Raw genomic sequence first — 144,179 nt, forward strand, 5'->3', positions numbered from 1 at the left:
AATGGCAAAATATTCTGAAGATAGTTAAAAGGGTCAAAGTTTATGATGGAAACGTTAGATGGCGTCTAAAGCACTTAGTTATGTCAAGGCTCTGTAAATAAATAGCAGCCCTCGTATCATCTGCACCGTACACAATTGTACCAGTGAGAAATAATATTCATATTCCCTGCGGCCCTAGCGTAATTGCTTCTATATTCCGTAAGACATTTCAGGACTCCACCCTCCCCTCACGAGGAATCCCAAAGATAGACTCACCCCCCGTCTAACGACTCCCTCCTCCAAACTAATCCCTTTCCTTCTCTTAATCGTTTATTTTTATAGGGTCGTATTACAGTCTCCTCGGTGAATAATTCAAGGCTACCCTAGAATCCTCGGAGGGGTGGGAGTGAAAGAGTGTATTTAGACGAAATGGGTTAGTGGCATGATGGGGGAACAGTCACGTTGCGATGCTTAGGGGGGGGGGGGGGGGGCTACAGAGAGGTAGGGAAAGGATTGAGCAAGTGGCCGAACAAGTTCGTTTGCGTGCAGTTCTGTGCAGGGTAACGCTTTTCACCTTTCATCTTTGCACAAGAAAGGCATGCTAAAGGAACCATTAAGCCTATATAACCGTAGCCTTACTTTACTAGAAATTAGTCCTGTACGCCACGTATATATTTTCTAACGACAATATATTGATTAGTGAAGGGTAAAATTTATGTAAAAAAATTGTTATTATGAAATCCTACATTCAAATGCATGCTAAACTAAATGAGTGTCATTTTATGCAAAATAAACTTAAAGATAGAGATATATCAAGCGAATAAAAAATAAATTATGGAACATAGGCAGTCACATACTGAATACCCAACCACATTAACCAAGTAGCTGTTCGATAGGTTAGAGTAGGACGCACCTAATTATTAACCCCAAGGTGTGCGAACACACAGGGAAGTCTGTGCGAGTTTCTTTAGCTATGGCACCCTTGGTTCTCCAATAAGATATTCCACCCCTAAATTCACGAAGCTTAGGCAAAGCTGAAAACAACCCAAAAGTGTTATCATATATCAAACCCGAATTTTCTGATTATTAGTTCAGTTTTCTGAACATTAAAATGCTGAACTTAAAATGCTGAACTACCATTCAAAATATTGTTTCCGAATTGAATTTAATATTATGCAGAAATAATATTATAGCATGTATTTTTATTTTATAGATGTATTTCTATTTAAATTGGGTGCGAAAAAAATATATTGGGTAAATTAAATTGGCATATACATGAAAAATAGGAAAACAAGGAAAATAAAAATAAGGAGAATTTAATTTGGGTCGATAAAGGTATGTTGGGTAATCGAGGGAGAGGAATGAAGAGAAACGGTTTATTATAATGCGTTATTTTAAGTGTTTAGCGCCTATTGAGCGGGGCCTGAATGCATAAATGTACTCAGAATTTTGGCTAATCTAAACCAACCACGACGAAAGACAAAGTCTAATAATAATCTTCAGCTAAAAAAAACTCTGAAAAAGATTTTATCGCATGATTTAGGAAGAGTACTTCTTAACTTGAATATGAAACAAATGTATGTACTTAAGAAATGAATGGATATACTTACGTCAGCTTATTTTGGCTACAGGAAGATGTATCGATAACATATTTAATAAATTGTGTTAAGTCTAATTGTTAAAATACAAATTTGCCATAATTTACAAATTAATATGTGTGTACTTACAATTGTTATTCATTTCATTGGAATTCATTGCGCATCTGAAGAACCGCATTGTGTGAAATAAACTCGTGTACAATAATTTTCAAAATTTATTTATTAAATCCCACATAACGGGACAGATAAATTCTCCAACGACTGTGTAAATTATACTTCAAGCATTTACCTGTGGGTACTTATAAGAAATAAATTCAACAATTTATGTTGCAAGAATCTATATTATAAATGTATCGCAAAAACCACGTATATCATATATTTACACAAGCAAGAGTATTTCATTACAGTTAGGCCACATTTGGAGTAAGCGGCAATTATTTGGGATCCTTGAGGGAAAATGTTTCTAAAGGAATTAGATCCATGTAAAGTTTAGAGAAAATCCGCTAGATTCGTCAAAAATTATTACGAATAGAAGACGGGTGTGATAGGCCATTCAAAGGAATTATACTGGGATCTACTTGAGATCCGAAGAGAAAAAGCAAGACTTAAACTTTTAGCAAGGTTCAGAATTCACGGGTACGAGAGAAAGGGAATTATTATGGCCCCACACTATATTGGTAAGTTAGATCACAAAGGTAAGATAAGGGAGATAGCCTCCATTACGAATAGACGCAGATCTTCGTTCTTTCATCAGAAAATCGGTAATCATAGTAGTGAGGAATCGAAGTCATAATGGTAAAAGTAAAGATATTTGAATTGCTGGCGAAGACACGATTAAATGCCGCGTAGAAATCCAATATACTCATGGGTGCATATGCATGTTAATCGCTAGTATATGTATTTGCATTTGTGTAAGTAAAAATGGGTTTTTCATGAATATACACGAACGACTCTGTGGGCATGAATTGGCATGCTTTTATTTGTTTAGCGAGTGGTTGCTTTTATGTTGTCCTAACACCTCTGTCACCCGCCACTACAGCGGCTTGCGGGGTATTTATTATGTGGGTGTGGATGAGTATTCCTATAGACTTTTCACATTCCTTTCAAGTGGTAGGGAAGCGGAAGTATTGCAGCCAAATGATGTATTCAGGGAAAAGGGTTGAGTCGGGGTAGGGTGGATGTTGCTGATTAGGCGGTTAAAGCATCGGATTAGGAGGGGAGTTGCGCAGTAGAGGAGGAGGAGGGCACGCGAGGGGCAAGGTTGTTTGCGGGAGCAAGAGGAAAAAGCCAGGTCGCCCGGGTCATGCGGAGAGGGGAAACTGAGGATCGCACCACACCAATGTGAACGTGGAATTTATGCATTATTTACTTCCTCCCCTAAATTATTGAGGAGAATTTTTACGGGGTGCACTTTCGCCAATTTATGCTCAGTCCTAGGGTCCATTCCGCGGGAGGGATAGCCAAAGATCCTGGGAAGCACAGCCGCACCCTTGGGACTCTAGTTCCTTTATTCACAACTCGCGTTTCGTACATCCTTATGAAGAGGATGCTTTAATTAGACCCGATTTTTTTATATTTGATGGAAATAACAAGGCAGTCCAATCAGGTCTCTTGGGATAAACTCAGTAATTTAACGTGTCGATGGAATAACAAAAATTATTAACATATAAACCTCTGAAAGAAAATTATCAAAAAAATACGTAAAAATGAAAATTCCAAATCGTATGTGATTAAAATCATGGATAACTAATTAAAAAAAACGACCAATCTACGATGCACGGGCATATTTACTTTCAAAAATTTGTATTTATAATCACTTTTCTAAATATTGTGCATGGAATTATTGTAAATAATATTAGCAAGAAATTTTATTGCTCAATAAATCTATCAAGTCCCAAAATAAGATGAATTTGCTTATAAAATTATATGCTATAAGCTCACTAATCTGTACGTTTTTCAAAATTATAGGTTAGTTTACCAGCCCTAGTTTTTCTGTTTCACTCTCTAAAAGTTTTAATCAAATATCCTTCAATACTTACCATACGATATTGGACAGAATAAGATTGATAGTACTCATGTATGGCGTGCATTTGAAATATTATGCATGGCATTTGCCATTGCCTATAGAGGCCTCTTGAATGCACTCATAACTTTCAATGAGATCTCAATAATAGTTTGGAGAAGATATGTACTTGAAATTAATCAGTGTTGTTATTTAGAAATTGAATATTTCTGATGATTTTTCAGAATCATGTGGAAACTTAATCACTGTCATTATGAGTTTATTTAGGTAGGATGAAAATATTAACTATATTACTAGGCCAGGAAATATAAACCAACACTTAGTTTGTCTAAAATGGATTAATAACGACAGAAAATATTAGGAAAGCTAAAAACGTATCATTGCATGTAACGGTAATAGTAGGCCCAACAGGCGTTTTAATGAAAGCCTCTAGTTACGAGGGCGATTCGAAAAGTAAGGCCTCCTATTTTTCTTTTCATGAAATATCAAATTTATTCTCAACTTTGCGTGAATCGTTGGAAAGGTTGAGTATTAAGCTATATGTTTACATAGTTGCCTTGGCAATCAATCACTTTTTGCATCCTTGTAACCAGTTTTTTAATACCGGCGTCGTACCTTTCTCCCGCTGCGTCACGAAGCCAAGTGGTGGAGCGGTCAACTTTCCATTGCCATTCAGATACTATGCATTCACCTTTCCTAAATTCTCAAATATTCGGAGGCATCCTTTGGATTTCTCCCAACAACGCTATCTCCTCCTCCGTCATGTGCATATACTACTTTATGTTTCCATTCTTCTCGATCCATCTTAACTTTCCCATCTTTCTCTACACTCACATCTCAAATGCCTCTCATCTCATGCCACAGTTTTCAATTATAAAATGTAGGACAGAGATATTTCATAATTCACATTTTATTCATAACTTATATTTTCAGGCAGTAAGTAGACATATTTTGAAAAATATCTAATCAAATATGTTTGAACATTTTGTATTCTATCGCATTTAATCTTTTCTTCCTAAGTAAATAAACTTCTACGACTTGCTTATAAGAATATAAGCAAAATACTTACTATAATGTTAAATGTTGAGAAAGATTTGGCGAAAGTGTGCACATAATTAAAGTACACCACTTTTAATATATCTAGCACAGAAGAAAAATATGCCTTCATCGCCATTGTGGAATAGGGATGAATTTATTTTGTTTGAAAACTTGGTTTTTTCAAGAAAACCCATAATGACGAACTAAACGAGGAGTAGTAAGGAAGGAAAATTGTATTGCATTATGACACATTCATGATGACTAAATTCGTAAGCCTTATTTCCTTTTTCTGTCTCAAGAAGATGATTTTGATTAACTATTTGGTTTCATAAACAGGCTCAGTTATTGCAATTCATAGTTTTATTCACGCGTAACATATTATATAATTTAAGAATTTCAATTTTTAGTGGCTATGAGAATAAGAAAATAGAAAAATAAGGATATTGAATATTAAAATATATAGCTAAAAAGTAAAATAAATATCTAGCACTGTAGCACACAATTTCAAGTGGAAGCTAATACCGTTACCGATTGCTGTTTTGTATGTGACCTATTTCTAGAAATTCAAAATTCCATTTACGTCGAGGTCCATTTTTGGATATTCCAAATTCCATTCCATTTACGAATGTGGCATCAATAGAGAACATCGAATGTATACCATTGCAATGGGCTTCATGGGAGTTTCACGCGCGATCCCAAACGGCATCGTTGCTTTGTGAGACTATTTGCGGTGTTTGATTGCCGCACCATGCATCAAGGAAACATTCAAAGCCTAACCAAGATACATCGTGTGGAACTTATAGTATCCTTAGTATGATGCGATATCTGAAAATACTATTCAACCTTGAATTATAATATGAATAAGCATAATTTAAAATGATACTCGTGCATTAAATGATAAAGTTCAATTTATGAAATGCACTAGTGATCAATTATCTCTTTTACTTCAATATTAACCGAAAGTGCGATAAAAGAATCCGTTGTATGAACAAAATAAGAATTATATCCTCCAGATAGCTTAGTATCTCTCATTACGAAAAATAAATTGTGCTTGTTTTTTTCACGTAGTCGGATCACCAAAGCTATCTCAAGAAAGGAATCTAGTGAGACCAACTAAAGCTGGAATTATTGAAAATTCTATCACGGGCACATTTAATCTAAAAATGGAAATGGGACACCTCTAAGGAATTCCTACTTGATTTATCAGATCGAGTTTACATCGATATGCAAATTGCATATTCGCAAATTCCAAATGGGTTATGAGACATGCATAACGTCAGCAAATGGCTGCGAGGGCTATATTCGAGGAATTCATTTTTTCATATGACTAACGCATGGATGACAAATTGTAAATTCTTAGTGTACATTTATATACATATATCGAAAAAACTTCGTATTTGGACTAAACAACGTTCATGAAGGATGTGGCAGCTTGGACGAATTATAAATCATAGCACATGGAAAACACTTTGTTATATTCCACATAATTTGATAACAGAACTTCATCATCATCAACGGACGATGTGACCGGAAATGTAACGGCACTGGAACTTCTTGATAATGATTACTTAGCAGAGAAACTGTTTTACAAGCTTCAGCATCTTTCTTAAGCATTGTGGACCATTCGAGAATTTTTCATACCTTTCAGGGGTTGCACGGCTATTCGCGATATAATGCCCCTTTATGAGTGAATGTAAGTGCCAAAAATATTGGTGAAAAGGTTTTTTCCATCATTTCAAAGTTTTAAAAAAGACTGAATTATTTCACATAGATTTTTTTTTAATTTCCCCATGATTATCGGGGAGGAGACATGGGCAAAATGGGAGGAATCGAAAGAGAACGTTAGGGCTGAGAAGAGGGGAGAATGGGAAAGTAATATTGGAAAAAAGGACATATAGGAAGAAACAGAAGAGCTGTTAGAGAGAAAAATGGATACGAGAAAACTTAATCAGACCGCCAGACAATGCTCTTTCTACATATTGAATTAACGACATAGTTTAAAGATAAAAATAAATGAAATTATTCAATTTAAAAAAAAAGCAAATATGTTCAGGGAGATATCACGTGGCAAATTAGAAACCACGCCATTAAAAATATGTCGATATCAGCGTAGACCTAACACGGATAAGAAAATAATTTATAGAATGTCGATTAAAAAGAAAACATTTTTTATTGTTTAACCTCGATTAAAGGATTTTCAATCAAGAGACTTGTGTCAACCAACCGTCGGTTGGCCATTGTGTTTTCATCAACTCAGATTTTTAATTATATTTAATCCACCCACGCCATCGTATTGCGGCATATTTTTAGATTTCACGTTGATCAAATCTTTAAAATATTTTCAATCACACAATGAAAATAATGGGAATGTAGTAATTTTAAATCTTTACACTTAATCAATTATAACAATGGTTGATTGACGTCGTGGGTGAATTCAAAGTTAGTGAAATAACGTAAGGGAGGAAAGTTTGATTCGTCATCTATCATCTACTCTATGATCTACTCATCCTCTCGCAAAACTTCTGGGCGTTACCCACCCTCCACTGCCTTCCAGTTCCCGCTTCTCTCTCCGGTGAAACTTTGACTTCACCCCTTCAATTCCTGCTCAACGTCGACGTTGAAGTTTTCCGCACTGAGCCGTGGTGAAGTGAAGACGGAGGATTAATTTCATTTAGTACAAGGACGACGATGGTATGGCATTCAATTATTCCCTCTGAACACTTTCAGCCATCATCGCGGCAACTCAGTTGCATTTTTCAGTTAAAATGCTCAATTAGAACTTAGTGGGGTAGGTACGAATCCATTGAGTGAGCTAAATGGCAATCAGTAGCTAATCTTTGGGACCGCTTCCCCACTAATTTGAATCGGTTGAACTGGGAAGACTGGGTCGACAATGGTTCTAAATTAATTTGGGTCTCAAAGGACCAAAGACCATTTATTCCATCAGTGGAAATGATAACCGATATGGCCTCAATCTGCACCAATAATTATCTGAACTTATGCCTTCGAGTTTAAATAAAAATAATTGATGGGAGAGAACTGAGCATAACAGTACCTTCTTCTTGTTTATCTTCGGTGGCACATAACACCTCGTTTTTTACTCCTTGTTGCAAATCTATACTAAAATTACTGTGCGAAACGTCCATTAACTACACAGTGCTTATGAATATTCGTTGTACTGTTATTAAGCAGTTCACTAGCAGTCACATGTCAAACAGTATTCAGCAATTATTTTGTTTTCAACATTAAACAAAACTATTCCATTTCTGCTGAGGAATGAAATTGAAATTTTATCAACGCAGTATTCGTCATCCATATATATATATATATATATATATATATATATATATATATATATATATATATATATATATATATATACGAGTAATGTATGAGTTTATGTTCAAGAAAACATATGCCTATTTAAAAAAAAATTATAGTATTCATGATTATACCACAAGGCAAAGAAAGAAGGCGGATAAAATTAGCATTCCACTTCTTTGTTTCGAAAAAGATCCCGTTTATAATATCGAAACTTTACAATTTGGCCTATAATAGCCATCCAAGCAAATTACTTGCAAAGGAAGCGTCGCTTTCCGCGAGGAATTACAGATACAATGGAAATTTCATCACGGCAGAATAGAGCCGTCACTAGTATAAAAGCGATTCATATAATAACATCTTTATTACGCTAGGCAATTAGCAGCAGATATGATGAATACATGAAAGCGATTTGTAAATTAAAGGAAATCGTAGAATAATTATTCTTCCGGTGAGGTACTGCAAGGTCTTTTGATGCTTCGGTGGGGTTAAATTATAATTTTTCAACATTTCTTATTAATTAGTTTTTGTATACAATCATGACGGAGAAATGACAAGGTAGAAAGCGATACCTGTTACTAAGCGCTTCATATCAGGTATATATTATTTTGATGGCTGTTACGATAACACTCACTTCACCTTTAATACCGAAGGATCGTATTATTAAAGCCAAAATTCCCGCGTCGCAGTTTGGAGTGCCTAGATCGGGAGGAATCTCGGTGGAAGAAGACTGCGAGTGAGGGTGTAGGGATGCGAGCCGTAAACGTCTATAACACAACGATGGAATTATTTTGATGCAACCGAAGGAGTAGGATTGACCCTATACTGGAATGCCTTGTCGTTTGCCTATATCTCGGCCTCGATCCCTATTTAAGGCGGCTTTACGAGCAGCTAGCGAAAAAAAGAATGAGCAAATTCTAATATCGGTAGGTAATTAGTTTGATTGCAAAAATTTATTGGCTTGAAGAATCTATTTTAAATGATATTCTCCTTCCTTTCACATCCATATCCAGAAATAGTCGATGAAATTTTAGCCCTCTCGAAGTCCCCCTGTAATGTCCTCATATCCATTGTTCTATTGATCTCTTGCTCCCTTTCCCCCATTGTTCCTTCTCATATTGCATCACGAGTCAACCTTTCATGTTCGCCGACTGAGTAAAATCATTATGAAGCTCAGGGTGGTGCAAGAAATGTCGTATCTCTTTGCCTTGCTGAGAATATTAACTGAAATGAAAAATATATTAAATTTTCAAATTAATCATTGTAGCCAAAAATGCAATTTGAAGTTCACGAATAGTAAAATGCGTATAAAAATAGTAAACTGTATCGCTCCCATTTCGCATACCCGGCTCTGAAAGATTCTTCCGATAAAAATCTTGGAAAATCTTTACAAAATATCACTCGCTAAATGAAATATTACACCAAATATTTGAATTTTTGGTCAAATTTAAACTTTAAAGATATAATAAGAAATGAAATTTTATGGATGGACTAATGGGATTGTCTTGGTAAGGGGTAGATCTGTTCACCGTCTGGAATTAATATACATGGTTTGTAAAAACATTATTGGGAGAAGTTACAGAAAAATTAATTAATTTAAGATATTGCTATAAAGCCTTAAAATTCTAAAATTCAACCCTTCAGGCACACGTCAGGAAAAAATTGTTTCCACTACTTTTTATACCAACGTCATGCGTCTACTTTTTCACCTGTTTGCTCACTAACTACCGTATCTTAGTTTTTACGTTGATCCATTCCAAACCGAAAACCCAGCCTAGACGGAGTATGTGAGGCACATTGCCGGCCATTACAATGGTATGCATACAAATTATTCTACATGCATAAACAGAGTATTTCCATGTAAGTTGAAATGCATCATTGAAGAATATTCAGCATGAATATATAAATAAATATAATGTCCTTTACGTCCTACGTCCAGAGAAAACATTTTAAAAATACATTTAAGTTTTTGCACAGATATATGTGGACACATCAAGTTTAGTACTCCTTGCTATCCATGTTGAAAACAAGATGACCGTGCAAGTTTCATGACTTTATTTTAAAGTAAAAATTTTAGCCCGAGCTAACAAAAATCTTTTAAAATTGTTGATCAAATGTTTTAAAACGTACTTTTAATAATAATATGAAAAACTATGCAATCGGTATAAGATAATTTGAACTTTATAATTCCTCTTGAAAACGTTTATATCGAAAATTCATTTCGGTGCTTCCCGTCACATGAGGAATATTTCTGAATATTATTAAGCTAGTCTTTAACCACAGAAAACAATTGAAATGCCATGCTTGCTGTAATTTAATATAAATTAGCGAATTAAGGTGAAAAAATTAATTTTATGGTCGACCATGATAGGCAAAATTAATTTGAATATGTCGACTGCTAACAACCTGACACAAGTATCGCAACACATACGATACTTCCTTCCAGTTTCAAACATATATTTTTTAGTCAATAATTAATTTTGAAGAAAACGGTAATAACCAAATTAAAAGCATTAAAAAGTATATTGGTATTTGAGGAATAAACCAAATATTTTTCACAGGTGCTAATAATGTTAGACGCTTTTATCACAATGATCCATAGAGGTGGTATAATTTGGTTGTTTAATCAAATAAACTGTTATCGATGAAAAATGGCAATCTTTTCCACTATCGATTGAATTGCGCTGGTCAACATTGTTGGATAGCTTACATATTGCTCATCAATTTTCTCTTTATGTCCTTCCTCATACCTTTGAAAAGTAAAGTCAAAAAGGGTTGAAATAATTACAATTCATACGAAAAGTCACCTTAATTGGTACTTAAAGAGACTTATTCGTGAGAAAAATAAATAAGACGAATGCATTTTCATTTTGACTTTTAATTTTTACTTTTTCCCTACACACACCATTCCTTCGTCCTCTCTCCTCCTTTCCGCTCTAATTTTCCCTCGCTGAAGGTTTGCCTTCCAAATAATGAGCCTCACGTTTCCATTTGCGTGCCGCGGTTGTTTTTTCCTCACTTCAAGGCACCACTTACATAGCAGAGCTACGGTACCGCAAACACCCTGAACTGCCGTACACCTTTTCGCGGAAATTAATTAGTGTCCATATCCACAGAGTGGGATTGCAAGCAGAGAACTTTCCAGCCAGCCGTCGTGCCCTATAGCCTACGATGCCCTTTCACTCCAATTCATCTATTAAGACGGGCTTGAAGTAAAATATTATAATACTTGACAGAATTTGTGGAATCAAACAATTTTTCATGGGTTTTATTCCAGCAATTGTTTATGATTTTAAACCGTATACATGAGATTAATAAACACAGGCCAGGCCATTTCCGGGATGGGCAGAGAAAAAATGCTTAATCTAAGTAAAACCGCGACCAACTCCTCCTTCTATAGATTTATTTCATTTATTTATTCCCCAGATTATTAGAAATTAAAACAACATAGGTATCTTTAGAGGCAAAATTACGTTTGATTAAACATGAACCGTGAATATTTGGCAGTGTGTTCTATATCTATTTACCACATACCGAAAAACATTCTGTTTTCCATACCCTTCGACTCTAATATCAGCTATTTATGGAATGAATAGACTGAATCAAAACGTTTATTAATTGCAGTTTAAGAACGCAGTTTTAAAACACTTGCATTGCTTCAATTATCACAATGTATTTAACAACAATGAATTACGTGACTAGAAAAAATTCCACTTGCTACCCTCAGCGTCTAGGGAATAATTAGTTCTACTCTATTGCATGCTCAATCGCTAACCTCGTGTGTCTTGTTGTCAAAACCCATTCTTTTCGAATGACCTCATTTGTGTTCTGTTCATCTATTTTTGAGTCTCCAATTCAATCCCTCGTCCCTCTCTGCGGGGGGAACCGCCCGCTACCTGCAACGGTGAGTCGCATGCCCTACCTGCCACAGTCTCTCTCCTTGGGGAGAAGAGCGTTTTGTGTAGCATGCTCATGTGGTGGTGGATATTCGCCTTCTTGTTTGTTATGTTCTGGCTTGCGCGTTGTTGGATGGCTTCAGTGCTGCACTCTGGGGTGCAGTTGTTTGTTGGTTTATGGTATATGCGTTCGCATGAGTGTTGGGTGAAGGGATATTTGCATGAGTGTGTGCGCCACTGTGGGTGTAGTTTTCAATGTTGTTGATTTTGCAAGTGGTATTTTTCCTTTTTACGGGTGGTGACCTAACACCCCCCGACAAACGCCCTTGCGGTGGCTTGCGGGGCATTATGTAGATGTGTATGAGACTAGCATGGACTGTATTATGAATTCAGATTATTCTGCTCTAATATGGAGAGAATTTTCACGAAATTTAAAACCCATCATTGAGGAATATTCAACATTGATATATACATCAATGAATAAATATTTATTTCGTCGCAAGGGATAAAATATCTTGAATATACATTTAAATTCCCTGTACAACCGTATGCACCCATTTCAAACCTAGTAATTCTTGTTGCTGGTATTGAAAACAAAACAATTGTAGGGGTGTTTCGTTAATCTGCTCGTATATGGACACTTTCTTCATGGAATAGGACATTCACCTAGGACCATAAACTTGATTTGGTGAAAGGGCATACGCGTTTTTGTTTTCTCTAAAACTGTGCTGGCAGGAACAATAATAATTGCTCCTGGTGTAGCCACCCATACCTGATAGGTCGAAGGGAGGAGCTAGACTAAACGTACTGCGCGCAGAGTATGTCCCAGGTAGAAGCGACTGTAGAGGTTTCTGACCCCAGTGGGAAGCCATTAATGTTTTGATGTTTCGTTGAAAAACTACTGACGGAAGTAACTGCAAATTTATTTAATTAATTATTCATCGGAACAATAATAGACATGGATTTGAGTACGAGTTCTGGAACCTAGGGACTCAGTCCACTGAACCGAGTGTTTTACTCAGCAGCGGAGGAAGCACCAATCGCACGAAAACCTTGGAGAAGTGAATTCCGCAACAGTAGCACAGATGACATAGAAGAGGATTCAACTAATTAGAATTTTAAGAAGATATGTGACCAGCGTGGTTAGGCAACATAATGCAGGAAATGTAGATAATAGAGGTCTGTGCAAGGTGACTTGGAACGATAGCAGTATTTACTGTATCGCTATTCGTACATCAATAACCGCATTATACGGTGGAGGGAAAGAGCACCTGCGAGGAGGGGCAAAGCCATTGAATATACGGGTATAAAGAAGCAAAGTTAACGCAGAGCAGGCGAGTGATAGACTGTTATTTGTAGAAGTGAAAGATAAACGAACCAAAGAACTCAATAAGCCTACAAACAATCATAGGGAGAAAAAACAGACAGGATATAATTTTCATTAGCAGAATATATAGCGGGTTTACTTGGGAGGAAATATTGAATGATGATAGTAAATTGGATGGTATGGGAACGCAGAGATGATAGCGAGCTAGAAGACTACGGGTTAGGGTCAAGGGATGACAGTGAATAGCAATAAGAGGACTTATGCAAGCGACAGGGTTTCGTCGTAACGAGCACTTGGTTTAAACACAGCATATTGCCGTAGGCATGGATGGAAAGGACCTGAAGGAATGAGTAAGAAAACACAACGATTTAGAAACAGCGTGATTAATTCGCACAGTTTTCCGGGATCGGATGTTAATTCAGATCATAGTTTAGTAGCAATGAAGCCTAGCGTCACGTAAAAGAGAATAAAGCAGATTAGACAGGTGAGGATATGGATTGTGGATACCCAAAACGGAGCAAAAAGAAAGGAGTATAAGGTGGTAGTAGGAAATACTATGAGTAGATACAGAGAGATTGGTGAAATTGAAGAAAGCTGGGTGCATATTAATAGAAGGGATATCAAAAGCCGAAAACAAAAAGAAGTGATCAGTAATTAATAATAAAAAGATAAATGGAGCCATGGATTACAGGCGAGATAATTGGAAATATAGAAGAGGGATAGAAATGTAAGAATATAAACTTAAATTTAGAAAGTTAATATAAAATGAGTAGGGAAAAAATACAGTAAAAGAAGTTTGGCGAAAGACATAGCGCGAAAATATGGAATCTCTATAGTAAGTGAAGGAAGGTGAAAGCTTTGGCCGGAAGTAAGAAGGGGAAATTCCTGCACACTGTCAAATAAGTCAAATCTTATTAATTTTATCAGTAAAGATCATAAATCCGAGTGAAGGAAAGAAAAATCCGGTTCGTCCGGAAAATAAGTGTACTGACTCCTGGGCTGGGCGCGCCGCTCCAGGCGCGCCCAGCACCGCTCTGACGGGCTGCGATTGGAGGGGGGTATGTTGGCAAACGACGCTGGAAAAGGCAGTCGGCTCTGAGCTGTGGTGTAGTGAGGAGCTCTGTTAACGCGAACCTCCACGCTTCGACCCACGTCACGGAACGCGATGCCGAAGTTTTTGGAGCAGCGTTATTCCATCAAATTTGCGGTAAAGCTTGGGAAATCGTCTACCGAAACTGTCGGTATGATTAACCAGGCTTACGTGGAGTCAGCCATGTCCAGAAACATGATCTTTCGGTGGCACAAGATGTTCGTGGAGGGCAGAGAAGAGGTTGACGACGAGTCTTCGAGAGGTTCCCGATGATGCCTTCGCGGGAGCGTTCCAGGAATGGGAACGCCGCTGGAACAAGTGTATCGACTCACAAGGGTCCTATTTTGAGGAATATTAGCTTAAGATATGTAAAAGTGTAATACATTTTTTTCCTGAGCTCAGTACACTTCTTTTCCGGACGAACCCTGTATATTCGGTAAAGATATCAGCCCGTTAAGCTCAATACTGTACGGAAATATCGTTTAAAAAGAATAGCTTGGGTCAAGGTAAAATTAAAAGCGAGATAAAAACTGCATTTAGGAAATTGAAATCAAATAAGACCGTTAGGCCTAATAAAATTCGCCCGAAACCATTCAGCAGGCAGAAATTTTATGGGCTAACTAGTTGCGTAGCATTTATGACCAAGGAATCTGGGCGGAAGATTTCGTCAGATAAGTCTGTTCCGATGCTAAAAAAAGGGAAAGGCTGCAACATGTGACGGCTAAAAAAAGGTAAGTTTGATTTCGCACGCAGCTTAAGTGATGCTTAAAATCATCAATAAAAGTGGGAGTTTATGACATCAGATTTATGGATGATAAGGTCTAGTGATCCAGTCAACCAAGGGGATAAAATATTACTAAGTGCTTTGAAATATCAGTGAGATAATTACTTATTTTATATACTATATTTAAAAACTTTTTGGGGGAAGATTGGCACTTTACAGTCTTTTCTTCTACCTAACCCCTGCATTTCACATTTAAAAAAACTACAAACACCCATGCCCTAAGTGGAGGCAAACCCACCTAGGCGGGAATCGAACCCGCGAACTCTGGGTTGCTCTAGGCGAGGATGTTACCCCGCCGCCACCGGGGCCGGTAAGATGAGAATATATGTATGAGAATAAATGTAAACAAAGAGAGGTTATCAGGGGAAAGCCATGTCAAATATTCAAATTGGAATAATGAACAAGAGCAGGTGGAGCAGTGTACCTATCATGGTAGTGATTTGGATCTAGATGGTCAAATTAGATGTGACATAAGAAGAAGAATTGCGTAAGATCAAAGAAGCTTTTAGAAGGAGAAGGAATTGATGACGGAGACACTGAATCAGGGTGTTAAGAGTACTTTCACGGATAGCATGATTTTTTACGATGCGGAAATAGTCATTGGAGCAAGATAATAGTCGTAGATTGGAGGCTTTTAAAATATGGGTTTGGAAAAGGATGAAAAAGGTGAAATGGACTGAAATAAAAAAATGAGGAAGTCATGGACATGGTAGGGTACGGTAGAGGATTGTCGGGGGATATTCAAAGGTGGCAGGAATGACGGGTGCAAAGCGTTATAATTGGCAATGGGGTGTAAAAAATTGTGATAGAGGGAAGAAAGTTAGGCAAGCAAGGACGGGGCATGAATAGAAAAGGAATCTTAGACGGAATAAAAGGAGGCAGAAAGTCTTTGATTTGAAGACGGGTAAATTTTAATGTGGGATCCCAGGTTGTGCTTTCTTAGGTGCGGCAACAAAATTTATTGTTGCACCGACGTATATCGTGTCTCCCCATAAACCTATTTCAAATGATAGAATACCAATAATAATAATCAACACTCCATAAATTCAAACTTAAATGCATAACACTTTTTAAATTAAATATTACGGATGCAGCAAATTCTCATTGTTTATGGGATATTGTAGACTGTGATAGAGGGGAATATGTATGGCAAGCGAAGAAGAAGCTAAGCCAGAAGATAAGGGATATTGGATGAAATGAAGGGAGGAATGGAGTAAGTATATTGAATAGAAGAGGGATTTTTGTAATGTTGGTTCCGGATCGCGTGTTTTTGAGAGAGACAAGGGAAATGTCGCTGTACAAACTCAACAGCGACATTTCCCTTGCTTATCTTGAAACCTAGCGTTCATAAAAACTTACCTTAACAGGTAGATTAACTATAATAATAATATTCTATTCTAATTGGCATACAGAAAAGATAATTTGTAGAACAGGTTGTTTTTTTCAACATTTATGTATTTTGAATTCCATTGAGCAAATATTTTTAAATAATGCAACAACTTCAGAGTGCAAAAATCATTCCTCTTGACTCGGAGATTGTTGCATTATAATACATATTAGGGGATGACTCCATCAAAAGTTCCCGTCGCAGTATCTCTCGCAGATTCTTGTAATTATTAAATAAGTTTAAATTGGTATTTAAATACAAAAAGGTAAAATTGATAATCCGATTTGAACAGTAAAAAAGCTCAAATTAATATTTTACAATATTACATTACATAATTACCCTTTAAAATAAGTTTTGAGACCGTCCCTGGAAACGTTTATCTTCTACTAACCGCATGTACTTTTATTAGCCTAACATTTTTTTCCATTTTCAATTATTCGTAGTTTCTAACTGCTTTTATGCTGTTTAAATATTCTCCCTTCCTCTACTCTGCTTAAATTCTATTCTTCCATCGCTACAGACTTCAAATTCCACTGCCATTCAATATTCCCTCCGGCCACTTTTTCGACCTTTTTAGGATTACCCACAGTCACTTCGCCTTCTCTTTGCCCATCTTATTAAAACCACAATATTTGTCTTCCCCTCAGTCCAAACTATTTTCTCCATTCTCCACCCCACCCACATATCAAAATTCTCCAATTTACGCCTATTTACTTTCTTGAATGACCATATTTTACATCCATAAAGCAAAAGGCTTCATATTAAAGTCATAACTTATCATTTTCCACATACTTTTTTAGGGCACCTCTCATCGATTGTTTATGTGTAAATGCTACTTTCTTGCTCAAGTAAATTAAGTCTAAAATATAAAAATAGCAGGGTGTAAATTTCATTTGATCTTCGAGAAATTTTAGCTCATGTTTACATAGTAACAAGAGAAAGTAGAGCGGATTTGATGAGTTCCTAGTGAGCTCCTAGTTTTTGTAGAATTAGTTGAATCACAACCTTTTACTGACTTGATCATTCTGGATGTGCAACGATGTTCACTTTGCTAATAGTAATACCAAAAAGGAATATGGACTTTTTTCCTCAGTCATTAGTGCATTCAAATTTTTATACGATGTTTATCGTAATATATTGTAAATACCAAATTATAAGACAAATTTATACTGCATAGTAACTAATTATAATAGTTAGGGTATGAAACGTACATAAAGTGAAAAGTGTTCTCATTTGATCATTATTATGTTCTAATTCCATCATATCACGCCCGAAACTACGCAATTCACCCCTTAAGAGCTTCAAATGGTTAATAAAAAGTCAGAGTGTATATAATAAACTAATGAAAAAGGTAGCTATCATGAGAAAATCACGGAAATACTTTTGCAGCAGCACGCATCAAAATAAGCCTAGATTGCCAAAAAATATTGGTATACTAACGACAGTGCAGGAGGAGGGTTTGGATAAAGACTTGCCTTTATTTCCACTTCCTAGTAGTAGTAGTAGTAGTATTTAGGGGAGGGTCCCGAAAGCTGAGGGCATTTGCGCCATAGGGGATGGACAAAAAAGGATAAAAGGTGAAGGGAAACCCGGCGTCGGCTTTAGCCTACTCTTAACGGAAGCCTGCTCCAAGGGGTCCGCAGCTTAGCGTCCCACCCGACGGACGGGGTACTCACTCAAACTGCCCTCCACAAAGCACCTCAAGTAGGGATCGAGATAACTCTGAAAAATATTCAACACCGCCGGGATTTGAAGCCAGGCCCTTTGGGTGGGAAGCCAGTACGATATCCACCGCGCCATCTCGATCCGCCTTCCACCTCCTACACAGCCGAACACTGAAATACGAATCGAAAAAAAAACAATTTTAGGCACGCAAAAAGTAAATAACCATTTTGTTTTGTTACCTGAATTACCTAAACATATATTAGCTACCACATAATCGCATGAAGCTATCATATACTACGTGCACTTTGGCTTAAACCTACCGCTTTTAAAATTATCCTGCCAACTTTCATCATTGGCCAGCGTGCCAACAGAATGTGGTTTACCCATTACTATTGCACAGTAGTAAACTGAATACGTTGTATTACGAGGGTCATCCGGAAAGTAGTACCCGTTCGTGCCGCATGAAGTGCTGACGACGCGAGTAGCCGCTGGACGAGGTCAGATAGCTTCAGTGGCTTGTCTGCCTTCTCTGAGCCAAGTTGCGTGACGCTAGCATTGCCTGTGTTGTTTCTGTGATTGTTTACAATGTTTAAAAAAATTGAGAACGCCGCCAGTTGTGAAGTGAGGGCAGTGATTAAATTCCTCAATGCAAGAAACGTTCGCCCATGTGATATTCATCGCCAATTAAAGGAGGTGTATGGAGACAATGTAATGGACGAGTCGTCTGTTCGGCGGTGGTGTCGCAACTTCAACATGGGGAGGGGGAACACACACGACGATGAGCGTTCGGGGAGACCGTCTGTCATTACAGACCAACTGGTGAGCTCAGTTGACGAATTCGTGAGGAACGATCGGCGCGTCACAATTGATGACATCTGTGAGCATTTTCCCAATGTTTCTCGAACAATTGTTCATGAAATTGTTAAACACCATCTGCATTATGCAAAAATTTGTGCAAGATGGGTCCCTCGCGTATCTCAATGAGCTGGCGGCGAAGGACTATGCAGCAGGAATACAGAAACTTGTCACACGTTATGACAAATGCCTTAATTTGCTTGGAGATTATGTTGAGAAGTAGTTTAAAGTATCCTCTTTCAAATAAAATTTTTTATGTTTGTTAATATTTACTTTTGTCTTTTTTATTTCACGAACGGGTACTACTTTCCGGATAACCCTCGTACATCTGATCTGTTGTAGGACTCCTCGACGATAGTTAACAGCAAAAATAATAGATGAAATGAGGAACCATTGAGGAGCAAAAGAGAATGAATGATCCGGTAACAGACAAGTGAAAAAGTTACGATAGACGTTTGGTTATGTTGATAGAATGAAAGAGAAGATACTTATATATGAGAAGAAAAATTGGTTTGGTTGGAAGGAATAGACTCAAAAGAGTCATAGATGTATGTCGTTAAACAAGGAATATTAGATGTCTCAGGAATGGAGAAACATGTCGCAAACAACGGATGAAAGGGACATCGGAGAAATAATATTGAAAGGTAGGGCAGGGAAGAGGATATTAGCGTAACTTAACAAGCACCTGAAGTAACTTAAAATTAGGAATATCGACTATTTAGACACACTGCATATTTCAATCACATGCACTAATGGTATACTCTCATTAAAGTATTTGCTATGCATTACAAAGGATTCTCAACACAAAGTAAAATTTTATCATTCCAAACTATCCTTATCAGGGAGGGCTTCAACTTGTGGTTAAGGCTGCACATACCCTGATTTTATCAATAATAATTCTTTTAAAAAAATATTCAGGAAGTAAATATATTTCCATCCAAATATATGTAGGCCTACTAATTCTAGTTTTTCTTTTGGACAATATCATCAGTGCTCCATCCTTCTATAATTTACCTTTGCCTAAATTTTCATGTTTCATATTCTCGATGCAGTATGCGAAGCATAAGGATAGACTTAAACGGAAAGTGATAACAATGCTACGTAGTTCGACTATTTTGGACATTAACCTATTTGTAGGGTCAGGCGTGAAAAAACGATTTAAATTTTATCTGCTGACTTCCTACTCCACGTTAATAACACTTCCACAGCGTTTTGAATTTTTCGGGACACTGAATATCGGATCCACACATTTAATATCTATGACTATGGGATAAAGCCTGGAAAACTAGGCTTAATACAGGATGACATTATTAATTCCACAAAGGCTTTTCGAAATTTATGTGTTTCCAATAATAGTGGGCTTTAATGAATGTTTAAAGCCTTATCACCCTTATTCTTTCCGTATAACTGACAACGTATTTGAACGAGCTCATCTCTGCTCATTTCTGCTTTTGTGGGCATTGCGTCATTTTTGCTCGGATGGATGAAAAGCCGCGCGCGCGGGTGGGCGGGAGGTCGGGGGGTTAAGGGGGAGGGAGGTAAAGGGGGATGTGTGGGTGGGATGTGGGAGTTGGACAAGGGGGAGACGCCCCAGAATTTCCGTTTGAAGCGATTGATATTGATTGAAATTACTTTATTTTCCCCCGTTAACCGCCACTCTCTCACGCTTCAGCCCTTTCCCTCTGCCTTTCTCACAAAGAGAGGAGAAGAAGGGGAAAAAAAAACAACGCCGCGTCCCGTCCTATTTCCCAGTACTTTTTCCATCGTCGGCTTCGTATCGTTTGAAAGGGCGCCGACGACGGTAGTTCGTGGAAAAATTTCGAATAGGAGTAAGATTGATGCGTATTTGTGCGCACTTGTGCGCCCATGTGGTGTAGCATGGATTTAAATTAAGATTTGCGCCGGCCCCAAATGTCCTTGGGAACCGCGGGTCAAATTTTTCCACCGGGGGTGGAGAAGGGGAAACGACTGAGGGGGGTACGGACTGGAAACGGGGGAGATAAGGAGAGCGCGGAGGTCCCGGTTTACTGGATGAGGGTGGGTTTGTACAGGGGCGCGGAGCGAGGGATGAGCTGGGGTTGGGGGTTTTAGGGAGAGAAGTCCCAAGCCCACAGTTATCTCTCATGGAAAGGGAATAAAATTTTCGTATTCCATTTGACATTCCGCCCCTTTCGCTAATGCTGATTAAATTATTGTTTCATGCAAATTGAGGAAATATCAAATTGATAAGGGGGATCTGGAATGAGCGATGGGGGCGGAAGGGGTAGAGTTCAGAGGCGGGAGGGGATTGGAGGGTGGGTCGTTCGAGAGCCTTAAGGTGAAGGAGAGGAGGGGGTGTGGCAAGGGTAAGTGCCCTAAAGGAATCCCAAGAGGCATGGGATGCCATCTATGCAGGCAGATTCCGTTAACCAAAATTGTGGCCAGTGCTTCAAGCAGTAGAAGAGATAGGAAAAATATGCTAGATTTCTATCAACCTAAAACCTATTACGACTAGGATACTCTTTGACCTTAAACCGACCATATTTACACGCTCGGAATTTTCCCTAGCTTATAGATGCATGCTGCCAATTAATTTGATATTTCGCTGATATATAAAGGCTTATTTCATTTATTAAGAAAGCAATAAATTAGACTTTTTTGGCTGTAAAAATTTAATATAGGCGTTATAAACCAAAATTATTCGTCCATTAGAACAATAAATAACAGGAAATTACGAAAGACATGGTAAAAGTTTCAAGTTTTAATACAAGCTTATTTGAAAAAATGAAAAGATACTGCACAAAAGTGAAAGGTACTGCATAAAGAAACCGCTATTAATTGAGCGTTTGAATCATGTAACTTTTAAAACTCCTGAAACATGAATATTCTCTTTATATGAAAGTACAGACATCAATTGTATTCTTACTAAATCCCATATCTTCATAAACGGTATTACTGTATTGATGGTACTAACCCCTATACGGTCAGAAATTATGTAATATCTTCACAAGTATCTTCATTTAAAAAGCAATTTTTTATCATGCATATCAGGTGAATTTAATTTTTTGATGAATCTCTCCGGGTATAATAAAGGGATTTTGCTGAGAGCGCATTAAAAAAATCAGATAAGAGTTTTGGGCATTCTGGCCTAATATCTATGATATCCACGTCAGCATCGAGTAATTTTATACATGACATTCAAATGAGATAACGATATCAATAATCCAATGTGAGATTAAAACATACGCTTATTTAACGGGGAAATGAGTCACTCTTCATCTTTCGAAGCACACCTTAAAGTTGCATTTTTGGTACGTGGCGCCTACATTGAAGGTCTAGTTTTACATACCGAATTTCTGATATTCTCATTTTAATGGAAATGAAAAATTTTAGATTATGTTCATGCTCCTCTTTGCTCTAATGCTTGATTAGAAACTGCGGCGATAAGTCCGCTTTTAAGTCTCGCTCTAATCCTGCAATCCGTGAAGTCGTTCATGCAATGGAGTGTCATTAACGCACGTGAACCAGCGCCACCTCTTCCTTTTGGCCCCGTTCCTATGACATTTCATTGCATACCACTGCAGTATGCTGAGGATAAGTTGCAAAATAAGTCCTCGAAGTGTAATTTTAACTTCGCATCACTACGCCAATTTAAAGCATCTGAGAACGAATTTTCGAGGAATTCAGAATGAATGAAAGGAATTGTAGTCCTTGTGGGTGGGGAGTTGGTTGTCGGAGAGAGTTGAATTGGAGGGGATTGGTGACTCTGCGGAAGGGGGAAGGGAAAAAGCCAGCAATCCCCCTTGGATTATAATGATATACGCTTCCGAACTTTCACCTTGCTTCCTTCCAGTGTGTGCCTTCCCTCTCCCGAAAAAAAATATGAAAATCACCATCACTTTTATTTCAACCGTTAGCCCGGACGTTGCAAATATACCTTATTTTTTCAGCAAGACTTCCTTGTGATTTGTGATTCGTTTACAAACAATCAGGGTGGTCACATAACTCTAATTTAAAAAATTCTTTCCGCTAGAAATTATACTCAGCTGTTTTGAAAAATCGGTCCTGTCCACCTACTGGAAAGTATAAGAAAAATACGCATCACCAACCTAGGTCGGGATCTAAATCAATCAATAGATATTTACTATGCCTGTGTGCTGCTTAAAAATTAAAAGTTGAGATATCAATTGCAAAATGGAGTATCATAATCAGGACATTTCATTTTTTATCGAAAATCTACAAGAAAGGCATATTTCCATTTTATGCATTTTACATATATTTTTCATTGTCTAAGGGTTGTCGAGGCTACTTGCTGTATTATATCGTACATGTTTCGGTACGAGGTTATTTTTTGACGGTATGGGACATAACAAAGCATATATATTTGCATACATCTACACCTACATAATACCTCACAAACCACCGCAAGGGCGTGGGAGTGTTATGTCACCACCCGTAATTAAGAATAAAACCGCATGCAAATCAACAATTTCATGCCAATCTTCAATCAAAAAAATCGCTAGGCACGCATATACAATCAATTAACATACACATGAACCTACGAATACACCTTATGCCTACGCAACGTTTAATCTTATCCTGACATATAAATGGAATGTCTTTAATATTTCTATAATGACTTTGGTTGCTTACTGTTATGATTCCTGATTGTGCGGGGAAAGAATGAGTATTTGTACCTATCAATACTGGAATCAACCTCCCTTATCTTATATTAATGGTCTGATCTACCTAGTAGTGTGGGGCCACAATAATTCCTTCATTGTAATTGTTAAACTCGTTCGTTCTGAACCTTTCTAAAAGTCTCAGTCGGGCTCCTTCTTTTCGAATCTCAAGTGAATCCCAGCCTAATTCCCCTAAAAGGCCTGTCACATTCGTCTTCTTATCATAACAATTTTCCACGAATCTGTCGGATTTTCTCTGTAGCCTATCTAACACTTATTGTCTAATATTTTCCCAAACTCGCGGGCATAGGGACATCGCAGACAATATAAGCCACTTTTGAAATCATACTAAAACATCGAATGTATATTGAGTTCCATAATATATCGATCATATATTGGAAATTTTCACAAGTGTCGCTGAATCGCATCGTATTTTGAGCATCCCTAGTCCACGCTCTTCTCCACTTGACAAATCCCACTCGCGCCAAGTATTTCCTAGAGCCGACCGAGATACTTCTCCGCGGGCGACGAGACGTCGGCGGCAGTGCGAACGCGATGCAGGAGCAAGTATTAGTTATGTAATTGCATTACCGACAAGCACCCGCCCGGCACAAACAGAAGGTAGCGGGCGGGCTGCATCGGAGTCTTTTGTGCTCTGGGATAATTAGGAACGGCAATGCTCCCTCATTCGCACGTTAATGGAGCGGAATCACCTAATTACTTCGGTGCCGGCGAAAAACAAATGCCGAGTTACAGAAAGAGAGGCGTCTTAGTCATCTTTTTTCTCCGGCTCAATCCTCACTGCACCGCCCATTCACGCTCTCAGTTCCTCCTTCACCCCGCTCATCCCATAATAAGCACTCTTCCCTTTCCCTTTTCCAAACGAAACATCTCGTGGGGAAAAACCGGCATTGCGCGTTCATTCTATGATAGAAAAAATAGCTTGATTCTGGTGCACGATGTTTGCCAATAATTATAGGTATAAGTAATGCACTTAGGAGTATTGGAATGGGCTGTTGAGATACAAGTTACTGTTACTTCCGTTGATGCGCTGGTCTTCATTCGGTTTCCAGATGGCAATCTGCAATATTCATTTTTTAAAGATTTCTTTAGCTGCCTTGTTTTTATTTTTTAACTTTCATAACAAAGCACCTGGTCAAGGAGTTTTTTTAAACTAAATCTCTATGCTGCAAAATATAGAGACAAAATTATTAGCTGTCGATCTTCTTGATGTTACTGATGTATACCTTTTTTCATTGGAGCCATGCTTCGAAAAAACCATTTATATCGCAATTAATCAATAGTGACAAGATGACTACTAAAATAATAAATAATTGATTATTTTAATGAATTGAAGGCTAATGGGAAAATGGTATACACTAAATTGAGAGTTAAATTTATTGGTACTTAATGGAAAGAATAAGGAAAATGGTGCATGCACTGCATTCTTTCATGTAATATGATGATTCATTCGTTTGTTTCTAATTAATTTCTCTGGGTAATCCGTCTTTGTCATAAATAGCTAAAGTTTACTTTTTTAAACATGAATTTGCGATGAGCGCAATATCAGAATTTTGATGCTAAAATTTTTTGATCATAAACTCATTTACCAGGACATTGAAATGCACATATACCGTGTCCTCGTACGTTAGTTCCACTCTGGGCTTATCGATTAACTAATACGGTGTTAATGATTAGTTTCCATGATAATCAGGTATTAGTTCTCTTCAAAGCCTTTCAACTTGAAACGATTTAATACACTTTAAGTAAATTAGTAGCATATATTTTCCCAAAGTATCCTCATATTTCAAAATTTGAAACCCTATCGCCAGATGGAAAAAGTACGTACAGGTATATTCTGTTTTTCCAGTACGACAATGAAATGAAAAATATTGTTTTGGTGTTGTTTCTGGCTAATGATCAAGGTAGATTACTCTATGTAAAGTATTTAAAAACAAATTATACAATAGAGGGAACCGAAAAGAGGAACTTACTCATTATTTAGTAATACATGTCACCAAGCAGTCATATGGAGGAAGAAGTAGGAACGTATAGGATCAATAATAAGATAAAAGTTCGGGTGTTGCCAAATAAAACTATTTAAAACATAAAAATAGAACAACTCTAATTAAACAAAACAGTTAGAAAAGAACGGTAGGCGAATGCAGTGATGGCAGATGGGGAAGGAGATTGCGGCTTAGGAACAATGAATGACGGAGGGGAGACGGTAAAGATGTTTCTCAGGAGACATGGCTTAAAACATGCGAGCATTTAGTATAAAAACCACAGTAGGCGTAGGTATACATTGAAAACTCCCCGGCATTTAATAAGGTAACAGTGAGACTATAATATGGTTAGACAGAGAGTTAGGAGCAGAGGGATGCTTTTGCACAGTTTCCCCGGAGCGGATTAGGATTCGAATAAGAGTTTAGTACTAATTAAATATAACGTCAGATTCAGAGAACACAAGGTTGACGAAATAGAATTTAGAAACATTAACCGGAACAGTTAGATAAGGGGATCAGGGCGCCATAGAGAACATTATGAGTGAGGAAAGGAAAATGGGTATAATAGAAGAAAAATGGGATTATACACATACAAAAAAGGGATATCGAAAGCCAAAAACGCAACTAATGGAACAGTGAAAGGAAAAGTGAAAAAGAAAATATTCATTGCAGACGAAATGATCAGATAAATTTAGAATAGTAAAATGAAGCGGGAAAACATAATGAAAAAAGAACGTTGGAAGACGTAGTGCGAGAGCATGAGATGTTTACCAACGAAGGGTGAAATAAATGCACTGTACATGAAGGTAAAATCATTGACCGAAAGTAAGAAGGGAATGTCAAAAAATTATTAATTCATCCAGGAAATAATGAAAATAGATAAGTTATGCATAGTAAAGATATTAGGCCAGTAAGCTTATGTAGATGTAGTGAGAAAATATCACTTAGATAGGGATAAATCAGGTGAAGGAATACTTGATTACGACATAGAAAGTACATTAAGGAAATTAAAATCAAATAAGGTCTTAAGGACATATAACATCTCTGTAAAATCACTAAGGGCTTAAAATTTGGAAGGAAGAGTTTGATGGGCTAACTTTTTTCGTAGCATTGACGAAGGAGGAAGTTGGCCGTAAGGTTTCGTCAGATCAGTATTATTTCCCATGTTAAAGGGGGAAACGGCTGCAGTATGCGAGGATTACAGTAAGTTTAATTTTGCCTGCAGCTAATAAGGTCCTTAAAATCATCAATAAGAGAATGGAGAGGAAGGCAAATGATAACTTGGGGGATGATTTGTTTCGGTAGGGGATGATTTATTTCCGTTTATAAGAGGGAGAGCTACGTGTGTCATTGCAGTAAAGAAGTCAACAATGGAGAGGAACATAGACTAAGAAAGGATCAGGATGTATTTTTCGTCTACATTTTAATTGTTATTAGATTTCGAGAATGTACTCGATGTATTAAACTGGGTAAAGTTAATAAATGGACTATAGAATTGAGAAAATTGGAAGAATGTGATTGTCTCCGCAACCTATGTGCATGTACGCGTATGCCTCAGACTACTCAAGTGCGATTGACGGATGGGGACATGGTATGGCCAGTATGGAAATAGTGGTAAAACAGGGTTTTATGCATATTATCACCTGTTATTTGCAACGTAAAGGGGAAGTAAATGGTTAAAGAGGCGTGATATGAAAAGAAAATAGGAACGAAAGTCGTTGGGTAATTCATGAAATTAGTCAAATGTGTGGATGATCGAGCTTTAGTTTGTCGTTCGGCCAAAGGGTTACAAATGCTGTTGATTGATTTAAAAAGTCAATGAGATAGATATGAGATGAGAATAAATGTACAAGAAAACAAAGTTTATTCGGCTTCCGAGAAGGAGGAAGGTGAATCAAACATTGAAACAAGAGCTTATAGTATACTAAAGCAGAAGTAACTGTTTACTTAGTTTTTGGATGTGTTTTGGGACGATTCGGCCATAATAGAATGGGTTTAAAGAGTTTCGTATGACAGAGATGATTTATAAAGGAGGTAGTTGGTAAATGAATGGTTGAATAAGGATGTTAACGGACAAATGTTAAAACAGACATGAATAGCATAGTTTTGTACAACGCGGAATCATGGTTGTTGAAGCGAGATGATATGCGTAGGTTGAAGGTTTTTGAAATAGAAGAGTAGAGAAGAATGGACATGGTGAAATAGACAGAAAGGGAGAAAAACGAGGATGTTCTTGGCATGGTAGGACGGGAGAGGGGATTATTGGGAGAAATCCAAAGGAGGTAGAAAAGACGGATACAGATCGCTTTAATTGATGATGGGATATGAAAGACTATGGTAGAGGGTTGAACGTCATTGAAACGAGGAATTGGGGTAGCTATCTTAGTGCTCTCCACCCTTAAGACTATTTAATTACTACTTCATTAGAATATTATTCATTTTTATTAAGTGTTGTCGCAGTAAAAACAAAGGTAGTTTAAAATATTTCAATTGGCTGGAGAGAGAGAGAAAACTATAGTCCCCATTTACCGAAATACATAAAGCCTAACGTGTAAGGTGTGTTATGAATGGAGTATCAAAGCTAGACATGTAGGAGAAAATGAATACCTAAATTATTTTCTATTCTCATCTACTTCTAATTAGAACTAATGAATACCTAAATTACACCACAGCTCTTCCGAGATATACCCCAGTTTTCATTCAATCACGTACAAGGCTAGCTTTCAACGCCACTTTCCCCAGGCCCTCGCCAATTCCAATCTTTCACCAGCCGGTGGCTTAAAAAGTTACCGAGCCACCCGCAGAGGAACCCCTCATTCCCCTTCCAACTACCCCACTACCACTCTTCTACGTTCACCCCGGGGGCTCGGTGGATACTGAAAAATATCATCCCCCCCAAGAGGATTCTGTTCCCATTTTTTTATGGGGCGGAGATGAGGAATACATAACAGGCCACCCCATTCATTACTTTTCAATCTCTTTCTTTTCCTCTCGGATCCACCTCAGACGCTCCTCTCTCGCATCCAACTCAATGTGCGGAAAATGAAACCAACCTACGGTGGCTATTGGGCGACGGAAAGTTTTAAAATTTATTTTTGTATTTGGTTCCTAAAAGCCCAATAGCCATTCTCAGTTCCTTCCATTTCCTGGCTTCACTTCGCTCAATCTTCATGAGGTGTGCAATGAAACACAGAGGTAGGAATGATGGGTTCTTATTGTAGGGAAAGCGATGGAAAAAAAAAGTTGCCTTTGAATACAAGCATTTATCCTCACTCTATCCCATTGTTTCGGGTAACTTTTAGCCGTTACCATTCGCAGTTTCTAAAATTACCCAAGAAAAATAATGAATAGTTTCTGCAATAACGCATGTTGTAAATGTTTTCCATCAAGTTTGATATGATTTGTATGACTCATACAATGCTTAATCAAGGTAAATACTACTGAATACGATTCAGTTTGCTATTATGTTTAATCACTTCATCGTGTAATATTTGTGAAGCCTTATGATTTCTGAGAAAGAGATTAAATTGCAGTGGGTGTTTCAAGTTCTAAAGATCCGTGAAGGTGTTGAGTGAGTTGAATTGTCATATTTAATAGATGTGGGCAAACCATCATAAAATCGTGAAAATTAAAAGAAATTATTAGTCCATATTACAGTGATGTTCAAACGTATGAATATACTTTTTTTACCGGGTCATTTAAGTGGTGAGAAACAACAGATCCTTCAAAAGTCATTAGACACTAGATATTTCTGGTTTATTTTCGAATTTCAAAATTTATGCATTTAATTAATATAATTATACAAACTAATTAATAGGATAGACCTTCAATAAAACATTCATGACAATGACTACTGCTAATTATATATTCATATTATGGCTTGGTACCAAAATGTCTTTTGCAAGACAACTTGTTCCGTAAATCCTTTTACGCTCCCTGGTTGGCACACACGAATTTATACGTGCTCCTACTTTATTTTCCTTTCAAATTTATTATTGATTCATTAACGAGTCATAAATTCTGCAGTAAAATTATGTTTACTATAGTGCATTAATACATTATGTAAGAACCGCCATCTTTTAATCCATCAATTTATCAGGTAAATGATTAAGTTATATATTTCAGAATATGCACTAAATAAATTAAATAAACACGAGTGCATATTTATTTCAATGATTAAACATATTTGCATTCGTCCAATTAACAGAATCCTCAATAATACAGAGCTCAAATACAGTTTACTTGCTTTCCGAGTTCCATTGAGACTGAAGTTGATTGTGTACAATTCTGAGTATAACCAGAGTAACGAAGTTCATAAACACACCAATGGGTTTGGAGTTTTGTTTTTCCGTGCAAAAGAAATATACATCTTACACTACACGCGAATAATACACGATTCCACCATCCGCGAGCTGCAACTGCATCTGTTTGACAGTCGTCCCGCGAGAGGGAATCCTTTGGTGGGAATCTGTCGTCTTTCGGCTTGCGTGGAGGAGACGGCGCATATTAGAGCAACACGACGCTCGGTGGAATTTTAAAAACGCAACGCATCCGTGGGTCCCATGTCGACACTGCGTCATTTTGTTGGTCTCTGAAGACACTTCCAAGGTCTCTGCCACGGCGCTTCATCTAGAGCTGCGTGTTTAACTCGGGGATGCCAGGTTCGCAGAATATTTCAAACAAGCCACGCGAGGAAATAAGAATAGGTAGCATTGAGAGATCAAGGGAGAATATATGGAGGGGGCAAAAAATACGTATTCGTCAGGGAAAAGTAATGTTATCTTTAAAGGGTAAACAGAATAGAGAGACAGAATTGAAATAAGAAGAGGAACGAAATGTATAAGCGATAACGATTAGGATTTTATATCAAGGCAAACTGGCAAAATCTAAGATTTCAATGGTCGGAATTTAAAGTAAATGAGCTCTTCAAATATCTAAGAAATACACCCATATCTACATACTTATCCACATATGTAACGATCACCAAAAATGCACGCAAAATGTTTTGAGAAAATAGAATACCGTCTTAGTGTAAGTCCGTGAGCACTAAAGTAAAAAGTTATACTCGTTTCTCAAACTAGGCTTTTCCGCTGAGTAACCGTGTTGAAGAATAATGAATTATGTGCCAAAATTTACTAAAACAGAGATTAAAGAAATTACAAACAAATTTCGCGAATTTTTGTGATACCATGCCATGTGAAATAGTTTGAAGTTAAGATCGTATTCCCCAGAGACAACATATCAACAGTCATATTTTCCTCATTACGATGCCCAACAATATATATACATATATGTATATATATATATATATATATATATATATATATATATATATATATATATATATAACACTTTTTGAAAGACTCACGGACGTGAATAATAATGTATAACACTTAGCACTAGTGGACACAGACAAAAACACAGAAACACACAAAAAAAGAGACTCACTATTTTTCGAATTTTCGGTGGTCGTTGCCACCTTTATCAAGGAGGAGAGGGACAGAACTGAAGGGAATACGAGGGCTGGAGCGATGGATGGAAGGGGAAGGTGGGGAGGGAATTCCGAAGGGACGGGTTTGGAGGGGCAGCGTTAGAAGGGTGGGGAAAATGTAGAAGGTGATGGGGGTGGAAGGGGGATGAAAATATAATTAGAACAGGGTAATTAGTGTCTAATATTGATTCCTGGCCAGTTCCAGGACTCCAAAAGCCAGATGAAGGATTGCTCTAGTGTTTTCAGTTTCAGAGGAGGATCAGAGGGTGGGAGGGATGCTATGATTGATACACTATAGCATTTATCAAAGGGAGTGTTGTGTTCGGAGGCGTGTTTGGGGATAGGGAGCATGTCAATGAAGGAAGAGTTTTTGCATGAGGCTCGGTGGTTGTTGATTCTGATATTGAGGGGTGTGGTGGTTTGCCCAATATAATAGGCAGGGCACAGTTGGCACTTCAGAAGGTACACTACATTGCTAGAAGTGCAAGTAGAGGAGGGAATTGGTGGGAGAGAGTTAAAAAGCGGGTGGGAGAGGGATGGGATTTTGGTTTTGAAAATAGGGCATGTTTTACATCTGGGTTTATTGCAAGGCGTTGGAGTGGTTTTAGGACGGGTTGGGGATTTAAGGAGTGGATTTGTTGATTTGAGGAGATCGGATAGGTTGGCGGGGCGTTTGAAAGTAACTGAGGGGCATTTGGGAAAAAGGTTGGCGGTGGCATTATGATTTTTTAGGATAGGGTAGAGGTCTTTCAGGATTGATCGTATAGATTCTAAGCCCGGGAAGTATGTAGTGCAAATTGAGAGAGGGTGGGGTTCTGCGGTGGAGGAAGGTTTGGGAGTGTACGCATGTTTTCGGATTCTTTTGTTCAGGAGGGATTCGGGATAACCTCTTTTTAGGAGGGAACAGTGTAGACTTGAAAGGAAATAATCAAGGGAATCAGGGTCACTACAAATTCTGTGTCCCCTTGTGGATAGGGAGTAAGGAATGGAGCGTTTTGTGTGATATGGGTGGCAACTATTGTAGTGTAAGTATTGCTGTTACTTACACTACAATAGTTGCCACCCATATCACACAAAACGCTCCATTCCTTACTCCCTATCCACAAGGGGACACAGAATTTGTAGTGACCCTGATTCCCTTGATTATTTCCTTTCAAGTCTACACTGTTCCCTCCTAAAAAGAGGTTATCCCGAATCCCTCCTGAACAAAAGAATCCGAAAACATGCGTACACTCCCAAACCTTCCTCCACCGCAGAACCCCACCCTCTCTCAATTTGCACTACATACTTCCCGGGCTTAGAATCTATACGATCAATCCTGAAAGACCTCTACCCTATCCTAAAAAATCATAATGCCACCGCCAACCTTTTTCCCAAATGCCCCTCAGTTACTTTCAAACGCCCCGCCAACCTATCCGATCTCCTCAAATCAACAAATCCACTCCTTAAATCCCCAACCCGTCCTAAAACCACTCCAACGCCTTGCAATAAACCCAGATGTAAAACATGCCCTATTTTCAAAACCAAAATCCCATCCCTCTCCCACCCGCTTTTTAACTCTCTCCCACCAATTCCCTCCTCTACTTGCACTTCTAGCAATGTAGTGTACCTTCTGAAGTGCCAACTGTGCCCTGCCTATTATATTGGGCAAACCACCACACCCCTCAATATCAGAATCAACAACCACCGAGCCTCATGCAAAAACTCTTCCTTCATTGACATGCTCCCTATCCCCAAACACGCCTCCGAACACAACACTCCCTTTGATAAATGCTATAGTGTATCAATCATAGCATCCCTCCCACCCTCTGATCCTCCTCTGAAACTGAAAACACTAGAGCAATCCTTCATCTGGCTTTTGGAGTCCTGGAACTGGCCAGGAATCAATATTAGACACTAATTACCCTGTTCTAATTATATTTTCATCCCCCTTCCACCCCCATCACCTTCTACATTTTCCCCACCCTTCTAACGCTGCCCCTCCAAACCCGTCCCTTCGGAATTCCCTCCCCACCTTCCCCTTCCATCCATCGCTCCAGCCCTCGTATTCCCTTCAGTTCTGTCCCTCTCCTCCTTGATAAAGGTGGCAACGACCACCGAAAATTCGAAAAATAGTGAGTCTCTTTTTTTGTGTGTTTCTGTGTTTTTGTCTGTGTCCACTAGTGCTAAGTGTTATACATTATATATATATATATATATTTATAAATGAGCTTTAAACAATATCCCTTCCGCATTACGTAAACATTTTTAAATTATATATGCATGTAAACTAAGAATATTCTACCTTGGATAATTATTCTCGTAATTTGCCTCTATGATAAGGATGTGCTCAAAATCGAGCACTTAGAAAAACTCATGAATCAATGCACATCATCCAAAACGCTACGAAAATTATAGAATCATCGCACAATCCTAAAATCGAATATCTGGATCAAATTAAAAGCTTTCTATGATTTAATCCGTATTGTTTATTGCAATTGTCGGTCCTAATAATGATAATTAAATCATTTACACTGCCGAAAATGTAAATTACTACTCCATATTTTCTGTTCCTTATGTGTCTAAACAGCTCTTTTATTTGCAATTAAAATACAATTACGCTGCATTATTTCTCTAACATACAAATAATTGTGTTATTTGAAATTAGCGAATTTCAGGCTTCGAGTTATCACCATAAAGCATGATATATGTAATTAATGACCAGAAACTAAGTATGAAGAAACGTGTAACGTTATTTGGCCGCTGGTTTTTAATCAATGAAAGAGTTGGCTTTGTTTGACCGCATGATGAAGTAGATAATACTATTACTAAGTGTTGGTATAATTAGGTAATGAAATTTTGCTGCCTCAAACGCCCATTTCATTATTATAAAATACATATAATATTAAGCCTCGATTTGTATTGTAGACAAAAAAAGAGCTCTTTTCCTAATTCTTTTCTTTTAAAGGTTTGACAATATGTATAAATATGTTCATATATATGTATACGTTCACTCTTTAGTATGTCCATTACTACTCAATGAATCCCTCATTTTGTAACACTTAGTGAAGCAAATAATTAACCATAAGATTTAAAGTTCGTTCTAGAATAAACCAAATAGTATTTAGGCAGATGTATGTATTAGATTAGTATTTAGGTAGAGTCATGTGATGGAGGATTTTTAAATGTTAAATTTGTAACATTTATCCATGTGATGATGGTCCTCTCTAAATTAACTCTCCACTGATGACAAAAAGACTTATTTCATTTCAATAATGGAGTGATGTAAATCAAGTTTCGTTTTATACGCTGTACTAATGACGATTTCCCAAGCTTGACCGCAAATTTGATGGAATAACGCTGCTCCAAAAACTTCGGCATCGCGTTCCGTGACGTGGGTCGAGCGTGGAGGTTCGCGTTAACAGAGCTCCTCACTACACCACAGCTCAGAGCCGACTGCCTTTTTCAGCGTCGCTTGCCAACATACCCCCCTCCAATCGCAGCCCGTTAGAGCGGTGCTGGGCGCGCCTGGAGCGGCGGGAAAAAATCAGTAGTCAGTACACTTATTTTCCGGACGAACCCTGTATCATGCGAAATGTTTTTCACCCTAATATTTGTATGATATGAATAGAATAAAATAAAAGGAAAATTTAATTTATGAAAAATCTTATTAGATTTGAACTCAGGAAAACGTTCATCAATATATTAGTTTGGAGCATGGTAACTTACGGTCGCGAGACATGGATAATCGGGAAAACGGTAAAGAAATAGGCTTGAGGCAGTGTGCATGTGGATCTGAAGAAAGATAACAAGGACAAGCTAGGAATATACGTACAAAGCTCGGCATAGATGTAATAATAAGCATTATAAGAAGTGAAAGAAAATAGAAGTTTTCAAAGTACTACGACAATAAAGAGCAAAATTTGACATGTAGTAAGGCACAATAAATCCATAACAAATATTCGTAGGGAAACTGGAAGCGAAGAAACGATGAGGACGGCTTAGAGCTGATATCTTCAAGAGCGTGGGGTTGGCCTACACGTTGTTTTGCAGCTTGAAGGAAACAGAGGTGGCAATTGAAGGAGGGAGGTGGCAATTTTGAGGTGTTTTTAAGCTGAAGATGAAGATTTGGTAAATGGACAAAATGATATAATAATGCCAATGAGGGCCAACACGCCCAATTGACACCATTAAATCGCACTTTCTTCAACAAATCTTATCTATTAAAAGTCGTATTTTGCACGATTTGAGCAATCAAAAATGTATATTAAAATTTCGTCCCTTGCAATTCACGAACACTAGAGAAAAATGTGATGAAAACATGGAAATGCAATCGCATATGCTAATAGTAATAGAAAAAATTCTTGCAATTGCTTGTAAATATGTAAAATAAATATATAAATTCAGATAAATGAAAGTGTTATAGTTTCATACTTTATTTAACTTTTCAATTTAACACACACATTTTATTAAAAATATACATAGGCCTTTAGATCATTTCATTGAATTCCTCCTCCTTTTTGTTCTCCGGGCCTTTTGTCAGTGAATTATGAATTTTCTTAGAATAAGGATAATATTAAACATTAAATTGAGCAACTGCGAAAGAATTGAGCAAAAATAAATTTCTGATGTAAATAATGATTAGGAAAATATGAAAAGTTGCAATATGCGCAAGGTTAAAAAGAATATTAATTGACGTTTGCGTTCAACACTTCAAATTTCATCGATGAATCCTGCCAATTCAGTTAGAGATTACAACAGATATGCTAATTTAACATCCTTATTCATGTGGTGAACGCCTAAATAATAAAAATGTTCCCCATGTATTATTTTAGTAAATGAAATATTTCAAATGTAGGTTAAAAGTACAAAAAACACGAAATTTAATTCTTTTCGATCGTCCTTGTCTAGTAGCAAATCCCAGTTAAAATATTTTCATGATCATGCTTACGCTCTTACTTGATTAATAATATTATTTTTTCCCATTGATATTCACTTAAATCGAGGCTCAAAGCATTATTAGACTCTTTCGCAAATAGATAATGAGAGTGCAAATAAATCAGAGGGCACTCTCAAATACCTAGGTTTCTAAAACATTTTTATCATTGGAAATGAAAAATAGTATCTTTTTCATTTCACTGAAAAAATTTGTGATTCCACTGAAAAAAATGGAATCACAAAGTTACTATTTTTCATTTCCAATATGAATCGATTCCATGAAGTTACGTCGGAATCCATCAATTTTCACCGTTGTAAAAACGTATTATCTGCAGAGTAACAATTTAAAAGGATTTTTTTTTTAAGATTCGTATCTAACATAGCCTGATATGACTCCGGTGTTTGCTCTCTGATCAAAGATGGTGACCGTACTTTGGAAGTTTTTACAGTTATGCCTTAAGAGGGATAGCATTAACTGAACGTAGAAGATAAGCGTTGTGATTGCATAGGAGAAGGTGTCGGGGGAATATTTTAAGGAGACAGAAAATGTGAACGGAGAGAATATATCTAGGTTTTCGAATATTCTAGGTCAAATAAAAGTGAGAATTTTGGAGGGATAAGCAGCAAATAGAGAGGAAAAATTTTAGGATATAATAGAAGTTTGGAATAGCTTAAATGGGGTTGTAACTATGAGCTGCTGGGGAAGTAAACATTGTAATATAAAAGAGATTTGAGTGAAATAGAAGGACTTTAGGACCTAACGAAAAAATAAATTCCAAAAATCGTCTAAAATACGTTGTACTTCTAATCGGTAATTACCCTCAAAATATTCGTCAATGTAGTGCTTTTTTCTTTTAATAAAGTAATAAAGATCTAACTTGATAAGGAAATTACAGGCTAAGAGGCAGTTTATCCATTAACCTATGACGATGTTTAGCCTAGACTCCGAATCTGGTGAACTCTTGTTTGTCTAATCTAATAATAGATGATGACTGCCAATGGTTTTGCGAAAGTTTATACACTTTGCATGCACCAGCATTTTGCTTGACATCAGAAACTCTTAATCATATATGGCCTGTCTACCCCGTGTATGGTGGGGAAGAATTCTGGAAGGTGGTATATTAGACGGGATGAACATAAATGATTAGCTAACCCAGGCCAGGTGGCCCATTTAAAAAACAGATGCCCTTTGACAAGCGCGCACGAATGAACTGATTCGTTGTAATCAAATTTCCAACTAAAGGACATAGCATCAATGGTTGGGATTTCAATTGAGCTAGTTCATCATATTATCCTGACTTCTGACCTGTAATAGAACCGAAATCCGATAAAGACTCGATTCTTCACGATGGCAATATTCGCTCACATGAGTTGAACAAAGGAGGATGAATTGCAGATTCCACGAGCTTCACGAGAGTTTACCGAACGCAACGGGCGGCCCGGACCTCAAACCTTGCTAGAATTTCCTTTTTCTACAACTAAAGGAACACGCATGGGCGCACTGTTTTTCTAACGATGTGAGGGTACAAGTAAATGTGCATCACTGATGCAGCGTGAAGGCGCCCGATACCTTCATCTATAGGACGGAACACCGGAGATAAGATGGTTAGATGTTAATGTCTGTATTATGACAAAAATGGTGAATACTCAGGAAAATCATTGACATATACTTAAGAGGAAATTCAAAGTATTCAGCAGTCATAGTTTTCATAGCGATATCTTAGATTTAATTGAAATTATAACAAAAGAAGCATGATTTTCCAGAAGGTCTCGTGATTATAATTATAGTCATTACAAACCATTCACCCATGAACCACTTTATCCCAGCATATCAATACCAAGTAACGATATTCATCACAAAAATTGTATCCATTGAATTCGGTTATATTTTTTTGTATGGTTAAAAATATACTTCCAACATTTGATGCTGTCATAATTATGAGTTCTACGTGGAGGCAAATATTTATTCCAAGGCTCGATCAAACAAACTATATTCCCAAGTTTTCGTTGCTGATTGCGGTGTGAGAGAATAAAAAATTAAACTTCTACAAGGCGCCAAAGGCGTTTTTCCTCCTATAAAATCAGCAATAAAATGATGGAGGAAATTTGCATTGTATCTATAAAATTAGTTTGAGCAAAAAAAACAAAAAGTCCCACAAAAACAAATGAGTAAAACAAAAAACAACCATAATACAAATTTAATATCATACACACTTGTACTTTTGCGCTCTCCTATTCCGTCGCCGTATATCAGTGAATGATAAATTTATCCTTAAACGGCTTTTATTCCAACTCTTTATACGTATCTTCCACTGTTGATTCAAACGTCACTATTTTGCTCGTCATTTATCGAGTAGCAAGAAAAACTGTAGCTTTACTGCTACCCCAATATTTTAAATCTAACAATGCGCGTCTTCACGTAACCGAGAGCTATTCTCGTTTACATGGGAATTGTGAAACATTTTAGATTTCTATTTTCCGCTATTTGTTAAAAGAAACATGCATCTTTAATGCAACGGCGGACATTGTTTGGATACTGTTCGTGAATATTAGACTGTCGTTAGAGAGAATGCATCCAGCCAGCCTTATATGTATGTTCACCGACAAGACTCTAGGATAAGGAGGCGGAAATCGAGTTGGGGGAAGGATAAGAAAGGAGAGAGTGCTTGCGAGGACCCAAGCCATCCCCCGAGTATCCTTCCCGAAGGCTCGGTGTCGTCCTCGCGAACTCGGAAAATTACCCCGACCTCTCGAAAGGTGAAAAACAAAAAAAAAATGCGAGTCGGTCGCCAATTTAAAAGAAAAAACCCTCCGAGAGGTGCAAAAAAAAGGACAGAAAAAATTATATAATACGGAGCGAAGAGAGAAAGGCGGAAAAGCGAAACATTTGGCGGCTTCCGGACGTGGTCGAAGGAGACAATGCAGGAAGAAGTGGGAGGGTGGGGGCGGAGTGGAAAAGCAGCGAAGTGGGAGGCGTGAGGATTGGGGGAGGTGAGAAAAAGGGTCGGTTTTCTGGAGGGAGTCTTAGGGGATGGGGATCGTGTCGGAAGAGGCTAAGGGCGGGTTGACGGTGATCGGTTGGCGGGGAAGGCGGAAAGCAGGGGGAAGGGGGTTTAGGGAAAATGGGGAGTCTATACGGCTGGGGGTCTCCCGCCTGAATGCTAGGGGGAAAGAGTTTTGAGGTGGTGGGAGGCGCGGCAAAGAGAACCCATCTCCCCTTCGCGCATGTGCGTAGATATGTCTCCCGAGTGCCAGCGGAGAGGGGCGACAGAGGAGGGAGAGACACGGGGTGAGGGGGAGAGGCAGGAAGGGGCGGGGCAGGAGGGTGGGGAGGTAGGGAGGAAGAGGGCGGGGGGGGGGGGGGCACATCTCTCCGGGGATGGAAGCTGCGAGTTATCCGAGTCCTCAGTCGAAGGCGGGAACGTGTGGTGTTCGGTCACTTCGGATGCAGTCGCGGGACCCGTTAACGCTCCCTTTCTCTCCCCTGCAACTGACCTCAGAAGCGATACGCAAGGACGGGAAAGCTTAAGAGGAGAGCGGTATCCATCGCTGATACCCCACCCACCCCACCTATCTGCCCATCTCAATCTCCCTCCGCCAGACCACCGAGCAAGGGGATCTCATATACACACACATACACATACAAACACACGGTCATTTACACACGCCAGTGAGAGTGGTGCCGCTTCGAGGAGGACCATTTCGCCCCGGCGAAAAGCAAAACCCTCTTCGAGTGCATTCGAGGAGGGGGAATAACCGATTATTTTTAAGATCGCAATTTATCGCTCGTCATTCGCTTTCTTTTTGTTCCGCGAGGCGATATATTTTCCCTTCGATTCGTCTTGATGGCCTTCGGGAGAGCAGCCGGGATTTAATTTTTTCATCGCTCCCGATAGTTCTCCTCCCGCCCCCCCCCCGCCCCTCTCCCCGGCATTTGCGCGGAAATTCTTCGGCCAGAAATGAGGTGCTCCGATTAATAGGCCTTTCCCTTTCTCTTCACTAAATGAAAGCGTTCATTCAGACCGTGCTCTTCGAAACACAGGTTGATTGAAAAATTGATGTAAGCACGTTTTAGAGAAAAGGTCGCGGAAATCGACTCCCTGCCATGCCAAATATTTAGTCTGCTGTTCCATGAACTTTTTGCTGAATTTACTTATTTTCTTGCTTCATTTATGTCGTCGTAATAGAATCTGTTTCCTATTGACTCGTAGCTAATTAAAATATAATTATTCAACATCGATAAGAAATAACTTTTAGAGATGGAGGTGTAGTTGAAAAAGAGATAAATGCTACTTGGGGAAGTTGTAAAAAGTATATTTAGCATGCCAGGAGTATAACTTAGAATTGCCGAGCAGTACTTGAAAGTGGATATACAGTTTTAAAAGATATCACCCGACTTCAAAATCATAACTTTCATAAATACATCTACGTTTAGGAAGATCCAGCTGAAACTGATTTAGATCCCACCGAAAAAAGCGAACTGACCCTACTAAAAACATAAGTTTTTAGAGATCTTCGTTGTGCGACATATATTTCTTTGATCGAATAAAAGAAATCCCGTCTTATCTCGAGGAAAAGTTACCAAGGTGGGTCTCTCCCTTCGAACTTCTCCGATCTACAGTCGAGCAGAAGACAACACCAAAACGTCGTGCCAACCCGACTGGGTGGGGAGTGCGCTTACCTTGCTCTCAAATACCCTTTCACTCGCTTGAAGGGAGCACAATAAACGGAGCGCCTTTGCGGAGCAGGGATCTCGAGGAATTAAGAACTTGTTCCGAACGAAAAAAATCTCCGGAGGGAGGGTTCGAGTGCTCCATCACGACTCTTGGAATTCCTCGGCTCGACGTTAAGGAGATCTCTCCTTATTCGTGGATTGACCCGAAGATGGAAGCCGTCGACGACCGCGTGCTCCGCGTTCGAGGTGCTGGCTCGGGACCCCCTAGCATCGGGCGGCTCAGCCGAAACCGGACAGCTGGCTGTGGGACCGTTGCCGGGAGTATCCTAGCTACGCTCTTCTTATTCGGCGCCAGCGGTGAGTGCATTGTACCTTTTTTCTCCGCCGCTTTCGAGCCGCATAAATTGATAACTACTGGGAAATTTATTTCCGGAAATTGCGTGATAAAGCCTGTCCCACTTCAAACAGTGGCATCGATTTCAAATTAATCCTATATTATATTAATCCTATCCAAAATATTCTGACAAATGAAACGATATTCTACCGATGAAAATTATATTTTTTGGTTGATACTTTCATTTTATTGAAAAAACTTAAGTAGGGATGAACTACGGATATATTAAAGTTTTGGACTGCATTAAGAACTAGTTGAATCGTAATTTTACTTTTTTCAGTTTATTTTTATTATCCACATGAAAAGATTTTGTTGATTTTAACAAAGTGTTTGGGGAGCGGTTAGCCAGGGGTAAAGCGTTGAAATAATGACCCTAGGGTCCGGGATCGATCCCCTGGCAAGCCTCTCTGGGCACCCTCAACTCCACCGAAGCTTTGTGATTTTCGGGTACCAAAACTTTTTGGGAAACTAGACGGCTCGGGTAAAGGAACTGACCTCTTACCCTAATGTGTCAATTTCACACACCGCGGGGCTTAGTTTTGGATGGACTCAACATTCATCTACACAACCGACCTTTGGGTTGATTACTGTGTTTATGATGAATACGATTTCATTAAAATTACGGGAAACAGAATTCTATCCTCGCCAATAACCGCATGATTGCCAATTAAATACAACTTTTCTAGATGATATCTGCTTCACTCAAATTTGATGGTATAACATTTGCATTAAAAATTAATCTAGTAATGACACATAATTGCTGACAAGCTCGTTGAAATAGACGTTAACTGCATTTAAATTGTTTGAGCATTATTCATTTTCCCCAGTAAAAAGCATTTTCGCGGTCCTTGTTGGTTAACCAAACTTTTTGAATTCAATGCTATTGACTTTGCCATAATTTTGGTTCATTATTGCGTAGGTAGAATTCTCTAATTTTATCTTTAACGAAATACTGTTAGCTGTGCATTATGCGTTATTATCGGCATTTTAAAATAAAAACTACCATTCATTAGCTTAAAACCCTTAAAATTATATTCATGGTGTATAGTTGGTAAATCCATCCGTGTTTATGCCGTAAATTCATATTGTTCATCCGTCGTTTTTATCAAAATAAATGAATAATTTCTTAAATAAAAATGAAAAAATAGCAATAAAAATACAAATATCTTTAGCATTATCTGGCATATAATGTTCATATTTATATTAATATAGATATCTATATATACAAGATCGATATACTTGTATCGATTATGTAGGAGCACTCACGAGAGCAGCATAACATTTGGACGGCACAAGAGAACTTACGGGCATAAATTGAGTCTGATCTGAAGAAGGCCTCAGAGAACGCCGAAAGCTTTAACGTTTTGGAATGTATTTTTTACGTGTTATCTATTTTATTTGTGTGTTCTATTGAGCCGTCCAAATGTTATATATATATATATATATATATATATATATATATATATATATATATATATATATATCATTAATACTTTTGGAACTTTCCTTATTACATATTTTGTTGAATGAAGAATTTTAAATGAGCAAGGGGATTTTTATGTGTGATATGAGAGCATTTATACTTAAGAAAGTAATTTTTCCAAATAATCTATAAAGATTTGAAGGCGAAGTTTAGATTTAAAATATAGTAGACAAACATTTTTCCGCTTCTATCAATTAAACTGTCCATGTTGTTCTCTTAGAGGAACATGTTCCGTCACGCTTCTACCTCCTGCTAAAAGTTTCTCCCTCGAATGATTTCTGAAGTGGCCTACTGTTGCGGGTTTGATTTTTTAGAGACGTGTATTCAATGTATTTTTATTTAATAGTTAATCCTTGATATTCTGTTTTCGAACGTATATTAAGTCTCGTTTCCAACATTTACATCCAGGGACATGATTACTAGCAACAGAAAAAAACACGAATGGACAGCATCCCTCGCTCGTCCAGTGTTGCTATTCCTCTCCGCGCTTCGTCCCCACACTCGGGTTCCAAGAGCAGGACAACTCATGGGCATGTGTGACTCCAATATCATGTATATAGAATGCTGACTGCATATCGTGCCTCAAAACGATCGTAGGTACTTCAATAATAAGAGACGCTGCAAAAAATATATCAATTTTTTCAAGACGTGGCGCCCTAATTCAAACTTCCTCATTACGTGGTCGTTTTCATCGAATCTGAAAACGTATCTCATTCATAGAGAAGAATTTTTTACGGTGGATTAAAACTTTTAAAAATTCATTGAATGACCATATTCAGACGAGACAAAAGAGTCCAATAAGATGAGTTGTCGTTCGATTAGGAATTATCGTGTGGGGAATTGAGGAAAGCTTATAGATTCACAAGTTGGTTTGCATGCAAATGCCCAAAGTAGCGTATTTACGAAATAATAGAGTCATATTTTAAGACAAAAAATTATTAAAGCATGCTATTAATAAAATTTTCATTGAAAAAGTAGGATCCAACCCAATTAAAACAATTAGTTATCCTCTGGAGAACATGAAGCTCAATATAATGTGAATAACATGATAGGGCGTGAAAAATATGTTCTGATACATGTAATTGAAATATTTTTACCTAAAAACAATAAAAAAAATGTAAACCAAGAAAGTAACCTCTCGGGTTGCCGGTTTTAACATGTAATTCAGTGGAGAACGAAACGACCAACAAAAGTTAGTTAAACATTTTACTTAAATATAATGGGGCTCTGAAATTTTGGAGATTCAAAATTAGGTATTACGAATTGATAAAAATTGTGGACTCCATAAAGTACCAATATTTTTTTATTCCACTGAAAATTTCATGACTACCCTCAAATATAACATTAAACGCAAGATATTTAAAACTAAATGTACAGTTCCTACGAGTGGGCGTGGTAAATATTTATTTCTCGGAAGTTCCTATGGTAAACGCCCTTTATAAACGTAATTGAGACTAAGGAGGTGTATTCACAACGCCTTAAACCTTAGTGTACGAGTTTCCTGGGATTAGGAAACAGAAAAAGTGTGATAAATCAAGTCAATAATCATTTTCAACCCAGCTGTAATCGTAGTCATCTTTTACTATTTTCGTCTCTGGAAACTGAATATATATATATATATATATATATATATATATATATATATATATATATATATATGAGTACCATTATTTTACTTGATACAATAAAACATTTTGTTATAATAATGAATTTTTTGGATACTCGAAAAGTGGAAGGAAACGCTTAACCCTCTTCTAAATTAAGCAACTCCGGTCAATGTTCGGCCGCACACTAGCTGTACGTTGCACCCCGCAGCCCCCCGCAGCATCTTGAGTGCTATAAGGCATAGATTATGGTACCTCGATTACATCAGTTTTAGTAAGAAAGAGATCACAATGTAGACCTGATAATTATGCATTACAGTACGTAAGTCATAGACTAAAATTCGTGGATTGCGTCAGTTTTATTAAGAACACTCTTCACTCTACATTTTCACTTTTTCTCTGATTATAATTAATTTCGAGAAATGAAAATAAATCATTCAAGCTATTAAAGGCATCAGATTACTAAATTTTATATGATTTCATTAAATATGTTTTGGTTATCAATGCAATTAAATTCAGAACAATCTGAAAAAGAGCACCCTGGAGATCCTAGAAGCAGATACGCTACCTGACAAAGTAAGTGCTAAAAAATGAGGATATTGCCAAAATAATTTCAAAACCTTCCCCCATATTCCAGACATACTGTTTTTGATGCTTTAGCATGTGAATGTGGCATTTAATTTAGATAAAATTTGTAAGTTGGCGGTAGCAGAAACTGTCGGCATACAAGCTGCTTTAGCAATTGCCGGCAAATATCATCCGTTACCGTAAGACCCGCTCTTTGAGACTGTTGGCGTGATCAAGAAAAAGAGGACAATGAACCAGAAAAATATAGCTAGAAATGAAAATTTAAAAAAATGGATCAGACTTAACTACTTCATGGACCTTCGTTTCTTATATTTTTCGAAGCAAATCGATATAAAATGTCATTTACTTTTAGTGCTGTCTGTCACTTCAGCTAATTTCTAACAATTCAATCTATTTAACATTTGAAATACATCAAGGATTTAATATTAATGACCCAAATAAATGCGTTAAAATTCATTATTTATTTGAAGTAGTAAACTACGAGGTAATCATATTGCACATATATTGATTGGATAATACATTTCCGGTAGTATAGCCAAACGCTGACATTTATGAAGAACTTACCAGTAATTTCCATTTTAAAACCTTAAGTGGATGAAGATTACTTCGCATTTTTCAAATATTGTTAAATATCATGGGATATTTGATTGAATATGATGTCAATATAATAAAGTAAATCTTATACTCTTCCAATTAGACCTGGAAGTTTTGATACCAATATCTGTTAGAAAGAATTTTCCTCCAATATTGCATTGTGATTAACCTTGTAGTAATGCTTCACAACAAATATATTGCATTTGATGCATCTTTTCCCATAGTGAAAATTTATTACATCCATTATGATCAGGTTGTGATGAAACAAAGCAGTAGTTCATTGAGAGTTACAGAATCCTATAAACGTCGGCAGGACGATAAATTAGGAGGATACGAATGCGAGGTACACTCGTAATAGACCTTTTATGCATACGCGCGCGCACATACACGTATGCATGTATGTGTGATATATATATATGTTTATAAATTTATTATATATATATATATATATATATATATTTATTTATTTATTTATTTATTGATACATGTACATATATTAGGTCTACTATATCCTTCTAATTTATCGCTCTGCCGGCATGTCTGCCCATTATATTAACACACGACAATGCCCATATTTTTTTCATGGAATTTTTTTTAATTATGGCAATAGACTGTATCTGTGGTTTTTTCATTGGAAACTGTATTTTTTGTACCTCTAGCAGTAACTTTTAGTTCGTGCAACAAATGCTCTCACATTATCTTGCCATTAGAGTAACTCCGCAGTGTTTCAGTATTTCACAACTACCATATAATGTCAATTTGGGTCGCGAGCAACAAATAACTATTTGCCTCATCCCAAATTCTCTTCTTCCCACTCTTTCGAGCCTCCTTAAACCAATTTATACGACTTAGAAACCATCAAAGCGACATTCTGGCTTAAAAGAATGCTTTGAAAATCGGTATGATCCGTCCCTAATAACATATTCCGCGACAATATAAAATTCCGTTAAAATTTCTTCCCCTGGTATTTAGGCAAAATGCGCAGTAAGATGATTCTTTGTGTGAATAATCATTTTCCTGGTTTTGTATCACGCTGCATTATACACTCGTGATGGTATTTCTGTTTTAGATAAAGTACAGATTCCCTAGCACATAATTTGATCGCACGCGACGCCTTAAGATTTTACGTATATTTTCCCGAATTTTAACGAAAACATGTCTCAATAATTTTAGAAAACTATTTTAAATTTTTTATACGCAATAATTGTAGTTTTTCATACCTTCGTCTGCCGGGAGTTTTGTACTTAACTATCTATAAAAATATATTTACTATATCTTAATTCAATTTTGATGGAGATCGCAGGCGGAGATGGCAGGATGACTGTAAGGAGACGGTCCAAATGAAAAAAGTTAAGGATACCACGATGCCATTTCATAGAAATATCATGATATAGATTCATATCCACCCTACGATTACATATCTTACGAAGAGTACTTTTTTGTCAAAATATATTTTTATTTTAATAATGATTACTCAGTCTTGCTGATTTCTCTTGTTTTGTTACTAGATTGTACTTGGCAATGTCTAGACCCCATGAGAATACTATACATGTACTCGGAATCATATTTCGTGAAGCTTTCCGCGTCACAGAAGACCTACAAAGAAGTGTATTTATGACATACTATATAATTTGTTCTAGATGGGGTTGAGAGTAAAGCAGAGGTTAAAATGGCAAGTAATACAGTCCGTCAGGATTCTTCGTGGTAAAATACGGCACTTAGCATGATTGGGGTCATCCAGAAGTTTCTGAAAATAACCCCGTCCGAAGAGTAATCTCAGGGACCTTTTAATGAAGGAAAATAATCTACGTCCGTATGAACTTAATCCCTGCAGCTATGGAAACCGATTACGAATAATTAAGCCCGGCTTCCTATCTTCCTTTCCTCGAGTCTTTGAACATGAAAAGAGGAGATATTGGGGTCATCATACCGCACTGGAGGGTCTAAAAAGAAAAGTATATGTGCCAGCCATTCAAAAACCGTCAAATGGTAGACCATTTCAATTGCAATTTGAAACCGGATATAGACTATCCTCGTAATGAATACTCCTATTCATCTTAGTTTTTCATCAATATTCAGACAATATATTTAGATTATAAAGCAAAGCTGACTTGTATTTTATCCCCTATCCGGAAATTGAAATATAAGGGTCCTCCTGAATTTTAGATATAGTAATTTACAAACACCCATTTATTAGGGACTTTGAAGAGAACCATTAGCAATTTCAAACAAAAATTCAAAAGAGCGAATTTAAGACTTAGTGCGCATAGTTTTACTCAGAATTATAAATGCATTCCCAATATTTCCAGCCACAGAAATAAAATGTCCGAGAGAAATCAAGGGCGTTTTAAAGAAATAAAAGTAAAATATCAAAAAATTAATGTTTTGACGTTATTAAAGTAAATAAAATGCCTTTTTGTACCATTATTTCTGTTTCATGACCCAAATTGTATATGCTGATACGCGCTGGAATAGTTTTACTAAGTAATTGGGTGCTTGAAATACTAGAGATGGTCATTTCCGCAATATTTTAGGAAACCAGACTTACCAGTACGTGTCAAGGTATTAAAAGTTTTAAGATTTTTGCACAATTATATGAAATTAATTAACCATCCTGTTTAAAAATGAAGCGTGCACTCTCTGGTATGAAAACCAACACGGGCACACACTGGTATGAATTGAAAACTTCTTTGTCGGCCCTTAGGGTCCAATGGTGGGGTCCTTTGAGGGAGGATTTAACTTATGTGAATGGGAAATAGTCTGATGGTGCCGGGTGGGGACTGTAACGGGGTTAGGGAATCGTCGCGATACCGTTGCAGAAGATCTCTGCAAGCAGACACTCAACGCTGATCTTGGTCTGCGTCAAGACCATCGGGTAGAGTTTAGCCCAAATCTTTCTTACCGCCAAATGTTTAGGGATAGTGGTCTACAGTGTAATCTTATCATTGCCAATACGATCTACGATCATTCGCACACTTAACCGATGGTCTGAATTTAGCTCTTCACGCACACCTTATATTATTTTACCTCAGGTATTAGTTTTTTATGGAATGAATATAAAATTAGGACTACTTAGAAAATATTTTTTAAATATTTTGTCCACACCCTGGTCAAGGAAAAAACACCTTTTTCTCGAATATTTGTCAGCTTCATTGCATAAAACATTATTTGTCAAATAATTTAGACATATCAGTTAAGTTTTTTTTGTATATCATTCTTTCTCTTTTTGAGAATGTTCTTGTACCTATTCTCTAAACACGTTTCCAAAGCTCGTCTGTCTTCATGAACTATTCAATATCAAGCGTTTGCGGAATACGGAGGATTTATTGTAGCAATTTTAAATAGGCGGAAAATATCTAAAAAAATACAGCAAACTCTAGTTTTTGCAACACTTGATTGGAACGCTTAACTTTTGCTATCTCAAAGATATATTTTATGTCAAACAATATAATACTGTACCTGTGATTTGGGCCATGATAAAGACATGCATTTAACGTTTTAAGGCAAAATAAAATTGATAAAAAACTGTAAACATTATTCCAATGACAAAAGTCATTCTATAAATGAAACGCTCATCAACACTGAAGTGAATTTTTGAGATATTTAGCAATAAATTTCAAAATAGTGAGGAATGAAATATTCATAATAAATACAACCTTAAAAATAGATGAAGCAGAGTCATACTAATGTGTCTCATATGTTTCTATGAATCGATAAGACTATCTACCAACTCATCCATGAAAGATATACATCTATGAATTTTATTTTGGACTAATGAAACAGCTAATATTTTACATAGATTGATTTTAAGCATGAAACTAAGCATTTTTTTAATAATAACGTGAATGCATGCGTTTAAAAACAAGTTTTTATGACAAAGCTTCCATGGTCTGTTTTAAATTACAATTTTTAGAATATTCAATGTAATTGATGATAAATGTATCGCATTCCTTTTTCCAAATTCTGAACGAATTTCTTTTCCATTTCAAATTTCTTCCTAATGTCATGTCTGGGTATTTGGAAAGATGTAGAATAGACGTTTTGAAAATTGATTGGACGCCTATTGCACCTTTTATTGATTATTCACGTATAGTATTTCAAAAACTCTTTGTATTTTACAAATATTCCAAATGCATTTTGATCTTCCATTGAAATAAACTTATGGGTATTTTCAATACACTGAGTTTCAATGAATAGGCATTAGACAAGAAAGTATTTCATATTACCTCAACTTTTATCTACATTTAGTTTCAAACTATCCCACAAATGCGATTCTATACAAGATTGAATAAACAGGCAATATGCACAAAAATTTATGCATTCTTTCCGATTATCTTCAAGGTAACATTATTCAATAGCCCTGCATTCCCCAATGCCTACCGTTGATAGCGAATTTGTCACACTTTTCTTTTTCCATTATTATTATATATTATTTTTGTCCATTTCAATATTTTTATTCCTTTATCTATGCATATTTGGCACGTTTGAAAGATGGGTGAGGTCGATACTTTGTGCAAATCCGTTTGTAACGCACGAAGAAAGAATAAAATACAACTTCTGTAGAAACGCAACGTCTTGAATTCTTTCTTCGAACGTTATATTGTAAGTATTGTATCGTATCATTTACTGATTAGAAAAGCTGTCGTGTCTTCAGTATCGTATTCCACAAGTTCCACGGAAAATCACAATCTCTACCTTTATGCGTTCTACCAAACTGATATTGAGAAATACTCTCTGCTAGTGGAGCACTCTTTCATCGTACCATGGTCATATAAATGAATTCAGTTTATTGCAGTCACATAGTTCCACACTTACTGATCTTTAATTTAATTGATCATTTTCTCAGATCAGGCCAAAGGGTTCCAATCAATTGAAACTCGAGGAATTATGAAGCATTACTTCGAACAACACCGGCACCTTTAGCGTAAGAATATCATCTTCGTCAACGATGGAAGATCATATCAAACAATAAATGTTCAGGTAAAACTAATCCTTTCGAAAACCCATGAGGATACAAAAAAATTTATTAATATATGTGTGATTTACTTACTCGGGGATATGGTAGTCCACTGGGTAAAAAATGGGCTTCTGATTGGAGTTCGCGGGTTCGATTCCCGTGGACGCCTCTGGGTACCCTCAGTTCACCAAAGCCATGTGCATTTTTTCGAGAAACCATGGGTGGCACAAGGAAACGAACTGATCCCCCTGTTAAGTATATACAGTATGTGTGAGTTTCATGAGATTTTTTAGGACCAGTACGTATTTGTTGAGTTCTAACCCAACTTATCAAAACCTATAACTAGGGTTAGGTTTACAAACTTTTTATTAAGATTAAATCGTGATGTTATACACTTTTTCATGCAGAGAAATTAAAATAAGTTTTATATTAATATCAGTACAAATTACATAAATTTAATCTACAGAATTCAAAATACTATTTATTGGCAAGACATACATGATTTGAAAAGGTTTCAATTTCACCTTCGGTTTATGACTGTGGGATATATAATTCAACGAATTTATAACCATAACATGGATAGTCAACCACAAAAATATGGATTTAAAATTATACTGAGAGGAAAATATGGCATTTGGCACTTCGTTAGGTACATGTATTATTATTTCCAAGATTTCTGCTGGAATATTGTTTTTCTCTGACTGGTGATAAAAATATTGAGCTACACTCCACTTATATCTATCACACTCCTTATTTTATTTCTTGGCTTTAGTTTAGCAGACATAACTGAAAATTCAATTCACTCCGATATTTTCCAGCAATGAAGGATTTCACTAGTTGAGAGATTAAGAATTTGAATGCATAGGAAATGTAAAAGTCTCAGAAATTAAATACACACGCTAATAACTGTTCAAGTTTATTAACTGGGGATTGCTAACTCCTCTTTGATATTACGAATTTAAAATAAATCTTTATAAAATAATTTGTTAGTAAAAAACGTTTTGAAAAAAATTGAAATTTTGGAAATTCCGGATGGAGGTTAGACCAGAAAGAATAAACGAAGGCTATGCAAATAATCAGAGGCATATTTAATTATAAAAAGAACGAGTCTTATCTAAAGTAAGTAAACATTGAATATCATCTCCATGAATTTATTTTTGCGTTTGTGTTTCTTTTTCTTTCACGGACGACGCATTCACGCAAATATCTGTTGCTAATATTTTAGCTTGAACAAAGTGAAAGCAAAATTTCTACAAAATCCAAACAAAAAAATTAAACGCTATTCATATGAAATTAAATCAATAGTTTGTTTGCTTGGTTTTTTAAATGATTATTCATTTGGGTACTCATTTTACATTTCTTTTCTTGCAGAAAAATTAATTCGGGTAATAACAATGTGGTAAAAATCGCAAAATATTTTCAAATGGTAATATTCGTCCTTAAATAGAAATCATTACATTTGGCGACTTTTTCACCCGTCTCATTGCGAATCGGTAAAATTGAACAATAATAAGATGAAATATATTTAAATGCAAGCGTACTACTTGGGGTAAATTTGATTTGCAATGGCAAGAATTTGGAGAAAATCATTCCGAACAGGTTTTGAAAGTGATGCATCAAAGGGAAATGAATAGCGTAATAATGAAGACAATAAACTTATTGAAACAATAAACTTATTTTTAAGCCTAAGTAGAAGTACATGAAAAGTAAATTTACTATTATTTCAAACACTGCTAATTTTCAGTAATTTTGAGTGAGGAAAATTTTGCTGTTAATTTATGTTAAATATTTCTTACTTTGGCCATTATTATTAGATAATTGTTAAGAAAGGGATGTTAGTTTGGGAGTTTGAGACTAATGTTATGATTTTCAACTCAGTTAGGACATTAGTCGGCTATATATTATAACATTATAACACTAGATAACCTACTCCTAAATATTGATAATCTGTTAAAGTTGCCCAATTATTTCAGGGATTAAATTTAAGAGTTATATTTAAAGCCTACATAAAATCTGTTGAATTGCTTAACTTAGATACAACTTAAGTGTAATCACATCCTATTAACCTTTTCCTTTGCTTGCATTCAAGAGGCAAAGGATCATATTTCATTTTCGAATATTCATCGACATTTGAACGACGTTTTATGAGTAGTTACAAAGTGTAATAATATGTTTATTAACAGTGAATTAAGACAATACATTTTATGAGAGCATAATATAACTATCATGCATTTTACCTATTTATATTTTCTTCGTCAAATGTTTAAACTGCTCTTTCGAAGGGATTGACCGATATACTTTTGAGAGAAACAAAACTTTTGTCTTGCCATTGACAAACTCCTACGATAAACTATCACGTACTGTTCCTATTAGGATAAGAAAGCATTTCCACAGGAAGAAAATCCAAGTGATGAGGGTTTTCAGCTTCACTTATCTAGGAAATGGTGAATTTATCAAACGGAAAAATTCTGAGAGGAAATAAAGGCATGTGGTTAAACATGAATGGAAAAATACTAATAGGCTCCCCGATGGTAATGCATGAATTTTAAAATTTATATACCTTGAATGACTTTCATTTGGCATCCTCATTGTAATAGTTGGGGTTCTGCTGGGAAGACACGAACAAATTTTTGTGTCATGCTCTGTGGTATTTTTCTCTATGACATACGAGGAACCACAGTAGAAATACAAATTTCTAGATATGAGCGGGATGAAAAAGTCTGAGAGGTATCCCGTTGAATAATAAAAATTGTAAAATCTCACTTAAGTTCTTAGAAAACACTTTCTAATCTATCTATAGAACTAGAAATACAAATTCGGAATTTGACTTTGCTTAGCATTCGATAAAAACTCGACACGACTTACTCAGTCAAGCTCCCAATATAACAACGAAGCAGTCCCTAGCTCGGGAGGAGCAGAATACCCACCTCTCAATTCCAGCCCCTTGTATTTAAAATGGGTGAAAAAGAGGAGAGTGGGTGAGACGAGAGAGTGGAAAAATAGGTAGCGGGCGGCGAGAAGAGGAATAATGGACGATCCAGGCACCTGAGATAAGACGTATGTGAAAACAAAGTGACAGGGGTGGGTGAGGTTGCGCCGAAGTGGAGGGTGCTACGGTGAAGGAGGGTGGGGGTGGAGAGATTGTGTGTGTGTGTCGTGTGTGTGTGTGTGTATGTGTGAGGGTGGAATGAGGGCAAACAAGAGAGACGGGGAGACGAGCTCCTTGATGACAATGGGCCTCTTTGCGGCATACCCCCACACCCCCACGGCCATCTCCTCCCCTCGCGCCAACACCAAAACCCACACACACTCTTCCACTCGGTAGCCTTCCTCCGCCAGAGACCTCCGCCTTTTCCATTTCCTCTTTCCATCCCCTTAGTCTTTCCCACTTCGGGCAACCCGTAATACGCAAGCCTCCCTCCCTCATCTACCCCTTTCTCCCTCTTTGCCAGTGCTCGCACTAACTTCCCGCGCCCCTTCAGCATATCCCATTGCTCTCTCTCTCTCTCGTCGCCTCGTTCCTCGCCCCTTTTCGCGAGCTAACGGCCACCTTAACTCATTAAACAAACGCCCTCGGGTTGGAGGAGGGGGATAATGGCTGCTCAGGAGAGTCGAGAGGGAGTGGGGGAAGGGGAGGATTACAATTTCTTCCCTCAGCCATGGAGCCTTCCCGCATTGCATTTTCGATTTAAGTCTTCGAAATTTAAAGAAAACGTCGCAGTAAGTGAGCATATATCAGCATGATAATAGTTATGTTTTGGTTAATTTTAATGCCTAGGTTTGCATATAATTAATTCTATCCGTAGGGAAACGTTATGCAATGCTATTGTCGTGATGTGACGAAATTTTATCATTTTGTGCAGATTCAATCTTATAAAGGGGACGTGCAGCGTTAAATTAGTAAACCTGATGATGGATAAAAATATTTGCGTATTTATAGTGTAATGCAACAGGCGCAGCACTTAGTCTATTTCGAGTATTGACATTAGCCTTAATATTAATCCTCGAGCACATCATTAAATGACCTTTTTACCGATTCCTAACTTATAGAAATATCAAATAAATGTATACCATCAAATAAATATGAAATATATATATATATATATATATATATATATATATATATATATATATATATATATATATAAACCATAAACACAGTAATCAACCCGACGGTCGGTTTGTTAGGTGTTGGTAGAGTTCACCCAGTACTAAGCCCGACGACGTGTGAAATTCACACATCAGGGTAGTGGGGCCAATTCCTTTCCTTGTGCCGGTTATGGTTTCCCAGGAAGATCTGCTACTCAAAAAAACACATAGCTTGGGTGGAGCTGCAGGTGCCCAGAGAGGCTTGCCCGGGAATCGAACCCGGGCCCTCCGGTCAGTAGTTCAACGCTCAACCCCCTGCACTCACAAGAGCAATATAACATTAGGACTGCACAATAGAGCACAGAATACGATAGACAATATTTAAAAGGACACTTACAAGTGGATCGAGATGATGCGGTGGCTAATGTACTGGCTTCCCATCCAAAGGGCCTGAGTTCGAATCGCGGTGGCAGCTTATATATTTCAGTGGCATCTCGATCCCTATTTATTGGTGCTTTGTAGAGGTGACTTTGAGTGAGCAAGCATCAAGTTGGATGAGACGTTAAGCTGCGGACCCCGTGGCGCCTTTCGTTAAGAGTAGGCTAATACCGACGCCGGGTTACTTTCCACCCTTCATCTTTTACTGTCCATTCCCAATGGCGCAAACGATCTCAGCTGTCGGTCGCCTCCCCTAAAACTACCACTACTACTACTCTACACTCACATTTCAAAAATTTTAAGTTTTTGTTCTTTCTGAGGCCTTCTACAGGTCAGACTGTGACCTGAAGGAGGCCTTGGAGAAGGCTGAAAGCTTCAACCTTCTTAAATTTGTCCTTATGCGTGTTATCTGTTTCATCGTTGCGTTCTTTTGCGCCATCCAAATGTTTTATACAAATGATATGTATATATTTATACATTATGGGCCGTGGGAGTCAAGGGGTAGAGTGTTGAACTACGGACCGGAGGGCCAAGGTTCGATTGCCGGGCAAGTCTTTCTGGGCACCTGCAGATTCACCCAAATTATGTGATTTTTCGGGTACCAGATTTTCTCGGGAAACCATGTCAGAAAAAGGAACTGGCCCACCTACCCTGATGTGTGAATTTCACACGCCGTCGGGCTTTGAACTGGGGGAATTCTACCATCAACTACCAAACAGACCTTCAGGTTGATTACTAGCACGTATATATTCATTAGATATATTGTCGATATTCTGATATTCCCAAGTGCTTTGAGAAAGGAATTTTTTTTCGAAGAAAGTGCAAAATGAAGGTTTGTCAAAAACTTAACGACTTGAAGATTTAAGAATGAGGTAATAAGAAGCTTAAAGAATTGAGTACAAATATGGAGCACGAATCGGCCTAAAGGAGAGAAAGCTAGCATAACGCATCCTTTGGGTCCCAATGAGGGCGTTCGTTTACTTTTCGGCTCCGAGCGCTCCAAACCTTTTGCCGCGTAATGAAGCAAAATTTTTCGCTAAGTGGAGGTGAATTTTTGAAAAACCAACTCTTAACTCGAAGCAGAAAACTTTGGTGAAATTTCAAAAAGCAGCGTTAGGTCTTCAGAGAATCGAGATTTCTATTTTCTTTCTCTAATGCGCTGTGTTATAATTAAAGGTATTACTTCATAGCAGGCGATGTCATCCAGATTCTGCAAGTGTGGACATTCATGAAGGTTCATCGTCATGAATGGATTAAGTGTGTTGACTATGTAAGCCTGAAGGAAAACGCGCAGGTTAAAAGAGAAAAATTGCGCATATAAAAATAAAAGTTGGCCTTTATAAAATAGCAAAAGCCCAAAAGAAAAATTCCCTTTTGAAAAATATCGACTCAAAAAACCAATGATAAAAAAACTTTGCAAGAGACTGACGACAAGCGACGCATGATTTTAGGGGAGAATACGATACCATGTGTTTCCAAATCAACCTGAGTGCTATCTTCTCTTTGAAAATTTTACACCTAGCTCGTCTCTTAGTGGTTAACCATAATTTTGCTTCGACGAAAAAAAATTCAATTTTTTAAAGTACATAAAATACGAAACATATAGGCGAAAATTGCCATCTGGTGTCATTCTGTAGCATTCCTGAAATATTGTCATATTTTTCCTCAAAATCCGAGCAGTGCCCGTTGTGATACCTACTAAGTTATATTATTGATATAATATTTTTTTCATGAATTCAATTTCTTTTTTCATGATCACGGTGAGCTATAATAGACCAACATTAAAAACCAAAATATATATATGCATAAATATGAATCCCATGCCATGAAGGATATTTTTCAAATAATCACATTATTTTACGTACAGCTGAGATACACCTGATATAACTATAAGATTTTGAATTAATAGACAAACACAGATTATGCTGAAGTTACACTAGCTGTAACGGGCTTAAAAAGACTGGGTACAACGTTATTTTGTATACCGTTGTCATTCGGCTTTTAACCAAAACAAAATACCGTGATAATCGACCTTTTCATTTAATTTACTCCATATTGAACTATACCAATGTTTATAATTAATAATATATCTGTTAGTATTCTGAAGACTCCAAATAGTAATATTGAACAACTGGAAAAAAATTACTTTTTTACTTTTATATTGCTGATGGTAATATAGAAACTTTAGATTTTGCGGAATTGAAACTAGCCTTCGTAATTTTCCTATTTGCCTTATCCTAATGAAGGAAATCGACTCTCGTATTCATTTTATTTAACTTTGAATTATTTTTTGGTTATGTACATTAGAAGTGCTATATATTCTTGAATATGCAAGTTTCCTTTTTCGTAATTATGAAGAATATTTCATGAAAGTTTAGCCAGTTTTTATAAAACCAGTTTGTCAGGGTCGTTTCATAAAAAGGAAAATAAGAAATGTATGAAGCGATAACATATCACAATGAAGTGAACAATTAGTAATATGTTAACATCGAACTGTTCAGAGAACGCCATATTTCATGCGTTTTTCTGAAAGATTTTATTCCAGGTGGATAATGTTTTGGAGAAAGTTAATAATTGAGCAATGACAGTTACTTTGCATTAAAAATTTTACAATGATAAAATCGGTATGAAAATCAATAAAAAATATTTTACAGTACTATAATGCAAAATTAACTGAAGAGTAAAACAATACGTTGAATAGAACACCTAAAAAGATTTTAAAAACTAATAATACGAATAAAATTATTACCAATTTCAATACATGAAATGTGGAAAAATAAGCATTTTTAAATGGGGCTGTAAAGACTATTTAACATTTTGAGTATAAGCGAATGGGACTTACATGCGGGAAATGATAAATGTTATATCATTGATAAGAGCAATGTAGAGATGATAAATTCAATCAGCAGCAGAAGAGCATCCATTTTCGATTCATAAGTTTAAAACATTACATCACATATATTAAAAGCAAAATAATTTAGATGAATATTATGACCTGTGTCCTAATCCAGGTCAGTTGGAAACTAAGGACCGATTATGAAAATTTAAATCATGATTTGGAAAGTAAAATACAATTATTTTTTAGCACATGCACTCATACAATGAATTATTTGTATCTTTATGGATTGTTTAAATTTTCGACTAATATCTGTCAACGTCTGTGCGTATGTGAATCCTGGCGCAGTTGTAAGCCACCCAGTAATACTTTTTCACGTTATATCGTTCCTGATTCTAGGAATTTCACTTTGTATACCCTCGGCCTATAAACATTCCTCTGAAAATGATTTCCTTGGCACTCACCGTCCTGTAGAGATTTTAATAACGCTTCAATGGACTGTCAAGGTTTTCGATGGAATTTTGAAATGGCTTCATCCCTCATACCCAATTTGATTTTAATAGCCTTTCAGGTGGGATACGGTATCGAATTTACTCTACAACTAGGGGTAATGATAAAATTAATTTAGATTGTTGCTTTTAAAATTCAGTAAGATCAGCAATTAATGGATCTATCAGTCGATATACATATTCAGCCAACAACGTATGCCATCACTAAAGAGAGAAGTGAGATATCGGCAATTACCGCCTAAAGCGTTTGATATAAAACGGCATATCGCATTAAATTGTTGCTTCAAGCTCTAAAAAAATATGCCAACTTATGCCTTAAATTTAGCACTTGCGATACTAATTTTGCATATGGACTGTCGAAATAACAGACCTATCCATCAAATTTGAAGGAATTACTTGACAAATTTATGTTATATGTAATGCGCGTGGAGTTAAAAGGTTTATCCAAATCGCAAGACATGTATCGCAAGTTATAACATTAAATTTTACCAATATTCACAGATTGACATATTACATGACATATTAACATGATAAATCCTAAATTTGGATGTGACTATTATTGGCAATATGTCGTGCGCGTGGAAAATTTTGCCAAACTCACTAGCCATAGCGGTGAGAACTTCATTGGCAAATTGCACGGTCACAATTGCGACGGTAGACTTTGGGGAAGTTCGGGAAGGCGTGCGATGTACATTTACGCAGGAGGCAATGGTGAGCGAAGATGCGTGCGAACTTACGGAGCGCCACAAGCGATGCAGAAAATTATGCGACGTTTGGCAAAGCGCGCGCGTAATCCGGTAAACAGCCTCATTCCCCCTATTGCCAGCCCCATAGTAACCTGGCTTTAAGGATTTAATCATCGCCCTTTCCCGGAACAAGCGCGGGAAAGGCGTGCTGGAAAGAACGCCAAGGTTTTGGGTTGGGGAAATCGGGGAGGGAGGGGAGAGTGGGTGTGATGGTGCACCGGTTCAACTGGAAGGCGAGATAGGGATAGGAGGTCGCTCCTTGGGTCCAGGATCTCACAAGAGCACAGAGTCTCTTCCTCCATCTCTCCTCCCTTCCGATGTGTGCGCCGGAGATTAAAGCTTTCCCTCGGATGAGACGGGTGGAAAAACTTCCATTGTGAACTTTGTGAAGGGGGTAATAGAATCCCGAGTGCCGTTTAAATGAATTTTCCACCGGCCTCCTCGGCCCCCACCCCTCCCCGCCCCAACCCTCTCGTCCGCCGGCGGGAGAGGTGGAGGAGAGTGAGCCGTTGTCCCAATGGGTTGGGCGATAGGGGTTAGGAGGGGTTGTGTTAAAGGGTGAGGACCTCGCCTCTTCTCTCCCTCCCACCAGTAGCGATTGTTTCACCCCTCGGGACGACGAGACATAAAAGAGTGTCGTTTGCGATCAGCCGCGAGATTACTCACTGAGAGCGAGACGTCGTCGAGCTGGGTTAGAGGACGCCCGGGATGGGGGTTGGGGCGTGCTTTGGAGAAGGTTGTTGCTGCGAGGGCGCGGCATTGGAAGAGGGGCTCGGCGGACGTGCTGACGTGAGCTTGGTAAAGCGGCGGATCCCGTGAAGTCCTAAATTCAAGGCGCACGAAGACATGCAGACGTGCGAGAGACGAGAGGGAAGTTTTCAAATGGTCGCTTTTTATGACCGATTTCATTCCCTGAATTTTGTAATTATATTTGCTTTCAGTGCTCGGTACCTTTGGCAGTGGAGATAGCGCGACGCAGTAGCCTCAAGCAGGGTAGGAGATTAAATCCATCGTTTTGGCCACACAATTCCCATGCGAATAGGCGTCATTCAATCCCTCCGACTCGTGTTCTCTGACGGGCTTGTAAGCAAACAACGTTTACTCAAACGATATAATACTCGCACACTCAAACCAAAATTCTCGTTTTTAGAGTGACAAATAACGTAGATTGGTTAGAAAGTTTTGATAATAAATTCTGGCGAAGCAAATACAGGAACTATTTTCTTTAATTTATGCACAATTTCATTAATTTCAAGGTTTATTGAAGCGAAAGTCACAAGATTTGCCATATCTGTATATTGTGCATTATACCATTATTCCTTTTATGTTGTTGAGTTTTATAACTTCGGCTATCATATTTAACCAGTTTTCAATTAAAGTCAAGTCCGAGAGAAGAGATTACACGTCTCCCTTCCTGCCCTACGATGAATGCGATCGTTTCTCAATAAAATGTCTAATGTACGAAATATTAATTTTTTATTTTCGCGGAAATTTATTTTTTCGTATTATCTCCTGACTCAAAAAGACATAATGTTAATTCAATATGTTTGCAATTCTTTGCCTATAAAACCTTTAACTTTAGCATATAATTCTTTCATTTTAAGGGAATGCAGGAGTTGTATTATTATTTGAATCAAAATGGAATAATAATCATATTAAATTTATCAAAATACGTCGATAAAGTTAGGAAGAGATTGGCATATTTCATAGGATAATTGACTTCGGTTGAAATGTAGATCGTCTCTTTATATTCTGAAATGTATCGTTAAATTCAATGTGATGGGAAGCTTCTCGCTTTTTAAGATTCTGCATTAGGACACTAAATACCTGGGCCGGGGCAGGGACAGTGTCGACTTACAAGAAAAAAAGAATATTTCAACATTTTCGGCATCGTGATCGTATAAGTTAAGTCCTCTATGCGTTGTAAATAATTTACTGGGTGAACTATATCCCCCTCCGATCATTTTCTGTTCCCGTCGACTGCGTATCTTCTATGTTGAGGTGTGCTAACAGAGTTTCCAGTCTCCAGGGAACGGTTAGGGTAGAGACGGAGTGACGGCGTTGAATCACTGCGTCTTCATAACCTCTCAATAATTTCCGATTAAAATTGCGGGCACCACGCTTCTGCTGTTAAGGAAGGCGTGGGTTGAAAAGTTCGCGTATGACGATGGTATATTATTAACGACTTGAGCGTCTTTGAGCTATCAGCGGAATTGATATCCTCAAGCGTCAAGCATAAAAAATGGCTTTGCTCTCTCGTCTTGGATGTTTTTGCTCTGCAAATACATGCTAGGATCGAATAAACCTTCACCGTCAAGGATTGGGATATCGTGCTTACGCAACTCTTTTGCCAAATGAGTTCCAAGAAAATAAAAGTGAATGTTTCCAATTCTCACCTTCGCAGGATTTTTTTTCCTCCCAATTATCAGAACAACTGTTTTGTTAAACGCTCCATGGGCGGTCACGGCAATTATTTTTACCTTAATAGTTCGCGCTTGGATTTGAAAGAGAAGTTACATCTTTGTGGAATTCAAATTAAATGCCGGACGGTTGTGTAAAAAAGACACCGGTAGGTGCTTCTTCTTTACCCGTATGCCTCCTTCTTACACCGAGCCCACCCTCTTCGCTCTCCGAAGCCTCGAGGCTCTTCACTTCCCGCGCCGTAAGCAAAGCTTTGAAGGTGAACATCATCAAGACTAATGCGCTGTTCGGACGGATAGGGTTTCCCTTCTGCTCTCACAGGGCCCCAGGGGAGTGAGGTGTTCGGGGAGGAGGGTTTGGAACTAGTGGCGAGTAGCGGAGGGGGCGGCGCCCGGGAAGGAGAGTGAGACACCTTTCCCGCGTATCTCGCAATAATTTCCCGTCCGCGGTGGGTTGGTACATTTCGCCGCCTGTAGGCGGCACCACTGCCTTGCGGACCGCCTTGAGAGCTTTCCATCTCCTCATCTCCAACGGGTGGCAAAAATATCGCGGGTCTCAAAACTTGCCAGTGGACTAACTTCCAAATTTGCTCATCTTACGCCCTCCCCATATATACCTTCAAAGACTTTCGCCCTATTCCTCTCCCTCACGCCCTCGTGGGAAATTAATTATTACTCGGTGCCTGCATTTCTTCCACATCGTCCTTTCCTCTAGGCGGGCACATCCTTAACCTCATCGCAGCGCTTGCAAATCAGTCTGCTTCGAAGCTCTCTCTCTCTCTCTCTCTCTCTCCCTTCCTCGCCTTTACAATTCCTATTTTGGGCGTGCTGAGCTGAGCGCTTATTTCCCTTTGGGTTTCGCAGGTGTCCGTAAGGCTGCGACGAGAGCGGAATTAAATTTATTCCACGCATAAAATATAGAAATATAAACGGTTCGGTGAGCCCCCGACGCTTACTCAACGGTTAAGAAAATCGGGAGATTTATTTTTACATATTTTCTCAAAGGGAAAATGAAATGCCGTCAGGATAATGGCGTCCTTTACCCAAGCTCATGTTTCGTTTTTAAAGACGTCATGTTAAATGACTTTATAAACACTGAGCTGACGTTAATCCAAAAAAAAATAATTTTGCATTCACGAGTTATTTCAATTTTGATGAAGGGAAGAACGGAAATCACGAATTCAGAATAAGATTATTTTTGGAAAAATATGAGAAGTTAGAAAATATCAATAGTGGTTTTTAATTGCTTCTAATAAAAACCAGACATAGGCCATATCAAAACATAGATTCATAAATACTCTTCCGCGGATATTTATAAGTACGAAGCGTGTCACCGTGTTACAGCATCATCAGGTACAAATACCGAACATTAACATTTTCATACTTAAGATTGTGAGAGGGAGTATTTCAGATAATTTAGAGATTTGGTGGATACCTCGTTATCAACCATATCGTAATAAGATCGTCGTGCCATTGTACACCTTCGGAAAAGTATTATTGGGTCTGTGTTTTTATGATCATTCAAATCTTCCATGAAATTGAATTGGAAGCCATTGAGTATATCAATACAAATGGGCTATCGATATTTATTCTTGCCGATAAACGTGTCGAATTTAGAAATATATAAAACTTGTTATGCCATTTTAATATGAATATATTAGCCCACATTTTTTTACGCTTTTTCGTCGGTTTCTCACCCAACCTGAAAATTAATATGCCCTTAAGTGATAAGACAATGTGAAATGATAACATCATTTTGTATATTTAATAATGACAACTCAAAAGTAAATTTATTGAAGATAATCATCCATTTTTATGTCCTATGTTTTCTGCTTAACAGCTCACACTTCTTCTTCGTCATAACAACATATCCAACAAATGTTTCCACGAACCCTACTGTATTTTTTCAGGTTTAAAACTCGGTGACTAGATATGCATATCACACTCGAAAGTACAAAGTTTGAATGCATTCTACACTTTCTCTAGATTTCCTCTAAGTCCTGTTTTCAAAACGTTAGAATAATAGAATGAATTTACCCCTAAAAATAAGATAGCACCTCAAATATGACGCGTTTGAAAACTAATTGTATTAATATTACCGCATTAGTGTTTTATTGCATTTATACGAAATGTTACCAAAATGGCTAGAATTGGATTCCATATTGTCAAATCAAAAACTGAAACATATAAATGAAGTTCTTGTTTCCATTTTTTTGGGGGAATTTGGCAAAAATGAAATTAGAAACCTGGACATCGGACTAAAGTTTCATAAAACGCTTATGGTTACATTTATTGACGATGCAAGAGTTCGCTTGTATTAATTTAGTTGAGTTTTTAATTTAGTTTAGTTGTTTGTTTAATTTAGTTTAAGTGTTGAGCACAACGTATCGTATCGTATCTGAACCTTGGCCGCAACGTACCTGGGTATTTATATCGGTAGCTATGAATATCAGGCCTTTTAAGCAATGGCATGGCATAAAATGTTAAATAACTCTTGTATAAACGTGGTCTGTTCAAAAATTGTTTCCAAGGAAGTCAATGAAATATTAAAGAGAGCTGACTGCCGAATTGAAAGAAAAAATGGAAGAAAAATCCTAAGAAGAGCATCGCAAATGCTGTCCATTGCTATGATAAGGACGGGTTTTAGAATGAGTCACTGCAAGATACTTGGAGCTATCTCCAACCAAGACACTTGCATTCCAGGTCTTTCCGTTTGAATATGGGTCGAAGTCCATTATGACCGAGATATCATCCGTGAAATACCTCTTTTGTGCTCCCTGGACAATTGATGGGGCATGACCCGGGGTCACGGCCTGGAAAAATGGTATTATCACACAGGTAGCGACCATAAGCGTTAAATGCGCTACTAGCCGTGAGACAATATTTCATGGGAGACGGCATGATGAATGAACGAACGAGCCTCGAAGCAGGCGAGGGTCACCGCCACATCCCCACCGTGAAAGGGCTCAGAAATAAAGTAGAACTGCCTACGCAGGAGAAAACCTCCTCCTACACCCCCAACTCCTGAAGACCAATAAACAGTTCCTGCAGCGCTGCGCGTCTTTCGGAGCGAGACCGGCTCGAGTTGCAAGACTGTAATGGCACCCCCCTCTCGCCTAGTGGCGGAGACGGTGTAAAATGGACGCGTAATTATATTTCATCGTCGGCACTTTAAAAATTTGCATGCTGGCTGGTGGAAGGAGTAGGCGTGGTGGGCGGGAAAGTGAGGGATGGGTTGTGCCTGCCAGGGGGCGAGGGTCCGCGAAGGGGAGGCCTTAATGGGACATCGGAAAGGAGGAGGAGGTGGTGGGAGGAGCGGGGAGAAAACGATGATGAAGGTCGGAAGGGAGACTGCATGCTGAACGGTGACGTGAGAGGAACGAGCGTGGAAGCAGGAGACACGAAAGGGGATGGAAGATGGGGGATGGGAGAGGGTGGTCTTTTTATGCGAAGGAAGACATGAATCATTCATCCGTACGGTAGGAAATTGCGTTTGCGACGAATTTATCCCAAAGGAGCGGGGGGCTGCTCGAGAGTAGGAGGGCAGGGAGAGGTTTTGGAGGGAGAGTAGGAGAAAGAGAATGGCGAAGGTGGGGATGGCTAGATGGGAGGAAGGGAAGGACGGCGGGGGGAAGGATAATAAGCGGGAGAGAGAGTGGGGAGAGAAATGTATCTAAGGTCAGGACAGGGAAGGTGGAGGAGGGAGAGAGAAGAGGAGGAGAATTTGGGCAGTAAATGGAAGAAGGGTAGCGAAGGAGTAGAAGATGAAGGCGGAAAATGGAATCAATTATTTTTTATAAGGAACGGGAGTTCTACCAAGTATTACATATTTTCAAAAGGTATAAAGGTTCATATAAATACTAACATACATACATGCATATATAGATATATATATATATATATATATATATATATATATATATATATATATACACACACAATCACACACACACACACAGACAGTATTCAACGCGAAGGTCGGTTTGGAAGGAGATGGGAGATGGTAGAGTTCACCCATTACTAAGCACGATGGCGTGTGAAGTTCACACATCAGGATAGGGGGGCCAGCTACTTTCTTTGTGCCTGTTATGGTATCCCAGGAAGATCTGGTGCCCGAAAAATCACATAGCTTGGGTGGAGCTGTAGGCGCCTAGAGAGGTTTGCCCGGGAATCGAACCCAGGCCCTCCGGTCAGTAGTCCAACCGCTCTATCCCTGGACTACCGCGAGCCATTCATATATATATATATATATATATATATATATATATATATATATATATATATATATATATACATATATATCGATATAAATACGTATATATATATACATATATATACATATATATATATACATTCACATTTATGTGTATATATACACACACACAAACAAATTCAAATACGAAACCCGCCATATGCTGAACTAATGTCCATACAAGGAATAGGGATAGGAACACGTGCAAAGGACGAACACAGGAAAGGTGGAGAAGGCGGAATCGAGCAGATTACAAGCGCAAAAATATTTCCTTGACCGGAGCTTGTTCTCCGGATCTTTCGACTTGCTGGGCCGATTATCTTACAATATATAAATATATATATATAAATATATATAAATACATAAATATATATATATATTTATATATAATATATATATATATGTACACACATTAAAACACGAAATCCCGCCATACGGCGAACAAATATTCATTCACATGGAAATAGATATGAGGAAAACGGATAGGAACACGGTCTTTTATATGTGTTCCTATCCGTTTTCATTATATCTATTTCTTTGTGAATTAAAACATATATATATATACATATATATATATATATATATATATATATATATATATATATGTATGTATACATACATATTATTACAAGCGCAAAAATATTTCCTTGACCGGAGCTTGTTCTCCTGAAAAGTTTCCGACCTAACAAAGATACAAGACATTTTTTCGTAAATTTTCTTAGCCGGAAACTTTTCAGACCATGAATATCGATGATATAGAACCACTCATGAGAGCAATAAAACGGCAGAATAGAACACAACATAAAACAGATCACACATAACAAATAAAAAGGCACTCACATTGTATGTTGTCTGAACTTTCGGCTTCTTCAAGGAAGACGAATTCAAGTTTTTTCAGAAGATGATTTTTGAAAAGGAAAATATATTTAAAATATTATTATACGTTTAATTAACTAATTTTAGGAGCAGAGTTTAGAATGAGGTTTCTGCAGATAAAATGTAAATGCATTTGGAAATTGCTAGACAAAGTGTTTTCCCTCTTTTTGCTCTGACCAGACTGTAACACTATTGTACATACCAATCGAATGTTAATTCGCGCATTCCTTCTAAGCTATTTCACCCTTTGAAAAACAATGTTCTTACCGTTGTAATCGGATAAACTTTTTAACTTACATACTCCCCTGGACTTAGTTTTCGGGCATAAATAACAGTATGATTTGTATCTACTCAGGGTAAGTAAAACGTCATACGTCAAAGCAGTACTCCTATATCGCGTTTCGTAGCGACGAACAAAACGGTGAGTCAAATTCTCGTGTTACTTGACGTTTCAACGGAGGCAAAAGGTGTTCATTTTATCATGAGTTGCTAACATTAACACCAATGACGTAGGCTGAGAGGAGTGAGAGCGGCAAGGAGGAGAAAAGAGCAGAATGGAAGGAGGGAGGCAGGAGAAGTGTGAGGAAGCCAGAGGTTAGGTAGGAGAGTGACACTGAAGTGGTGAGTAATCGGAGTGGGTTGACATTGTAGATGAAAGTTTGGAAGGGAAGAGGTGGAAGACATAGGTGTCGGGAAGTGAGGTGGAAGTACCCAGAAATAGATACGACTTGATTTGAAAGGATTTAGTTATTTCCTATCCACATAAAATGTGCGTTTTCACACTCAACAAGGACGAGCTCTAAAAATAATTTTAGCAAGAGAATGTTTTTTTCCTCATGAAGAATCCAGATCCTTTCATTAAGAGACATTCACAAAGGGAACACTCAAAACACCTCCTTAATATGAGAAGGGTCTCCGCGCTGGCGACAGCGGCGATGAGACGTAATTAGCCGTGACATCAAAGTCAGTCGCGATTTCTATTAACACTGCTTTAAACTGTCACCGTCATGAAGGAGAAAATATGCCAATTCACAACAAAGTAACGGTAATTTAAAGGCCAATCAAGAGTAAATATCGAGTGGAAAAGGAAGCAACTGAAAAAGTCCCTAATGTCTTTACAACCATTGCTTTAAAAAACTCCTTTAAAGTCATACAATGAGCATGATCATTTTTTCATTTTTTTGCAATTGCACCTCATTGAAATTTGCCATTGAAATCGTGTGTAATTTAAATGGCACTAGAAACTTGCTAGGTAAACTCATATGCTCATACCCAGAATGTGGTGGCAGGAGGGATCCAGTAGCTGCTTCCAGGGCTAAGGGGCTTGATACCCCACGTTAGTCGAAACCCTTTCCAATCACGGCTTCGACTTCGACTCGACGGACTCGACCGTGACTCCTCAGTATGTAGTATACGAGTGTATACAGTATTGATGGAGGCCATCAGAATTCGATGCTGAGTGCATGCAGTAACTGAAAGATCTGTCGGCAGGGATGGATATGAGAGAAGAGGGGAAAAATTCGCAGTGATTTCTATCGACTAGTTATTCGATAAATAGAGGAATGAGATAAATTAATTAAATGTTTAGCGATGCGATAAATGCGATATATCGCAAGGCAAAAGAAGACATTTTCAAGAAAATTTAAAATGGGATGTTCATTTTCGAGATTAAATAGAGGGAAGTTGCTCTCTTGATGCCTGGAAGGGATTTATGGATAGTTTAATCCATCAAAAATGTTTTCTTTGGTCTTCATACACTTTTACGACCTTTTTTTTATAACTTTTGTTACAGTTGTCCAAATTTTTGAAGCATCTTCAAATTTTTTTTTTGATAACCTGAATATTCATTTTTCCATTAATTATATCAATCATTGGTGCATGCCATGTTCGTTGACTTATAGCTGATGAACGACCACGTTTTGCTTTTTCACATAGAATTTTTTATTGCGACCTAGGTTTCGTTGCAGCGTAACATCTTCAGGCCGGATGTGGAAAAGCTAAGTGTCTCTTTTCATCATTCAAAGGATTTCTATCATGTTATGCCTGAAACTGTGTCGTGAAATGTAGCTTTGGAAGTTGTAAATTTAAAGAAAACAATATAGAAGAAATTAAACATTAAACATGCATATTTCTCTTGTCTCTAAATGAGAGGCATGAGAATTATTTAGTTGTTATGCCCATCGAAAAACCTACCTTAACCGGTAGATTACCTTTAATAATAGTATTAATAATTGTGCATAGTAAACAGTAATAAATAAGGAATTAATAATCATTCATCAAACACAACAAATAAAGTAATAAAACAGCATGCGTCGAATTGAATTCAGTAGAACTGGGATTATTTTACTTCATCATATTTTCACTAAACAAACGTGAGTTTCTATTCAGCAGGACCCCGCTACGAGACACAGCTCACGCCTTTTTATGCGACCGAACGCTTTTCATGCGACCAGGGTTGAGCCTTGGATATTAAGCCGAGTCTTGCGCAAGCACGGCTGGACTCGGGTCGGCTGTGACGTCAACGATCCAGCCCTTGGTCAAACGCCTCTACACTACAGTTGGATTGGAATGTACTGGGCCCCAACGCAAGCTTTGACTCGCCCCGAGCTATTCTTGACCAAGTCTGGATTGAAATTTGCAGGGTTCTAATTGCTACGTCAAAACTACACCCAATGTTCTTTGAATGGAAGGAAAGCTAAAGTCAAACTCGAGACTACTTCCATCAAATTTTTTCTATTGCTGTCAATACCTATTTGATGATACAACGTCAAAGTACTCAATACGTAAAGGTACTACATGTAACTCTTTATCCTCATAACTTAAGAGCATGCTCATGAGGGAAACGTTTTGCACCTACACCCGTGGGTTATTGGGAGAAACCCTAGTGTGTTATAATCTGATAGTGGAACCAGGGATGTAAAACCAATTGCAGTTGGTGTACACCGTAAAAGACTGAATAAGTGATTGATGTAAGAGGAACTATAAGTGGAATCAACGTCATCATAAATTCTACGAAGCTGCTGTATCGATTACGCTAATAAGAAGATAGGAGCTTCGACTAATAAATTCTATTAATCGCAATTGAAAATGGAAGCGTATTTACTGAACTCTGATGGAATTTTTGGTTCCATTACTATATTCACATATTTTAAAAATATATCCATCCAAGACTTTTTAATTTTTTTATTATATGAACCTTTTAGTCTTTCTGAGAAATACAGGCCTTTCCGATACTCCTTTCCTACTCCTTATTTTATTACATCATGGTTGGGTAAGCTTTAATTTCATCAAGTCATGGGGCCAGCAAATTCTCACATATCTGGTTAAAATACTTAAAATTCTCCATAGCCCTAATGGCTCTCCAGTTATGGAATACTTTAACAAAAACACAAGCGTATACTAATTTTGCACCCAATTAATCAACTAGAGTACGGTATTTACTCAAAACATGAACCTCTATTTCATTTGAACACCAAAATACCTGTATTCACTTTTGCTCTTCCTAGTTGCACTTACTCTTCGAGGCCTTGAAAAAATATTCTTCCGTCCAGCACTTTTTTTCTAAAAATTATGTACCAGTGTATATTAAAAGTCTTTCTTGTGGGTTCGTCTTATCTTCACTCTTTGTAGAAGAAACGGTAACGTTTCCATCTTCGGTGCAGAACATCGCAAATACAATCTCTCACACACTGACTTAAAACTTGCGCAGCATTTCCTTACATTGAAATTTATTTCCTTGAAACTCATATCGTGAGAAATTTGAATAAAGAAGAGATGAAAAAATAGAGACCGATCTCCTTTGGCCAAATGCGAGCCCGTTTAATTATTATGATATACGGCATTGGTGGTCACGATACTCAATATGCCTATTGCACTGGTACATATTCTCGTAACATTCTTTAACCCCTTCTTCAGACCATAAAAGAACAAGGTCCTTGAAATTTGGGAATTTCGCTGATTAATTCTCCTAAAAACTTAGGTAAGTGTAGGTTTGGTAGGTGTTTGGTACGAGTAGTAAACCCGTGATTAAGTTCAATTAAATTATGTAAAAAGACCTAAGTTATCTATCTCGTAGGTTTCACGTAGTAGCAGACACCTAATTTATGACTTGTGAGTTCGCGAAATTATTGGTAGATAAGATGTTATCGTTTCTTAAAATTTGCAATCATAGAAATGAGTATCTAAAAACGGCGGGAAGCATTAATAATATATGATACATCCTTATCGTATAGCATTATGTCTCCTAAAGGAACGCCCCAAACTAATACATGGGGAACATCAATCAATTGAACAGTTGACCAGAGCGGTGTTACCTTCCCCAATTACCTAAGTATGTCATCAATAAAAAAATGGTTAATCTAGCTAAATTATTGTGAAACCTAAGCAATTCAAACGATGCAAATTAAAAACTTAAAGAATGTATACGGGAAAATAGAAAATTAAGAATATATTTGAATAGAAATTAACTCTCGTCTGTCATGTCTAGTCTCCTCGAAGCAAGTCTCCACTAGATGTAAACATGGCGTATTTCAGACGGTTGACCCAATATGTGAGATTTGGATTTTTCTATGTGGAAATAGGCACACCAAGGACAAATGTTTCAGTTCATAGAATGAACTATGACGACGAATAGCCGTCGACGATCTAAAAAGTACACGTGTAACAGCCTTTAGGGGGAACAAGAGAACCAAACAATGAGGTCGAATGAAGCATATACAAACGCTGCCGTATCAAATGATACCATTCTTAAATCAACACAGTTATTCGAAATATCGAAACTACATGCAGCTACAGAGCTCACTGGAAGAAGGCGAATAAACTGGTGAGAGAGAGAGAGAGAGAGAAAGGATCATTGATCGTGTGGGCTTTGGCAGCCGCTCGTTGACGCTGTTTGAGCTTTTGAATTTAGCCGCGTGTAAAGCATTTTGGGTCCCTCAATGTCTCGGATCAACAAATGCCTTTTGAAACGGAGTAGGTAATCGTCGCTGCTTGCTCCTACGTCATAAATAACTTTTACCAAACTCCTTTTTTAATAATTTTTTCGACCCCGGATCCTTCTTTCCCTGTTTTTATTTGAACATTCATCACTGATTACTTTTATCTATTCTTCTGTAATTTTGTGCGGAGTCCATTGGACCATTCACTCTTCTGTGGAAAGGGAATTATGCGTAGTTTCCTCGGTTATACCCGCCAGTTACAGTTGTGACCGATTCACATTTTATCATTCTCAACTGAATCACGATTTGGATATTTACGGCGAGTCAAATAGAACCCATTCTTTCTCCCTCTTGAAAGAAATGTCTTGTGGAAACCCGCTTTTTCCCCGGCTTGACCTGAAGTGAATTACAAAACCTGAAATTCGCTACCACTAGTGCTTCGTCCTCCTTGGGGACCACCGAACGAACCTTCGTGGGATCACCACTTGAACTATAAGTGTTCCCGCGCATAGTTTTTTGGCAACTCGTTTATCCCTCTCCATCGGTTATGGGTGTCGCTTAGTTTTCATGGTAATAGAAAAATTTATAAACCTTTTACTCGAGCGAATTGTAACTTTCTCCTTCTTACCGTGCAATCTGTTGACTTAAGGATGTGGCGAAACTAAGGCGAAGAGTGCTGTTATTTTTACTCTGCCTCTGATCTCCGAATATACCGTCTATCATGAGTCTTCTCGTGAATTCATCGTCAAAAGAATTTATTTTTGAAGGATCAGAATAAGTTCTCTGCCGTTGGTAACGGCTCTGGGTAGATAAAAATTATTCCCCTCGGATGGAAATGGCCTTGATCACGATTGCTCTTTACGGTCGGTTTACCAATTTATGAAGTATTTCATTAAGTAAACTCTACTTCCTTCATTCGCAGACGGAGCAGGGATACTCGTATTTTTCAATTTTTAATGGTAAACTTAAATTTAGAATTCACGTAGTTCAAGTCCTTATTGAACTTATGGCTTTATTTTTCTCGGGGGTCACGAAGAAATCTTCCATAAAAAGCAATCAGTATTTCAAAGCGATGCCGAGAGTCGGAAGTTTATCTTTCAGTACTTTCACTTGTAACTAGAGCAATTATATAATACGTACACGGTATGTCCCAAAAATAGATGCATTTATTTTCCCGGATAGACGGACGGACAGGCGGCGGTGCCTCTGGCAGGGTTCGATGGAGGGCAGTCTCTGCAAAGGTTAGTTCTCAGCCTTTGCGGAGTGCTGATTGTTCGTTTCCAAAACCTCTGTAAAGTTATCTCGTTACGTTCCGTCATGAACCAATTATATGAACAGCAAGGAAGTGCATCAAATTTTGCGTGAAACTGGATAAAACCGGGAAAGAGACTCATGACATGCTCGGCTTATGGTGATAAAGCTATGGGTAGACTGGGTGTTCTTAAGTGGCACTAGTTGTTTCGGGAGGGTAGAGAAGATGCTGAGAACGCCAAACGTTCAGGATGCCTTCGACTCCAAAAAGGGACGAACATCTTGCAAGGGTGAAGGCTTTGTTGGACAGGGATCCAAGACTTAGTATTTGCATGATTTCTGATGAACTTAGCATCATACTAAAAGTGATGTGTATCGATCTGTGAGCGAAAACATGGGCATGAGAAAGTCTCAGTGGGACATAGTCTCACCGAAAGGACGAAAGTCAGAGCAAATGAATTTAACCTATCTTGGAAGTACCATCACATGTGACGGAAGCAGTACCGCAGACATCGAGCGAAAAATAGCCCAAGTTAAGATAGCATTCACAATGAAAAAACAAATGCTGTTCTCAAAGAAGATAGAACTATAGACGAGGAAAAATGCGTGAAAACATTCGTATGGAGCGTGGCACTCTATGGATTAGGAGCATGGACCATCGGAAAAGTAGACCAGAAAAGACTAAAAACCTTTGAATCCTGGTGCTGGATCAGGATGGTTAGAATCAACTGGTCGAATACAGTAATAAATGAAGAATACAGAAGAATATACGTAGAACTAACCTTACGTAACACCAGAGAGAATAGAGGAACCAGATGGATTAGCCACACCCTGAGGCACAAGGGATTCGTGAAGAATATAAGAGAAGGAAAAATAGAGGGAAACGTTCCAAGAAGTAGGCCAAGGGATAATACATAGGACAAATAAAGAAGAAAGCACAATGCAAAATATACCAGGAAGCAAGCCAAATAGGATCAGATAGGGTAGGATGGAGGGCTGAAGTCAACCAATCTTAGGCTTGAACGTCCAATGATGGTGTTTTGTATATACATTTGTGCATATGAATATCATAATATTTTTAAGTGAAAATAATGGAAACTCATTTTGCTACTTTAAGTACCCGGAAATGAGAAAACTGTTGTGTTCATGAGATTTGGAGCTCTAATTGAACATTATAGCTTTAACATTTTTACAGTTCTCGACCTGGTTATTAGTAAATTTTAATATTCTGTAGATCATATATGGAGTATTTTGCAAACAACTGCCAAATGACGATGAATTCTGAATTCACCTGGAATAAATCTTAATTCAGAATCACTAGGTTTGATGCGATCAGCCTAATAGCTTGCCATCAATCGTAGCACCGTCGCCTCCAAGACAGAACTATAATGATAAGAGAACTTACGCATTTTGTGAAGGTGAGGTGTGAGGAAACATTTTGCGGCATGTTTTCAGTGTCGCACCCTTTTCATGCGTGACACCTTGTTGCCCTGACGTCCCCCGCCATTCCCTAACTTCTCTCTCCCCCTCTGTCTGCGGGCTGTGTCGACACTACCATTTTCAGCACGTGTCGCGCGCACTTCTCAACTGCTGGTCCCATCCCACTTTAATCCGTCGTCCTTTCCCTTTCCCATCACCCCAGACCTCCCACCTCTCTTTTCCCTCTCCCCTAGGGTCCCCATTCCTCGCTCCAATCCTCCATCCTTTCCTCCTCCCCCCGGGAACCCACGTATTCCGGGGGAAAGCATGAATGATGGCCGGCGAGTCGATTGCTAGGAAATGAGAATTGATGAAGGAGGAGGTTGCAGGGTCATCGAAAAGAGAAAGGAAGAGAGATAGAGAAAGTGAGTAGGTAAAGAAGAGAGCCAAAAAAGAGGACAGGGGAGTGACTGAAAGCAAAAAGGAAATTAGACTCAGGGATATGACGACTGGGTCATGGGGTCTTAATTGAGACATTAAGGAACGAATATGACGAGAGCCGAAAATACCGTCGATGCACCACTTACATATTCAACAAATACTTTCGATACAGTTTACATACATATATGGGTCAGGAGATTTGATCGCCATAACGATCACTGATATTTGACTGATACAGATTTTCCTCCATCCAATTGAGAGATTGAAGTCATGGTACGAACGATCTACTTAGATCTCCCATACTAAAACTATTGAAATATCCCAACATTTTTCCTTAATAATTTCGCAAATCCGATCGTCATTCCTCAGCATTGTTGATTTATATTAAATTTCGATAGATTTATATCTCCGATATTGAAAATGAAAGCATTTTCAGCCATAAAATCTCCTTCTAATTGCGATGAATACGAAGAAATAACTGGCATTTCAACGTCCGCTAGAATGACAAAAGCAAAATAAATATAGATTTGATTCAACACAGATACATCAAGAATGCTGATATCAGAGCAATAAAAATAAATAGGAACATAGCAAAAAGATCTCCCAATTAGTATCCAAGCAAGATACCTGCTACTTACAATTTACCTTTGAATTTATGTAATCTTCTCGTTGTTTTTCAGGAGTGTTTGGTGAGCATAAAGTAGGAACACCAGTCGAGGCCCTTGGAAAAACGACTCGATCTCCAGCACTATATAAATATACTTATCGTTCACTATCGGAGCAGATTAACCTGGGGTCATTATTCTTTTAGCATGTTTTATCGTCATCAATAGCATTAAAAGGCTGGAGCACTAGCGAGATCATGGGGAGTGCTCAACGGGCTACCCAGGGAAATATGCTTAACCCGAAATACGAGTAAGGTCTCTTAGCCCATCCGAGATCCATAGCCACATATCTTACCGAAAGAATATCGTAGCAACCAAACGTCATTGCCTCGTAATAAGAATGAGCAACATTGCTTTGAGTCTAAACATATGTCAATGAAAGGAAAACTCACGCTGATATTATTCACCTAACAAAATTCCATGGACAGGCATCTCGAGAAAATTAGCCCCGCGCTCAGGATGCATTGCTCCTACTATTCTTGTACCACTGGACTTGAAACTTGAAAACCTCTGGCTAGTAATATTGAACAAAAGTTATATCATTTTTGAACGATTTTAATATATATAAATGCGCAAATATCGCGACCTATGTGGCGGCTGGATAATGCCCAAACCTGCCAATTCCAAATGTCGCGAGTTCGACTCCCACCTAGGTGGGTTTTCCACCACCAAGTAATTGGGTGTTTGTAATCACCTAGTTTGTACTAAAAACATTAAATTCTTGTAATTGGTTTTATATCTGCGCGTAGTATAAAATAATATTGTATTATTGTCATTTAAGTGACTTGGTAAATTGGTAAAGCTTTAGGCTGTTGGTCGGAGGGTCCGGGATAAAAATGCAGATGATTTCCCTTTAAAACTCATCTTTAAACTAAGCAACGTAATTTTCTGCATACCAGCATTTCGTACGGAACCGTATGAAGCACAAAGGAAAGAACCCTCCCATCCTCCACCCTGCAGTAATTTATAAATTTTATACACCGTAGGGCTTCACACGAGGTGAACTCAACCCTCATCTATCAACGCAAACCTTACTTTTACTTTGCTTGCGTTGCTGTCATTTTCATTTTTTTGTTATCACATCCAGTGTACCGGTCGCTGGGGTTTAATTATTCCTGCCATGTACCTATTAGGTCATTTCTCAATAGCCGTCGTTCAAAAAATCTCACTCTCATGCGTAAAACTCACCCGTCAACTCATTCTCACCCATCCCTTAAGAGTCACGTAACCCGGGTGTTATTTCGGAACACACATGAAGATTGAGTATAAAGGGTGAGAGAGTATAAAATTGTTTAAGAAAAATACTAATAATGGGAATAAGAGGAGAGAGATAGATAGAATAAGTGAGTGAGAGAGGTGGATGGAGGTAAAGAGAGATGAAAAAGGATGAAGAAGAAAAGAGATAGGACAGAGAAAGGATTGGTTTAAGGAAAAAGAACATGGGGGGAATGCTAAATTCGATTGGAGGGCTTGTAGGTATAAACGAAGCGGAGATCGGCTTTTGGATTGGATCAGTAGTTAGTGAGAGAAAAAGGATATTCCTTTCGGGAGAGAATTAAGGAGGCTGAAGGATGGAGTGTGTGGACGGATTTTACGACGCTGGCGAGAAAGGTGGGAGTAAAGGAGGTCAGGGTGATTGAGAGTGGAAAGAATGAAGTTCGTCGATACTCTCGAGGGGTGCGGGGGCGAGTGGTCGTGTGAACACAAGGCGGCAGAAACTGGAGTTGGAAAGGGAGTTTTTAAGGTGTGGGGGAAGATTTTCCACACAGACCCAATCTCCTTCTTGGGTCGAGAGGATACATATTAAAGGCGAGGCTACCGGCTGCCGCGAACCGTTGTCGTAGGACAATAAGGAGTGAGGGTGCTGGTCGAATGAGACACATCAGCAGACGTCTCACCGTCCTTATTTCTACATCTGCACAATACCCCGCAAGCCACCGCAAGGACGAGTGGCGGAGGTTGTTATACGAGAATCATCAGTCATGCATGCACAGTCGCAATCCTGTTACCTCTAAACAAATACTATATTAGTTTGATCATGCACTCAAAAAATTTTAATCACCCAAATGAAAGTACTTACATGCAACAATATTCAATAACAGTATACGTGCAATCGAGTAATGCTAAAGAACTGTTAAAGAGATGGGCCTATTAAAAATAAAAAATAACATGCAGGATATCGACAAATATAAACAGGGTAGGGCGCTTAAATCCGGACAAAAGAAAATTTTGTTTGAATGCAAATTTATTACATATAATACAAATGAAAATGAAAATCCTTATAAATACAAGTAGTTGTATCCGTCAAAAGTAACATTAAGTTGCAATTTGGTTAAGTTGGAAGTTGGTTAGTTAAGTTGGAAGTTACAATGACCGCCTCCAATCTTGTCCTGAATCGATCGCACGCACTCTTTAAAACAGCGCTGTCCATATTCGCGAACGCTGCTACGTTAGCGGTGTGTAGAGATGTACCTCGTCTCTTTAGTAACTCTTTCGACTATGCTCCAAAAAATAATACTCGAGGGTTTTCAAGTCCGGGCTATTTGGGGGCGAGAACTCCTTTGACCAAAGCATGTCTATGTTATCTGAGAGCCAGTTTTGACTAAATGACCCGTATTGGCTGGTGCACCATCCTGTTGAAAGACAAATTGTCTCCCTGAGGCCACGGTCACCATCCACGCTTTCACGATATTCTTCAAAATTTGCTGACTTCTATTGTTATAGTTAGCCCCTTTTCAAAGAAATGTGGCAGCATGAAATCGCCATCACTGGAGGACGTGATCGGAGGATCCACTGAGGACGTGAAAACCAGCCGGAAATGTTGTTCGAGCAATAATCAGAACGTCCTCGGGATCGTGAGCAAGCCAACAATCATTTCTCCGGTTGATCTTAACGTCAACAGTGAAAACTCTTTCATCAGAAAAGAAACTGATTCGCCACGCAGCTTCATTTTTTAGAGAACACAATAGCAGGTAGCAGCGTGCAATTTGGTTTGTTCTAGCAGCCTCAGACTGCATGTGTCGCACCTTAATCGTCTACGACTTATATCTTAGGTCCTACTCTGCCATCCGATGCATTTTCCGCTCGCTAACATTAAATTCTGACGCCAATTTCGCCTGCGATCGTCCCGGGTCCTCTGAAATCAGCGTCTGAGCCTTCTCGACGACTGCCGCAGTTTGTGACAAGCGTTTCCTCGAATTAGGTTTCCTCGCCGGGTTAGCCAAACCTTCCCCAGACTTCTCCGAAGCATTATACTGAGCCACAATATTGTAAACAGTTGATCTGGGGCACCCGAAGAATCGAACTATTTCACTGGGCGAACGCCCAGCGCTGACACTTTCGACAACAGCGGCTCTTCGATTGTACTCCGCACTTGTACGTAACATCTCGGGCAGTTTGAGGTTATAACTGTTTACTAGATACTTATAGCTTTCAAGAAAGGCAATCGCGACCTCCAGTGAAACTACGATATGGCGGGAAATTCAAATTGAAATTTGTTCGGAGATAGCCGGCGCACACTGTGCATACCCTACCAAATCAAATTATCTTCTACGCGATGGCTGCCATATCTATTTTGACCTCTATTGATTCGAGGAAAATACGACATTTTTAAATCAATCCGTTCTACGATAAATCCCCTGATTTTACGTTGGTGATCTGATGTACCATTGTAAGACGGGGTCTGTAATGTCTCTAACATCCTCAGATAAGTAACCTGCCTCAAATTTACACAGCAAATTTTACCTTTATTTAAGCTTAGGGTGAGCTAGTGGCTTACATTCTAATTCGAAAATAGTGTCGTGACATAAACTTGCAGTATACTCAAGGCAGGGCTTAACTAACCTGAAATAACAAAGCACGCATTCCTAGATTTTTGTGATCTACTACTCATTAAAACAATTGTCGATCTCCGAAAATCTAATCTAACACTCAGCAGTATTATTAAACTAACAAATATGGATTGAATACAGTGTCACATTATTAAAACTATACCAATTAACGAAGTAGAAATCTTGCCATTAATTTCCATGCTATGAGATTACTTAGTGAACACCATAAGTTAAGAAAGCGGTTTGTGATAGAAGATTCACCGCACCTCAAATTCGATCCTCCTTGTTGACTCACAAGTGACTCACAAAGCTAACTTTTCGGGAGCGAGTCGACGACTGTATGGATTGCACACTCGAGCTGTGCATAGCTGAGAACACTCAAAAATGAGAACATAGCTCTAGAGGTCGTCTGCCCTCTTTTTTCATGAATGAAAACCAATCCTTCATCTAAATTCTCATTTCTGATTTGCGGCTGCTCCAAATATTGAAGCATATATACCACCACTATTTGATTCATTGAAGCTTAAAAAACTTCCAAAAGCTAAAAAACAACTTTAAATTTAACCTATGTTATGGGATATCATAATCACAAGCGATTAAATAGCTGTAAATTGGCGTTATGCCATTTAACGCCAGAGGATCACTGGGGTTCAAGAAAATTGACCTTTAAAAATTTTCAAATCAATTCACTTTCTGTCACAATGTGCAGTGTTTCCCTCTCACCTGTCGGTTCTATCATATAGTTATCCATTGAAAGTCATAATATACCCTTACTTCCTTCAAATGATGTTTACCTAAAAATCATTAACTTTCCAGGATTACTAAATTGACGGTCGATATTCCTTAGTCACATGTTGATTTTACTAAAGAACAATGGATTAAGGAAAAATTGAAAATACATAACTTTTTAAAAATTCCAGGAGTTACAATTGAAAGACTCAAAACTTGTATCTAAGGTGTAACTTTAGAATATATTGAAATTTTTTATATCAAATGATAAAATTCTGATAATTTTGTCCCGGAAATATTTTAAAGATTCATTTTTACATCTTTTTATTGAAAATTAGCCCTGAAATAACTCTTGATTTGGCTATTTTTGATTTGGTAATAGAAATGGTTACAAAAACACCAATAGAATTGATTACAAATTATGAAAGTTGGATAGAGAGAGGAAATGATAGGTTCTTGAGGGTAACCATAAAATGTTTGAAAATGTGCATGACCGAGGAGACAGTGACACATCTAGGTGCTAATGGGTGATAGAAAGGGAAAAAAAGGATAGGGAGACGAAGAAAACAGAGGAATATTTAATATATAATTTTTAAAGGTATGAAATCTAACAGTAGAATTTATCAAGACCTAGCCTGTTGTTTAAGGCAAAGGACTATTTTAACATTAACTAAGCAGGTATAACGAATACCCACCAATTTATGGGAGAGTCAAACGAATTTATTGTTTATTATTGATTTATATTTAATATGCTCTTCGGCTATTAAATTTTTGCACAAAATATTAATCAGAAAACGTATGCAATGAAATGAATGCTCTGGAAATAAATACCTTAACGGTGAATTTTCTGGCAACAAACAAATTCATAAAAGCACTAGCGCTCAATACATTATTAAAAATCTATAAAGCTCGTGCATAGGGAACCATGAAAGTAAAAGAGTTGATTGTGGGTATTTAGAAGTTACAATTGATTCCAAACGATCTTTCACTACGGTCTATGCAACTGAATATGTCCTGCTGTGAGACTTGCTCCTATTTTTTAACGAGTATGCTTTCTTGTCTGTATTCGATATATTAATAGTTTCACTAATTTTTGTTCAAGCACGTTATGCGAAAATTGCTGGAAATGCATTTTACGTTTAATTAAATTCTTCTATATATTTAGCATAGAAGTAAAACATTATTCATTTGAAATCTTGCATTTTGAAGAACCGCGCTCTGACCAAATTGCGAGCCTGTTTCTGGGAGATAATTATTTTATTTGGAAAGAATCCGGAGATGGTAACTACCTACTACTTCAAAAAATTCGTCGATGAGCGCTTTGATGTTATTTTCCCTCAGTTTTTAACATTTTCTTCCGGTTGTATCTGAAAATGTTAAAGGTAAATATTCCGTTATTTCTTTGAAGTCTTATGAACTATTTCGCATGGATTTTTACGTAGCGAAATGAAAATTAATTATTTACGTGTTTGTATCAGGTGTTCTCTCTTGTTATACATTTTACTTGCATTAAAGGGTTAATCATCTGCTCGGTATCCCTTTTCATCCACATCTAGAAACGGTTCAATTCAACCATTTGGGGGATCAACAGATAATGTCTTCCCTACCACAATTTGTGAATGGATATAAATACGGAGGTTATTTTAGAGCAATGCTCAATCCGAGGATGGTATTCATCTAGGGAAAACACACAGAAAGAAATTTTGCAAGATATGACAACAGGATAATGAATTTATTTAGTTTTTGCTGATGATAATTAAAAAAATGTTTTATAACAATAAAACTCATAAACACATTTGATCTTAGGATGATCAAGCATTGAAGCAAATTATGCATTTATCTTGCATTTATTCGCTACCAATTGGGAGCTTTAGAGTTTATTCAATCATATAGAATACCAGGAAAGTACTTCAATCGCTCACGAATCGAGTGCTTTCAATGAATTATTGACCATCGCTTGGCCAAATGTTTGCAGATTGAAAAAAATTATCAATTCACTCCCAAACATGCTGTATCTCATATGCTTCTAAGGGTAATTTAGTAAATGAGGATGGGACACATAACGTGTTGAGTGGATTCTTCGTTCCGATTTTCTCCAAGCATGCTCTACAGCTAACGTAATTTCAAACTCCGCTCCGCTCCAGGTTTTAACGAGATTAAGGGCTGAAGTTTTATCCCATGAAACGGGGTTTTACTTCATTTTCTGGTATTTCGCCGTACCTCTATGCTTCATATTATTCTCAATTTTTTCACTTGAGTTACTCACATAAAACTATTGATAAACTCCCTGATAGACATTCTTTTGTCCTGAGCCAACGACGGGCTGATTTAGTGGACATGAAAGGCATTTGCAAAAATGAATTTTTAACTTGATGAAATATTTATATTATTTCATGCTTTGAAAAGAGGACGTCGTTTGTTCGTTGGTTTTTGTGTTAGCCGTTCATTGGGCTGACATCCAAACTACGTTTAGATGTCGATCAGAAAAGCTTTATGCATTCAACAACAAAGTTCTGTCGTAACTGCCATTTCCCATCACTAAATACACAGGAAAATTTGCCGCAGCAAATAGGCTTTTCGCGAAGTTTGTTTTTCCGGTGTACCGTTTCCCTGTTACGCTCCAGCATCGTGGTGTTCGGGTCAGCGGTTCTCAAAAGTGGTGTCCAACGGACCAATGCAGACCTGTCAGCCATTAGTTACCGATCCGAAGTGAGCTCTAAGCAGAATAAACATTTTTCGTTCATACTTTGCTTCACTTCGTTATCTTATTTCATTTGTAGGACCCAATGTAGAGTTAATCACTCAAATAAAAATTTTTATACACTAAAGGTCCCCCAAAACGCTAAATAAACAACAATCCCTTTAGGTTTTATGGCGGGGTGCTAAAAAGCAGTGAAAAAACTCGTAACAAATAAGTAAGAACGAGGGCTCTTTAATACACTCGAATGAGTATAATCATGTATACATAATTCCTGTAAGGGGACTCACGAATGAATGCACACTATTGCTATGAAAGACGTCCGGAATAACTTGGCAACGTACGTAGGAAGGGTTTTTAATAATCAAAGGTACCATTCTTTTATCTCATACGTTGCTATTTATTCGGAAGAGATGTAAAATCCACATTTTTGTAGTTATTATTAATTAATTCAAAGGAAGAAAATTCCATAATGATGTGAAATTTTCAACGGGTGCAAATTTTCAATTAGCCTATTCATTAACTTAAACTGAGGATAACAGTATTATCTTTGAATAGGATGCCAATAGTATCTTTGGATAGAAGTACATTACAACCGTTAAAAATTATGCTCATAAACTTCCATACATTAGATGATCACACGGATACATTTAAAAAATCAATTTTATTGGTTCCTCAAATAAGTATTTTTAATTATTTAATGACGTTTTCATACTACATAGGTAATTCTGAATAGTTAAAATGGTTATATTAATCAAAGAACTACGTGAGGTAGAGTTTCAAAACGTGAGTATCTTGCCAAAATCGTGGATAAAGCTGAAGATTGAAAGCCTGCCGTTTCAATTTCTGAAGGAATGCAGTTCATAGCGCAAAGGTCTGGCGCCCGGACGGTGTTCCTGGAGTGTTTCCACTCCGACCTCTTTGGGCTCACAGAGCAGAGCTAAGGAAAGGATCGAATAAGAAAAGGCGAGTGGTAAGTTTTCAGCAAAAACTTTTATTTTGGAACTTTTCTTTCGATAGTTATCAAGTGAAATGGTACTCTCCATCGCTCGATTTTCGCATCTGGCACTGACCTGTTACCAGAATTAGTGGGGCAATGAGATGCCGATTTTGACGACGGGCCTCAGTTCACTGTAAAAGATCTGAAAGTTCTGTAATTGAATCTCAGGAGTTTTGGGTACTCAGAATTCAGACCGTGGTAAGCTACATATAGATCCTATCGATATATTATCTTCAATATAATACGACAGTATGAGTCCCACCACGTTTTATCATCACTTTTCGCTTTTTTTTTAGTATTACAATCCTAGAATTGGTGTACTGCAGCCCTCCATTCCCTCCTATCCCATGCTAGCTCCTGCCATCATGTTATAATAGGTTTGAGTGTAGGGCTGCATCTCCTCGGGAGTTTAATGCGGTGGCTTCCCGTTGCCTTCCGCATCGCAGTACTTCGGCCGATTCCGTGAACTTCACTCTCGCACTTGTCGCTTAGCACCCTTAATTATAGGTCAACATGTCTAAACTGACGACTTCTAAAAAGTTTGTTTCTACCTTCTCTTCCACACTATTTTTCCCTTCGCATGTGCTCGTGCGCAGGAAAGATCGACTGACGCCTCTTCGGGGTATACTCCGAGAACACACCCTCGTCGCATCTAAACTCGCTCACTGAGCATATGGAGCTCCGTGGGCACATGAATAGGAGAGGCAGGCTGTATTCATACCCGTTCGAAAGAGTGGTACGCAAATGACATTCTCGAGGAGTAAATTACGATCTATAGAGAGGCGGAACTCTGGATTGAAGGAGGAGAGGCCCGGGGGAGGGGGTTGGATAAGGGAAACGGGGTGGGGTAAGAAAGTGCGAGGGGCGAATGGGGACAGAGGGTTTGGGAGGCTGTCGTTGGGAAGGCTGATTGGAAGGGAATGGGCCACGGGGGTATTGAAAGGCGGTGGGGTGTCTGGTACGAGGGGTTTGGGCAAGGAAGGGTGCGAAGGTTGGTGATGAGACCAGTTGTGGCGGGACCAAGATAGCCGGAGTGAGTGAGAGGGTGTTACCATTGGCGACGTAAGTGCTTTGGATCTATGAACAGTGTTGCCAAGTCTTAACTGGAAATGGGGATAGGCTTTCTTCACGAAATATTATGGTTGATAGTTTTATAGAATTTTTTAAAATACTGAAACACTCTTTTTGATTCGAAAAAAAAATTATTTTGCGAATTATTCGAACAAAAATCTGATATGAAGACATTTAAAATACTGCCGATATTTTGTAAGCCTTCGCGGAATAACAATTTTTCAATTTATTTTTTAATGAGAAATAACACTTGCGGGAGCAAGAAATATTTCTGAATTAGATGTGAGAATATACCAGTGAGTGTGATAGTTTTACCTTCATTTTTAAGACGGACCAGCTGTACGGAAGTAAAATGAGAAAAATCAGAGTTGTGGTTAACGTGAACGCCGCAAATAGTAATAAATAATTGTAAAATAAGAACTTATATGCATAAGAAATATATGGGGACACTGAATATTTCAGAAAATTTATACACAACACGATAGTCACTTAAGGTAATTGCTAACCATGGGTGAAAAGTACCTAAAGAAATCTTCAATGCGATGGAACCGTTCGTACTGTTTTATTTTTTTGTGACATTTACAGAATTTTTATTTTATTCTTAGGATGGAAGTTAATGGTCTGACCCTGAAAACCACTTGATATAAATGGTTGTGTTCCGAAGTTATCATTTCTGGGGCCATTTAGGTAAATACTAAATCAGCCACATACAATTATACCTGCATAATTATGGCTACTGTGCGTAGGCAACATAATGTAACACTCATATGTTTGCATTACATATCTATGAGTAATCTCATAACGATTAGTCTTTAAGGAAACTCAAACGACCCATTGCATAATTACCATTATATCATCACAATTATCATTAACGAATCCTGTAATTTGACTAGAATAGAGAAAAGGTAAGAAAATATTAATTCAAGTTCTGTTCGATATTATTTCAATTTTGTAGCCATGAAAGCTCTGCTGATGGACGTCATGCTTTATATAGCCATTATTAGAATTAAAAATCAGAAAATCGAAATAAAAAAATCTTTGAAAATGAAAGCAGATATTATTGAGGAAAGCTTTTTCCGTATACAATGGAAGAAAACTTCTGGCTTTTCTGGTAAATTCTATCTACTAATTTTGAATATAACAGCAGATTGAAAATCACAATGGATTGAGTTCCTAACTACATCAATATTTCTCATTTATATTTGTCGAGTTTAAATAAAGGATCAACGAATGTATTGAAAAAAGTGAATTTTATTCGGGAAACCCTTGTCAAGGTCCCTGTCCAGAGGAATATCCATTATACATAGTGGCGACGGAATGCGGAAAACGTTAACGCAGGATGGCGTAGGATTCTGGACGGCTGGAACTTGGACAGGGAAGTGTATCGGGGGATGAGGGAAGTCGGATGTGAAATGGGCGAGTGAGGATGGATGAAGGGGGTTGGAGGATTGAGGGACGAGTAACGCAGTTTTGGGGTTGCGGGGATGGGCGTGGGATAAGATGTGTGGGAGGAAGATGCGTGGCCGGATGCCCGGGATGATTGGGATTCGAAGGGCGGGGATTGACCCAGACGGGTACCAAGGGGAAGGGAAGTGGTCTGTATGCAAGGGGGAAGTGGACAGCTTCACTGGGAATAAAGAGCAAAGGGATAAGAAGATGGATCAGTTATTTTTTAATCTGTGGCATTTTGAAATGTTTAAATTTTAGGCACCAATATGTTGAGTATTGATAAACACCATTGTACGAATATCATCGCTCATCACACGTCAGGAAGATCAGTACATAAAGATACGGATTCAGCATCATAATCTTTGCATGATCATTACGCATTCAAAATAATGTTAAATATTGTATGTAGACGAAAAGAAGCACACGGAACCTAGAAATACTAATTTCATGGTGTACCTCCGAGTACTTCCACCCCAGTCATCGGTTTTTGGCGTAAGCCTACCACGCATTCAAACTGCAAGAAATTAGCTAAAGTCAAAATGACTTCCACTTTCGGATGAAAACAGTTGGATCAATGATTTGAATAAAACAAGTAATAGATTTAAGGTTTGAGGTAAGATTCATGCAACGGTATCATGGTGTGGAATATACGGCTTATCAGAAACGTTACGATGATATGACGATATATTAAATACCGGAAAATTGAAATTCTCCTCATTTTTAAAAATAAACAAGATAAAAATGGTTATTTTACTAGACAATTCCCAGGAGAAATAAGAAATGGCTTCAGAGAATAACGACACTACGAAACATCTGAGCTATGGCGTAGTAATTGATATCTTAGAACTTCTAGACCTAAAATTTTAATATGCACTAAAGCAAAGAAATTACTCCGAGAACCTTAGAACATAGAAATGAGAGCACCAAATGACTTCTAATGTCTATTGGGTGTGAAGGTGCCCAAGAGAATGGAATTGAAAAGATGAGATGGGATGTTATTTTGAATGCATGATACACAGGGATAAACGTGGCATCAAAATTATACATTGATAAAGAAACGGGCTAGGTTATAGGATGGTGAAGTGGGAAAAAAAAGGAATGTTAGTCATAGCCCTAGTCATTCCCCCTAAATGCTAAAAAAAATGGCTGGAGAGGCATGGATAGAGCTTGGATTAGGAATGAATAAGGAAGGAGAGTTGATTATTTTAACTTGATTTTCAGATTGTGATCTTACGCACTTTTTCAATACATATTTAAAAGTAATAGGGAAAATAAGTAGGAAAAGAAGATGAACAAAGCTGGCTGGGTTATCTATACGTATGGAAAAGAAACGAGAAAATAATCGGCATGGAGTGGAATCCAAATAACACTGACGACAGTAAAAATTCAGAAGACTGGGGGCTTTAAAAAGATATTCGATAAAAATGTATGGCTGAGATTTGGGACACCAATATAGCTTTCTTCACCCATCGTAAGCGACACCACCACCGAAAAGTATGTTTTATATATTTAATTCTTTAATAGTATATTTTTGAATGCATATAGAGTTATATCTGTTCGGGGTTTCCTTCTAAAGAAGAAGTTATAAAGTAGCTGTGTGTTGCCTCTATTTTGTGTCCACGCTTAGAGATACTATCTATTTGTGATATATATGATTTCAACAAAGTAACACGGAAGTGTTGAATAAAAACTTGGACAGCAACAAACAATATAAGAACACATAAAAAGAACACTCACACGTTATTTCTTAATAATATCGACGGAATTTAACTCCGTCTTCCTCGATAGAAACAGAAGTACTGCAGTACTTCTGTTTCTTCCGAGGAGGACGGAACTATATATATATATATATATATATATATATATATATACACATATATATACTATATGTATGTATATATATATATGTATATATATATATATATATATGTATATATATATATATATATATATGTATATATATATATATATATATATATATATATATATATATATATATATATATATATATATATATATACACACACACACATGCACACAGGTATAACTTCGAAATGGAACGCTCTTCGGCGACGGACAAACATATAAAATCATAGATGTAGATTTTTGAAATAAAGTAACTCAAAGAAAGGACACTCACACATGTAGTTTTGACGTTTCGACGGCACGACCATCATCATCAGATCGTCCCCCATAAATAAATAGCGTACATATCTGCGCATGCGTGTGGACGTGCATGCGCTGTTTGAAAATTGGAAATGGTCTAAAGTGCCTAAAGAGAGAAGATGAACCATCTCTCTGTGGGGGGGCATGACCTGCAAGCGGACAGGGTCGGATGGGAAGGGGCGGGGGGGGGGGTGTGGCAAAGCTCCTGAGGGACCGGCGATGAAATGAAGCAGTCGAAAATGGAAGACTCACGGTCGAATCGACACTCGGAAACATAAATTCGACACGATTTTGCGAGGGACTTTCATTACTTAAAACGGATTTCATTTCCTCAAGCTGCGTTTCTACTCCTAGGCTCACTATTACTTTCTTTCTCTCTCTCTCTTCCCTGGTTGTATAAAGAGAGGAAAATATAGAGCATGAGGAGTGGCACACGCTCGTGGGTCCCCTAAGGGTGCGGGTCGGAGGAGGCGGGAAGTGGAGAGATTGATAATATATCTTCCATGGGGACGCTTGCTGGACGGTTGAGAGAAACGCGCATTCAAAAAATCCGTTGACTCGTATTTTCCATCTGAAATAATTCTTCTTGGATACTAATATTTCATTGGCTCCCAATATAATTTTATTTGAGGCCACGAACTGGGTGTCTCTACCAATGGTTGAAAATTTTATTGCTTTTGAAGTTTCCCTTTTTACGTAAAAGTTATTTAATTCGCCAATTTTATTTTTCATCGGTGTCCAATTTTATCTCTGCGGCAAACGTCGCGTGTTTCATCGCATTAATGATAAATTGATGAAATTTTTTTGAAAAAAGTTGAAAGAAAACATTTCAAATTATATGTTGGATTTCAGATAATTTATTGTCCCTTGTGATTACGTTTGTTCTAAAAGATATTGTATAGCTACACATATGCTCGCACATTTTTTTCGGCTATATTTCAAGTAGCATATGTTTTCATTTATTTTGAAAATGTTTATAAATTCGTAATAACTAATGTATGTCTTATCTCGAACAGTATACTTTATTCTATTATTTGATTAAATACTCATGCACTGAATATTTGGAAAGTAATATCAAACGATTTTTATGATTAGAATGGATGTCAATGCTTTAAGATATAGTGCAAGTGTGTATAGTAATTATTATCATTACGGGTTAAAACAAAAATATTGTTTTTATTTACATTTGAATTAAACAATTGAAATTCCAAAATTAAAACTAAGGGATTTTACTTACAAGTAAATATTTCAGTGCATTTAACAGTAAGTACGGGGTATATTAGTAAATAATTCGCAAAACTGGATTAAGGCAGTAATATCCATAGTATCTTTCTTAAATTTATTTCACTTTTCTACGGATTCACCCTATGCATTCAAACACTTAACCCATTTCTTTACCAGGTCTTGATAGCCTGCAGCAAAAAAGTCTTGTTTGCTGACATGGGCAACGGGTAACCTCTTGGACTACAGCATCATCATTTTCAAAATGTTTGCCATCCAAATGGTTATTTAAGTGTCCGAACAGATGTAAATCATTAGAGGCTAAGTCGGGACTGTTCGGTGGATATAAAAAGCGTTCCCAATGAAATAAACAAAATTACTTTGACATCCTCAATTGATTTGTGAATGTTAAATACACATAATTTAACACTAAATTATGCTATTCACCAGAATAGTTATATCAGTCAATCGAGCTAAGGGACGTAGTTAAAAAAATGTTTTCCGAAAAGAAAATATTTTAAGAGAATTCACGTTCCATGCAGAAAACAGCCGAAATGTAAATCTGAATTGGTGGCAGCACGACAGAAAATTGGGAAATGATTTACTATTGGCATTATAAACTAAGATGTACCAAAAATTTATTTCATTGGGTATTTTTGGCCAAAATCAAATGCGTCTGCTGCTAGAGATAAATAATTATGAGTTCTTTTACAAATCAGCAATCTCGGAAATTTACAAGTTTGATACGTGTTGCTCGCAAAATACAAATCCATTATTTCCACTTTCATTTGAAGATAGCAGCTGAACTATTTGTTTGAAGTTTACTATTTTCATCGCTGCTGGCAAGAAAAAAATATTCATTTTCCGAAGAATAATGCTGAAGAAGCATTCTTTAGTTTTCCAAAAGAGCCCCTTCTGATGGCATACAAAAACGTTTCACTTATAAAAAAATTGTAAAAAGTGTATGACTTCCGCAAAAAATTACAAAGTTCGAGTGAATTTCATAAGAACACAGATAATGGGTCGTGATATAGTAGGAATGGTTTCAATGAAATTCCTTGTGACTACCATTCCGAAACATGCTGTCAGAGGGAGTCCTCATTGATCTTTATGGGTCGTCAAATAAGCTATTTAAATTCAAGAGTAAGTATTTATCCCGTATTTAAAATAAAATACCAACTCAGAAATATGCAATAAAATTTTTGACTCAATTTTCAAAACTTACACTTCAATAAAAAGTTAATTTCCGCAAAAAAATCAGGAATATTTTAGCTAGGCCCTAAGGATATCTAGAAATCACATAAAGTATTTTAATTCCCAGTGTTTATGATGATTGGGATAATTTGAAAGTTAAAATTCTATCAGTTTGAAATAAGATAACTTTTAAGTACACATTAATGTCAGATTGCATCAAATGACCGTAGATCTTTAAATAATTCTGCTTTCTTTTAGAATACGAAACGACCACATATTCGCTGAACTGTTTATTCATCGAAAGATTTAATAGCTGCCCCTTCCACGCGACTACCCATAATTTTCCCTCCAACAAAGTAAATTTTACATGAACGCTTCATGGATGATAATAAGTTATGGATGAATAACAACCTATGAAGACATAATCCATTATGATTAACTTACTACTTAACTTTTTTTAAACTAACTAATAATTTACTAACTAAATTAGATTAACTAACTAATTAAATAAATGATAATTATTGAAAATTTTTAAAAAGCTTATATTTTGATATGATTTATTCATAAGTGGATGAATATTTTAATCTAAATAAACAAGCTTTTCAATAACACTAAAAACTTAATCATGAGTCATAAAATAATGTGCCAAATGTGATAAATATTTTTTAAAGAGATTGATTTTAAATATTGCTGGAATAAATATTTAATCTTTCTAGCATAGTACCACTGCAGTCAGGCCCTATTAGTCTAATGTGACCCTCAGCGTCACATCTTGCGTCGAACAGTTGTGTCGTTGCCTTAAATTCATCACTCAAACGCTGAAAGAGAAGAACGCTGAGCGAAAATTCGATTCCGCTTGGAGCACGAGAGTATTTTTATCTGCTTTAATCCGAAAGCGGTGCGCGGTTTGTGAAAATCGGGGCACAAATCAGTTTACCGCCAGAGCATTGTCAATTCGAAAAAAAAGGATACTCCTTTTGCCGTACGCCTCTGCCAGAAAAAGAATGAAGGGCAAACTTGAATGCGCTAGTTTTAGCTGCAGTTTACGGCCAGAGGTTACATTTCCATTCTGACGCAAAAGTTTATTACGGATTGACGAGGATGGGAATGGAAAATTTGCTCCCTGTTCTCCGGGTGAATACCGGGACATTCGTCAGTTTTACATTTCGTTCGCGAATTACTTACCCTCTACCTCTGCTGATGGTAAAATTATATCTGAAAAATGAGGTCAAATTAAAGCAACAACTTGGGTTGTTTTGAAAATCATAACATTGATAAGAAATTATTAAAAAAGTGCATTTTATAGAATAACACTGATAACTTATTTATTAAGCATATATTTTGTGGGTGACGAGCTGCTACTATGTTACTTCTATTGATGAGAACTAAAATCAATCATATTTAAATTAATACTATGCAATAATCATTACTTCGTGGGCTCATAACGTGAATGCTATGATTATATTGTATGATATGTATGGTATATACTATTTCCCTCACACACATATATCATTTTATGTCGAGCACTATTAATTATATTTCTCATCAAAGGAGCGGGGACCATGCGAATTTCCATTTCTGCTGTTTGTACTTTCCCCTATAAACATGAACAATTTCAAATGCCATGGATTCAAATGTCAACAACTATTCACAGGCTTCGGTAAAATTTCATATTTATTTAGTAAATACTGGTATTTTATTAATAATTGATGATTTAATATTAACAGTGCCGGAAAACGACATGACCTCTTTTGGCAGTGATATAAAAAAACCATATTTATATATGCTAGCACCTCGTGAGCAGCATATGTTGTCTCTTTGTTAATGAAAGTATCATGCAAAAAACAAATTTCAAATGGGGATTATTTTGTGCAGCGTATTTCATTTTCTTGGGATTTAAAAATGTACTGAATATGTCCTAAAGGATATTGGAGAAAATATTCCGGCTGTGAGAACATTGGCGCGAGTTGGTAACACACGAAGAGTGTCAAATACATTTTTTACTTTTTGAAAGATGGTGCAAGTGAGTTAATTTCATATGTGGAACAAAACGTGCAGCGCAAGGCATTTCGTGGGTTGCAAACATTTCCCATGGGCAACTTTTCAGTTGTTCTAACGGCCACAAAACTTCTAAATTTACTGTTAGCGTGCCATGTTTAGAAAAACATTTGTATTTTACTGACCTGCAAGAAATTAACCTTTATAATTTATTGGGATGAGAAGGTAAAATAATAATGGCCACTGAAAAAAAAGAACAATAGGAACTAAAACTTCGAACGAAAAAATGCCTATTCTTGTCCTCACTTTTACTTGCTTGGTAAGTGTTCTCCCTTTTGAAATATGTACAGGTTCCGGAACTATTCGCTCAGCCTTTTAATTGTAATTTTAATTCTTTGGATGCCATTTCTTTCTCACAACCAAGTATATTTGCTCCTTTGCTGTTCTCATTTACTTGATATTATCTTTCTAAATATAAACTTGCCGGCCGAATTTCCTAACCAAATATGTATACTTTCTTTATGCATACTTTCCATCAACCTGATGTGTGAATTTCACACGCCGTTGGGCTTAGTACTGGATGGGATCTACCCTCACCTATCAAACAGACCTGGTTAAAATCTGTAGTGGGCCATATTCATACAATTTGGAAAATATGCCTAACTTCCCAGAATAACTTTAAAACAATTTGATTCAAGCCTGTCATTTGCGTTATAAGAACTATTTTTAGTTAAAGCTATGCACACAACAACGTTATCAGTAACATGGAGAAGTATTGATCAGCTAGGGTTTACTTGAAAGGTAAAGGATTAGAGGATATTTCAATGGTAGAACTCGTGCCAAACTATTATCTTCTTTCAGTATGTTTAACCATTCAGAGGAAAATTTTCAATTACCATAGGTAACGTAAATCTATTAGCCCACGGGTCAACACTAGCGCTAACTTGGCGTGAAGCTTTAGGAAATGTGTACACTAAATAATGTCTTCCTGGCTATAATCGACTGTCCACCCTGTAGATTATCTACTACAACAGTTAGAACGCTGGACAAAGTTTTGCGATCCTGATATACGTAATAATATTGGTTATGCATACTGAAATTTCATACAGCCCATTTCTCAATCAAGAAGGAAAATACATAGATGTAAATTGAAATATTTGAAGATGCATAAAATATTCTGTTCCAAGAAAAAATTTAAAGTTTTATTTGTAATACTACAATTTGATTTTCTTTTTCATGCGCACAATAAATTTATTGAACGGGTTTTCTCTTTATCAATTACTTATAATTTCACGAATATTTAACCAGTTCTAAATACACTCAAAATTAAGTGTCTGAGTCGCATAAAATACTGATATTTTCTTTTTATCTCTGATGAGAAAAAAATAACACGTTATTATATGAAAAGAAAAATATGAGTAATTTTTCGGAAAATAATAAAACTTTCCTACAGCCATTAATTACGTAAAGCGACTTTCAACATCAATTAGTCATCACCATGTACCCGAATCAATATTATTTATTTTTTCGAAAAATGTGTCATTTCCACATAGTAGAATCTACTGTGGAATTAATGCAAGAAACTAGTTCAAATTACAGTGTGTGAAAGTGAAACGTTCGTCAATGGGGACTTCATTTTGCATACAGGCCGTACATGAAAACTAGATTTCTATGGGCATTGAATAAATCACTATGGCATAGGTTTTAAGAAATATATGGCGCCACGCTTTCATGCAAACAAAAACGATATTTTCTAGCTGGCCTTGTTGCATGCAAAATAACAGCCGTAGTAAGCTTGAGAGTTACTAAACAATGGAGTCTTTACGAAGTTTCCTTAGCTTGAGAACAACTACTCTCTAGTTAGTACTAATAAGGAAAATTCTCACGATGCTTACAGGAATCGTCTCTGGAGATTCCGGTAACGGAGATGGACTGCGGCTAATCGGCTTGAGTGTACCGGACACTGCGGAGTTGGGCGAGTCTGCGTCGCTGGAGTGCAGATTCGACTTAGGAACTACCGGAGCCAATCTTTACTCTGTGAAGTGGTACAAGGACGATCATGAGTTCTTCCGCTACACCCCGGACGATAGGCCTCCTCACACGCAGCTCTTCCCTGTGCATGGCATAAATTTAGACGTAAGTTGAGTTCCTGTTTACATTAAGTTATACAAGAGGCAACAAAAATAAAAATTCGAGATCTGGTACTTTTTCCATCCAAATGATACCAAGATGTAAAACTGGGCATTCAAACGAAGGCACCAAAGTGGTGTCATATTGGGGTATTGTGAACCAGTGAAATATGAAGGGGAATTGGATAATATACCGAACTTAAGGAGTTCGTTCGCATTAGGAACTTGAAGTTCCTTCAGAGAACTGCGGGTGATACCGTGACAGTTACTTTAACTGAGCCATCTTATAATATTCATTAAAAGGTAATTAATTCTGAATGTAGAAATGATTCGCCAGGACAGAGAGAAGTATTAATTTATTTTGATTTTTGGAGAAATGTTAAAATAACAGAAATTGAGCAAAATAATCCCCTTAGAAATCATGACTATGAAAAAAGCTTGTATTCAGCAATAATCAAGTTTTGAATTTCTACTTTTTAAGTATTTTTGCCCGCTATGTATTATACCTCCTATATAAGTACCGCTGAAAGCTGATAACACAATTCTTTATACTCCGAGTCGACTAAAACATTGGCATTTTATTTTTATCTGCGAAGAGAAAATTAAAAAATTGATAGAAGGAAAAATAAAATACAATGTTAGGAAAATAAAAAAATATTTCCATAGAAGTTGGTCCTCTAATTAAAGTTTTTCTGCTTACAATTCTCTAATTTTATACTAGGGAATGGACTGTCGAAATGTAATGGGCTGAATAAATGACCAATAGAACTTCATATGTACTCCCATCAACACGATTTACCTAATTTTATCTCGATGCATGAGGTTGTAATTATTCATATTCCACTTTTGTTGCAAAAAACCGATCAGGATTTTAGATCGGTTCTCAAATTCACTACACACAATCCACATTATTCTGGATATCACAATCTAAATTAACAATTTGTTTGCATAAAATATGAATTAAATCATCTTCAATGACAAAGAACATTGCAAAGCTTTAGTATTTAATTAAATTTTTCTCGTGGGTTTTACGTATACAATGGGTAAGTAATAAAATAGTAAGCATAGTTATTCCAAAAGAGTCCATGCTTGCATATACATATAAATATATATAAATAGTATACACGCATACACATATAAAAAAGTTAATTAATAAGCTGGGGTTAGTAAAGTGTATTGTAAGGCCTTGGAATATGCATCTTCCAGCTTCCACTCTAACAATATGTCCTCTATGTGTTTCAATTTCTTTTCCTGTGTTATTTTGTTTTTACAGTTTCGAGGGTATGAATGCTTGAGTTTAAAAAAATTCAATTTATCAACGAGCACGAATACACAAACTATTTTTCATCATGCTTTTAATTTCTCTTTTAGGAAGCTGAATCCGGAGTTTCTCACGTAACTCTCCGCCAACTGTCGTTCGATAGTTCCGGCAGCTATCGATGTGAGGTATCCACGGAGGCTCCGGATTTTAAGACTGTCTTATGGAGCAAGCACATGACTGTGTGGGGTAAGAAAGGGGGTTGACAGTAACATTTTTAAAATTATGGCTAATATCTTTTCGTATAAATGGCATATTTCATACAACGATGTATCAAATGTTATATATTCAAACGTTGTGTAATTTTAAAAGGTATAATTCTTTTTTTTTAAATGCCAAACTTCAGCGTTTAATTTTTTGAGGGAATAGGATTATTTTTTGTAATTCGTGACTTACTTTCAAAGAAGTTATCAGAGCAATGATTTATTGAAGAACCATTGATTTTTAAATTATGTTTTTGAATTAGGTACATATATATATATATATATATATATATATATATATATATATATATATATATATATATATATATATATATATATATATATCACGGCAAGGTCATCGCAGCTCCTATGTGATGAGATATAACACGCATGTGACGTTATAAACATCGAGCATCCATTCTCAGTAAAACGGTTGACCATGCCAGCGGTTATTCTCCTATTGCTTCCAAATAAGGCGACAAATCGAAAATTGCAAAATACCCGTCTTTTTATCAGTTCAAAATTTCATTTAAAACTACATTAATCGTCAATGAAAGCGTTAATCAAAATGTTTAACTCTTCTTTCAAAGAGAAATTAGTATTTTTGAAGCTAATATACGTGTGTAATCTGGTAAGACGATATAGATATTGTGGAAAATCACACTTTTTATAGCACCACCAAGGAACGACCCAGCAGTGGAAGGTGTGAAACCGTCCTACGCCGTGGGTGAAGATGTCGTTGGTAACTGCACATCTTCCAGATCCTACCCCGCGGCCACCCTCTCCTGGTTCCTGAATGGGAAAATTGTGAGTTTGACGACAAGCTTGATATTTTCGGTCCCGTACAGTATAAGCAACATTAGCTGACAATCTATCGGGTAAGAAGTTAACGCAACTCATTTGGTTAATTCAGATTCTTTCCCCCGTCCCCACTCATCGAATTGTCTTAGAAAAGACTAGTTATACATGACTCGGTCGGATTTCGCGGTATATTTTCGCAAAATTATTCCTTTATGAATAAGGGTTTAGATGATTTCAGTTTGCAGTTGTATTAATGAATATATATCAACGGACATTGATTTTAATATGTTTTTTAGGTAACCTACATGGAATTCACGGCGGAGAGAAATTCCTCAACGCTGTTTAAGGAATTAAGACTTTATTTCGAATTGCTAGTCATTGTCGCATATGAGCGTCAATTATAGCTGAGGTTTAAATACTACTTTGTAAGACATCTTAATACATCACAGAGATCTAACTCAAACGCCCCTTACCACATAAGGTAATGATTCAAAACAGAAAATATCTGGATTCAAATTAATGCGTAAAAATATCGCTAATACCTTAAACCGTGGTTATAATATTTCATGAATGTCAACCTTAAGACTCTGTTATCATGTCCATCTTTTTATGCATTTAAATGGCACTCATTTAAATACCTAAATTAAAGGCTATGTTAAAAATTTAGGTCCTAGGACTGATTGCAGTGCATTAAATGCACGCGGACGCAGCTGTAACGCATTAACCAGGACGGTATCGTTGCTGCTCGGATATTACACACATAAAATGATTTCTTCTCCATCGTGTAGTTCTACACGTTTCCATTGTGAGTGGTTATCATTGCTTAACTTTTTTCTGCACCTGACTCGACTAGGTCCTGATTTACAGAAGCACACTGCATAAGGGAAAATCACACCCCTATTTTATCTTTGCCTCATTGCCAACAGGTCGATAGATTCTCTCTCGTTTTCTACGACCCATGGTCTGACGAGAACGGTCTACGGACAACGAGACTGGGCATCAGGTTTACCGCCGAAGCTCATCACTTTCGTGAACTGTCACCCTCTTCCTCACCGCCATCATCTGTCACCAGGAGAGTCCTCGAACTCCGATGCAGCGCCACCGTCCAACGACAGACGCGCCACCGTGTGGTCCGCTCCCGGTTGACGGAGCCTGTCTCGCTATCCACGCAGAAGTTAGCAGCCCACGACAGTGCAAAGGGAACTGCTGCCTCATTTGCAGGTGTGTTAAGAGAGCCTCCTTGGTAGGGGATGTTTCATTTCATGAGATGAGCTGTAGCCAAATCACTCTAGACTACACGTTCCTTTGTGGAACCATATGTACGTGAAGAAGCAAGGGAGCCCTTTAATATGGTCGTAGCCAAAAATAAGTTAATTTAGTCAGAGTGTAAGTTAGCTTATAGCTTTAAGAAACGGGTAATACTGGATTATATTTACATAAAAAGAAAAATAGTGGATGGTGGACAAGGCGGAATAGATGAGGTCACAAGCGCAAACTTTCCTTCTCACCTTTGTGAAAGGTGAAAATAGCCATCCAAAATTCGGAATACGTGTGAGTTTATTTATTGTGTGTTTCTCTGTTTTTGTCTTTGCTCGGAAGCGCTATCTTAGTGTATATTAATATTCTCATCCGTGAGACTTTCACATGAGTTGTATGTGTATATAGTTATATACTATATATATATATATATATATATATGTGTATATTTGTATAATATATGTATATGTATATATATATATTATATTATATATATTATATATATATCAATAATTATATATAATATATATAATATATATTATATATATATTATATACATTATATATATTATATATATATATACTATATATAAAATTAATATAAGCTACAGCTTTATGTAAGATACTATAACGCCCTCACGTCTTGCACTACCACCCTTTATACCATTTTAGTATTTGATCCTGCTGCCAGTAATTCCAATTTCCTTCAGTAGGTCATTGTTGCCTTTGAGGTTATCCTATGTAACTATAACTTGTTATCCTATGTAATTATAACTTATGTTTTTTTTGAAGGAGGACAGCGTGTTATTTCACTAGCTTATTGTACAGGGGTGGATGAAAATTAGTAGGAATCAAAGGTACGATAACAATTGAATTATTTTCAGCCATTTTACCAAAAAATAATTTTAATTATACATGATTACCAAATAAAGTATTGTGCAAATACTCCCCATTGAAACTACTGATTCAGAATTATTGAACCATTTATGAATCTATTCAAAACCTTTGAAATGTATTTTATAATTAGCCGAGTGTATTCTGATTCTTGTAAAATAAAAAAGTTACCTTCCATGCTAGAATATTTTTAATTTCGTACATACACGTAATTGAACCGATCAGTAAAGAATAGTGGAGAAAAATGCTTTCGCCACCACCTTTGAAAGGTTGCCTGTTTGACGAAACAATAATAGCGCCAATAGACACGTGCCATGGGGGAGAGTGGCATTTATCCACGAATCCTTACAAAGTGGAGGAAGGGGTGAAAAAGCCCAAAATAACGTGACCTAATTTAGAAATGGCCCCTCAGGGCGTTATTCTACATGTGGCCAGCCTCCAATCTCATTAATTGGATTTCAATATTGGAAATCTACCATGAAACTTGGATTTTACAATACCATATAAACTATAAAGTCTATTTTCCTAATTGGATTTCCAATTCAATTCACACGGATCAACTATATTACAGTGCTAAATTCATTTTTTAAGGGTTTGGGTCATATAATAGTGTATGTTCTGAATACACTTGATTAAATACGATCCTCCATGTGTATTTGCCGATCAAGTTCGATCCGTCTATTTCCCTCCAGAGCTACCCTTTATTCGTGTTTGTCCATCACCACCATCAAATCTGTAATCCCAAATTGTAAGTGGCATTACTCAGAGTGAAACACCAAATCGATTCCAAAATTACTTAGATAAATATTTTATTAAGTGGTCATTAAAAACAGATATGAATTGCTATGATAAACGTGTTTTTGGGCTGAAAATGAGCTCTTGCTTCACGAATTTATTTTTCTTTCTGTTTCTGAACGTGATTGTTCGACACTTAAGTACTGCGGTTGTTTTACCAGTAAAACCATTTTTACCAAAAAAATTGCAGAGAAGAATATTCATTTTAGCTGTAAATATGAAAATGGAAACCAAACAAGAGTATGCAAAATCTTGTGCATTCTCGGCGTATTTTTTCAGTGAAATGGGGCCCCTGGGGTCTTCCACCGGGGTAGTGTCACAATTGCTGCTTTCAGAAGGTATTCAGAAGCCCTGAGGACGATGACCGAGTCGGTTTTCGAAATGTAGGCACCGATGATGACAATAACCCGGTGGAAGACCGGAGAGGATTTCAATTTAACGGAAGAATGTGATGCATCCCTTGAAATGTATGGTTTTTCATTTTTTGGGCATAATCTTGCACGTTATTGAGGGAATTTTCTGCAAACTTGGAAATGTAACGTAAAGTGAAATTTAAGTGCAAGGGTATAGCGTCCGTCTATTGGCGGAATGATTCCGGGTCAAATTCGGTCGATGATTGGCTCGAGTGGCTTCCTCTGGGGAGATCTATCTGGAAATAATAACTGAGAAAATACAGAGAAAGGCATTATATCAGTCCTTCTACCGCGAAGCATGAATTACAAACGCCAACTTTTTTTAGGTGAGCTCTGTCCTCATTTATGAGACCAAGGAATTACCTGGAGTTTAAATGTAAAAGAAAATCATTTACAATGTCCATACAAACATTTTTATTAATAAATATATTTCACAAATATTACGATTTTAATGCATGAAAAGATAATTATGGAAACTTGCGGAGTTACACTCTTTCGTGCGTCAAGATGCACGGGAAGTCTTTGAGATTGGAGGGGACCAAACACGGCTCCAAATTCTCGACCGTTTGCGTTTTCAAGAGCAGAGCGATAGCCAAAGCAATATTTAATACTGTATTCAGTTGCTTTTTGAAGGCTTTTGTTGTGGTTACATTAAACAAATCGCGCATATTTCAAATTTGAAAGATTACCCACGGCCGAAAAATGGTTATAAAAGTTAGATATGGAAAACGACTGCAGAAAATCGAACGCGACAAGAGTTAACAATATTTTATTTGATATTTCCACAGTTTCCAAGGGCTGGTTGTCCGCGACGTTCGCATGGTCAACGGCATTCCTGTTCTTCTCTCTCCGAGGAATCCTGTCAACATGCATCGTTGGGCTGAAGTTATCAAGATCGTGACGGGACCAGTGCAAGTCCTTGTTCTGACTATGAAATCGAACAGTTGATTTAAAAAAAAGTGTGGTTTTTGTGTGTGTTTAAAACTGTCATCGTTTACCAGTGTTAATCATTAAAAAAAATATCATTCAATATCCTGATATGTGCGTCTGTAGTGAAACTCATTCGAGAGGATGGTGGAGAGGAGGGGATTTCACAAAAAGGTATTATTTAGGATTTTTGCATGTTCAGTCGATGGCTGCGTTTTCAAGCGGCTCATGCTGTGCGCTTTGGCTGATAAAGGTGAGGTGCCCGGCTCCTGCAGGACAGTGAGTGAAATGGAAAGAAAGAAGAGGGGCTTCGTAAATTGTCATCGGAGATATGAACGGTGTGCGGTGGGAGTTGAATTTGAGCTCCTATTTTATTGGCCGAGATAACTATCAGAAAGGCAGTTTCCAGGACATTGGTGTTTTACAAAACAGAATACCGAATTTTGGTAACAGACTTTTTTTTCGTTGGTTGCTGATGGCCTTCAGTGATACTTCTGGAAGAAACCAAGCTGACTAAGTCAAAGAGATTGAAGTTAGAATAAAGTGATTATTCCCGCAGGGTTTTTACACAAGTTTTAGGGTCACAGTCAAAATATACCGACAAACGATTGATAACAGGTTTTTAAGTATTTGAAGAAGCCAGAGGAGCAGGTACTTGTAAGGTGAGGGTCAAATATATTTTCCTCGAGGAAATACTTCTTGGTGTTATGTCATACATCCTGCCAAGGCATGGTGCTACCTTCTTATCCGTAGCGGTGTAGTCATTTTTAATTCTATTGAAAATGTTTTATTCTTTGTCGTCAAAAAGTGATACATTAAATATATCTTAATAAAACGTACGCAGAAAAAAAGAGCGATGGAGCAGTGCAACTGTCGACGGTGAATCATCGAGAATTCTACCAAAAATTCAGCTGCCGAGAGATATTTGTGCAACTTCTAAGAATATTTCGAAATAATAATCGGATTACTTCCTTATGGAGATTATATTCTATTTCTATAGTAAAAGAAAAGATGCATCAATTTAATTACTGACTTGGAAATAAAATGTACCTATATTTTGTTGGGATACAGCTCGGATATGAATTACGATTTGCTCAATTTCTTCACAGTTAGCTTGTTGTTGTCATTTCATCTTCTAAGAGCACTATTAACTCTTGCCAAGTCAAGAGAGTAAATAATTCACTATTATATGCAGCGCTGTAAGGAAAAATTACATATCACCATCAAGTCCAGCGTATGAAAGCTTTAAAAAATTATTACCGAGTTGCCGTTGACAGTTGCTTGGATTGGCAATCAGAGGTGTATTTTCGCATAACCATGGGTTCCTTCGTTTTTTCTCTGGGAATAAATAAGGCGGGAATTTTATTTTTTGCGCTTTTTAAGATTTTTCTCGCGTTTGAATACTAAATATGGAGTCACTGACATAAGCACGTAAATTGTACAAGTAACAATCGGGCACTGCCTTTTCCAGCTTGTAGTCCGTGAACCGGTTAACGCGAAGTTTTATGAATAGCATAACGCGACCATTGCTAGAGTATCTGAATCTTGAGGGGTAAAGATAAATATATTTATAAGGGTGGTAACTAAAATGAATTGTGGACATTTATTTACAAAATACTGACAAATATTGTATGGATTAAAAGGGATATGTTTACCACTACATCGATCCAGAAATTCGGTATTGGTATTATGCTCAAGGGATTTACGGCAAATGCTAGGTAGATAACACTTGGATAATTGAATGCGAGTCCTTATATTATGAAAAAAGCTAACAGAATCATTACCATGCCCTGACATTTAAATTACCCGATATATATCTGAAATGCTCAAAGAAGGATTTTTCAAATTTTAGACTAAATGTACCAGACCTAAGTTGCCTCGTTTGGTTTTATAACATATTCACTTCGTACACATTTTTACTAATTTTGATTTTCGAGAGCCTGTTCAATGGTTATCAATGCCAATTCTGTGAGGGTTCTCCCCTCAAATTTACAGATTAGTTAAATACTTAATTTAATGGATTAGATTCCCAAGTCAAACGTTTTTCTGGGATTAAACGACGGGTATTTCGTTATATTTATAATATTATTACTATTTAATTAGGGCTCAAAATAACCCACAGAGAGCATCATAGTTTTTATGGAATATTATTCCAGCATTTTTGGGGCTAAAACAAAATTCTGTCTGATGTAACTTCAAGAATAATTAGTGAAGCGTGTCGATTGGGTGCCAAAATCGATATCCTGAGTGTGATACTTTATTGTGCTGAAAAAAGCCTAACGGCATTATGAAGAAAGGTGGAGCATTCACTAAATTTCAATTTATAAAAATAATGCTAATTCATGTGTGTGAATACATTTCATTTTGTTTAATGTGATACTTTTTCAATAAAATTTATGGCTAAGTAATCTTTTTGTAAATAATATGTAAACATTCTCTTCTCGATGGAATATGTTTAAGTGTACCTAATAAAGTAAATGTAAACAAATTTGGAGTATGCATTGAAATCCTCTTTCCACTGGATGATATTACTATTTAACCTATCACAAGGTGTTGAAAAATAGGCTCTTTATACGCAACTAATTATGGAAAAAGAAAATAGACCACAAAAAAGATGCGGCTAAAGACCACAAAAAGGCAGAAGTGATGTAGGTATGGTAGGTAGTGATGTAGTATAGTAGGTATGAATAAATAAAAATCAAGAATTTGATGTAAGGAGCTGCATTTTTTACGCGAATTTTTAATATGGTTTTTGAACATTTTCCTATGGTACTTTCAACGTACCAGATGTCTATGCAATAAAATTTTTAACTAATTAGAGATAATACTTCTCTTTCAATCTTGAGTTTTAGCGTGAAAAAGTGCTAAGTTTGTAAGTATTCAGATTTACGATATATTTCTCACCATTCAAAAGTAGAATTTGGCTACGTAAATTAACGTAAAACCATAAATTAACTTTCTATTTCCTTACTAAATTTCATAAATTCAATCCTACAGGCTTAATATACTTCCAACATAGTTAATACATTCATTTTGGCACTTAAACTGGTCAAAGTTGATACCTACCATCCTTAACAGTGGAGTTTTAATTCCGAAAATTTAAAGTATGTGCAAAAGGCTATTACTCATTTATGGCACATCATTTGCACGTATTTTCATCACTAGACTCCCCATTAAAACCAAACAGATTTCGATGATCTCATGTGTCACGTAGGTAAGCTATTTCAGATTTTCATATAATTTTGTCTCATACCAGTTAAATATAATCACTAATTAACCGTAAAACGTAATAATATTTGAGGGTTCTCTTATCTCTATTGACTTTGGGTTATTCACGAAAGAAACATCACCATATTTTTCAATTAAATTCTTGGTCAAATACAAAACTTGACCCCGTATATTAAATACGAATATTATTTTCATTTACATGTTGAACATATGAAACTGCTTGACACAATGCAAAATTGCTCTTCGTGCAGTTGATATTGGCTCTTGTTATTTGAGCATAAAAGTTATATGGCACCGTCAATTCAGGGTAACAAGCATTTTACAAACACAGTACTCCATAAAAGAAGCGGAATTTAAATCCGCAACATGTTCATTGACAATCTCAACTAGCTATCCACCTGGTTCGGGTGCAAGATTTCTGCCACTTTTGATTCAGCCAAATATTCATTTCACCCAATGTATGATCATGATCATGCTATTGATTTAATCATAACTAAATTTTTGAAACGCAGGTTGTGGCATACAATTAGAAAATCCGCGAATTTTCATCGGATTTTAGAATAACCAAACGATTTTTTTCTTGTTTTAAAACTAGAATTGTGAATTAATTAAACATTGTCAATTTTCCACAAAATAAAATTTAATGTGACCGGTTACAATGTAACTATATCATCGTCAGGTGGTTTAACAGACGATATTATAGTTTCATTGAAACCGGTCGCATTAAATTTTATTTTGCGGGAAATTGACTATTTTTAATTTATCATGATATTCCACCATATCACGCCTGAAATTTCTCTTCTTTAAAATTGTAAAGCTTTAACCATATTGAATAAGTGTTCCGTGCTCAATATCTGATACAAAAAATAAATGACTGGAGATCTATGCGATGATAGTCTTGGATGAGTGTCTGATTTTGATATCATACCAACTCGATTATCACCACGTGAAATGATAGCTAAATATTATTATTTGTATATAAAAAAATAGTCAGAAGAGAAACGGAACTGGTTATTTTATCTCAAAAACACAAGTGTATTTTGAAGTATTTTACTGTCATAACTTCACGCCGATCTGACGAATGCAACAACAGTACCTAAAATTGAAAATTCATTTATCAATTTAGCATTCTAATTCTGCTTGAACGCTTTTTGAAATTTATTTTCTGGCATTACTCAGCTTAATCATTGGATAGAAAAAATTCCGAAATTCGTCCGAGTAGTTACATTCAACGAGAAAATACGAGACAAGACGTTTAGGTGAATAACCGATGGAATAAAATGACTGCAATATAGATTGGATGGAAAATGAATTAGATCTCGGATTTGGGAAACCAATGCTTTTCATGATGGACCAGATTTTAGCTTTTTGTTGGGAGAATAGATGTTTTTTAGGAGTAGATTGGAAGAGCCGCTTCGAAGATGGAAGATGGAAAGCACGTTCCAAAAGCAATTCCTAAACTTCTCCCTCTCTACCCTGAGGATCCTTAGCCTCATGAAGAACAAAACCAGATAGTAGGGTCCCTTACGCCCCTTCCCATCCCAATACCAAGTTTCCTAGGCCTTCAAGCTGTGTGAGAAATTCCGCGGTACAGATAGCGGGCATGGGATTGATGAGAGGGTAGGCTGTCCCCGGGGTCAATGAGGAAGGTGGAAACAAATAGCGAAGGAGACGCCGAGAGTAGGGATCAGGACATTAGGGATCGAAGTTGGTAGCGGTTCCACGTAATGGAAAATGGATGCCACTGCGCTGAAGATGGATTTCGTTTCAACATCGGATAAGAAGATTGGTTTAAGCGAATTATCCCTACAATTCCCATTTGCTTGTGTACTTCCGTGGGAAACCCAATGAAAGGTTTCATAAAAATACCAATCTTACAAGCTATAATATTCAAAACTTGAAAGGAATATTCGAAAAAATCCTATTTTCCAGTAATATGCAGCGTGTGATTCTCCTTCTCCATCCATCCATCCATCCGTAAAAGCAACATTTAAAAGGACACTCACACGGATAATTGTTCGAGCTTTCGGCCCTCTCAGAGGCCTTCTTCAAGAGGAAGAAGGCCTCTGAGAGGAAGAAGGCCTCCTCTTGAAGAAGGCCTCTGAGAGGAAGAAGGCCTCCTCTTGAAGAAGGCCTCTGAGAGGAAGAAGGCCTCCTCTTGAAGAAGGCCTCTGACAGGGCCGAAAGCTCGAGCAATTATCCGTGTGAGTGTCCTTTTAAATGTTGCTATTCTATTCTATTTGTGTTATATTGTGTCAGCCCATATATATATATATGTATTTTATTTGGTAATCTACCGGTTAAGGTAGGTTTTTGGATGGACACAGCAACCAAATAAATATTTTGGGACTCCTAATACAACACAAAACCCAGTATCCTACTCTACATCAGGTCCCTCTTCGTCTCTGAGAATTTTCTTCCTCCCGTCATCCCGTCCAGCATCCCTATCCTGTTCCTTCCCTTTCCTCGTTTGCTTAATATTCTCCCCTCAATTACAGTCTTCAACATCCCACTGCCGGCCAATACCCCCTTCATCCACTTTTCCTGCCTCCATAGGATTTCTCCCAACAAACCCCTCTCTTCGCCCACCATACCAAGTACTTCCTTGTTTGTTTTCTTCCCTGTCCATTTTACCTTCTCCATTCTTCACCACACCCACATTTCAAAAGCCTCCAATCTACCTCCCACATTTTCCTAAACATTTCAGTTGTTCCAAAGGAATGTTATCTACCCCCACGGCCTTTTTAGTTTCAGCTCTCATAATGCCCTCTCTATCTCATCGTCAAGTATGCTTGGACCATATATATATATATATATATATATATATATATATATATATATATATATATATATATATATATATATATATACACAAATATATATACTGTTACCATGTGACTTTACCTCAACCTACGAGATGTTGAAAAAATTATCCTCGTATTGTATTTTATCCTTCGAATTATCTTTGATCAATATCTTACCACCTACCGGCCGGTTTTTCTCCTTATTATGAATTTACTGAAATACTCTACCATTTAGACATGTATTGGCACATTAATTGATAATTTACAGATGAAAATGATTTTATTGCATGGATCATTATATCTCATATTGTCCTTCAAGGCATTCGTTAAGATATCTTTCCCGAAGTAAATATTGTTTACTACGCTTTTGCTACGAAAACATTATATCATTTTCCTTGAGATATAAGATACTTTCTGGAGGCAGGATGAATGTTGTTTCAAAGAAAGAACAACGGTGAAGTTTTTCATACGCCATAAACATCCATTCATGGCAATCAAGATATATAGCATACGGAAAGGGTACCAAACATAATTGAGGATACTATTCCAATGATTGTTTACCATGAAAATGCACTATACTCGAAAAACGATAAGTTCTATTCTTCCCGAAGTAATTATGCATGAAAGCACCCACTAACAAATAAAAATAGCTTGGGGAATCCCATATATCATATTATTTTATGGTAACTGTAAATGAAAAATGTATTCCCTATTGGGGTCAAGTAAAAACGCAGGCACACAATTGCAGGGAAGTGAATTGCCAACGTTGTAGATGCACTGAAGTGCGAAACTGGCATTTAAACGGGAGCTATTTGCTAGCTCTGTCCTCGAGGGGGTGGGTATAGACACGCTCCGTGGCACTACTTAATGACACAGAGCGCGGAGGAATGAGAATAGTTTAACTACTCCAGATATTACGAACATTTCTGGGCAATTTAACTTCTAATTCTCAGGATACACCGTGTTTCTTCTTGGTTTATGCTCGCTGAACCAAAAGACACAAGAATCTAAAAGGACACAAGAATCTAAAAGATCTCTTACTTCTATACATTTTTCACCCCAAAATCCTTCCAATTTCACCGTTAAAACTCAACCCGAGGCAAGTTAAGCGATCACTCAAGATTCCAAATGCGGCGTGCTCTTAAGTAAAAGGCACGTGTGTCGTGGTGCCACAGGAGGAAAAAATAAATCTTTTACATTCCGGTTTCTCACTTTTAGGATTAACGGCGTGCGTTTATGCAGGGAGGGAAAGCACTTTGCCCCGGAGACATTTAGAGTGCGATTGCTGTGTCGAGCTTTTGAAAGCACTAATGAGAAATGGCGGGAAAAGGAGGAAAGTGAAAAAGTCAACTTAGGAGTGCCGTGACAATAGTGCAGGGCTTGAAATGGCCGTAAAATTGAGCTGAGGCCTCATTTTAAGCCCTTAGCGAGTGTTTCGTAAAATTATGTTCAGTATTCTACTAATAATTATTAGTAAGATAAAATGTTTAGCATGAATATCACATTCTTACAACTTTCAGTCTACTCTTCACGTATTTTACCCATAGTGATATCCGGATATTTCGAGGGTTGTTCAACGAAAATTCTCATATTGATTATTTGTTTCCATAATTTGTAGCGCAAAAACGTGTTTTAGGTTATAATTTTAGCTGAAGAGATGCTGTGTGTGTGGTGAAAATTATTAATTACAATGATTTGACTTCAGTGTTGTTTCAGTGGCTGCCGTCAAACGTTGAAGCGCGCTCAGTTCACTTCCGCCTGCTTATGGCAATGAATAGGTTTTTCCACGAATATGTCTACCCACATTGTCAAACAGGAAAAAGTCACATTGGGCTACGTTTAAAATACAGGGAAGATGAGACCATGCAAGAAATGATCGTAATGTCGTGGTGGGTTACGCAATTCAAGTAGGTACCCAAAATTTACACACAACTTTGTTTGCTCTTAGGGTCGAAATGATGTACTCAAGTTACATTGTTAGACATCTTTACCTTCGATAAAAATTCCTCATCTTCATGTAATATCAACTTTAACTGGGAATAAACCTACACGCGAACGTCCTGCTGCTCGTTTATGAGAATTTTCGGTATCCACCGCGCAAAAACACGTCTCAAGTGCAATATCTTGTTAACAACATCTAGGGGGCACCAATCAAATTTTAATTTTTTCTGTTTGAGTTGCTAGCATTGGAAGAAAATCTCTTAAACTGGCAGAATCGTTGCTAAATTATTTTTTGTTCCACGATTTCTCATTAAGGCTGTGATTTTTGTTAGGAGACGGAGGTTATATAAATATATTTTTGTCAAACTTTTAGGATCGGTTCATCCGAAACCGCCCCTAACCGGTAGAATACAATATAAAAATACAATATAAAAATACAATATAAAAAAACATTTCGTGGAAATCCTGATTCACCTATCTCTAAAAGGGATCGTCTCTCACCGAATCAGATAGAGCCGTATTCTAGATATGCTACATGGTTGTATGCTAAAGAAGAACAGACTCTTCTTAAGCATGCTATAGGATTATCTTATCCTCGATGGACGATTTGTTTAGCTGAAATTTAATTTCAAAGCAGTCTCGCGTATTACCTCCACTTCTGAAGGCGAATTGAAAATGTTTCAAATCGCAACGGCTATTCTGAAGTTATGCTAGTCTTCGCAGTAAAACTTGTACCACATATAGAGGTACATAAACATTAAGCTACCAGGATTGAATAAATTATTTTCGGAAGGAAATATGCAAATGAAATAGATATGATGACCGTTTGTTGAACATCGAATGACTTACAAAAAGCTAAGAAATTAAAGAAGAATAGGCCGATTTCTTGCTGCATTAATGGATGAAACAGTAATAAGGGTTACAAGTAATAGTTTTAACTTGCAACACGAAAAATAATTTTTGGTAATTTCCGAGTAGGTCACAAAATTCCACACTCTCACCCTTTCCCGCCACCTCCTCCTCAACCACCCCCACTCTTTCAACATAACCCCGACCTCCGCAGCATTTACAACCTTCCCCCTCCTCCCAAAGGCCTTCCAAAACGCTAGCCACCACCGAACAATCCCAACATCCCCCCTCCCTCTGACAATGCCTATGACATTGTAAACCTTTCAAACACCAGCCTTTCAGACAATGAAATATCCGTTCTTAGTAAAGGCCTATCCTTCTCCCCTACACCAAAAATAAACCACATAAACATACTCACTGGTATCCTCAATTTCTGCCGAAACCTTCCATGGCGCGCCTTCTGGAAATCACAAAGTAAACCTTTCAGTAACTTAAAAACCAATCCCGCACTTGACAAATTCCGCCCGGCTTCAACTCATGAGCCAAAACCCCTTCCTAGTAACCATCCTGTCGAAATTTTTATACGTCTCCTTATCGAAAAAGTTTCCAATCAATCCTTCAGAAAACATCTCAGACCGAAAAATAACCTCTCCATGAACGAACGTCATGCCCTAAAAACCCTACAGTCCAATCCCAACATCGTTGTTACCTCCGCCGATAAAGGCTCCTCTGAAGTAATTCTAAACACCAATGATTATTTTTCCAAAGCCCTCGCTCACCTGAACGATACATTAACCTATACCACTCTAACCAAAAACCCAACACAAACTTTCCAAACCGAAATTCGGTCTTTTCTCCTCCACTCCGGACCAGAAGAAGGCCTCACCTCCCAAGACATATCCCTACTTTCACCCCCAAACCCCAGAATACCCCAGTTTTATCTCCTCCCAAAAATACACAAACCCAACATCCCCTGTTGTCCTATAGTTTCCAGTTACAATTCTCCCACCGAAAGAATCTCCGCATTCCTTGACCACCACCTACAACCACTTGTACTCTCCTTGCCCTCCTTCACGAAAGAAACATACCACTTCCTCAACCGTCTAAATTCTGTCTCTATTCCCTCCACACCCAACCTACTTATGGCCACCATCGACGTTACCTCACTTTATACTTCTATTCCCCATGCAGAAGGTTTATCCTCCCTCCGGCATTATCTTTCTCTACGCCCCCTACCCCAGCGCCCCTCCACGGAATTTCTCCTCAATCTTGCCACTTTCGTCCTAACTAAAAATGCATTCGCTTTCCAAAATTGTTTTTACCTACAGACAAAAGGCACAGCGATGGGAACGAGGATGGCACCATCATGCGCCAATCTCTTCATGGGCCATCTCGAAGAGACTTTCCTGTCACAGCAACCCTTTCAATCTCTTTTCTGGGTCCGCTACATATACGATATTTTTATTCTCTGGACACATGGCTCTCATTCTCTCAACAATTTCTTATCCGCCTTAAATTCATCTTTCACTGTTAAATTCACCTCTTCCATTTCAGACTCTACCATCACCTTTCTCGACACAGACATCTCACCTCAAAACAACAAATTCACCACTTCAGTACACATCAAAGCCACTAACCATCAGCAATACCTACACCACACTAGCTGTCATCCTCAACACACGAAACGCTCGATTCCTAACTCTCTCTCTATCCGCGGACACCGAATTTGCAACACCACAGCCACTCTCAACAAATACCTTGACAATCTACATCTTGCACTCCTCAAACGCGGTTACCCAGAAAAGTTACTACAAAATAAAATCCACCGCTCCACCCGACCACACACACCACACAATAACAAGCCCACATCTGACGCAGGACTCAACCTTTGCACCACCTATTTCCCCGGATCACACAGACTGAAAACCCTACTTAAAGAACTGTTTCCAATTTTACATGACAATGACGCGACCTCATCCTTACTACCCCAATGCCCATCTATCGCATACAGACGACCCGCCAATCTCAAAAACCTTCTGAAATCCACCAACCCTTTGGGGCCCTCCGTGACAAATTTCCCAATATTTCCCCAACTTGCAACCGCCCCCGATGTAAAACCTGTCCTCTTATTATGCCTACTCCCCTCTCCCTACATCCCCTCATCGCCCCCTCAACTCGTTCCCACGCTAACTGCCTCTCAAAAAATATTATTTATCTTTTATCATGCAAACATTGCACTTCCTTTTACATAGCCGAATGCATTACCCCCTTATCCATCCGAATGAATAATCACCGGTACTCCTGCAATTCTGCCTCACTATCTTCTCTTCCTATCCCTTCACACGCCAATTCCCACAACCTTTCATTCGACCAGTGTTTTGCTCTAAGCATCCTAGAATCCCTACCTGATTCAGCCACCAACATAGAGGTGAGAACTCGTGAATCCGCCTACATACTATCCTTCCGTTCCTTTAAAATTCCCATCCTAAACCGCCATATTTAATTTTGCTCCCAGCATTCCCTCCACACCTCTCCTCCCCGCCCATACCTCTTTCCCCTCTCCACAGCAACAGCATATTTTCAGTCTCTCTTGAAGAAGGCCTCTGAGAGGGCCGAAAGCTCGAACAATTTACCGTGTGAGTGTCCTTTTAAATGTTGCTATTATATTCCATTTGTGTTATATTGTGTCAGCCCATTATTGTGCCGCTCGTGTGAGTTTTTCCGTCCAATCGTTATATATATATATATATATATATATATATATATATATATATATATATATATATATATATATATATATATATATATACACACAATTTCCAGCAGGATATGATAATGCAATGGGTATACACTTGGACTATTGACGGAAGGGCCCGGATTCAATTCTCGAGCACGCCTTTGGACACCCTAAGCTGCACTAAAGCTGTATTATTTTTCGGATAACAGATCTTTCTAGAAAACCATTGGCAATACCGGGTAAACACCTGCCCCCTCTATCCTGCTGCGTGAATTTCACACGCTGTTAGACTTAGAAATTAGTGAGCCCTACCTTTGCCTATCAAACCGACCTTTGGGTTGATAGCCGTGCTAGGTTCATAAAAACTCTCAACGTCTATATAAGTGTACTCGAGATGATTAAAATGTATTCTGCTAACGATTTGTCATCCAGAAACCTAAAGTGGATGGTATAGTTGAAGGATCGCCACAACAAGATCATCGCAATAAGAATTCCGTGATTGATGCAGCAGTAGTAGCTATATTTTTTGTTTACATGTGAAAATGGCTTTAATTCCTTCATATAATACTTTTAGAAGAAGCTTTATGTTTTATTTCTGAGTGAATACAAAAATCAATGTAAAATTTTAAGTTTATTAATTTAGTGTGAACTCCATACAGGTGTAAATAAATATTCAATCCCCCATTGTTTCTTCACCATTTGAATATCATGGTTTTTTAGCATATCCATATGAAATTAGCCTTTGAAAACATTCACAATTACTTCATCATGCATGAAAAATCTAAATAAAGTACACTTTGACCTTGAGAATAATATCACATTTAGATATACTTCTACTTTCCGTCATGTTTTAGATTCAATTTGATTTAATTATGTTGGATATAAAATCGTTCTCTGGTTAATAAACTTCCACTAGATAGACGGAAGAAATACGGAACCTGCTTGATTATTCCAAAAACGTAACTTTAATGATTCTTTAGGCTTACGTTCAAATTTCCTGCTGGTAAAAAAAGAATAATATAGAAACCAATTTTCTTTTTAGCTCGTCAGATTTTCAGTGGACTGAAGAAAGCTAATCGTATACATTATATATGAAAAGAGATCGGATTACCATTTATAAAATGCGTTTAATATAAAGTCTATCCATAGAGTTGCATAAGTCTATTAGTATGTCAAACACTTAAACTAAAAAGAGTGGAATTTTCATGTTTCACTGAAATACAAAGATAGTTAATGACAGAATATTGCATTGGCTCAAGCACATCATGAGATGTGTATGTATTGAATACAGTTCGCAAGTTTAAAAAAATTCTTGACAAAGAATATAAATATTTTGCGTATTTGCTCTCGCAAATATTTTCATAGTACCATCAGTTAAATATTTTATTTTTTGATAATGCAAAAAATATTATTTTAGAATGGAAAATTAAGAATTTGAAGAATATATCTGAGTAACTATAACCTAAGAGGTAAAAAATATGTATGTACATTTCCCATTGCTTATGATACGAGTCGTCTCGGCTGGTTGAAAATCACCGAGGATATATCTTAGCGTTCAGTCTGCTAGCTTTGTCAGATGCCCACCCGTTCAATCATCTAAAGCAATCGCCTCGAGTGACTTGGATATCGCCCCACTCCCACCTTCCCCTCCACCTTAATCTTCCCTAAGAACTTCGCGGAAGTTGGAAAGGAAAATGGGTCCTAAATGTGTCGGCACTGTCAGGATAATGTTCAAGAACATATGCCTTCTCATTCTTCGTAATTGATAACACAACGGCCCCGATGACGATTGCTATAGTTTTTATAATGAAAATAACATAGAAATGACGCCTGAGATATCTTTTTATTATATCTTCACACGAAATGCTTAATTTACTTCTCCTCTTTCCGTTCTTATTCCCTGTCTGCCACCCACACAACCGCTCCCCATTTTATTTCTCGCCGAAACCGAAAAAAAACCCTGTCTCACTCTATCCTCCATCGTTTCTACATCATACTACCTCCCCCCTTACAACCTTGTGGTTTCGGGAAGTTGCTTGTTATTGCCCCATTAAGGGCCGAAAATGATTTCGAGAGCACTTTCCCAGATTGGGAAAAAAAGAGGTAGCCGAATTTTCTGCCACTATCATTGGCCAGATGCGATTACGTAGCCTGCGAGGACGAGGGGGTGTTTTTTTCAGCTGCGTGCGGTTTAAAATGCGTACGTTTCTCTTTCAGGGAAAATTTCATTAGACGCTGTGTAATTTTTCAGCTGCATAACTCTCAATATGGTTTCAACCATTTATTCAATAACGGTCGCCTGGAAAATTAAACGTAATGGACCGTGCGGTCGCATATGTTATACTGTGTTCCTCGAAATACTCGGAACGTTTATTGCGTTTTATTAAAATGGCAATGCGACGCCTTAATGCATCGGTGAATGTAAATCTGGCAAATTATTTCGTATCCTTGAATTCGGTACATAAAATCAGATTACAGATAGTAGGAAAAGGTGGAATTTACGTACGTAAATTATTTTAATGAACTATTTTTGATATGTTATTATTTAAAAAAATGCAGAAGACATATTAAAATCAATAATCATGATGAATACAAATTATATAAGACCAGAGAGGTGAGGTTTTGAAGTAGTAGGAAGTCGCTTCTAAGCAATAACATTAAAGGGGATAATTTGCATAATCATGATAATAATGCTCGTATTTGGATGGTAATTTAGTAAATATCAATAATATGTTAGTGCATAAATAAATACATCTTGACCTACTAGTAAAGGCGAGTTCATATTGCAGATGTTATTACGTGGCCAGCCATTAGGGTAGGAGTTGATTGAAATGTCATCATAATATGATTGCCACTGATGTATTCTAGAATTTTGCGACGGAAAAATGATTGCTTACTGATGAAATGCAACGATAAGTTCATTTTTTCTGCATCAATTTCAATGATTTAAATTTTTCTCAAAGTTTAAGCTGGACCTGTAATCTCCGTGTCTCAATTGTCTCCCACGCAAGGCCATCCAACAACATCTGACATCTTTCTCGTCCTTAACAACGATTCTTCACGAAATGGTCAGTTTTAATTTGTATCTTATTGCTTAAATTCGTAATTAAGTGATTCTGCGGAGGGACGCAAACATGCAACGTGTTCTCAGGATTAGGTCTAACCAACTGGAAATAAAACTTCTCCTTAAATTTTTCATTCCAAAATTTCCCCACTAAATGTTTGATAATAGGATACGGAAAGGAGAATTTAAAAATAATTATATTATTAGAAAATGACTTAAAAATTAGCAGATCTGAAGACCGGGATACTGTGTTGAGTGAACTTAACGTAGAAGAACCAGAACAAATAAAGTATCTGTGAAAATTGAATCAGAATGGAACGTGGCTCTGCTCTACTCAGTCATTAGCTTTAAGGAATGGGATGAGCACGGACAATAGGGCACAAGGAAGTGGTAATAAGGTTGAGGAAAGTAAGCGACTGACTAACCATTATATAGCTTACGCAAATGGAATGGTCTGATGATTGGATGAATGAGATACTAAGAGGCTGTAGCAAATTGGCTAAGATGTGGAGCCAAGGTTTATTTTATTACTTCGAGCTATCAGGCGATGTGAACGTTTGAAACCATGTAAATATTTGGTTAGCAGATGTCGAACACTTCATCTACGCCTACATTATACCTCGCATGCCGCTGCCGGGGCGTGTGGAAGAGGGTGCTAGGTCATCACCCGTAAAAGAATAAAACCACATGCAAATAAAGCACATTCATGCAAATCTACACCCACAGAGGTGTATATATATTTATGCAAAACCTTTATAACTAAACGTATGCAAATACATTTACTACCAACTCCCATACACATGAATCCATACACATGAACCCCACACCTAAGAATGCAGTAAAAATCTATCAACTAACGTACTCATTGGGATTGGAAATTAAGAAGGGAAAGTTCTACTATCACATGGGCAAACATATCCACTCCGAAGGTAATAAGGCCATTAATAGGTTATTGAAGCCTTTTTAAAGCAAAACCAAAATTCGATAGTTATATGCGTATTTAGCGAGAGATAGGTATTATCTATCAGTAGGATAAAATTCACGTACTGGAGAGGAAATCAAGATTATTATTTATTTATATTCATTTATTTTTTTAATTAATTCAATATATTTACTACCTTGAATCAGAGGTTATTGAAATTTTTCATCTTTGTTTTGCAATGCATCCTGAAATAACAGTATTTTAGATTATTTTTTATTTTTAGCTCAATGAAAATGAAAATAGTTTTACTATTTGTTATCTGCTACAATACTGTTTTTTACCAGGGGCTCATGCACCCTGATAGTCAAGAGCGTCCCAGTCCCTTGACTGACTTCACAATGCTTGATCCGCCACCACTCATGTTAAGGAAGAAATAAATAGCATATTTATAGTAAACAGTACTTAATTGAAATATTTGATTTCAAAACAGCATTAAAATAATATAATTCAAATATTAGTACTTTTATTTTCAAGCCAGTTCTTGAAAACGAGATAGCCGAGACCGTTAACTTGATTGACACTAGGCTTGTAAAGGGGGAGAAATTGAACAAAGTTACAAGTAAGGGGAAAGATAGGGAATGCACACTAGGTCACATGGGTGTGTTTGGTAACCAGTGACCCACGTATAACGCAATCACACGCAAAAAAGCTTCAGTCTTTGATCGACTTTGGTAGTGCTGTAGACAAGTCTCCATTAATAAGAAGTAGCCTATCAATGTATAGATATACCAGTATTGATGAAGCCGTTAGATTTGCAGACGAAATTACGCTAAATGGTTGATTTTTTACAATAATAATATTGTCCTTGTTTTTTTCACAGAATGAGCAGCTTTATTATGACAATAAAAATCTAGAATTACGGCCATTTTACCTCTGTATATATATATATATATATATATATATATATATATATATATATATATATATATATATATATATATATATATATATATATATACTCATATATACAGAAACATATATAAGGAAAAGGGATAGGAACACGTATAAAGGACGAACACAATAGAGGTGGGGAAGGCGGAATCGAACGGATCACAAGAGTAAAAATATCTCCTCAACCGGGACTCGAACACCGGATCTTTCCACTTGCCGGGCGGATGCTCTTAACCACTTGAGCTATGATATAAATTATTTTATTCGGTTCAGAATATTACAGAGTTTGTTAGCATTATGCATAATATCAGGTCACAGATTATGGTACATCATGTTTTTCTTTAGTATAAGTGTATACATGGATACATATATGATACATATACCACATACATATCCACTTGTACATACATACGCACACATGCATATCCACACGCACATACATAAGCATATGCATACAGACGCATACTCGTGAATTTGACCATTAACATTTAGAAAGAAAAAAAAGAAAGGAAGACAAGGTCCACAGATATTAGGAGGGAGATTTTAGCTAGCAATGGAAAATTATGTATTGTAAGAAATTATCAATGGCAGGGTTGAAATTATCGATTCAATCAGTCATTCAGCAAAAAAAAAAAACTCTCCAACGATGGACGAAGTGTGTCCGGCACCGGGTGGCTACCGGACATCACTTCCCAGAGTTCTGATCGTGGCTAGCGTCGCTCCGGTCGCGACTCGACCCCGGGCGACGAGTGCTTCGCCGTTTCCCGGGACGCCTCGTCCAACGGGTCGACGAGCGAGGACGCGGCATTTCGCCACATCCCTCCCCCCCCGGCCTCGTCCGAAGAGGAAGAGCCAGCCGTGGTCTCCACGAAGACCGGGTAACTCGGCAGCGTTCCACAGGGGGCCTTCTTCGAAGGAGCACCGCTGGGGGCCGCCAAGGGGCAGGACGCACCCTCGGGGAGGGTCGGAGTGGCGGACTGGGGCTCATCTGCGGAAGGGTTGTGGTCGGGAAAAATCAGGGGAGATAGTTGCTTGTGGTCCGTATCTTGAGAAGCGCTGGGAAGATCGTCGACACATTGACTGTCCTTAATGGGGAAAGAAGATGGGGTATGTGGGATTTTTTCCTTTGGGAAACTTGTATGCGGGTCGACTTCCGGGGTCGGTGACGCTTCCTTTACAGTCAATGATAAAGGGGTCGAGGGATGAGCTGTTGGGGACTGGAAAACATCGCAATCAGATGCATCCTCCTCACCTGTCACCAGAGGTTCTTGGGGTGTTTGAAACCCGTGATGCAAGGATTGCGTAGCGAGGGCGTCGATGGCGTGACCGTGGGGAGGGGGGGCGAAAGACCATCCCTCCTCATTTGACGAGCTCACGGAGACGGGGGCTGGAGGTCGTGTGATATTAGGCGAGGTGGTAGGTATGTGAACCATTTGTAGAACGGTATTCGAGACCAGGAGCTTGGGTTTGTCTGTCCTCTTCTTTTTCGGTTCCCTTTCCTCCGTTGACGATTTTCGCTCCCGCTGACATTTCCCTCCAATTGAAGGGAGATGCGGGGGACCAACGGGAGCAGCCGGGACCGCACCCTCGATGAGTAGAAGCGACCGCGCTCTCTCCTCCACAGCCACTTCGGGCTCGTCCAACTCCATGGCGGCGTTAGGGTTGGAGGGCATCGTCATTGCCTCCACATAGCTCTTACCTCCCTGGTTCCGAGGGCAGGTCTTGCGCTCGTGGCCTTCTTGATTACAGCGGGCGCAAGTGCGGCGCTGACCCTCATAGATGATGATGGCCCGGTTGCCGCCGATGTGGAGGTACGAGGGGATATTTCTCTCGACCGTCATCCGCACAACCCTGGTGCCAGTAAGCACCCGCGCCATATTTTCTCCCTCCCACCTGTTTTCCCACGAGCGATGTATTTTACCAAAGCGTTGGAGCTCGCCTGTTATGTCTTCCAATGGGGTCTCTACGGGGAGACAAAGAACCCTGACATTACACGGGCTGCCGGAAGTCTCGTCAATTGTTATTGTCGTCCTCTGGTCACTTAAAGACGGAAACGGTAGTTTCCGCGGAGTATTGTCTAAAATCCTAGTCATTGTAGCTTCGGTTGCCAACTTCAGGAATATCAAATGGCGATTGTATCCAAATTGGATCGCCACTATCTCTTCGGGTGTGAGGCCCAGCGACTCTAACGTGAAGAGGTGGACCTCCAACGGGGTAGGCGGCTTCGCCTTCTCGTCAACTTGCAAGGCGAGCGTGTTTAAACGGCGCACAGCCATTTGAAGAAATCAAATTCAGCACACTAGCATGAAGAAGGAAAGCGCAACAAAAAAAAACGAGCACTTTAAAGGGAAATAAAACACTCACGAACGCTCCCTCCACGCCACACGCACCCGGCGGTAGCAAACAAAAGGAGCCTAAGCTCTACACCAGGAGTCAAGGTCAGTCTTGATCCACTAAACAAAACAAAAGTACGGCCTTCCCGGCGGAAGAAGTCGAGAGTCCAACTGCGCGCTTCTTGATGAACTAGGCGGTCAACCGCCGCTCGAAACAAAACACGATCGGAACCTCGATTTCCGAGAGAGTCCGGCAGTGCCGCTCTCCAAACCCCGGCGACCGAAGCCTCGGACGCCGGCGATTTTAGACACTCGGTGAACACAGGCACGTCCTGCTATCTAGGCAGCTATCGAGGATATGTAATTTACCCTGAGATCCGTGGGTCTTATATGTCGCCAAGCGCCCCGATTCTTTAGCCAAGAGATGGCGTCAGGGGGCTGTTTCACCCACCAAAGGAGAAATAGACAATACACAAGAGGAAAGGAGAGTGGTTAGAATTCATACAACATCATACAGGAAAAGAACAGTGCGTTTCGTGGCACGCATAGCCAGAAGAAAGAGATGAGCCACATTGGCCAAATACACATTCAAACACGAAATCCCGCCAAACGGCGAATAAATACTCATATATTCAGAAACATATATAAGGAAAAGGGATAGGAACACGTATAAAGGACGAACACAATAGAGGTGGGGAAGGCGGAATCGAACGGATCACAAGAGTAAAAATATCTCCTCAACCGGGACTCGAACACCGGATCTTTCCACTTGCCGGGCGGATGCTCTTAACCACTTGAGCTATCGAGGATATGTAATTTACCCTGAGATCCGTGGGTCTTATATGTCGCCAAGCGCCCCGATTCTTTAGCCAAGAGATGGCGTCAGGGGGCTGTTTCACCCACCAAAGGAGAAATAGACAATACATCTCGCCGTTTGGCGGGATTTCGTGTTTGAATGTGTATTTGGCCAATGTGGCTCATCTCTTTCTTCTGGCTATGCCTGCCACGAAACGCACTGTTCTTTTCCTGTATGATGTTGTATGAATTCTAACCAATTACCTTTCCTCTTGTGTATTGTCTATTTCTCCTTTGGTGGGTGAAACAGCCCCCTGACGCCATCTCTTGGCTAAAGAATCGGGGCGCTTGGCGACATATAAGACCCACGGATCTCAGGGTAAATTACATATCCTCGATAGCTCAAGTGGTTAAGAGCATCCGCCCGGCAAGTGGAAAGATCCGGTGTTCGAGTCCCGGTTGAGGAGATATTTTTACTCTTGTGATCCGTTCGATTCCGCCTTCCCCACCTCTATTGTGTTCGTCCTTTATACGTGTTCCTATCCCTTTTCCTTATATATGTTTCTGTATATATGAGTATTTATTCGCCGTTTGGCGGGATTTCGTGTTTGAATGTGTATTTGGCCAATGTGGCTCATCTCTTTCTTCTGGCTATGCGTGCCACGAAACGCACTGTTCTTTTCCTGTATGATGTTGTATGAATTCTAACCACTCTCCTTTCCTCTTGTGTATTGTCTATTTCTCCTTTGGTGGGTGAAACAGCCCCCTGACGCCATCTCTTGGCTAAAGAATCGGGGCGCTTGGCGACATATAAGACCCACGGATCTCAGGGTAAATTACATATCCTCGATAGCTGCCTCGATAGCAGGACGTGCCTGTGTTCACCGAGTGTCTAAAATTCGCCGGCGTCCGAGGCTTCGGCCGCCGGGGTTTGGAGAGCGGCACTGCCGGACTCTCTCGGAAATCGAGGTTCCGATCGTGTTTTGTTTCGAGCGGCGGTTGACCGCCTAGTTCATTAAGAAGCGTGCAGTTTGACTCTCTCGACTTCTTCCGCCGGGAAGGCCGTACTTTTGTTTTGTTTAGTGGATCAAGACTGACCTTGACTCCTGGTGTAGAGCTTAGGCTCCTTTTGTTTGCTACCGCCGGGTGCTTGTGGCGGGGAGGGAGCGTTCGTGAGTGTTTTATTTCCCTTTAAAGTGCTCGTTTTTTTTGTTGCGCTTTCCTCCTTCATGCTAGTGTGCTGAATTTGATTTCTTCAAATGGCTGTGCGCCGCTTAAACACGCTCGCCTTGCAAGTTGACGAAAAGGCGAAGCCCCCTACCCCGTTGGAGGTCCACCTCTTCACGTTAGAGTCGCTGGGCCTCACACCCGAAGAGATAGTGGCGATCCAATTTGGATACAATCGCCATTTGATATTCCTGAAGTTGGCAACCGAAGCTACAATGACTAGGATTTTAGACAATACTCCGCGGAAACTACCGTTTCCGTCTTTAAGTGACCAGAGGACGACAATAACAATTGACGAGACTTCCGGCAGCCCGTGTAATGTCAGGGTTCTTTGTCTCCCCGTGGAGACCCCATTGGAAGACATAACAGGCGAGCTCCAACGCTTTGGTAAAATCCATCGCTCGTGGGAGAACAGGTGGGAGGGAGACAAGATGGCGCGGGTGCTTACTGGCACCAGGGTTGTGCGGATGACGGTCGAGAGAAATATCCCCTCGTACCTCCACATCGGCGGCAACCGGGCCATCATCATCTATGAGGGTCAGCGCCGCACTTGCGCCCGCTGTAACCAAGAAGGCCACGAGCGCAAGACCTGCCCTCGGAACCAGGGAGGTAAGAGCTATGTGGAGGCAATGACGATGCCCTCCAACCCTAACGCCGCCGTGGAGATGGACGAGCCCGAAGTGGCTGTGGAAGAGAGAGCGCGGTCGCTTCTACTCATCGAGGGTGCGGCCCCGGCTGCTCCCGTCGGTCCCCCGCATCTCCCTTCAATTGGAGGGAAATGTCAGTGGGAGCGAAAATCGTCAACGGAGGAAAGGGAACCGAAAAAGAAGAGGACAGACAAACCCAAGCTCCTGGTCTCGAATACCGATCTACAAATGGCTAACGTACCTACCACCTCGCCTAATATCACACGACCTCCTGCCCCCGTCTCCGTGAGCTCGTCAAATGAGGAGGGATGGTCTTTGGCCCCCCCTCCCCCCGCTCACGCCATCGACGCCCTCGCTACGCAATCCTTGCATCACGGGTTTCAAACACCCCGAGAACCTCTGGTGACAGGTGAGGAGGATGCATCTGATTGCGATGTTTTCCCGTCCCCAACAGCTCATCCCTCGACCCCTTTATCATTGACTGTAAAGGAAGCGTCACCGACCCCGGAAGTCGACCCGCATACAAGTTTCCCAAAGTCAAAAATCCCACATACCCCATCTTCTTTCCCCATTAAGGACAGCCAAGGTGTCGACGATCTTCCCAGCGCTTCTCAAGATACGGACCACAAGCAACTATCGCCCCTGATTTTTCCCGACCACAACCCTTCCGCAGATGAGCCCCAGCCCGCCACTCCGACCCTCCCCGAGGGTACCTTCTGCCCCTTGGCGGCCCCCAGCGGTGCTCCTTCGAAGAAGGCCCCCTGTGGAACGCTGCCGAGTTACCCGGTCTTCGTGGAGACCACGGCTGGCTCTTCCTCTTCGGACGAGGCCGGGGGGGAGGGATTTGGCGAAATGCCGCGTCCTCGCTCGTCGACCCGTTGGACGAGGCGTCCCGGGAAACGGCGAAGCACTCGTCGCCCGGGGTCGAGTCGCGACCGGAGCGACGCTAGCCACGATCAGAACTCTAAGAAGTGATGTCCGGTAGCCACCCGGTGCCGGACACATTTCGTCCATCGTTGAAGAGTTTTTTTTTCTGAATGACTGATTGAATCGATAATTTCAACCTTGCCATTGATAATTTCTTACAATACATAATTTTCCTTTGCTAGCTAAAATCTCCCTCCTAATATCTGTGGACCTTGTCTTCCTTTCTTTTTTCTTTCTAAATGTTAATGGTCAAATGTACGAGTATGCGTCTGTATGCATATGCTTATGTATGTACGTGTGGATGTGCATGTGTGCGTATGTATGTACAAGTGGATATGTATGTGGGGTATATGTATCATGTATGTATCCATGTATACACTTATACTAAAGAAAAACATGATATACCCATAATCTGTGACCTGATATTATGCATAATGCTAACAAACTCTGTAATATTCTGAGCCGAAAAAAATAATTTATATCATAGCTCAAGTGGTTAAGAGCATCCGCCCGGCAAGTGGAAAGATCCGGTGTTCGAGTCCCGGTTGAGGAGATATTTTTACTCTTGTGATCCTTTCGATTCCGCCTTCCCCACCTCTATTGTGTTCGTCCTTTATACGTGTTCCTATCCCTTTTCCTTATATATGTTTCTGTATATATGAGTATTTATTCGCCGTTTGGCGGGATTTCGTGTTTGAATGTGTATTTGGCCAATGTGGCTCATCTCTTTCTTCTGGCTATGCGTGCCACGAAACGCACTGTTCTTTTCCTGTATGATGTTGTATGAATTCTAACCACTCTCCATTCCTCTTGTGTATTGTCTATTTCTCCTTTGGTGGGTGAAACAGCCCCCTGACGCCATCTCTTGGCTAAAGAATCGGGGCGCTTGGCGACATATAAGACCCACGGATCTCAGGGTAAATTACATATCCTCGATAGCTCAAGTGGTTAAGAGCATCCGCCCGGCAAGTGGAAAGATCCGGTGTTCGAGTCCCGGTTGAGGAGATATTTTTACTCTTGTGATCCGTTCGATTCCGCCTTCCCCACCTCTATTGTGTTCGTCCTTTATACGTGTTCCTATCCCTTTTCCTTATATATGTTTCTGTATATATGAGTATTTATTCGCCGTTTGGCGGGATTTCGTGTTTGAATGTGTATTTGGCCAATGTGGCTCATCTCTTTCTTCTGGCTATGCGTGCCACGAAACGCACTGTTCTTTTCCTGTATGATGTTGTATGAATTCTAACCACTCTCCTTTCCTCTTGTGTATTGTCTATTTCTCCTTTGGTGGGTGAAACAGCCCCCTGACGCCATCTCTTGGCTAAAGAATCGGGGCGCTTGGCGACATATAAGACCCACGGATCTCAGGGTAAATTACATATCCTCGATAGCTCAAGTGGTTAAGAGCATCCGCCCGGCAAGTGGAAAGATCCGGTGTTCGAGTCCCGGTTGAGGAGATATTTTTACTCTTGTGATCCGTTCGATTCCGCCTTCCCCACCTCTATTGTGTTCGTCCTTTATACGTGTTCCTATCCCTTTTCCTTATATATGTTTCTGTATATATGAGTATTTATTCGCCGTTTGGCGGGATTTCGTGTTTGAATGTGTGTATATATATATATATATATATATATATATATATATATATATATATATATATATATATATAATTGGCTGACACAATATAACACAAATAGAATAGAATAGCAACATTTAAAAGGACACTCACTCGGTAAATTGTAAATTGTTCGAGCTTTCGGCCCTCTCAGAGGCCTTCTTCAAGTGAGACTTGAAGAAGTCTCTTCTTCAAGAGACAGAGGCAGTCTTCAGTCTCTTTTTCTCAGAGGCCTTCTTCAAGTGAGACTTGAAGAAGGCCTCTGAGAAGGCCGAAAGCTTGAACAATTTACTGTGTGAGTGTCCTTTTAAATGTTGCTATTCTATTCTATTTGTGTTATATTGTGTCAGCCCATTATTGTGCCGCTCGTTTGAGTTTTTCCGTACAATCGTGGTATATATATATATATATATATATATATATATATATATATATATATATATATATATATACCTCAAACGAAATGCGCTCTTCAATGCTTAATGTTGCTTCGGATTAGCACTTTGGTATTAGTTATAAGTTCTCTTTTATGAAAATTGAAAATATATGATGACATTAAAAGCCTCCAATCTATACTAATTCTCTGTTGCTATTACCGCCAAATTTCCAAATTTCAGCCTATACTGCAACTCAAAGTTGTTATTAGTTTAGGCTTTACATTCCTTACTTGAGGCTCTTGTCCTCAACTCCCTCCTCTTTGTAAAAGATGCTTCACCTAACGCCATTCTTCCTCTAATAGCATTCAACATTACACACCTTCATACGCACTTGATAAATTGGTGAATTGCTCTATATGCTCTAGCTTACGCCCGCAAACTTCACTGTTAACTTCAGCGTATCAAATACGTATCAACGCATCATATGGGTTAAAATTTTATGCCAGTAATATTAAAGCAATAAAATATATGCTAGTACTTGTGAAATGAGAGTTTTATTAAGGAGGCCATAGTTAGGCCTCTTCACATCGATCTCGGTTATTTATATTCAGCCTGGCAGCGTTAATTTGTTCAAGTGTTTATATTAAATTAACATGGATTCTACAGTTTATTCCTCGCCATATGCATAAAAAAGAGGGGAAGGAAAGAGGGAGAAAGAGAGTTTTAGAGGAGGATGGGGACAAGACCAGAAAGAAAAAGGCCCTCTCCGCGATCGAGGTGTAGGAAGAGTGTAACACAGCGAATAGAAACTGGAAAGAGGGTAGAAAGAGCTCCGTAAGGTTAGAGTCTGGGGGTCGTAATGGCCAACAAATGAACATCACGTGATAAGTGGGCCTGAGGGAGCGGCGGGTGGCGTATACGTGTGTGTATGTGTGCGAGTGTGATGGAGAAGGAAGGAGGACTGGAAGGAATGGGTTCTTGTTTGGGGGTTGTGTGAGAAGAAGCGGCTAGGGGGAAGAGGGCGTGGGCGAGGGGAGGGTTGAAATGGATGAGGAGCGGCTGCGAGTTCGGTATTCCAGGTTGCACGCCGGTAAGAGGTCGGGGGGAGTCCCTAGAGGATGGGGGAAATGGATGGGGGATGTAGGGGGATGGGGAGGTAGAGGGGGAGTCGAAGACTCTCTGGTGGCGGACTGGGTGAGGTTTGTACATACGTTGGGCAAGAGAGCGAGCGGCAGGGTGGGAGGGCTCTGCGGGTGGCAGCGACCGTAATTTCTTTACTTTAAAAGACACACGGATTTTTTTATTTCCATGACGGATCGTGATGGTTTGCGAGCACGTGTCCACGTGCGCATACGCATTATATTCCTCTGAACTTCACATTGAACGTGTCCATTGGCGAGGCGATGGGAGGAGAGGATAGGGTTCAGCGATTTACCCCGTGGTCGTGGCTTTTTAAATTTTCAGTGGGGAAAAGCTTTACTTTTATTCGTAACGCAAGATGCCGCAATAGTTTTTGAAACTGTGGGAATTTCAATGCGGAAGAGATTGGTTGATAACATTAACATACATACTCTAAAATCCTTTATAAGAACAATAAAATGTGGGAGTGATCTTAATAAATACTCCTGGTAAGAGACAAGAATATTATGTATAAAGTAATGTATTTTTACGTAGATGCACTCTTGAATTTCACCTAAAATGCGCATATGGAGGTAGATTTTATGGGTTTTCCGATGAGAAGACTAAGATAACCAAGAGGTAAAAAATTAATGAAAAATATTGAAAGAAATAATTGAATGTATTTTAAGGCCTAACCATTATTACACAGTGTTAATTTGCAACATATATTAGAGCCTGGCAGAGAGCAGATAGTATCGTGAACTGTTGGTGTCGATATTAACTTTGTGATCACAGCGTTGTGAAAACATGCATTTATCACTCTAGTCTGGAAAAAAATCTATTGAGTAAAGGCAGTCGTTTTAGATCGAGCATTAGATCTTCTTGAGAAAGTGTAGGTGGCACAGAGGAAAAGAACTTCCCCTCTTACTACACTGTTTTGTGAATGCCACACGCCTCCAAAGCATAGTCTTTGTTCTATTCTCATGCATGTATCCGCATGAAACTAATCTTTGTGTTGACCGTTGGGGTGTTAAATACGTATTCATTTATGGAGATGAAACAAAATCCGTACGGAGAAGTGTGGAGAAGGAAATATCGTTTCCTTTGTTTGGTACGGTTGTAAATAAATTACAAATCGCATCTTTAGCCGCTTTCTTTGCCGATTTAGAGCTAAGATTTGCCTTCAAAATTTTTTTCACAAGTTTCGAAAGGAAACGTTCACACATTTTAAGGAAAGGTGAGAAATATGAAGGGGAATGAAACATGAGATTAGTGTTTGGGATAGTAAATTCGGATGTCCCATTGATTACATTCATTTTAAGAGTGTCCATGCCAATGTCAGGAAAAAATGGCAGGATGATGAACATCCTAAAATGTATATACGTCTGCTGTTCCTGACTGCTTCTTAAAACCAACACTACTAATTTATCAATATGACTGCGTAAAGTTATTTGGCTAATAACGTACGGCATTGGCACGGATTTATAAATTAACTATTGGATGGTATTTCACACTGGTCTCTTTTCCATTATTTATGATAATATTTTAGACACCCTTGTCATATCATTTGTTGTTTTTGCCGGATGTCGACTAAAGGCTCATTTGCCTTTGTTTTTGGCCACTTTTCGTGGTTATCTCTTATTTAAATCCACTGAAATACAAGTTAATACCGTTGTACTACGTATTTCGTTTCTATGTGAGGCCCTGAATACTTATTTCTCTCATACTATTTGGTCCTGTGAGACTGGAGTACCACAGTTTCAAAATCCATAGTTCAATCATTTTGAATCTTATAATAGTGTTTAATTGCAAGGTCATGCGATGACGTAAAATAATGCTAGGATACGTGAATTCGGAATTGGTACAAACATACCGTTGAAATCATTCAACTAAATGGCTTATCAATTTCTACTGTTCCACGCAATTCTCACACCTATAGCGTGAAATACGGCTACACTTTACTCCAAATTTACCTGATACAAATATAAATGACACCATACCTACTCGGCATGCTCATATTTACGATGTGGGACTAGGCCACTTAGTCCAGTCGGTAACGTTATCGCCATCTATCTCGGGTTCGGATCCCTCCTCGGGCATGAATGTGGTGTAGTGATATATTGGGCTACGTATAGTGCTATTTGTGTCATTCCAAATGAGCCCAGTGTGTGCAAATTTAAATCACTATTTCCACATAAACCCTAGCATTGGTGCAAACTTGAGCTTAGGTAGATAATGTGAGAAATAAATTGGAACGTTAAAATGTCTTCTGCAGCAGCGTAATTTAAAAAAATAATCTTCGGAATGAGTGAAAATTTTTCTCTTTGAAACGAAACGGTGCAGCCCGTTTAGGGAAATACGCGAATGAAAACAAAGTAATTGTCCTCGTTCTAGGAAGGCAGGTAATTAAAATTTATGACCGAAGAGAAAAAAAATTATTTTTATAGGCTGGCTGTTAAAAAGGTAAAATCCATTTCTATTTTGAACACTATTACCAGGTACATAATACTTTACATTATAAAATTCACTAATTAAATTATACAAAATATTATACAATAGGTTTACAAAAAGTAGGAGAAGAATACCCAAGAAATTAGATTGAGGAACTAAGAAATATGAGTTTCTGCATATTATTTGTAAATGTGTCTTTGTAAACTCAAAATACCGAAGTACTTGTACTTTATCTTAATACGGAAATTAGCACGGACGCATGCGAAAGGTGTTTAGTGCGCAAAAACTTACGAAATTGTAACTTGGTGGATATTTCTGATTGCAATGCGGTTATCTTCCAACTTCCCTAAGGGAAATAGGTGTGAAAGGAAAAAATAACAAAATTTAAAAAATCCAAATTTTTGTGGAGATGAAGTAACTTGCGGCTTTTCTATTGCCGCACTAATGCAATTGCAGACATTCTGGTCGGTTGCCCTTTTCGAGGGAATTCGATCACCCAGGATGGAAAGCATTCTCATCCCAGACCCTTCATTATAGGTATGAGATGACCAAAATCTTTCCATTTTCACCAATCACCCTCCCTTAAATTAGCTCGTTACAAACTGATATCGTTTGTAATTTAAATTTTAAAACTTTTGGTGACGAACTCATGGTAGCGCAGGTCGCACTTACCTTTGGCGAGAGATGAAGACCAATTACATTTTTTGACCTATCTTGCTTGATCAATGCAAAGTGAGTTCGATAATTAGTTATTGTGAAATAATTACAAAGAAAACATTTTGATATGAGATAAATTTAAAAAAAAACAAAGAAACCGTTCCTCAGACGACACGGATAAAATATGCCACCTAAAACCTTCCCTCTTTCTCTAAATTTCGTCACACTTCTAAAAATTCCGATTTTGTCGAATTTTCAAATTAAAAACTGATACAAATTATTCCTTAAAGATTACTCTTATATGCTGGTTTTAATGGCGGGTAGCTTCCGATGAGCCGTGCCCTAGAAATATAGTCCATTAACCATTCCACGCGCGTAGGCACGACATTCTCTGCCACTTACAGGAAGGAGAAAAGTTATAGACCAAACAGCAACGCCTGTAAATCGATTATTTGCTAATTGGGGACCTCATGCTTGGCCGCATTGCTCATATCGCTGTCTTCAAGCCCCCAAGCAACGACTTGTGCAGCGGTGTGCTGCGGTTGGTTAATCGGTACGATGGGTGAAAGTTCAATGAGTAGCAACTAGTACATTCAAGAATTTAATATTGCACTTCAACCAGAGAAAATTATCAGATAAGCGTGGGTATTCCGCGGGTCTTAAGTAAATATGTGCTTTCCAGACTTGAGTTGAAGCTCCTTCCATCTTGAATAAACACGTTCCGAAAGCCTTTCTGCCCAAAAACAGCAATTAGGTATTCGTTTTATCACTGACATGGGATTTACCACCACCATGTAAAATGTAGGATTGGACGAAATGATCTTTTATAAAAGCATAGCGTGTGATTACCGGCGTTACTCACTGAATGCACGGAAACGCAGACAAATCAAAATGTAAAAATGATCTACCTTGGCCCGGATTCAAACTCAGATCCTTTGATTCAGGGAAATCGAAGCAGAATCCTTCAATTCATGGACCTTGATGGATTCGTTTTCGAGTCCCAATAAGGGGTAAACAATTTTTGCACTGCAAAATATTTGCATTATTAATGGAATTCATTAAATAAGTCTAAATCTTGATAAAATAATTTTAAATTACGAATGCATTATTAGAATATGTAACTTTCTGATGGGGAGAGTAAGTAAATCGAAATCAGTCGCTTTAACTCTCGTAAAAACTCGGAGAAAAAAAATAACCCCGTATCCGCCCTGATTAACCTTCAAGACGTGGACCCTCTTTTTATATTGGTATCGTCGGGAAAGCTAAGCTACGACGACTTAACGGCAGTACTTCATTCGTCTAAAAAGGCATATATTCTAAAAATCTATGCGTTAAAGTTAGCAAATACGGCGTCGCCACGATGCCGCACCCGCTCTATTCTCCCGATCTGGCACCACCGGACTTCTTCTTCTTCATCCTGATGAAAACACAGCTCAAGGGACGACGTTTTGACTCGATAAAGGCCGTTCAAGAGGCTTCGACGAGGGTCATCAACGGCATCCCCAAAGAAAATTTCCAGCGGGCGTACGGGGAATGGGAGCAACGTTATACTAAGTGTGTAGCAGCTCAAGGAGCATACTTTGAAGATTATTAAGTCGATGTAAGTAAATCGTCAATAAAATTCTTGTAAAAAAATCAGTCCTACCACTTTTGGGTGCGACCCTGTATAACATGTGTACATATGATTGTGACTGTTCGGTTTTCTCTTATATAACAGCTGCTATTCTATCCACAAAAATCACATTCTATTCTATATGCTATATCAATTGAACCACAGTTATGTAATAATGGCCCGAAATGTAAAACGACCGCTGGAATGAAAAATATTATTCTTCTCTATAGAATCGTGTATATTTGGAATATCTTACAAAAGAAAAACTATCCCTGATTCAAATCAAACTCAATGTACCAAAGTATCTGAACCCGATAAACTCGAATGATCTCGACTTGCAGCCAATATTCCGGGTGTCAAACGTGCCACGTCATGCGTTCATGTCCTCCTCCCCTCAATTCCTCTTTTACTGACTTTACTTGCTTGCCTTGATACGGAACTGTCTTCACAATATTATTTGGATTCTCTTCAGCAAACTCTGCTGCCTGTTTATTGAAGGATATAAGACTATCTTTCTGGATCCACATTAAATAATGTCTTTTCATGACTATTTTTCCTATTTCATCATAGGAGCCCGACCGAATCCACCGCCACCACCGGAATGAGGACTTGTGATTCGGCGAGCATCTGGTCATTTAAGAGTTCCCAACTTCCTGGTATAAACAAATTACACCGTCTTCTCCCCTAGATATCTCCTATACGGTCCCTTAAATCTGCCACTTTCCTCTATCAGAAACTTCCGAGGGACTTAGCGGTGAAACGACTCTATTGCTGCCCTTATCCATTTCTGTTTTTCCAGTGTTCAGAGTTAATGAATCGCCCACATGTTAATCATTAATGGAAATCTTAATAATTATTCCTTTTAAATCTAACCTCTTTCCCTCTTTTTTCTCAAAAAATATTACAGACCTCACCCTACTTTTAAAACCGTTGATTGATTTTTTCTATATTGTCAATGGCAAAATTATAAATGTGCGGTCCGAAAATCTCCATAATCCTGGACATGCAGGACAACAATGGTGTCCTAAACATACAATAGAGTCCTGTCAGTTCCCTTCAGCACTTTTTCTGTTGCGGGAAAAGAATTATGCCACATTTTGAAAGAAACAATTTATATAAAGTTTTTGAGAAATGCCATTATTTTTACTAGAGAATGGCAAAAGAAAAAAACGGACTGGTTTGAGCTTTTCCTTCGCGCACAATCAAGATTTTTTCTCAAATTTAAGGCTTTATTCGCCTGACTCCTTGATACATTCTTAAAACAAACAAGTCATAAGCATTCTTTGTTGTCTGGTCTCAAGGAACCAATTACTGATTCAAAATTTCAGCGTGCTCTAAGATTGGATGCTACATGCAATGGAGGTTACTGACTTACAGGCATGTATGTATGCACCTGTTTATCTATTACTCTTCACCTGATATCATGTTTCATGAATAAATATGGGCTTTCGAGATGTAATAATTGCAATAAATCCTCAAAAGACTCTCTAAAATCTAAAAATAACCTCTACTCGTCATGCTCTAAAAACCTCACAGTCCATTCCCAACATCGTTGTCACCACTGCCGATAAAGGCTAATCAGTAGTAATTTTAAACACCAACGATTACATTTCCAAAGCCCTCGGTCACCTCAATGATACATCTACTTACACCAATCTCACCAACAACCGGATACCAACTTTCCAAAGAGAACTTCGGTCTTTCTTCCTCCAATTTGGAGCAGAAGAAGGCCTGACCATTCAAGACATATCCCTACTCTCACCCCAAGCCCCATAGCATCCCAGTTTTATCTCCTCCCAAAAATACACAAACCTAACATCCCCCTGTCACCCTATAGTTTCCAGTTTCAACCATCCCACCGAAAGAATCTCCACATTCCTTGGCCACCGCCTACAATCTCTTGTACTTTCCCTGCCCTCATTCACCCAAGACACATATGACTTCTTCCAGCGTTTAAATTCTATCTCCATTCACTCCACCCTCAACCTACTTTAGCCCACCATCGACGTTACTTCCCTCAATACCTCTATTCTCCATGCAGAAGGTTTATCCTCTCTCCGGCATTATATTTCTCTACGCCCCCTAACCCAGCACCCTTTGGCCGAATTTCTAAATCTCCTCAATCTAGCCATATTTGTCCCGACGAAAAACGGCTTTCCGTGCCAAATTTATTTCTACTTACAAACAAAGGCCCAGCGATGGGAATGAGGATGGCACCATCATACGCCAATCTCTTCATAGGCCACCTTGAAGAGGCTTTCCTTTCAAAGCAACCCCTGCAACCTCTTTCGTAGGTCCTTTTCATAGACATTTTTATTCACTAAACACACTCGGCTCTTGAGTCCCACAATAATCTCTTATCAGCCTTAAATTCTTCTTTCACAGCTAATTCACCTTTTCCATTGCAGACTCCACCATCACCTTTCTTGACACTTCGGGGCATGTGTTATTCCCACCCTTTCCCGCCATCTTCAATTCCCTTCCCAGCATACCCTGCACCTTCCCCCCCCCATACTCCGTAGTTCCCGTCCGAGACCTTCCAGTCTGACCTGAAGAGGGCCTAAAGGAAAGCCGAAAGCTCAAGTTATCTAAAATGTGAGTGGCCTTTTACGTGCTATCTATTCTATGTTGTGTTCTATTGTGCCGTCCAAATGTTATATTGCTCTCGTGAGTGCTTCTACATCATCGATATATACAGAGATATCACTGGCAGAGAAAGGTAATAAGGAGATGCATACAGGAGATTTCTAGGCGTTAGTATTTATGTACATGTGCATATGGTACATATATACACTCACGTACACAAATGCATGTATACACCTACATAGGTTTATCGATTTAAAAAAGTAAATGAGATAAAAAATTCCGTGACCCCATGAAAAATGGAAGTTTCGCAGACTGCATATTTTTCTGCTTACGAAGGAACGGTCTTCTCGCACGTCCACCCTCCGTGAGTATCATAACCTTATAGCTTTCTTAATATAAATATTTTTATTTATTTCACTGGAGCTATTTAAGTGGCCTCAAGAGATACATACATCTTCATTGAATATACGAGGCTTGTCCAGAAAGTGTAAAACGTTTTGTCCTAGCATGGCGGTGGGTAGGGCTAGAGCCACCATATTGATGTTTAAGCGTCTTTACACTCGGTACGCATTTTGCTATAGTATAGTGTGCAGACTGTGGCTTTTCTACTTTGCTCTCCACAAACTTTTAAATGTGTGCCTAAATAGAAAATCTCACGAGTTTTTAAGTGCGATCTGTGATTAGGTTTTAATTGGTAAAAAACCACAAGCCAATTGAAATTCATAGGCATCGTATTGAAATGTACGGAGACGGAATAATGAGTAAAGGTGAAGTGAGACAGTAGCACCTTCAGTTTAAAAATGGCCGCATCAATTTTTTAAGTTGAAGACCACAGTGATCAGTCTACTTTGTGACCGATGAACTGACGGTGAAAATCAATATAAAAATTCGTGAAATTCACCGATTTACGATTGCGGATCTATCACTTCATTTTTCGTTTATTTCACGAAGTCTATAGTATTAAATTGTCGCTGGGAAACTTAGCTATTGCAGGATTTGCGCCAGATGGATGACGAATATCAAGACGGAAGGCAGCGAACAGCGTGTTGATGCAATCGCTGACTTTCCTCGAAGACTATGACAGAGATGGTAACGCACTATTAGATTGTGTCGTTGCTACGGATCAGACATCACCACCACCATCCAGTGATGACGACGTGGCTTGCAACTCAGCGATTTGACAGTGACGCACAATTGTATGCTGGTGTAAACAAGTGGTTAAAATTTAAGGCGGCAGATTTCTTCAGAGACAAAAATTGAAAGGCTTCTGTGAGGCTATGATAAATACCTTAATTTGAATGGTGGCTATGTAGAAAAATAGTTAAGTTATGTGCCTTTCAAATGTTTATGATAGAACTTTGTCTGGTCATTAGGTTCATATTTTATTTCAAAACGTTAGTTACTTCATGGATAACTTTCGTATTTTGTATGTTATATATATACTTAGATATAGAGTCATGTGAAAGCGTTAAAATTACGTCGTTTACTTTAACTTACGTATGCATGCACTCTTATGCCAAAATATTGCCTCTTGAGTTAAAGTAGGGAGAGGAGTTAATATAGCAGTAGATGATTATAAATATGGAAAATAATATAGCACAATATTATTGCCTAAGACTATTATTTTCTTGTACAATTTCGATATCTGAGAGGATTTAAGGGGAAATCCAGGAATGGCAATTTTATTGCGCTTGTCCTCCGTATTCTCGCTGTCTGCTGAAGGATCGCGTGCAGAGGGAAGGTGCGCCGACGGGGGCGCAAGCACTGACACGTCCGAAACGCAAGGAAGAAGATGCGGAAGAAGATGAGCGCGCCCTCGGAACATCACGTTCTAAACCCACATCGTCCCCTCCGCCCTTTCTGGCGACCCTTACGTCGACGCTCCTCCTTCCCAGTTCTCCTCCCATTCCCTCCCGGCTGCGGCAAACAAGGGAACCTTGCGCTATAGTTCCCTTACTTCGGGAATGCTTTAATGATGTTTAACTTGGAAGCCTCTGCCTGCACGTTCCCCTCTCATACTATATACCCCCCTTCCATCATCGCCCACATACAAAACCCCACCCCGGAACTTCCGACAACACCTATCCGTGCACGACGCCAGAATTCCCTCTCGCTCCCTTCCACCTCCTCAGGACTGTGGGACCCTATCTCTCAAGTGGGAGAGGTGGTTTGTAGAGCAAACGCTAAGAAAGGGCACGGGAGTAAGGGAATAGGAATGCTGGAAGACGCAAAAGATCGTCGCTCATTTGACAGACAAGCAGATGTTATTTTCCGCATCGCAGAAAGTTTATTTGAACAAATACTTATTTAAGAACAAGGGTTTTATGTAGAATGATGGTTAACTCTTGCCAGAGGAAGTCTTTTAATTGGGGTTTTTGAAAAATAAAACTTAAGAGTCATGAATAAATGGCCAGAGTTTTGGAAAAATGTTTTCAATGTTTATCATTTAATAGGCACTTTGAGTAGTATTTTAGATCCTTGGCTAGACTTCCAAAATAGTAAGTGTAAACAGCTGTCTTAAACGCAATAATTCAACTAGTTAATTAAATAATTGAAAGAAAACATTTCAAACAGGTGAAGCATTTTACAAGACCGAAATTTTCCTAGGTATATAGGACTAAAATTGTAAATTATCTTGCCTGCGTCGATGCTTTCCTAGTAGAAACATAACAATAACAATATTAAAGACCTAACGTCAATGGTGAACATTTTGCTAGTATTTGAACACGATGAATAGTTATTTAACGTACCTTAATTGGCAACTACGATTGCAAAAAATACTATATAAGTATTGCCTGTTTGCTAAACGACAGCAATTAATTCATATTTATATTTATTCATTATATATAATTCATAATTTATTCTTTCATCAAGCCCGAATTTTCCAAGATTATAAATTTCGAAGGGTCATTAGAATACATCATAATATTAATTTTCATCTTAATAAAACTTTAATCAACTGTTGACAGAATTTTGAACTTTCTAAAGGGATTGTGGAATGTGCCTCGCTTAAATTCTTCAATCATAGACGTAGGTGCTGGATATTTTTATATGTTGGTCATACAATGAATTCTGCTTGATTGCAGTTATTTTCTTAGATGTGAGAGTGTAAAAAGTATCTGATTGATGGAATGCTATTGAAAAATCGTTTTTCTCTAAAAAATATGGGGATCAAAGCATGGGTACGGGTATGAGAGCCAGCGCTTCATATTAAAGTTTTTGCGGCAATATTACTTGATATTACCCAAAATGTGAATACTAAAATGTATTGATTTTATTCTTTGTTTCAGAAAATACATAAGTTACGCTTGTGAAGATTTTTTTCCAAATCCTAACAAAACTTTTTTAGCATAAAATAATGTCCTCATTTGAGATGCTCAACGATACAACAATGGAAGCAAACATACCCAGTATAGCCAATAAAAGGAAGAAACTGGCTTCAATCTTTACTTCAGAATCACGAGTTCTCTTATTCCTCACAAGTTGAGGGCATTCTATCTCATAAGCAGAGCATTTCCCACGCAAATGTAATTACGTTGTATCGTCCACCTCCTTGGTTGACGAGAATCGAGCCCGGGGCCATCTGGCTCGGTGATGATGATGAGTGCTCTAACTCGGTCGACTCCCGCGTTCAATTTTGAAGACTTAACGCTCGAGGGATTACGCAGCAAAGCGTCCTCTCTGGAGGGTGAAGCGCTATATTAGTAGTCCCGGGAGCGCGGGCAAGTAGAAAATGGGTCAATCCCAGGGAAATTAAACTTCGCCAGGTCCAGAATAATGTCAAAGTGCACAATTAGCCTGTGAAAGTTCAGTAGACATATGATTTTGCGTAAACACTCGGTAAAAATGTAAAGGTATGAGTAGAGTATGCATGACATGGCGAAATGACTGAGAGACTATTTAAAATCAGTCAGAGATGTCAATTGACCAAAATAGTTGCTAACTGCTAATAGTTGCTAAGGAAGTTACCATTTTACAGTCTTGGGTAATGATCGCCAGCTGCTGTACAGTCAAATTTGTAAGATCGATTTAAATAATAGTAATTATACTAATTAATTAATGTTAATTTTAGCATAACTCCCTATCAGAGGGCTTTTTTGGTTTGTTTTTAAGTCTCCATTTCAATCCATCGTCCCTCTCCGCGGGGGAAATTCCTGCTACCTGCAACGTTGGGTCGCTTTCCCTACCTTTTTCAGTCCCGTCGGGGAGTAGAGTGTTTTGTGGTGCATGTTCATGTGGTAGCGATGTTTCACATTCTTGCTTGTTGTGTCCTGGCTTTCGTGCTGCATCCTGGGGGGCAGTATTTTGTTGTTTTGCGGTATATGTGTTTGCATGAGTGTTGGATGAAGGGATTTTGCATGAGTATGTGCGCTGCTGTGGGTGTAATTTTCCACGTTGTTGTTTTGCATGTGGTATTGTTCCGTTTTACGGTTGGTGACCTAACACCCCCCGCCACACGCCCTTGCGGCGGCTTGCGGGGTATTATGTAGATGTAGATGTTAAAGTTAACCATATCACCATTTAATCAATACGAAAAGGAGTAATAGAGTAGAATGTGAAAGTTAGATATTAAGAGCTAATAAAGAGAGCTAAAAAAGAGATAATATTCAGACCTATAGAGCATTGATCTTAGGTTATATGGATAGAATTTAATGAAAGGGAGATGTACTTATAATCGTGCTTTTTCCAAGTAACACCATAGACTACTTCAAAGTATGTAACGCATCAAGGAAATTAGCAATTTAGACAAAACTAGTCAAAACTTTAAATTAAAATAATTAAAGAAAATAAATCTTAAAATGTATCGTGTGTAAGTACAATAACGTATATGTAAATATTTACTTTACCGATGAGGAAATCGAAATGAGGTAATTCCCTGTCATATTCGGTGTTTAATATCACCACATGTCTAGAATGGAGAAATCGCTCCGGAATTAAGGGTTAATATTTATAGAGATAAATGATAATCATAATTTTATCGCACGTGGCTCACTTGATTTTGGCTATCACTTTGGCTACCACAAATCAAACTGTTACTATCCTAAAGTAAGAGAATATTTTCATTTCCCAGAAAATATCTTGAAAATGGCAAAGTAAGAAAAATCAATTATGACCCAGATCCGTGTGATACTAAGGTAAACGATTTTGAAATTAGCAAAATAAAATTGAGCTAATTATCGTGCTTCCGTACAATATAGATTTTTTATTACATAAAATGCGAAACTTTTTTTTTTCTTTTAGTTCTATGCATGAAATGTGTAAAATGCACACGACACACAAATGACGATTTACTAAATCCCGCTCAACAGCTCTACAATAGATGTAGGGCTTAGTACAGGCAGTATCTTACCTAGACCATGATAGCCTTTCACGATGCTACGAGGAAACTCGTAACCAAGCGCTTTGGGTAGAACAAAACTTTAAATATTCCTGTCTGCAGTAGTATTGCCTATTTTTACACTGCTGCATGTCAGAAAGATTTTGTTGTCAACCTGATTTTATTATCAATCTCTATTTCCCCCTCGGAAATTTCTCAGCCGAGAGGAAGCGAGAAGCGACCCAACCGTGCGGGTGGCAGCTAGTGTGGAGCTCAAGACTATTTAGTACCAAATCCATGTCAGTGGCAAGGTTTGAATCGCCCCCTAACGTCTCTCTCGGCCACTTTATACATACATATACAGAGCGGGTTGGTGCATAAATAATATGGAAAAAAATCTAGGAGCGTGTACTCGGGTGCGCATAATGTTCCCCGCGCCATTTTTTTCGCACATGCGCCTCTCCCTCTTCGTGCCGCTCCAGCCAGCGGTCCCACCATCACTCATCTTTACCACCCCCGCCCTCCTGGTAACCCCCTTCATCCGTCCTCTTCAGCAACACCATCTTGCCCGGAAATATAAGAAGACCGGCGGACATAAAGGATCCCATCGTCCCAGAATTCCTCTCCTTTCCACGAACACGATAACTCCACAGTCAAGCTTGCCCCACTCTGGCCCTACCCCAAGCTTCCCTCGATCACTTGCAACGTATATCTTATTCTTCTTACCATGTTTCTTTATTCTCTTGCCTATTTTCCCAGTCTCCACATCTCTCGTGTTACACCACTTGAATGATCTCTTCTCTAAACGGTTCAATGAAACTTAAAGGAGATGCTCAACTTAGGGTATGGAGAAAAATTTGCGCTAAATGCGCACGACCGATTGAAGTAAATATTAATTAATAGAATGGATACAGTTCTAATGAGAATAATTCAGGTACTTCAGAGAGTAAAGACAAGATTAGGATATTCCCTTATTAAAGGGACAATTGGCAAAGCTAAAAAGAGAACCCACTAACCGAGCAAGGCAAAAGAGGTAAATATTTCGGAATAATAAGCGATACTCAAATCTAATTCTTACAATGGGGCAAATTTTAAAATTTCAATGTCTATCAGAATATCAGACTGCCAGGATTCATAGTTGGAATATAATCCATCAACTCGCAGAAAAATACTCTTACTTCTCCTTCACAGAATATTGAGTTGGAACAAAATCAAGGTTAAACACATGATTTCTAATATTATTAGGTGTTGCTGAATTACCTCCTTAGTATAAATATCTAATGGAGAAAATTCAATGCCGTTTAAGATGGTACAATGAAAGACTGCTTTTCACAACAACGCCTGCCTTCATCCATATCCACATATTGCACTGCAAGGCGCAGAAATATCGCGTGGTGGTTGATGTTATGGCAAAAATGGGTAGTGTAAGTAACCAGGAGACTTATAACACTGATACTATCATACAAGGAACTTTAGGTGACATTTTCTCTTTACATATTTTAAATAAGTATATCTATTGTTTTTGAATATGTAACAAGGAACCATGAAAGGAAAAAGAGAATTAATTCGTTCATGTGCTTTACATTAGTCAAGGAGGTTTAGCCATGTGACATTTGTACTTCTAGTTATTTCTGGCCCTTCTTGTAGATAAGAGTATTTGTGAATTTGTTTCACGCAACCGATACCACCGATTAAATTACCAAGTGCCGTTTTTCTGTCTTCAGTTGCGTATTGCAGCGGAAACTTTGCCTGCAGTATAGCGCTAAATAAATGCTATCTGCGAATTCCTTTTCTGCTCATATTAATTTCAGTTTTACTTGCGAAATATGTGGATTTCTTTGCATCTTTTCTCATCGACTACATATTAGCATACCGCCTGAGAAGCTTCAAACCATACGCATTGCAAATGCTTAGCTGGAAAAATGTTTTACGGGTCATACACACGTATAGTTTTGTTAAAAGTTCGAGATACCATGGCATAGATTCTGTAGTCCTAAAATATAATCATTGTAAATAAGCTCGGGTTTTTCATTAATTTATTATTTATTTGAATACGATGTGTGTAATATATTTCACACATGAAAAGGGAACTGAGTCGAGGTCAGTGATCTTTTTCCGATATTGTTATCATTGCCATGTGTAACCAGATTTTCTTTAATTACACAGTTTGTGATCATAGGTCTTATGACGAGTTCCATTATGCTATAGCTTTCAAGTACATTATGTTAAGTTCACCATCGTAATATTTGGTGAACGAAAACGCCAAAAACGTTCCTTGTCCTGACTTGACTTTTCCTTCCTTGACTTGAGCCATAGGCGTCTTTTAACCACAGACATCTTTTATCGCCTATTTTGCTCGTGCACCTTAATGAAAATGATCACTTGATGACTAAAAACTATGGAATCCCATTAGATATATCGATTTAGGGTTTTCTCCAGTTTATTCCAATGATGTTTTTAATTGGCTTTCCACGGGTATTTTCACGGTTATAGATGTATGCCTTTCAAGTACCTACATTTATTTCACGAAAACCAAATAACAGCAAAGTTTGGTATTCAAATTGGATGATAAGTGAATAGGATAAATAAAATCTACTAAATTCCGGGGTTCGCCTGGATTGATTGATGCTCTTCTAATTGGTTAAAAGCATTATTTCTAGATAGAAATAATAGATATTTGACAGAATGTTACCAATTTTATGGAGAGTTTCTCGAATTCACTCCTGTGAATTTTCACCCCCACGAGTTCACCAATATTAGTATTTTTACATTGTGTATCTCTACTCCCTTATGCCACTAAAGCTATACATTTCCAACCACTGTTTAGTTTCAATTTCCACTTCCTTTTCTCTGCAAAGTGTTTTTTCAGAACAAATTCGTTGAACTAATATGAACAGCTTTCAGATTCTTTGATTCACGTATTCGGGCCGCAAAAAAGTTGATTTGGTTTCAACGAATTAAGTTTTTGAGGTAATCATGTTTTACGTCTGCCTGATTTTCTGTGAAATCCGAAATCCCTAGCTAATAAACAACAATCCCTGAATTTTATCATGTGCGATTTTCTGAAAGGTGAAAGTTTAAAGCGCTCACCTGGGGCACAACTTTCACATATCGACCCATCACTCGAGATCAGTAATAGAGGCGTCCATCTACTTCACAGCGCAAGGTATTTAAACAATCTTTACATAGATATTAACCAGAGAAAAGACCCCACGGTGAATTCCATAGAGTTAAAAAAAGAGGCAGCCTTCCACGTTTCGCTAAAAATGCGCATAATTTTTAATCTTAAATTTGCTCGGTAACGCCGAAATTTACTCTTAATTATTTGCGAAGAGAGATACAATTTGAGGGAACAGTCTGAACTATGGCGTTGCAAATATATACCTGCACAAATACCCGAAGTTGGTACATTTAGATTTTATCGTAAGATGAATTCCAGCGGCAAAAACGAGGATCCTACCCCACTGTATGACCCATGATTTTTACGCGCCGGTGAAGTGTAGTACTTGAAAGAGATGTTTTCCACGAAAAGTGAAGAGTCAGGCGTGATATTGTGGAATCGAGACATAATGAAAACTTCGTTGCAATTTTCCACAGTTAAAACTTTATTGCCGACCATGGTTTCGATACACTGTATCATCTTCAGGTGACCTGAAGATGATACAGTGTATCGAAACCATGGTCGGCAATAAAGTTTTAACTGTGGAAAATTGCAACGAAGTTTTCATTAGATGTTTTCCAGCACCGATGGGACGGATGAGGCGTCTGGCCGGATTTATTTTTGATTGGACACATGTATTGGCACAACGTATTATGTCAGGGCCATCTAAGAGCCTTGTACACTCCCCTATCCCCATATCGAAATTCCCCCCCACCATATTACATAGGTGATGGAAGTGGCCACGCTGGATGACTGGCTGATGATAGCACTTTCATTGCAGCTCTTCGAGAGTGAAATTCCCTGCCATGAGGATTCGACACTCGGGGACTTCTCCCAAGTTTGGTATATGGAGGAAGCGTGCAGATGAAGGGAGAGGCTCGTTTGGAGCCCAAGGAAACAGTGTTATGGGTCGTACGTTCTAACATGCGTGAGATAACATTTTTATTCAACTCACATTACTATACTCTACCCAATTTTGCGATATTCCTCTCACATTTAATGGCTTACACCAATGCTCAAGCTTAATAAAAAATGGTGAAAATAATGATCCATAGGTTTTACAGTTATAATTAAAATCGTGGAGGAAGACGGGAAAAATATTTTCTGCAAGAAGATGTAATATCAATACAAATATTGTAAGGTATGTCTAATTATTTGGAGGACTGCAGTTGAGGTACTCAATGGGAGCAATGCTATTTTGTTTTTTTATCTTAAATATGCCATCTAATGTGCTACATATGCAATAGATTTGTAGTTACCGAAAATAAATCAGCGTGAGGAATTTATGGTTCTATCGTTCCGTCATTATTAGGTTTCTTGTAATTCGGATTACAAATGAGTTTAAGCTATGTCTGGCCATATCAGTGAAGGAGATCGGAAAATAATCTTATTTAATTAAACACTCAACTTATGGAGTGGTGTCCAATTATGCATAGATTCCCATTAAGTTTAATTGAGGTGATTTTGATAAGTATTTGCTAAATATTGCCTGATAAAACTGAGATAATACCGTCGTCACCCGTTTTGATTATAATATCAGTAACTTTTGGATAATT

At 38.2% G+C, this 144,179-nt stretch overlaps 1 protein-coding gene across 1 annotated transcript; it reads left to right on the forward strand.

Annotated features, from left to right (window-relative positions):
- The first annotated feature begins 39,459 nt into the window (after positions 1–39,459).
- On the forward strand, positions 39,460–103,752 carry LOC139700045 (uncharacterized). The gene is made up of 6 exons (XM_071598506.1): positions 39,460–41,070; positions 94,466–94,704; positions 96,069–96,204; positions 96,892–97,025; positions 97,946–98,240; positions 101,166–103,752. Exons 1-6 carry the CDS (start codon positions 40,923–40,925, stop codon positions 101,276–101,278), a joined length of 1,065 nt encoding a protein of 354 aa, XP_071454607.1. The 5' UTR covers positions 39,460–40,922; the 3' UTR covers positions 101,279–103,752.
- The last annotated feature ends 40,427 nt before the right edge of the window (positions 103,753–144,179 follow it).

Source organism: Hetaerina americana, unplaced genomic scaffold, assembly GCF_022747635.1.
Source record: "Hetaerina americana unplaced genomic scaffold, ioHetAmer1.1.p SCAF_10, whole genome shotgun sequence".
Classification (NCBI taxonomy): domain Eukaryota; kingdom Metazoa; phylum Arthropoda; class Insecta; order Odonata; family Calopterygidae; genus Hetaerina; species Hetaerina americana.

Coding starts and splice junctions, on each gene's coding strand:
- LOC139700045 (XM_071598506.1), top strand. CDS start 40,923: ATGGAAGCCGTCGACGACCGCGTGCTCCGCGTTCGAGGTGCTGGCTCG. Junction 41,071..94,465: donor CTTCTTATTCGGCGCCAGCG/GTGAGTGCATTG, acceptor CGATGCTTACAG/GAATCGTCTCTGGAGATTCC. Junction 94,705..96,068: donor TGCATGGCATAAATTTAGAC/GTAAGTTGAGTT, acceptor TTTCTCTTTTAG/GAAGCTGAATCCGGAGTTTC.